The 121896-nt window shown below is 36.5% G+C and overlaps 8 protein-coding genes and 1 long non-coding RNA gene across 9 annotated transcripts; 2 read left to right on the plus strand and 7 right to left on the minus strand.

Annotated features, from left to right (window-relative positions):
• Positions 1-7598: 7598 nt before the first annotated feature.
• LOC149422316 (nicotinamide riboside kinase 1-like) lies at positions 7599-9722 on the minus strand. The gene is made up of 3 exons (XM_089633559.1): positions 9546-9722; positions 8603-8674; positions 7599-8171 (listed from the first exon to the last, which is right to left on the minus strand). Exon 3 carries the CDS (start codon positions 8163-8165, stop codon positions 7599-7601), a length of 567 nt encoding a protein of 188 aa, XP_089489685.1. The 5' UTR covers positions 8166-8171; positions 8603-8674; positions 9546-9722.
• A 9575-nt stretch (positions 9723-19297) lies between these two features.
• LOC149422317 (nicotinamide riboside kinase 1-like) lies at positions 19298-22405 on the minus strand. Its single transcript, XM_089633724.1, has 2 exons — positions 22274-22405; positions 19298-20073 (listed from the first exon to the last, which is right to left on the minus strand). The coding sequence occupies exon 2, from the start codon at positions 20065-20067 to the stop codon at positions 19510-19512; it is 558 nt and encodes a 185-aa protein (XP_089489850.1). The 5' UTR covers positions 20068-20073; positions 22274-22405; the 3' UTR covers positions 19298-19509.
• LOC149422318 (active regulator of SIRT1-like) lies at positions 22274-26875 on the minus strand. Its single transcript, XM_089633725.1, has 5 exons — positions 26656-26875; positions 26123-26212; positions 25872-26017; positions 23918-24159; positions 22274-22405 (listed from the first exon to the last, which is right to left on the minus strand). The coding sequence occupies exons 1-4, from the start codon at positions 26714-26716 to the stop codon at positions 24037-24039; spliced, it is 420 nt and encodes a 139-aa protein (XP_089489851.1). The 5' UTR covers positions 26717-26875; the 3' UTR covers positions 22274-22405; positions 23918-24036.
• A 21564-nt stretch (positions 26876-48439) lies between these two features.
• On the plus strand, positions 48440-52578 carry LOC149422319 (NAD(P)H oxidoreductase RTN4IP1, mitochondrial-like). The gene is made up of 3 exons (XM_089633560.1): positions 48440-48569; positions 49907-50115; positions 52501-52578. Exons 1-3 carry the CDS (start codon positions 48440-48442, stop codon positions 52576-52578), a joined length of 417 nt encoding a protein of 138 aa, XP_089489686.1.
• A 1690-nt stretch (positions 52579-54268) lies between these two features.
• LOC149422320 (nicotinamide riboside kinase 1-like) lies at positions 54269-54823 on the minus strand. The gene has a single exon (XM_089633561.1). The coding sequence runs from the start codon at positions 54821-54823 to the stop codon at positions 54269-54271; it is 555 nt and encodes a 184-aa protein (XP_089489687.1).
• Positions 54824-61454: 6631 nt separating this feature from the next.
• Positions 61455-63253, minus strand: LOC149422321 (uncharacterized). Its single transcript, XM_089633562.1, has 2 exons — positions 62995-63253; positions 61455-62728 (listed from the first exon to the last, which is right to left on the minus strand). The coding sequence occupies exons 1-2, from the start codon at positions 63251-63253 to the stop codon at positions 61455-61457; spliced, it is 1533 nt and encodes a 510-aa protein (XP_089489688.1).
• Positions 63254-67968: 4715 nt separating this feature from the next.
• Positions 67969-71293, minus strand: LOC149422322 (uncharacterized). The gene is made up of 2 exons (XR_016302396.1): positions 70976-71293; positions 67969-68673 (listed from the first exon to the last, which is right to left on the minus strand). It is a non-coding gene; the product is annotated as an uncharacterized LOC149422322 (long non-coding RNA).
• Positions 71294-76536: 5243 nt separating this feature from the next.
• LOC149422323 (uncharacterized) lies at positions 76537-91978 on the minus strand. Its single transcript, XM_089633220.1, has 5 exons — positions 91809-91978; positions 91257-91346; positions 90986-91131; positions 83441-83550; positions 76537-77098 (listed from the first exon to the last, which is right to left on the minus strand). Exons 1-4 carry the CDS (start codon positions 91867-91869, stop codon positions 83446-83448), a joined length of 402 nt encoding a protein of 133 aa, XP_089489346.1. The 5' UTR covers positions 91870-91978; the 3' UTR covers positions 76537-77098; positions 83441-83445.
• Positions 91979-93529: 1551 nt separating this feature from the next.
• On the plus strand, positions 93530-103454 carry LOC149422324 (NAD(P)H oxidoreductase RTN4IP1, mitochondrial-like). The gene is made up of 6 exons (XM_089633727.1): positions 93530-93894; positions 95285-95493; positions 97303-97500; positions 99852-99964; positions 101495-101762; positions 103218-103454. Exons 1-6 carry the CDS (start codon positions 93636-93638, stop codon positions 103326-103328), a joined length of 1158 nt encoding a protein of 385 aa, XP_089489853.1. The 5' UTR covers positions 93530-93635; the 3' UTR covers positions 103329-103454.
• Positions 103455-121896: the final 18442 nt, after the last annotated feature.

The raw sequence follows: 121896 nt of genomic DNA on the forward strand, positions 1-121896 counted from the left end.
CTTGTAGGTTACATCCTATTTCTTCAAGCTAACCCAACAAATACACATTATATTACATATGTTTATAAAAATAAATAAAAAACAGAGTTATTTAATTTATGTAAGGTATTCATTTAAGGTGTAGTGACATTTGTTTTAGTGATGATTTGAATTTAAGTATATCGGTTATTTGTTTGATGCTACGTGGAAGGTTGTTATATACTTTAATGGCCATGTAGTGTGGTCCTTTTTGAAATATAGTTTTGTTTGCTTTTGGGATTAATAAGTTTTCTGTGAACCTGGTAGTGTGTTTATGTGTTGAGTTTTTTTGCAGGAACTTTTCTGCAGATGATCGAACTAACAGGCATAACTCCATTATATAAATATATGTCCGTCACTGTCAGAAGTTTGAGATTTTTAAAAATTGGTCTACACGAATCCCGGTGATCAGAGTTTGTAATTTTTCGTAGGCACCTCTTTTGGATGATAAAAACACATCTTTGAAAATCGAGTTGGCGACGTAGGTGGCAGCGGGCCTGAGAAAATGGCTACAAAATATTAAACCATAAGGCAAGTCACTCGTGGTAACCTATCCAGATGATTTAGTTTAGTTTATGGTCACATTGTCGTGTTGTGATATGAAAGAAAATGGACAAAGGTATAAATAAGACATAGAATTTTTATTATATTTTTATTTGGCAACTGACCATATTTGAAGTATTTAGAATTTGTTGGAATAGTACAAATCGGTAAATAATCTCTTCCACAAAACATTATGTTCTCAAAATATTACATAATAGTTTGCAGTGAAGCCATAATGCGACCGAATTAAGGCAAAGTAGCTTGTTTCAATCCAAAAAGTACCCAAATTCTGCGGTTAAAATGTTGTTTTTTTTAATAATAAACTGACAATATTTGAATAAATCTTCTACCATCTGTGTCGTGATGGAAGACTTACCCAGTAGGGGAATTGAACTCACGACGCCTTGGGTGAGACCCAGACGTGATGCCAACTCGACCACTCGAGATTTTTTTGACGTATTAATGCCTCCTAAATGAATTCCTCGACCCACTGTGCGATACTGTGCATCGGTCAGTCAGAAGAGACGGAAGACCTACATTCGCGGACCTCAAACCCGAGGCCTGTTTTTTTGCAACAGGTCGCTCTACCCCTTTAACTCGCACACTTCTGCAGTGAATGCAGTTATACCAACGGAACTGCGTGAGGACTATTACAGCTTACAGTATTACAGGCAGTCGGTCCAAACAGTATTTCTGATTCCCGTGATCGATCATGAACGATCGACATCTTTGGACTTTGGAAAAGAGAATGTTAACCCCCGGAGCCTCCGATATTATGATTTTTTTAAAGTTTTTTTCGCATTACATTCGATTCCAGATAAATTCGCTGTTTTTGAACGTATTGAAATAAAATACTTTTTGTGAAAGTAGATGAAAGTCTGTTACAGATTTTGATATTACAAATCTGAATTATTACGGACTGGCTTATAAATGGTTGCATTTACAAATAAATCATTCGATATTTGATAAAGATCGACCTAAACTTTGACCAATAAAAAAACCAAGCATATTTTATTAATTTATTGTTTCATGGTGATATTATTAATATGAATATTAGAAAAATGGAGATTCGCAAATAATACAAAATAAAATTATTTTATTTAACGTAATGAATAGGTAATGAGAAATAATATAGACTCTTAAATGTTTGGACATATAGAATGAATGGACAAATAAAAGTGTGGAAGGAGAATATATGAAGAAGAAGTCAGTGATGCCCGAGGAAGACAAGGCATATATAAATAACGTATACTTCGTCTTGTCCCTTTTTGGTAAAATCGTTGTGGGCTTAAGCAAGATAAAATGCTGTTTCTCAGAGACGTTTCGCAGAGGTCATCACTGTCGGAAGTGTATACATAAACACCAATACGGACAATTCTTATGACGATGAATGCATTGTTTACTTGGGGTAACTTTAATGGGTTTTTTTCATAAACTATGAATCCCCTTAAAAATGTGTTAAAAATTCTAAGTTTATTTTTCCGATTCTGATAATTCCACTAAAAATGTGAAATTTCATTCCTAATTATTGATCTTAAAATGATCTAAAGCCGCACATTCCGAAACGGTTCCAACTGGCTACAACGTCATTACGACATAGAAAGCGCCACTGGCTGATAAGGTCAATGCTGCTGAATTCACGAATAAAAACGTCGTTCTGGCGGCAAACCGAAAATGGCGTGTTTTAAATCGTTATAGTAAATTTATTCTTCAACATAAAAATACCTTCTTTATCCCCCAAAATGCCATTTTCAAAATTGGAACTGATTTGTCGAGAATTCAAACTATCCCCATTGAGCTCGAACGTTCTAACGCCGAATGACCGAAAACTACCGAATTCGGTCCACACGCACTGCTAATCGCGGAACATATAATAGTGGAACACGGTTCGACGATATATTAATACAAGACTATCCCGCGATTTTTCACGTGTCTTAGCTAGTATATTATTAAAAAAACAGTGTTCCATTATTACTTATTTTTTAAAATTTATATTATTTTTAAATAAAATTTCCATCAGACCACATCGATCATCATAACCCGCGACGGCGCTTTGCCTGGCAAAGAATGAATACCTGTCAGGTCTGTGGATCTACATATTATACACAAGGATGTGCTTACGCGGACGCAATTGGAGCAGTCTGCACAGGGCGCCAAATTGCCAAGGCCCTGATAATACCTCACCTAACAAAACGGCGCTATACGGAAACACAAATCATCCAAATATAATTGATCGCAGTGATCTCCTATCTCGACGGCTACTGGTTTTACTTGCACCAGGATCCGTTTGGCCCCGGGATCGGCCATGTCTGTACAGTGGCGTAGCTAGGTAACCAAGGGCCCTGGGGCAAATTAAAAAATGGGGCCCCACTGCTATGTAAACTGATAAGGTATTATCAAATAAAAATATGAAATGTGGTTCCTCCAAACCCTCCGCTCTTATGTGTGTCATGCAAACATCATCCACGTTCACATGATCGGCGGCGGAGGTATCTCCAACTGCAATAATTGTCTAATCTTCTTCAGTAGGCTTCTCAACCAACACTGCAGTTACCACATTATTTGAGTCACTATCAATAGAAATATTTTGGCCAGATGTACTTGCAGAAGGCTGACTAAAAATCTTGTCAATTTTGGGCAATTTTTGTTTACTATCTTCTCTTTCTTGGCGTTGTTTGCGTTTAAATGCACCACTGGGTTTCTTCTTTTTTATCTATATTTTAATACGCTACAAGTGTCGTTGGGGAATGAGGCACATATAACTATCCGTCAAATTGACAACACTGCCAACCTACAGAAAGAATTTAGGGGAATTCCCCAGGCATAACTTTTGAATTTCTCTCAACTGAGTTGTCATGATTAAAGTGGAGTTGCAAGTTGCAACCTGTCATTTTTATTTTGAATTTGAAAATTGGAGAAAGGATTCGAGGGCCCCCTGAGCTTGAGGGCCCCGGGGCACTGCCCCGCGTAGCACCTAGGTAGCTACGCCACTGTGTCTGTATGGACTACAATATTGTTCCAAAGAAACTAATTTTTCAATGTTTCTTTATCTACGCGGTTGTCGCATATGTGATCCATCGATGGCGCTCCCGGTACGTAAATGTCGCTTTACGCTTTTGTCGGCACCTACCTAAATTGTGTCAAACATGCCGCGTAATTTAGATATATGAAAAGGCTAGCCTTTCAATGGTTAGTAGAATATTACAAAATTATTTAAAATATTAGACTTAAATTTCATCTGAATAGTAATATTTAATAATGTCAGTTTTATAACTTGCTTGCATGTTACTTGTTAATTTATATATTAATTTTCGGGAAATCGACATTTTACAATTATTTCAGTTTGTCCATAAGTATTATATAGCCAAAATAAACCAAGTGTGGATTTCCTCCTTGTGACATTATCTCTGCTGAGACAGCATAATAAGGTATAAGTAAATTAAATTTATAAGAAGAAATATGAGATTATTGTAGATAAAAATCAAATCGTAATAGAAATATAAACAATAGAGATAAAAATTCACAAACCTTCAGAGAAATATTCGTTTATGGACCTCTTGTATTTGGTAAGTTCGCAAGTTCTTACAGTGACAGTGTTTAATTGCGTTATTTTATGGAGAATATTTCAAAAATGAAACCAAAAGTTTTTTATCTGAATTGATTGAACCTTTCATACCCAGGAACAGGAGTAGAAAACTCTACTGTGCTTGCCAAATGCAGATCGGGTAAGCCCGACATTTGTTTCATATAAAACTTTAATTTTCGAGTATGTGTAGGTGATTGCCACTAAAAGCTAATATATTGTATTGTCATCCTCCTTTAACATTTCCTTGATTTTATATTATATGATTGTATAATTCTCGTAGCTCTATTTTGTACGACAACGAGCCTATCTGCTTCATATCAGCTCGATCAGATGATGGGAAGTAGGTTAATTTCACTTCCAATTCATTCAGTCGTTACCAAAAACCAAAGTGAAATTCAAATAGCTGTATTTAATAAAATGAACACTTGTTTTCGACACACAAATATGTCTGGTAGTAAAATATTTTGGTTCCATGATAACTCCTCAAAATGACAATTCAACACACCTTTAATTATTCCTACACGACATCTTTTAGTAAACTTTAACACTAATGCGATGAAAATAGTGATTGGTTTGAGACTTGGATAAAATTTCACTGCAATAATAACCAACTACGAAAAATTATTACACTTTCATGACAAGACAATTTTCATGATTCCTTGCAAAAATTTAACCGTCATGTAAATTATTTTAAAACTACTTGCACTTAAATTTTTAATTACAATTCACAAGCATATAATTCTTGATTTAAACATTTCTCTTTATCATTATACAAATTTATAATATCTCTCGGCTATAATATATCAAATATTCATTTGTAAAGATTAAGAACCGTTCTCATCCCAGGCAAGATATTGTATGAACAGGCCTTACATAATAGATGTTTTTCTTTATTTTACGCGTAATAGGTACTTTAACCTTTAACTATGGACGTCGGGTCTCAGAGGCCCAACCCCTTCTTCAATTTCTCGGAATAAACACCTTCCCCGCGCGTGCCATCCCCGCGCGTCTCAGTAGCTTCAGTTTTAGTTGTGTTATGACCAAGGAGGGAGAAGGTCGCGTCATCCGACACTTATTACGTGAGTAATAATAATTTAAAATTTGATCAGGGCCTGGGAGACCCGTTGACTATAATTTCCATACAAATATATTAGGTGCAGATGTGCCCCCCAGCGGCAATACAGGCTGAAGAAGTTGGTCCTTAAAATCCTAAAAGATGTAGATTTTGCCCATCAAAGCTCTCTAGAAAGACAACCCATGCCTGTATTAACTGCAAGAAGCCAGTTTGTCTTCAGTGTTCCAAGCCTCTATGTTCTGAGTGCCAGTAATTTTACATAAGTTTGATCCTTGTGAGAATTTTTATTTTATTTCTTTCAGAAGTTTTTTTTATGACTTTTTGTTACTGTTTCTTTTATTAGCTATGAAAAATTATTGGTTTTGATTTTTGTAATACCTACTATAATTAAGGAGCCTTAATATAATCTCAAGTCAATTAAGACTGAAAACTGACTAGGTTTGTTAAATTTGGAGATAATTATTAAAATATGAATAAAAGTTGATTATTTTTATTACTCGATCTTTTATTTATAAATACTTTATACATATAAACTCCTTGCTAAAGTCAGATTGGTCCAGGTTTGAAAATTAGAAGAATTTTATGAAGGGGTCTGTGTGACCCGACGTCCATGGGAGTGTGATTTTTTTTCACGTCCATAGTTAAAGGTTAACCATGTATAATTTAACATTCCTTCTTATCACTCCTATCATAAATCATAAAACACTGTCTATGTATAAATAAACAAATATATAAAATACGCAATATATTGAAATTAATAAAAGAATTATATGAAAATATATTTACATCAAATAATATGGCGAAACGTGGGTATTATAAACAGAGACGCAAATAAATCAGTTTGTATTTTCAATGGTTTGTTTTTCAGGAATCCTTGACGAATATAATTTCCCTCATGGCCTATGTCATATTTGTGGATGCTGTGTGGAGGGTCTTCTCGAGGTGACACAGAGGCCGGTAAATCGTCCGTTGGTGCATTTTCAATTGAAATACCGTTAGAACAATTACAGAATTCTCTAAGCAATCTGTTAGGTTCAACAGGAAAATAATGTTATTGTATTTAGGTGAGTGGTTTATTTATGATACTCAGTAAGGAAATGATGAGGATTGAATGAATCAAAAGAAAGAAAATGACAAGTTGCATTGAAAATATTTTTAATTTTGTGAAAATAATCAAATTATTAGTAATAAAAATTTCTAACTAAAATAATATTATTTGATAACTGAAATTAATTAGTCTAAAATTAGGCACACAGTGTTGGTTTAAAAAAAACACGTTGCAATATTAAAAATCTATGAGTAAACAACAATAATTTATTTATTTTATATTTAACATTCAATATATTGTCTTCCAGCGGGTGTCCGGAATCCGGATTTTTTTGTAATTTTCCGAAACCTTTTATAAAATTCTGTTTGCGACGCAAAACTTACGGCACTAGCTGTATAGTTGAAATAAGAATTTCATAAATTTGGTTTGCGACGGTTTTTTTTGGAAATCTGTGTGTATGGAAATCGTTTTATGAAATTATTAATCCATACATGCTGTAAGATTGGTGATAAAAATAGAGGTTAGTATTAGTTATAATAATCATTAAGATAGTGTCTAAATAATAATTTGCTTCCCAGGACAACGTACATGACATAACGAAGATATATGATATCTAATAAAAACGAGGTGTGCTTTCATACCCGTATGTTTAATCTGTGTATACACACTTACTTTTTTAATATGCAATAATTAGGTAATAAATGTAACAAGATACTTGAGTCGGGCCAAGTCAAAAGTCGGAATAACAGAACAGTCGATGAGACGATGTATGAATGTGAAAGAGACAAGGAATGTGTGCCAAGCAGTGTCGGCTCGTGACGTTTGTGAGTAATAGAGTACTAATATTAAAAAATGCAATTATTGTTGTTTTTGTAGCCGAAAACGTTATTTATTTTTTAATTCGATTTTTTGTATGAAAATTTTCAGGAAATGGGTGTAATGAACTGCCAAGCTGAAATTTCCCGAAAATATTCATACAAAAAATTAAATTTTGAAAAAAATTAAAAAAACATTTTCGTCTACAACAACATCAATAATGCCATTTTATTTAATATTAGCACTCTAGTATACCCAAAAGTCACGAGCCGCCACTGGTGCCAGGACCGAGTTGTTTGGCGGTCCGTCCTTTCTGCCTAAACCTACGGGGAAACGGCGTGATGGTTAGTTAGTCATATGATATCATTCCTTCACTTTTGCGCAAAATAATTACCTACTCACGAAAACAAACTGTTTTTGTTTAAAACATGGAAATAAAACCAAAACGTCCAATTAATTCATTATATACCGAAGATTATTAGCAAATTTTATAAAAACAAGACTTTTACGGCTTATTTTTTCAAAAGATTTTCTATATCCTTCAGAACTCCAACGTGTAGTTGTTCGTCCATTCCGCTCATGGAGACGATGTCTTCTTGCATCTCCAATTCCTTGGCGTATGTGAGATACTCAGGCCAGACACACAGCCCAAAGTATTCGGGAAGGTCCGGAAATTGGTAAACTCTGACACTTCTTCTCGCAAAACACTGTTCCCTAGTCAAATAAATATGATATTTTAGTGTGCACATATCTGCGATTGGCTTGAAATTTAGCAAGCAAAATCCTTCAAGTACCAAGATATTTGGAGAGTTTTTCGAAATATTTTCCCGGGTTATTTTAAGGACGTCTCTGTGCATTTCTTCCATGTCCATGCAGCCCATGATGTCCTTGTTGATATGATTTAGCCCTACAACGTTGACCTGACGGGGATCATCGTAAGGGATAAAGTACTGATCTTGACACAGAACCGTGCAGTCAGTTTGATATTTATCGCGGATTTTATTGGCCAGCGTGGTTTTTCCGCCGCAAGTAATTCCAGTGATTCCAATTATAATCCACCCTTCAGTTGACGGTGCCATATTTATCTGAAAGTTGAAAAATTTGAATAAATCTTTAAATTTTTACATATTTTGCACCCCCCATGCGCGGGATTTCCCCGTACTATGGTAAACAGTTGAAATAGACTTGCTTTTATACTTTCTAAATTGTGAATAATTTGATGTTTTTCTTTAATAATTTTTGGAAAACCTTCAATCTATCCAAAGCGTATAATTTGAATAAATCTTTAATTGTTTTACATATTGCGCACCCGCCACGCGCGGGATTTCCCCGTACTATGGTAAACAGTTGAAATAGACTTTCTAAATTGTGAATAATTTGATATTTTTCTTTAATAATTTTTGGAAAACCTTCAATCTATCCAAAGCGTATTTTTTATTATTCATAATAACCTAATGTAAAATAGTGATTTTATAATTAAATAATATTATTATGAATTAACTATGTAGGTACTTACCTAATTGAAATGGTAAAACTTTTCCGTATGGTTAATATTTCGGGTTTTTTCCGATGAAATTTAGTTCAGTATCTGCAAGCAAAAACACAATTTATTGACCCCTTATTTTACTAGGGTTATTACAATAGATCCTTCTGAAGTCCCTAGTAATCCGTAGAATAAAATTAAACAGATTTTTTTAATAATTTATATAGCACCGTTTTCGTGAAAATCAAACTAAACGCAGAGCATTCAAATAAAAAATAAAAACTAGTCACTGATTACAAAAAAACTCACCAGCAGAAAAAAATCTACGCAAATAGATATTGTACCAACTACTTCTTGATTATTACTGAATCTTTTCGAATTTGGATTTAATGATTTTTGCTTTTGAATTTTATCACGAACTTATCTTCGGTTTTCTAAGAACGTATTGTTCACTGCGAAAGAATGTAATCATGTTTTTTTGCAAGGATTCCCGTTTAAGCATACTAATGTATATATTAATTTTCGTAATCCAAAAAGCATACCTGTAATCTCGGATATAATGTAAGTAGATACTTGACAACCTGCGTTATATAGTTAGTTACATTGGAGACAAGAGGGGTAAATATTTCACTAACCGCAGCACTTTTAATGGGCACATTTTATGGAAATTACACTTCGTTTCAACAAAATTTCTACAAGAAACAACGATTTACGCAGGAATAGATGGTAAAATATGCATAATAATTACATTTTTATTTAATAAAAGTTCCAAATTCACCGTATAAAACGATCCCTTTGCCGCCATTTTCTACTTCTGATAACCTATTTTATGCATGTAACTAGTTGTTCATTGTAGTAATTGTTTAAAGAAAGTGTAATTTCCATCATTTGTGCGTGCCTTAAAGTGCGGCGGTTAGGGAAATAATTACCATAAATTTAAGCATCTGAAACAAAATTTGAGATTTCATAAACTTACCAAATAATAGTGCAGGAATTTATGAGTTTTCAATGCAAATTCAGAATTTCGGTGATAACTTGATACCCTATTTAAATATACTGAGCAATAGCAGACATATCCTCACCAGCTTTGACAAAGTCTTCAAAAATGAAATCCACATGTTAATAATAGTGTTATCAAATTGCAAGTGAACTGTTCCTGTAGGACTGTTCGAGTTCGAGTTGTAAAAATGACTGTGAAATATTATGAAATTAACCGACTGAAATAAGAAATAATTCAAAGAACAAAAAGTAGTGTTGCCATAGTATTAAAAAAAATCCATGGTTTTCCAGTTTCAGGGATAAAAAAAACTGTTTTGAAGTTACGTAAAAAAATTACATGTAAAAACCATGTTTCATGTTAGCTTTCTATTCAGAATTTTAGTAAGGAAACAACAATGGTTTATTAAAACAATCATTTTATAATTTTTCTTTGAATAAATTAAAAAATATTGTTTATGTAAAAAAAAGATAAACACACCATGCAAATAAAAAAATTGTATCTTCAGTGTTTTTACCGAACGATTCATGAGTAGAGGTAGAAGAAAACTCCAATGCTGCGTACACACTTGCGAGCCGATGCGCTAATCGTCGAAATGCGCCGAACCACGAATCATGTTCCGTTCCTTTCCCATAATTCATGGTTCGTCTGGCAAAGTATACGCAGAATAATAATGTATTTCTCTATACATTTTACAGTAGGTAGCGTAGATACCTAGTTAATTAATTTAATGTAACGTGTTTATTGAAAAATATATAAAATATTGTAAACTTGTGAAGAAAACATTGATATTTGAAACAGATCTTGAAACATAGATATTGAATTGAAGTTCAATATCTATGTTTTAAGATTTTTGAAAAGCATTTTTTTTTTAATTCATGGTGGAATAAATTGCCGAAAATCCACGAAAACATGATAAAAACCATGCTTCTGGCGACACTGACAAGAAAGAAGAATATAGCATTTCAAATAGTGAAGGCAGTACTGGGTTGTTAAAAAAACACTTTGCTAAAAGAGTTTTTCAATATAAAAATTAAAAAAATGAAATGAAACGAAGCTGAGTAATTTTAAAAAGATGTAAACACAAATAATAATAATAATATATTTTTTCAGAATATATACCTGGGACATAATGCATACTTACATATTTTGAAATAACAAAAAAATCAGACAAATAATGAGAAAAATAAATTAAACAAAATAACAATACACGTAAAATTTAAAAAAAAAATAATACGGAAAAGAAGTGGAAAACAAGTGTAGGTACTTACGAATATTTCACGCAAGAAATAACATTTTAATAAAAACTAATGTCGCCACTTGTTAATTGGGTTTTTATTAAATTCTGAAACAATCTAATGATATCATATACCGCTATATAAAAATTATCAGGATTCCATGGAAAGCATTCTGGAAGAGCTCGGCATCCACAAAAGGCTATCTCAACTGCGACGTGCATTGCGCTGAAGTAACCTATCTCACAATACATTGACAATGACAAAGCGTTTGGCAGGAGAAGTAAAGGAAGGTCATCATTGCTATGTATATGTATGTGTGTACGTATGTATTTATATGTGTATATGCATGTGTATGTATATATATGTATGTATGTGTTTATACGTGTATATATATATATACATTTTCTCTTATTATTTCCTTGTTTTTAACATTTCTTTGTTTTTAACCTTTCTTTGTTTTCTTTGTTTGTTTATTGCTTTTTAACCTTCTTTATCTTTATTGCATGATGTGAACATTGGTTATTGGGTTGTAACCTAATTCTTTTACTTATTTTTTCTCTCTCTCTATGCATGTTATGTTATAAACCTGTTAATGTTCCTAATAAAATAAAATAAAATAAAATAAAATTGCGCTGAAGTAACCTATCTCACAATACATTGACAATGAAAAAGTGTTTGGCAGGAGAAGTAAAGGAAGATCACCATTGCGCTGAAGTAACCTATCTCACAATACATTGACAATGACAAAGCGTTTGGCAGGAGAAGTAAAGGAAAGTCATCATTGCGCTGAAATAACCTATCTCACAATACATTGTCAATGACAAAGTGTTTGGCAGGAGAAGTAAAGGAAAGTCATCATTGCGCTGAAATAACCTATCTCACAATACATTGTCAATGACAAAGTGTTTGGCAGGAGAAGTAAAGGAAAGTCATCATTGCGCTGAAATAACCTATCTCACAATAAATTGTCAATGACAAAGTGTTTGGCAGGAGAAGTAAAGGAAAGTCATCATCGCGCTGAAGTAACCTATCTCACAATACATTGTCAATGACAAAGTTTTTGGCAGGAGAAGTAAAGGAAAGTCATCATTGCGCAGAAGTAACCTATCTCACAATACATTGTCAATGACAAAGTGTTTGGCAGGAGAAGTAAAGGAAAGTTATCATTGCGCTGAAGTAACCTATCTCACAATATATTGTCAATGACAAAGTGTTTGGCAGGAGAAGTAAAGGAAAGTCATCATTGCGCTGAAGTAACTTATCTCACAATACATTGTCAATGACAAAGTGTTTGGCAGGAGAAGTAAAGGGAGGTCATCATTGCGCTGAAGTAACAATACATATTTTTAGTATTTTACAATAAACCAGCCAAAATGTGGTTTTTGGCTGGTTTATCAACCATTTGTAGCAATAACGACAAAAATCAAATATAAAAATATCCACATATTGATTTATTTGGTCAAAACTAACAATATCTACAATGGAAAAAGACAAGCGATATAGACTTGTTGAAACAATAAAACCTTAAATATTCCAGAAAAAAGAGGATGAAATTCTTTTTTAAGTATGTACTATGTCCATTGTCCATACAGTCTACGGTGTCCTTGTTGATATGGTTTTCGCCATACAATGTTCACTTGACAGCGATCTTCGTAAGGGATAAAGTACTGGTCTTGACACTGGACCGTGCAGTGAGTTTGGTTTGTATCGATGATTTTATTGGCCAGCGTGGTTTTTCCGCCTCAGATAATTCCAGTGATTCCAATTATAATCCACCCTTCAGTTGACACCGCCATATTTACCAAGTAGTTCTGTGAACAGTGGACCTCGCGTCCATAAAAAGCATATTTCATAAGATGTTTTAGTATGCACAACACGAATGATTAAATTATAAGATTTTTTAAGTATGCACAACAACTCTCTACGTAATTATAAATCATATATTTTATGAAACATTTTTCGAACTTTTTTCAGGCAGGTATCATAAAATTGAAAAAATGCGAATAAGAAAGTCTAAATTAACATGCCGATTTCATATATAAAAAAAATAATCTTTACTGAACCAATAAAACGGCCATCATCTAGAAACAGACGAAGTGCAAAACGGTTGAGTTAAAACAGGACTTTGCTTAGTCAATTATGTAGGTGTAAAGACACTGTTGTCGCCAATTTACGATATTTGAAAAAGTTTGATAAATTGAACTTACTTCTGGCAAACATACCGCCTAAAATACATTTTTGTCGGGTTAACTCTTCGGTGGTTAGAATAAACTTTAGAAGTCAAAAATAAAAATTAATTGTTAGAAATATTGTGCCATACGAAATTAAGTAACAACAATTATGAAATGGGTTTCTGATCATCCTGTTGAAAATATCAAATTTATGGGACTCCCAAGAGCTCAAGGATAATGGATAAATAATGGCTGCCAAAGTTGTAAGCTAAACACAGCACAATTTCAGGAACAAGAGGTATGTTTGTTGAACATATTTGGGATTTGTTTAATTTTACGCCCCATTTGATAAAATATTATTTGAAGTATGATATTTATGGTTGAAATATGAATCATGACTCATATTTATTATGAGAAGAGGAGCAGTACTGTTAAAAATACTGGAGCAGTACTGTTAAAAGTAACTTAAATTTTATGACCTTAGTTGAGAATATTTTTTTTAAATGGATTTAATACAGTACACTATTAATAAAAAATACACTCAAAAATCTGTTAATGAAAAAATAAGAAAATACACAGATTTAGGAAATGAGATTAAAAGAATTTGGCATTCTCAGACTATAAAAATATTACCATTCGTTATTTCGGCTACTTCTTCTTCTTTCGTATGGTGGGGGGTCAGAGGGGGACATCTAGATCTGCGAGCCATTTTAGGGCCTCAGGCGTCGCCATGTGGACCTCATCAATCCCGCCGGGGAATGAATGGAGCGGGCATTCGTTGACCACATGTTCGGTAGTCTGCACCGCACCACATTCACACATCGCCGACTCTTTAAGGCCCCATCTGTGCATCATGTGGGCACAACGGCTATGGGAGCACCTTAACCTATTGATGGCGGACCAGGTTTTGCGAGGCAGTGAGAACCCAGGCTGATTTCGGCTACTGGCATTATACCTAGCTCTCTCATTAAAAATTTAGGCGTATTAGATCTATCAAAAAAATTATATATAAAGATGCAAAAGTCGGTCATTTTGAATACATGTAGGATAACGAAAGATTTTTTAAATATTTATGTTGAGGGATCAGTAGGATTTATAGGCCCTATTAGAAGTTCTACCGAGCCGAACCCTCTGATATGAAAATATCTGGAGTCGGTGAATTATTTTCCCATTTGATCTCTGGTGGGTTGACGTGTTGTTCTTGTATTGTTTTGTATTTATTTTGCTTATATAATGCACTTGCATAGTGTTGATTGACTAGATCAGTGTTCCGCAAAGTGTGCTCCGCGGCACACTGGTGTGCCGTGGCCATTCGTAAGTGTGCCGCGAGTCCCGCGTCACTTCTCACAAAGTGCTCTGTAAATCGGTCTTTACTTTTCTGTGCGGCGCGGCGGCGGGAGGTGGCGTGGGTGGGACTCGATCGCTGCGAAGTGGCCGTGTGCTACGCCGCTACGCTACATTATCACGTGTGCTACACTACATAAGTGGGGTGCTATTGCTACATTATCACGTGATTGCGCACGAGCTATCGGGGTGCATGCGCGTGACAACATAACATTACGATTTCATGGAGCTTAAAACTGATCGGACACTAAAATTAAAATTTTCTGAAACAGAGTTAGCACATTTTGGCTCCACGTAAATAATGAGTATCCACTGCTGTCAAAGCGAGCTATTGCAATTCTATTACCATTTGCCACGACCTATTTATGCGAATTGGGGTTTTCAACTCTCACGATAAAGTAAAAAAAAAGAGAACGCCTGAGGACGATCGACGAAGAGATGCGAGCAGCGTTATCAACGATTGTTCCAAATTTTGATCGTCTGTGTTCAGTTAAACAGGCTCACATTTCGCATTAAACATCTTTTCGTGTTATATTGATTTTAATAATAAATATTAATAAAATATTCTTTTTAGTAAATTTTGGTTCGGAGTGGCCACGCGTATTACGAATAATTTTTAGAAAATAACTTTAGATATGCCGTAATTACTATAAAAGGAAACTTTTTGGCTTGGTGGCGGCGGAAAAATATGCATTTTAATTATCAATTGCGTAAAATTAAAATTCACTTCTCGAACCGATTCGGTGACAGTTCGCGGTCATTCTGTCACTGTTATGTGATAAATATCAATCATAATTACACAAACCCGGCTAGACAAACCCTGCTTTGCCAAACAAACCATTCAAAACCTGAGATGTTTTTTTTAATTATGATGTCATGCAGCTTTCGTAGTTTAACCTCAAAGTTCGCCGTTATTCGTAATAAGCCTAGCCAATCCTATCCAAAATTTACCTTGTTTTTTTTTCTTTGGTGTACCGTTAAAATTTCTTGATTAGTTAGGTGTACCGTGAACATAAAAAGTTTGCGGAACACTGGACTAGATGATCATTTGTGGAAAAGTGTGTGGAAGGGTTTAGTTTTTCTGTGGGGAAGATTTAACCCGGACATAAAATCGGATGATTTGTAAAATATGGTAAATATACAGAAAATAGATACAGCCTTAATTTTTTTTTAATGTGAAACAGCACAAGAGTCCCAACTGCTCCCAACCGTCTGGAGCCAGTGAGACTATGGCATCCCCTATTGTTGTGAGGAGACACTGCCCAGAGACTGTGGAACTATGACATTCTCAATGTATGGTATGTTGTTAGGTTGAAGGGAGTGGGGAGGGAAATAAGATGTAAAGAGGAAGGTTAGGAAGTATCCCAGATAAACAAATTATGTACACCTTTCATATTTTTATGCTGTAACAGGAATCAAACAACCACCCACATTAAAAACCAAAGTAGAACATTAGCAGAGATGTGCAAAATGGGTACCCAAAACCATTTGAAATGCAAAATGGAAATGGGTCAAAACTTTTCCATTTGAAAATGCAAAATGGTTTTTTAGAAAAGCATTTCAAATGCAAAATGCAAAATACCTATTTTCAAAATGCATTGAAAATTCAAAATGGTTTCTCAGGTCAAACAATCAAAATAATTATAGAATTTTTAAACAATTTTGTCATTTAATAAGGGACATCAATGTAGAACAAACATATTACATGATGGTAAATCCAAAAACACCACGACTAGATTATGAAACCACAAAAAATTTGCGCGGGACTAATGTTGCCAGCGTAAAAACATAGAAACTGCTATCTAACATTTAATATTACAGCGTCATGGTCCCATGTTCAGTATTTGAATCAGTATTTTTTGTAATGGTATCACTCAATTGCCACTTGACAAATTTAAATTATCTCTCATAGCGAGGTTGAGGACCGACTGATATTTGGGGCTTATGAAAAACAGATGAGTGGAGATAGTAGGAAGAATTTTGCAAAAAGCATTTAAAATGGAAAATGCATTGCGAAAAGCATTTAAAATGCAAAATGCAAGATGGTTTTTAGAAAAGCATTTAAAATGCAAAATGGAAAATACCCATTTTGCATTTTGCATTTCCATTTGAAATGGATTTATTTGAAATAAAGCACATCTCTGAACATTAGGTATCTTCTTTTTCATAATCCTACTGGGTATTTTGCATGGTCGATATATAAAATTATTATCGATTATGTCAGTAACTTGTTATCGTTCGAAAAATCGCCAACGAAAGAAACAACAGTACATAAAGACAAAGTACGGATTGTTTTACAGAATTTGAACAATTCATCAAATTTCAGTTTTGTGAAACAACTGGCCAGTAATGATATAATAACAGAACCTTCACATAACTTGAAAATTAGCTTTGAAATTTGATGAATTGTTCAAATTCTGTGAAGCAACCCGTCCTAAGTGTTCAAAATTTATCGAACTTGAAATTATGGATAAATCCTTTATCCCGAGTTTCAGTTTTGGCTTCTTACGGACTTTCGCTCATCCAAAGAAGAGTTCTTTTCAGGTGTTAAACCAATCCCATTTGTGGGTGAATTCTGTTTCTTAAGGCTTATTTTTAACAGCAAACAAACGGAGTAAAAAGTTACAATCAAAAAAATATATTTTCAAAACAAAATGGGTTAAAACGTTACCTATATATTTAAGTTTAAGTTAGTCAAATAAAGTACTTGACACCAAAAATAGTAACGTTTTCTCAAAAGTAGTAAATATTTATCAAAATTTGAACCTCAACTTATTCTGAAATGTTATTTAAATATGACCCTTTTGTTACTGTAATAAAATATCTGCTTCTTAAAAAATTTTGGTTTATTCAAAAAAACTAGCAGACGTGTACCCAGTGTTGCTCGACGTTTCTCTACTTCAATAAATATAATATCCATGTATTATATATATAAACCATCCGGAAGAAATTCTCTAAATGATAGTGAAAACCCTATCAAACTCCGTTAAAAACTAAGCGCACAAAAACACAATACCTGGATAGGGACTTTGTCTTATACTATTTAAAGAAGTTATGTTGCCTAAATTGTGAATAGCATTTTATTCTTATTTATATATATTTAATTGGGTGTAGTAAATTTGGTGAAAATTTTCTCAATTTGGCTTCAAGTTTTTTTTTTGTAGTTCAAGCATCACTTTATCAGTTATAAATACTTCTTTATTAGCGATGCGGACTATTTTATGCATTCGCTTTTTGGTACAAGTTTCTGTTTTTGATACTCTTTGTCATTTTAAGGTTAAAGTGTTTGGAGATTCAAAACTTATTTTGGTAAATAATATATTTGTTGCCATTTCTTAATTATATATAAAAATGTTGTCCAATGATGTTTGAATTCCAATAGTCATCTGTGAATGTGTTGTGTCCCCAACACAGCCCAATTCAATTGTGATTAATTACATTAGACTGTATAGTAATAATAATAATTTCTTTATCCAAAACTGTGAAAACATGAATACTTTTATGCAAAAATATTTTTGTAAAATCTCTAAAAAAGTTATTTATCTTTTTTACTTCCACCATCATGTAGAAACGTCAGGAGGTAATTCTACACGATGGTAGAAGATAAAAAGATAAATAACTTTTTCGAAATTGTCTTTATGTAGGTATATACATTTTTTTCTCAAAATAGAAACATATTAATTGCGGTTTAATGCCAATGAATCCACCTATATTTTGCTGTTTATCCCGTATTTTTAGGTTCCATAAATTTGGAACATTATGACAAGCGATCGCTTAAAATATTTTTACGAACTTGCCATTATACGCCAAAAATCGCGTGAGTGGATAATAGTCCCAGAGAGAGATCATATTTATGTCTTTGACGATCGTCCTCTTCCTTCTCACATTGCTTGTATGGAAATGAAAAAGACAGAAGATGCTAGAACAATGATGACACATATGACCTCTCTCTGGAACATAGTTAATAAAGTAATGGTTTAAAAGTTAAAATAATAAACAGCACTTTGTACTCGAATACTATCAGCCAGAAGAACACAAGAAATGCCGTGTGGGTGTGTTTCATGATCCACAGTCTGAGGATTCTCCGCTTAAATTTGACGTATAGAACTGTGTTTCACCATTATTTTGAAATTCAAATGGTGATACAACATCAGGCAAGTGTAAGAGACACAGCACGTGATAATGGGCTAGAACCAAAAGGTACTAGACCAGTGGCTACATTGGTTTCCATTCAAATATGTATGGAAGGCATTTCTGGTGTTCTTCTTTACTATATGCATCTAACGAATCCAAAGAAATTGGTCAGACTACACTGAGCCTCCAGATACTATACATTAGGCGCAGTAGTGGATTTTGGCAGCAACCTCTGTTCTGTAACCCCAAAATACCTGATAAAATCCTTGTGCAGAAACGAGCAGTGCGTTTGACAGTTTCTCCTATCTTCACAAATTGATTGCAGTTTATAGAGCATTGATATCGATTGTTATCCTTGTTAGATTCTGCAGAATTAATCATTGATCATCACATCAAATTCGTCATTGATTCCTAAGAGGAAATGATTCAATTTGGGAAGGTGGGTATGGTTAACGCCACCCCGAAAACCATTTATTAGACAACCAACACCTCTGTCATAAATCACCCTAAGTGTTTCGCTATGTTTGGTGACTTAGCAGGGTTGCCCGGGTTCATCTGCCCGACCCGCAGGCCAGATCGGGAGACTGGTTGAGGGAGACCTCTTGCCTCTCCACTACTACTGCATCGCGGTGGGAGGGACGGATTTACACGTCCGTCACCCTGGACACACTCAGCCCCAGATTCCCACCCACCCCTCTTACCTTTTTCCTTTCAGTAATTTCCTCTCCTTCCTTTCCTAAAAAGACCCTCCACGCAGCATCCCCAAAAATGACATAGGTGTGGAACTAATATAAATAATTTTTAAAAACATTGAAAAAATGAGAAAAAAGCCTTTTGAGACAAATAATAATTTTAATTTTGTAATAATAAAATGTGCATACCAACATACATAATGGAAAAAAACAGTGGCGCCTGTTCAATTTGGCTCAATTATGTTTATTTATTATTAATCATAAACCTTATTGCTATTTGAGGAGAGCAAGCATTCAAGGCACCAAAGTAAACAATATCTAATTTCAATAATGGGAAATAGAGAAAGATTTATTATTAACTATATTATGACTTTAATAATTTCTCAATGTCTGCTATCACTCTTTCGGAAAAGTTTTCTTCCGTCCCATCGATATAAACAATGTCAGTCTGCTTTTTCAAATCTTCGTGGAACTTTAAATACTCCGGCCAAACGCACACTTCGAAATATCCAGGAATATCTGGTGGATCGTAAACCCTCACCGTTCTGCGCCTGATGCACTCCTCTTTCGTAAGAAATATTTCGTACTTCAATTTGCACAAGTCGGCAATGGGCTTGAAATTCAAAAGGCAAAATCCTTCTAGAACTAATATGTTTCTGGAATCGCCGGTATTGTTTGAAATCAGTTTTATTATATCCTCATACATTTTGTTCATGTCCAGCGAAGTGATTATGTCGTAGTTTGTGTGATCCATTCCTGGCACTTTGACATGTTGCGGGCTGCCTTCGAGGAAGAAATACGAGTCTTGATTAAGCACCACGGTTTGGCTGAATTTATCTTGTATTTGGGTCGCCAGTGTTGTTTTTCCTCCGCACGTAACGCCGGCAATGCCAACAATGAGCCATCTGTCATCTTCAGCCATGGTTATCTAAAAACAAAACTTATTTGAGCGCAAAGTAATAAAGTACATAACAGAATCAATAACTGCAATGGCAAGAACTCGTAATGTTATGTAGAAGGTATTAATATCAATGATTTTCAATGTCATACACAGATCTCTGCTTTTCAAACACATTAATACATAATTATTAGGTAAGGACTTCAGGGGTTGGCAGAGAAAGGTCTTTGAAACTGTAGTTAAGATTTGTTTTTAATTAAGTATCTCAGAGGTCCTCAGAGAAGATGGAACTCTGTCTTTCACACACTCCTTGCTTCATTCTCATCCATACATCTTCTCATACATACTCTTCTGCTATACCGACTCTTGGCACATTCTGAATCAAGTATTTGATTCACCTGATTGTATCTTGTCTTCCTGGCACGTCTCCAACTTATTTATCCATCACATTACATACTTCCATACACTCTCTTATTCGTAGCACTCTTTTTTCATCCATCTGCTCTACAAGTTCAAACAATCTAAGCATTTACACCTACATCAGTCATGCATTCTTTTTGAAACTTTGCTTCCAGCATGTGGTTATTTTTAAGAGAAGACTTTTTAAAGAGATTTATTATTTAAAACACATATAAAGTAAATATATTGAAATTACTTATTGTGGTAATAAGATGCTATTATTTATGCATAAATCAGAAGTTATTAAGATATTTTAAATTATGACTACAGATCAATTACAAAAGGTTTTTGACCAATGTTATTTGCTTCACATCACAAAATTATGCCACAATAAAATATTCTTATCTGAGCAATTTTATCTAATGAGGTGATAAACAAAGTGAAAATAATAATAATATTTGTGTGGGAATGATAAATTTGATGAAACACCATCTTGCTGTAGATAGTCATTTACAAATATTTTTAATAGTCATTCTGTGATTAAAATTTAAGCCCTAAATCCTCTGATATTTTGCAATATACTTCTCTTAACACACTTTGGGCGGGAAAGGTAGTTCTACCCGTTCGGTCGATTGATGCTTGACCCTGAGAAGGGTAGTTCTACCCTTTGCGCCGGCCTCATTTCAATGGCAGAAAAGACGGAATTATTCAATGTTTTTATATTAATATTACATACCAATCTCTTTATAAAGGTCCAAATGTATGTACATAATTATCATGTCAGGCTTGGATGTATATCTCCCAAAAAGACTCTACGGATGTTGTTGTCTGTAGAATATCTCCCAAAATTTCCAAGGAGTTAAACCAAATAATTTACTGTGTGTAAAATCTGACAATACCACCACCAAAGATTCTATTTTCTGATTTTGCCAAAAAGAAAAGTTTTATTTTATATATTTTTTAAGAATTTCATAGTTTTACATTTGACAGATGTGTTATCTTCCAGAGGCATTTTTATTCTATGATGAAAAGTAAAAAAAAACTTGTCTCGAAGAAATTGACAATATATATAAGCTACTAAAATGTGCATCACATTCAATATAACAAAATCTAATATTAGTTCATGGTTTGTACAATTGAATCGGAAATATCTTTTTCAGAGTTCAACTTTTTAAATGAAAAAAACTGTCAAAATCATCCTTTCAAAGATAGCATTATGTGTGATTTCTTTTGGATAATACAGTCAAATGTCTTAGGAAGGCAAAACAGCTGTCACACATAATTATAATAATATACCTAACAAAACTTAAAATATATTCAAAATTCATTATAAAACTAGCTGTGGCTCAGTCTGTCTGTGTAGATTGAGAAACAATAGCGAATTTTGCTTTTACGTCCAACAGATGGCGCTGTTTAAAATAAACAACATGTTTTTACCTGTCACAGGTGACTTCTATTTAATAAAGGTATATAAAAACACTTGCATATTCAAATGTAACGTTGTTTCAAAATTTCAAAGCTATCAGAGATTTAGGACGGGTTGTTTCGGAGAATTTGAACAATTCATCAAATTTCAACGTTCATTTACGGGTTCTGTGAAAGTCCTATTCAAATTCTGTTATTATATCATTATAGGCTAGTTGCTTGACAGAACTGAAATAAAAACAGAACTTAAAAATATCTTTCACAGAACTTGAAAATTAACTTTGAAATTTGAAGAATTGTTCAAGTTCTCCGAAACAACCCGTCCTTAATGTTTTGAAAAAACGAACATTTACATTTTAAATTGTTTAAAGATTATAAAAATGTTTGAATGTAAATTTTAACACACCTTTATTTCAAAGTATCGGGTGTATTTGATAAAGCGTAAATCCCATCAGAGAGCCAATGAACAGGAATCCCCACAGAGAAGTAAACAATAAGGCAATTTTACGGTCCAGGAAAGCCTTGTACAGCCAGTGATCTGTGGAATTAAATAAAATTATAATAACATATTAAAGTTTAATAAATAAGGGGGTAAAATTGTAGTATTATTTTTTAATAATTCAAAATAAACAAAACATTACCAGGTTACGAAGTAATCTGACAATATTTGAATTCTTGATAATTGAAAAATAAATGTGTAGCGGTTACGTCACCGCTCCTAGGATCATCATATCATAACCAGACTGCACAAGTTAAAAAGCTGAATCAGACTTACGAAACTTCAATTAAAATATCGGTACTGCGATACGTAAACTGCTGATAAGAGGATGTTTGCATACAGGGTGATGCAAATGTTCATACAATGAACTGAGTCAGCGGTCCTGCGGTTTCGAAGTCCAGACGCTACTCCATCTAGTGGCAGACAAGAACAAAGGAATCAGCAGCTATATAAGCAGTGGAGGACCTAAGTACATGATCATTCCACATCGTTCCACTCAACAAGTTCGACGCGACATCATCCCACTCGAGAAGTCCGACTCGGCGTAATGGAGGAATCGGCCATTATGGCCGGTTCCCCCCGCGTCACGCTTCGATCTTTCTTCACCACATCGCTACACACCTACGCCCGACCTTGCCCGGACTACAACCATGGACTCTTTGGGATTTCACCTCAACGCCCTGGCCCAGGATATCATTCCTGGCCAGCGCTAACCTCACGCGCCTAGACCCTGCGACCAGCTTATCGCCGTCTGCGCCTCGGCCCTGAGACCATCCTCGCCAGCCTGCAACTCCCGCTTATCTGCAGACCGGGTCCATCGCACCTTCGGCTACCTCGTTCAAGCTGAAGTACCCGGAAGACTCCTCGCCTTCACCAGTGCTGAACAAGCCCACGAGTCCGATCTCCAACAACGCGGTGTCGACCCACTGACCCGCATCTCGACCATTCTACCGCAGTCATCGCCGTCTACGCCTGGTGTCATCATCATCATCGATCCAGAGCCATCTCCCAACTGTGCAACTCAACTGATGTGTTATACTGACTCACAATAAACGCTGTGACAACAACATCATATTTTATTGTCTCACTACCAATTCCCATATTGGTGACCCCGACGTGATCCACTACCAATTCCCATATTGGTGACCCCGACGTGATCTTGAAGCCCGACGTGATCCACTACCAAGTCCACATAAAGGAATTAAAAAAATTAAAAAAAACATTTTAAATTTTTATTAAAAAAACACTCTTTAACAAAAACTCATAACTTCTAAAATTATGGTAACTAAAACGCACATAGGTCAGACTACTCCCCAGTACTCCTTTCTTATGGGCGCAAACAAACAATTAATCGTAATATATTTTAAAGCATATCTTGCAAAACGTGTTTTGTCCTAAAATTATTAAATTAGCGCCATCTTTAAAAGAGCAGATTATGAATTCTTTTAAGTATACCCTTAGTTATGTCACCCTAAGTTCCTGACTTTATGGATATGATTGAATTGATGAGTTTTGAGTTTAGCTCTAAATTCTGTTGAGTTTATTTATTACCTTCTTCTAATTCCGTAAATGGTAGAACAGTCAGCCAAATGACAAAGTATGAGAAGAGGGCAGTGACGATGATTAATATAGACTTCCCGAGGAAGGCGGCGGACAGACTCATGGGTGTTTTACGAACAGAAATATTCTCTTTCAAATTTTTGGAAATCTTCCTCCGTGAAAACGGTTCCCTCGTCCTCCTTTTCCTCCTCAATTTCTATCAGGGGCTTGCCGGACCTGGCACGCCTGACAATCTGAAAAAAAAAATCATAATTAGACAAGAAAACAAATAGCATAGCTTTTAACCTATAATCGAACTGTCATTGATGACAGATGCCAAGACTAATTTGCTCCGAGTAAAACAGTATAATTAAGTGCAAAACGTGTTCCTAACAATAAAAATAACCTGGACAACAGTAAAATCACAGTGTTGCTGTAATATTGAAGCAAATAATATGTACGTACATGAACTCTATTAATTAGTAAAACTGATGTAAAAAAAGGCAAACTACTGTGATTTTTGACTAACTTAAACAGTCTACCTACATCTTTTATTTATCTCTACTTGTCAATAGATGGCATCTAACGTAAATAAACTAATGCTTTACACTATTAAACAACAGATGTCAGTAAATACACAAATATAAATTAAATATATTACTTATCAGTATTGCTCAGCAGAGGGCAATAGGTGCACACAATACGAACCATTTTTGGAATAATCAGGGAAAATGGACAAAAATAATCACAAAAAGATAACACCAAAAGAAAAAAAAGGACCCTTTCACAAAATCCTGCTCGACTCCAAGATCTCCAAATCAACATGAGGAGGATATATTATCCTCAGATTCGGAGTAAAAGAGAAAATGAGGATAAAACTACCTCATTCACAGAGGCATTCAAGGTAAATAATGCCCTAACAAACTTAAGAATCACAATAAATAACATTAAAAAAAAATAATCACTAAAGGGAAAGGAAAAATTTGTTAAAAAGAAAAAATAAACAACGAGTTAGATCAATTATTTGACATTATTGCCAACTTAGTGGCTGTAAATAATGAAATGAAGGGCGAACTAAAAATATTGCGACCACTTACAAAAATTTTTACTGAAAATATTGTTGAAGTTTAAAATATAATGCATGAACATAAGCCACTTCTAATGAACATGGCTGAAAAAAATAAGAATTTAAAAACAAATAGAGTTTCAGTAACATCAATAATATAAATAAAGAAATTAAAACACCCATACCGCCACAGGATTCAATAATACAAATACATAAAGAAATTAAAACACCCATACTGACACAGGATGTCACACATCATGGCATTAAAACTCCACAAATTCACTGGAAGGATAAAAAAGTATCTTTGGAGAAGATAGGGGTCATCAAATAAGAAGACATTTAGAGAGAAACTTTAAAGATGTGAATTGTTTCAGCTAACCTGGAGCAAGCCTCGACTGGTATATGGCAAGCATTATGAAGGAAAGTAAGAATTTAAACAAAAATGACTTTGTAATTTTAATATCAGGCGTAAGTGAGATGTCCCCTTAAAACTTTTTAAGCGACCTGTACTATATCCTTCGACAACTAGCCCATACAAATGTCCTGATTCATCCGATTCCCAGGATAGTTCCGGGAAGGGGATGGGTAAGAGGAAGGTGGGGAAGTAACTGGGTATTCAGATCTGGTCACCAAAACACGGCTATGTTTCAAATCTGAATGGTGGTCTTTCACTAGGGCGATGCTGAGAGTATCTATACTGTAAGTAACTCGTTAATCTTACTTAGGGAAAAAATTTTAATAATTTCTGAAAGTATAGGTGTGTGATTGATTCGGCTTGCTGCAGTGAAATCAAATGTAATTTTTTAATGAGTTCAGCAATGGACACGAGCCGACACCATTAACATTTTAAAAATAAAATTCAAAACCATTGTCCGCGGTTCAATTCAAATTAACATTTACCTTATCTGCAATGTCTTCTTTTATGCAAGAACTGGCTAATGCGTTCAACTTCTTCAAGTTCTCCTCAAGTATACTGCTGGGGTTCTTGTAAGCCTTCTTGTTCCTCTTAGCACTTCGATCTCCAATATTATACACAGCTCGCTTTTCTGAAATTCATTATTCTGAAGATAAAATTTGATAAATGAACAAAATACTTTTGATAAACTGCAGACATATTATAAAAATTACCGTGTGGTAATTTAAAATTATACCTATTTTTCCTCCTTTGCTAACTGTTTTAATGTTCCTGTGATTGGTAGGAATCAAGTCAAATACACCTTTGCTTTTCTTTTTACTGTGGCCTGAAAATCACAAAACAATATGATAAATAAAGGTAAAATAAGAAACAAAACATAATAATGTTAAAGGAAAACCAGAAAAATAAACATTAATCTTTCCGAATACCCCTGCAAGCTTAATACGCAAAAAAATAAACAACACTTGTTTTCAACAATTTCTAAAAGAAATAAGTGGTGGGAAATGGTAAAAGATGTATTGAAGTTACGCTTCGTTCTCAAAGTTAGATTTGGAGGTTAGGAAATACGCACAAATTATTGAAATAACCCAAAACTAAACCCTAAAAACCAATTTTATGCATGTTTACCGACGACTTGAATAGTTGTCTCCATTCGATATTTAAGTTTAAAGCAAGTGTTGTTGTTTTTAAGATGTTTACCAAATAAACACGCAGAAATACTTATTTATTACAAACATCCATTATTGGGGGAATAGATGATTTACTTACCTTGGAGTTTAGGATCTGCCTCGACTATTTCAAGAGCTTTTCTGAGCAATGCAGACGACATAATTATTGTTAGATTATAAAACTAACATATCCGTAACGAGTGGTTAAAAAAAAAGAAAAACAGTGAGCAGATTCAGCAGATGGAAACCACACAATATGTATGAGAACAATAGCAAAAAAAAGAACAGGCGACTAACAGCACAGGTTGACGTTTATAGGCGTTTATAGGTTAGAAAATTATTTGACGTTTCGGTAATATTGCTAGTTAATAAAATTAAGTATGTTATGAATTTTTCAAATATGGCAAACGTTTGTTAACCATAGAAAGATAAGAGTGTAATGTAAATTTAGTAATTATTATTAATTACAAATAATAATAATAATAATAATTGGATGACTTGTATAGCGCCGTTTTTGTGCAAAATCACCTCAAGGGCGCTTTACAAACTTATAATACATTTCTACAGTGATCTATGTTATTACTTAACTATTTATGGAGATAATATACAATACAACACACCTGGTAGGTCACTTGAGATTAATACTTAATTAACAGTATCTAATTGTTCATTAGCGAAATTTAGATACAGGATTTAGGACTTAATTGGAAAATTGAATATAACTGGACTTTCTCCTAGGAATGGTATATTTAATTTAAGGGTACGACAGCTTAAAAAGGTAAGTTTTTAGTTTAGACCTGAATTCTGTTGGACTTGTTATGGATCATAGTTTATTCCAAGCCTTCGGCCCAGATACTCCGAAAGCGCGATCACCAAACTTAGTATTTGGCTTGCGCTTAGATTCTATCAGTCTACCTACAGCTGATGATATTGCTGATCTAAGAGTTGACTGCCTCAGACCAGTGTTTTCCGGGACGCATAGTTCAGAGATGTAGGGTGGGGCCATTTCATTAATGGATTTAAACACCATCCAGCACAGTTTGTACTGGATTCTTTCAGGGCACTTGAGCCAGTGAAGGTTACAAAGGTGTTCTGAAATGTGCGAATATTTTGAAACCCCGGTTATGAGCCGTGCTGCTGCATTAAACACTGATTGAAGTTTGTCAATTTGATATTTTGGAAGGCTGGCATAAATGCCGTTGCAGTAATCGAGACGTGAGACTACGTAAGGCTGATTTTAGTGTCACGCCGACCGCACGCGCACCGTCGGCGCTGATGGTCGAGATATATGAACTTCTAAGAAGCGTTTTTGAATGACGCGTAGCTATCAGCGCGCAAGGTGGTCAGCGCTGATGGCTACGCGGCCGTACGCGTCGCGCGTCGGCGCCGCGTAGCTGTCGGCGCTGACGATCGCACGAGCGCCTCTGCTTGCAGTGAGCGTTCTAGTGTCGAGCGGAGCAGACGTCATCCCGTGTACAGTCATGGCGAATCGCGAAGTGGATACAGGTCGAGTTATCTATGAGGTTCGCCTGAGGAAGAAATTGTGGGATGCATCCGATCCACTCTCGTCGATCGTCCTCTCTGCCTACCCCTGCGGGGAAACGGCGTGATGGTTAGTTAGTTAATAATATAATATCATTGCCTATACTTTACTATGATTAAACATTATGATAATAAATAAGTTTTTTTTGCGCTTTTTTTAAAGTCACCATTAGTCGTTCAATCGGTGGTATAGGCACGCGTAGTAAGCTGCAATGGACCAGTTTATCCTGTATCTTTGCCAGTAATTCGTCAAAAATTCTCGTTGATATTCTAAAGTAATTAAAGAATTTGCTTTCATCAGCCCTCAAAGTGCCATATAACAAGACAAAGTCTCCAGCAACGGCTCTCTGCTCAATCAATGGATGAACATGGAGTCTTCGTCGTCGCCGGTTTTTTATTTTTTTGGGATAGGTAGTACAAAGCAGCAATAACTAATACACTCCGCATTTTGGTCTTCGACTGTACAGTAAGGCGGTCAGTACGACACTGAAACGAGCCACGCTGAGCCTCAGCGCTGACGAAATATGCGCTGATCTATGAGCGCTGACGGTGAGCGTGATGGTGCTGCCAGACGCAAAGCTCACATCAAAAGTTAATGTACAGCGCATCATCTTTTCTACCGACACACGACGCTATCAAATATTTCTTCCTATGGTAGGAGAGGGGGTCAGTTGAATTCGAGAGCGGCCGAGGAACATAATTTCATCTGTCAAAGTGACAACTTTACTTACTGACAGCTTGAGCACGTTTTCGAAATGGATGATACTTGTCGCCTATTGCTGGATCTGTTGGACAGCTCATCCTCAGATGATGATGCCGCCAACTATATAATTATAAATGCTATTTATAAACTTTTTAGATTTTAAACAATCTGTGCGTAAATAGCGCATTTTCACATAACCTCTCCGTCGAATCAGGAAATTCGCAGTTCGCACGCCGATCGACGAAAGCGACATATAATAAATTATTGTAAAATAAGCTCAAGTCAAAGTCAAAGGGCGAAAATTTGTTTACTTCAAATTCAAATATTGATTATATTTATATTTTAAATATATGTTAAGTATGTTTGCCAAATAAAGTTTTTTTTTATGTTTCTAAATTTACTAGCACACATGACGATATGAGCTAACATAATAAATAAAAAATGCATTATTAGGCTGCTTATGTCATGGCTGTCAAAGGGAACACGGAACTTAGTCGGTAGCTCCGCAATTAAAATGACCCCCTCTCCTTTTTACGGCGGAGAGGGGGACGCATAACTTTTCAAATATCGCGTCGGGAGCGGTTACGTAAAATAAATTCGGTTAGCGAAGTTCAGAACCACACTTATAGCGCGTTATCTTTTTACGTGTGTCGGGTCTGTATGGGATTGTATGGCGAGCGCTATTGTGCTTTATATTATCTGTTGATGTGAGCTTTGCGTGTGGCAGCACCATGACACTAAAATCAGCCTAAGAGTTGATAAGTAGTTTTGTTGCTTCTGTAGGAAGGTTTCTTCGGACAGACTTGAATTGTCTTAGGTGAAAAAAACCGGTGCTTACAGTCTTATTTATTTGACTTTAAAACGAAAAGTCTGAATCTAAATTGACACCGAGAAGTTTGACTGTTGTTTTTGGGATGATATCGCTGCCGGAAATAGAAATAGGTGAATCGTCTATGAAATGTTGACGTTTGATTGTGGCTGCCCAGAGAAACTCAGTCTTAGATGGATTGAGCTTCAGCTTGTTTGAAAACATCCAACGAGTTATTGCTTCTAGTCATTCGGTTATACGGATCTTGAGACTATTGATTTCATTTGGAGCGCAGTAAAAATAAACTTGTTGATCGTCAGCGTAGCAGTGAGACAAGAGATCAAATGACTCGATTATTTTGGCGACATCATTTGTAAAAAGGATGAAGAGAAGTGGACCCAAAACGGATCCCTGGGGTACCCCTGAAGAAAGTGTTGCGAAGTTGGACAATTTATTTCCAACCCTCACGGCTTGTAAGCGATTGGATAAATAGGATACCAGCCAATTTTTTTATGTCGGAATTCAAAACAAATGTTTCCTCTAATCTCCTAATGAGGAATTCATGATCAATCGTGTCAAACGCTGCACTCATGTCTAGGAGTGAGATAAGTGATAACTTACCTGACTCTACAGCAAGAGTTATGTCTGATAGCATACGAAGTAGTCCGGTTTCAGTTGAGTGGAACTTTCTGTATGCAGATTGACGTTTTGCGAATAATTTATTTGAATTCAAGTGACTGGGTATTTGTGCGGCAGCAATTTTCTCCAGGATTTTTTAAATAAACGGTAAGTTTGAAACGGGTCGATAATTACCTAAGTTATCGGCGTCTAGTTGTGAATTTTTCAGTATTGGTGTAACTACAGCTGACTTGAGTGGTTCAGGAAAGTCACAGGTGCTCAGTGATTTATTAAAAACGTGAACTAGGAATGGAGCTAAAACAGTAGAGCATTGTTTTAATAACCATGTCGGTATAGTATCAAGACTGCACTGTTTATTAGGCGAGCTTGAAATAATTTTCATTATTTCTTCCAGCGTTGTGGGTTTGAAGGAAGACAAAATTCTTTTAGAATTTAAAGTGAATATTGGCGGAGAGGCGTTAGATGCGGAAGCACGAATGGATTCAATTTTTTCCCGAAAAAAAAGGCTTCCGGTGTAATATCTATTTTCGTTGGAACAGTGACTTCGGAAATTACAGTCTTTATTGAGTTCCAGAGACGTCGCGGGTTGGTTCGCTCAGAGTTAATCTTTTCTTTCCAATACTCTGATCTGTTGGAATTAATTTTACACGTATACTGTTTTTGAGCAAGGATCCACTCGTCTCTTGTAGTTACTGAAGAGTTTTTCCTATAGGTCCTCTCTAATTTCCGCATAAATCTCTTCTGGTTTCGACATTCATCGTCAAACCAGCCGTCAGAATTTCGAACTTTCCGTGTTTTTGATGATGTCGGAGCATATTTATTTAACAGACATGAAAGTGTTTTATTATATGTCTTGACAAGTTCGGTAGGGGTCTTTGTTTCCCAAACATTGGGTGAACATAAGAGAGAGGTCTGTAACTCTTCAAGAAAATCACTAAAGCTAAATTTACGCCATTCCCTTGATACAATTGTTCTATATGGTACTTTAGACGGGTTAAAATCGATATCAGTGCAAACAAGCCGATGGTCTGACAGTCCTATATCACGAATATCTGCTGAAAGCGGTGGATCACTGTTCTTTGAAATTAGTAAATCTAATGTACCACCAGCATCATGAGTTGGGACGTCGACCCATTGGTGGCATCCAAAGCTGGCTAATAGATCTAAGAATTTAACAGTATTTGGTGATGTCACGCGCTCGAGACGAATATAAATGTCTCCTGTAATGATGAGTGCGTCGGAGAGTCCGACTGAAAGTTCCAAAAACTGTGAAAACTCATTATAAAATCCGACAGAGATTGGTTTCGATCCGGGCCTATAAAGGGTGCACAACATGAACGACGTTTCTGAAGAAGAAACCCTGCATCCAATATACTCAAACGTGTTAAATGTACCGAGAGCTACTTTGTTTAGCCGTAATCCTGGTCGGGCTATTATCGCGACACCCCCGTGATTCACGTGTGAGATATTGTTTGATGGTAGGTCCCCACTAGGTCGGGCTTCTTCAAGAACCACATACCCTAAAGCTCGGAGTCTCTTAATTGAGTACGAATCATTGTTCTCGTGCCAAGTTTCTGTGACCGTAAGGATATGGAGTTTTTGGTCTCTGAAAATATCGTCCACCACCTCTAGTTTGTTGTTAAGGGATCGCGCATTCCAGGAGCCAATCGCAAGCTGTCTGCTCGTATAGTTGGCATGTCGTTCTAATCTAATTTCATTTAAGTTGTTGTGGAATTTATCAGAATCGCGGAGGGCTATAGACGGTAGGTAATTCTGTTTGTCGATTGGTCCGACTACTTGAACACCCTGTACTGACGGAAACTTATTATTATTTTCATTGCTATTGTTATTATTAATAATTATTGGAACGTATTGTTCCTCCCTGCATAAATATTTTGTTTTTTGTCCACCGCGACACCCCCTGTATCTAAATTTCACATTCGGATCACGGACTGGATTGTATGTGGTTGCTTTTGCAGTCACTGAAGGGTTCAACACACTATCACTTTTAAAACTTAGGAGTGTAGCCCGATCACTTACAGCAGGAGTGTTTTCGGCCTGTGCTGCATCACAAAGTATTGTGTTATATTGTTCCCTTCTGATGCACAGTGTATGTTTTTATGATAGCGTCTAGCACGGCAACCACGAAATCTAATTTTATGAGTAGTATTATTATCGCGTCCAAGGTCATATAATGATATTTTTGCAGCTAATTTAGGGTCCAAAAAAACACTTTCACTTTTGAGATGTAGTAGTGTCGCCCTGTCGTATCGGATATTGTTTACAGTCACCATAGTTCAAAGAATACCCATTATAAATCACTTGACGCATTGACACCTGACACGGTTGTCTTTCACACTGCACATGTGGCCAATTCCTTCGGCCGATTACCGATGCTGCAGAGTTATTGTGCACTTCTAGAACAACGTGGCAGATTTGAACATAAAATATTTGAAATTTTGTATTAAAATTGAATCAATCTCGAATCAGCGACACTTATTAATTATTTTATTTTTATACATCTAACTTTAAAATTATTGCGGTTATTTTACACTTTATCTACACCGTAAAAATTGAGAACTTCCCAAGATTTTCAAAATAAACTCGGAGCGCTTAAAAAATTAGCCGGCCTAATATATAAATCCCTATATATCTATAAAAATGGATTATATTGTTTTAGATTGCAATCTGTTTGTTAAGAGGGGGGAATCTATCGAACGGACCGCCCATTTCTGCACATAGTCAAGGGTTTTTTCTGGTATTTTGGGGCTACAAATCAGAGGAGGCTGCTGAATTTAGAAGAGGGGTGCACTTGCGATTTGCAGAGTCAGCAGTTGGGCACTGTCCATGCACTATTAAAGTCTTTATGGGCAGGGCCAACCCTATGCGGGCGCAATTGGAGCAGTCCGCTCCTGGAGCGGAACTGCTAAGCCGCTGATCATACCTAACACATATTAGTCTATAATATCCAATCTAACCTAACCTAACCTAAATTCTAATAATAAACCAACCTAACCTATAATAACCTCACCTTTTTTAATTTTTCTATTTTATAAAACATACCTAAATATCTTTATTTTATTTTTCGTGTTTAGCTAAAATAGTACCTACCTAGTATTTGCATATGGTAAAAAATCTAGCCACTCGTATCAGGAATACCAACAAAAGAACCACTCCAGCTGTCATCCCATACAACGAAAGTGAATTTTCGATTTACGTAATTAAAAATTAAAATGCTAAAATTAAAAATATCCCAAATGCAGTCAGATTTCTTTTATAGTAATGAAGGTAAAGTAGAAGGTTTTATTTAAAAATATTTCATATAATCCTTGTCCAGCGATTCCGAATAATTACCAAAAGAAGTTACTTAGTTACAAACACTATCAAAACTTTATTTAAAATAATGTATAAAGAAGGGTTAGTCTTAATCTAGGCGTAATCTAGTCTTAAATTATAATTCTTATCTGGAACCGAGGATCTCCACGTTCGCACTTATCACTGATAATACAAGCGGCAACTTGGGTTGGATCCGAAGGGCGGAATTAGTTCAGCCTGGGCCAAGGCTCCGAAGGTCGGAGTCAGCAGGCAGCGACTCCTGAGAGGGCAGCTTCCTGGGCGGAAGAGCCTCGGTGACCGCACCAAGGGGGAGGGCAGGAGGTTTCTCGGCGGAGGCGAGGTGGTAACTCCTGCGAGGGCAGCTTCCTGGGCGGAAGAGCCTCGGCGACCGCTCCAAGGGGGAGGGCAGGAGGTACCTCGGCGGGGGGAGATGGTAACTACCGAGAGGGCAGCTTCCTGGGCGGAAGCGCCTCGGCGACCGCTCCACGGGGCGGCGAGATGATCACTGTCGAGAGCTGCAGGATGGTAACTACCGAGAGGGCAGCTTCCTGGGCGGAAGCGCCTCTGCGACCGCTCCACGGGGCGGCGAGATGATCACTGTAGAGTGCGGAATGGGAACTGTCGAGAGGCAAGATCGTGACTGCCGAGAGGGCAGCTTCCGGGCCGGAAGCGCCTCGACGACCGCTCCAAGAGGGGGCGAAATGATGACTCTGATGACTGTCGGTTGCTGAATAAAATCCGTATTCAGCTGCGCGATCCGGCGACCGTAGCGTGCCTGTGGTGGGGTGCTGGAACTAAAGTGGTTCCGATTTACACCACTTCGGTACGTTGTTCGGGTCTATGGCGCTGGCACCGCCATTCTCACCGCTAGATTTATTATTATTTTGAAATATTTTAAAATTACATTTGTACAATACGACCTTCAAATACTTCCAATACAGCCTAGCCTTGGGCGAAGGTTTTTATTGCAGGGTCGCTGGCTTAACATTTTCCCATTTCAGATTTACGACTTTATGGGTGTATTTCTAAGTTGGCTTTCTAATTTTTTATTGCGGTTGCCGGCCAAGCTATTCACTAAATATTTAAGGTCTACTAATATGAACTGCCGCCTCAATCTGCGTGTAAAATTACAGCGACATATGCGGGCGCACTTGTTCAATTTGGTCTTTCTGTGAATTCAAGTCACGTAGATACCTAAAGACATATCAGCTGGTTGTCAAAATATCGCTCTCCCATTGATGTATTATACTATATTAGCCCTGTCTAGCTAAATTAATTTTAAAAATGACCCCACATAGCATACGTCACAAATATGGATATGAACTTAACAACCCAACTCTGTTTAAACTCCTTGTACAAGCGTTCAAACTCGAAACCACGGAGAATTTGTTGTCAGAGGTGTTGTAATAATATGGACATAAAGCCAAAACGAAACTAACACTTACAGCAAATTTTATGTGCTGAATAAGGGCTGAATCGGGAAAGAATTGATAAATAACACAAAATGATTTTAATTTATTTTATTTGTGTTTGTCAAATCTATACAGGTCCTATATAACCAAAAACGTTTACATTTTTATTATTTTGCATAGTTTTTTTTTTAAATTTACTATGGTATTTATATAGAATGGTTTATAATTATAGAAGAAAGCAATCACTTTGTGACTTGACATCATTTAATTTAATTTGGTTATATGCCATGTCGGGCTTTTGCATGCATTTTAAAACAGAATATATCTAGTAAGCTATCGAAAATTATACAAAATAATTAATGCTGATGAATATAAAATTATATTAGTAAAACATAAAAATTATAGAGACTAGAACAACACTACGTATCATTTAATAATTATACTACTATCATTCAATTAAAAGTTATTTTGTCTTCAACCATTTTGTTAGAATTAAGACATTGTATCAACTAGTTTTGGTCAGCTAGTTTCTCAACCTTCTTCAAGATAGCATTATTGAAAACTAACCTAACTACTAAACGACGAGATTAACATAAAGAGAGAGATAAATCATAAAATGTTACGTGTTCACAAGCGAGCTGAACCACAACTTATGGGAAAGGAACGAAGCAACTTAGTATGTCTTCGTTCCTTTCCCATAATTCGTAGTTCGGCTCGCGTTCCCGTTCGCAAATGAATAAGCAGCAATGATGAGGACAGAGCTTCAGAGAGCCTATGGGAAAGGGGCAAGAGGGGTGGAGATAACATGATTACAATATACCTACTCTTATTTATTTATTTACGCCCGTTAAATAGGATTTTACGTATTATTTACGGCATTCGCTGGCTGGCTGGCTGCCTGCCCGCATGGCAGCAGAGCATTCTGGTCGCTTGCGGGCTCAATAGGTCGGAATTTTTGCAAACCCAGTTTGCCACCTCTTACCAGACCTGACGGCTCACTAGCAAACACCACCACCGAAAAGGCTAACCTATTAGGGAAAATGTTTGCGGAAAACTCGACCCTCGACGACGGAGGTGCTGTTCCGCCGTCGGTTCCTCACTGCGGCTTCTACATGAAAAAGCTGAGGATCCGGCATCGGGATGTACTCCACGTCATACGGGGGTCGATGTTAACAAAGCTAGTGGACCTGATGGAATACCTGCCCTGGTATTGCAGAGGTGTGCTGCGGAAATAGTTCCAGTTTTGACAAAGCTCTTCAAAATGTCCCTGAAGTGTGGCACTGTGCCCTCTGGTTGGAAAAAAAGCGGTCATTCAGCCTATTCCCAAGAAAGGTGACCGCTCCAACCCGGCCAACTACCGCCCCAACCCGGCCAACTACCGCCCAATAGCGATCACATCAGTTCTGTCCAAAGTGATGGAACGTGTGATCAACGACAAACTGCTCACATACCTCGAGAAGAACAAAATTATCAACATAAGCGAAAACCTATTATTGGTTAAATAATTAACACTTAATACACCATACTTTGTAATTATTATAACTGTTGGTTTTCCAAATAAAATAAAATAAAAATAAAATAAGACCGTCAATACGGATTCTGGCGGAACCTCTCGTGCGGTGATCTTCTCGCGTATGTGACGCATGTTTGGGGGCGGTGCCTGGAACGTCACGGTGAGACCCAAACGGTCGCACTAGACATATCCAAGGCCTTTGACCGGGTCTGGTTTTTTTTTATTTTTTATAGTGAATACCTCACAAGAGTCCCAACTGCTCCCGTCTGGAGCCAGTGAGACTATGGCATCCCCAATTGGGGGATGTTGTGAGGCTGAAGGTAAGTGGGGAAGGGAAAGAGGAAGGTGGGGAAGTACCTGGCTATTCAGATCTAGTCACTAAACACGGCTAAAGCCATTTGGAGCAACGTTTCAATTCTGAATGGTGGTCTTACACCAGGGCGATACTGGTAGTATCTTCCACTCTGGAAGTACCAAGGTACTGAGGACTTATCAACAAATTGCCTTCTTACGGACTTCCCGCATCCCTGTGTACGTGGATTGCTGACTTTTTAAGGGATAGGTCGATTCAGGCGGTTGCTGATGGTTTCACCTCTTCCTCACACTCCATAAATGCTGGCGTCCCACAGGGATCGGTTCTGTCTCCGACTTTGTTTTTGTTGCACATCAATGACCTTTTGACATGTGCACCGATTCATTGCTACGCGGATGACAGTACAGTTCATGATAGCTTTTTGTTTGACAAGCCCCCAAAGGGCACACAAACTCCAACGGCTCGGAGGGCTTTGAAGCAGAGAATGGACGGTTATCTCGAGAGTATTTCCTCCTGGGGTAAAAATAATCTCGTCGAATTTAATGTTTCAAAGACCCAATCCTGTCTGATTACGTCTAAAAGGGATCCAAATGATAATCTAGTCTCCTTCAACGGAAGCAATCTTCCGAACAGGCCTTCCATTGATATGCTTGGTGTAACTATAAGTGACCAGCTCAGGTACGGGGGCTCCATCGAAGCCAGAGTAAAGTTGGCCTCTCAGAAGCTGGGCATACTGTACAGGGCCCGCAGATACTTTAATAGTACACAACTGCTGACGCTGTACAAATCGCAAGTGCGCCCTACTGTCGAATGTGGCAGCCATCTCTGGTCCGGAGCCCCTAAATACCTGAAAAAAACCCTTGACTCTGTGCAAAAACGGGCGGTCCGTTTGATAGATTCCCCAATCTTAACAAACGGACTGCAATCTTTAGAGCACAGGCGTCAGGTAGGTATGCTGTCCTTGTTCTATCGGTATTACAATGGAAGATGCTCTGAGGAACTAGCGTCATTGATCCCTTCGGCACCAGTGCGTAGTCGGGATACACGCCAAACGCGCACCCAACCTTTGTACACGGTTGACATTTGTCACATGAGAACGGGTCGCTTCTACGATTCGTTCTTAAGTTCAACAGCTCGGCTGTGGAACGAACTGCCGGCCTCTGTGTTTCATCCCTCCTACAACATGGGACTCTTCAAGACCCAAGTTAATATAAAAAAAAAAAACGTCAACATCGGTTGTTGCAATTCTGGTAGGAACAACCGGCTTTTCGATTGCAAAAGAAGTTTCAGCAGGATCGAGAACCAGTCCTGTTCGAGAAGAATCAATGACTGTATCTCTATCTCCCAGGACCTGTGGCCATGGTGGACAGCGACAGTCTGATATCAGCCTGAAAACAACGACATTATCAATTAAAACCTGATTAATCCATAATAAACTTGCTTAAGTTTTCAGACAAAAATCAAAGAAAATAATTATCGGAAAAACAGGCAAAGCTTTGCAGTCTACAAGTCGGAGGCCGCTTGCAGTTAGATAAATATGTTTGGCGTGAAAATTATTAGAGCAAACGCGGTTTCCTGCTGATGGTACCCAGTTATTGTCACGTAATTGAATTCGGATTGTTTCTAACCATTTCTCCATTTTTTCCGGTTTGTGGGGAAACCTAAGCAAAAATACACATAAAATAAATGAATTCATTAAAGAGGCAAATTTATTTCTAAAAAATTGAAAAGGCGAAGCAGATATTACCCGAAAGGCAATGACGACTTAATACAACCCTGATTAGCAAAATGCACGGACCAAATAAATCACACACACTTGAGTTGTCGCGCGTGTCAATGGGTGTCAACGCTAGACGACCAATACATCAATAATTATCACGCATTGGTTGCGTGATATTCGTATGCTCACCACGTGATAATAATTAACATGAATCACCCTATTGGTGTGTTCACTCGTGGGTGTGTTATTCATGTGAAGTCAGGAATTTTACCCGGCAATAAATGAATCTCGTTTAATTTGTCACATTTGTTAATACGCTGCCTTCAAGCTATCTGTAAGGTACTTATATTTTTTTGTATTCAGATAGCTGATTACATTTTCTTAAATTAAGTCCGCGGTAGGTACAATCTAAAATATTTGGAACTGGGTTAGAGAGCGAGCGAGCGATTCGGATGAGGAGATTCGTAGTTTGTGGTTTTTGCGCAGTTTGTGTTTTTTTCGTGGATTGTAACATAGCCACAAAACTGCTTCCGTCTTGCTTGTGTTCACACAGCCAGGCCCCAACACCTTACAGCCGGCCGGAGAAATCCCGCCGGCCTGGAGCAGGCGCACGCGCCCCGACTGCCCTTTTCAAGGCAATCTTCGCAAAAATACTCACGTCGCCCCAACTGCCTTTCTCAAGGCAACCTTGCAAAATACTCAAAAATAACCATTTTTTTAAATTAACTAAGAATAAAAAATAAAAATAAATTATTTAAATTATTAAAAAATAACTAAGTTTCTTTTCAGAATAAAACAATTCAAAATGCATTACCGCACACCATAGGGAACTGCGACATTCAAGCGCAGCAAGATCCTGCCTATGGTATTCCCGGAGGGAGCCACTGGCTGGAGATTTAATGCAGTGACGCGTGAGCAGGAATTCGTGTATGGATCCTCGCAGCCCGGCTCTAACGCTGGATCACCAAGAGCCTCATGACCAATGGAAGCTGAATGAACGAGGGCTACGGCTTTAAAGCGCCCTCATTCCCCACCAAAGCCCGTTTTTCGTGTGGTTCACGAAAATAAATACGAATCCTTACATAAGGTAAGCGAACCGCCTCAAGAAATCTCGTCGCCATCGATGAAGAAACCCCCGACGCCACCAGGACCAGTGGCGTCCACCAACCGAGAACAGGCGCCCACCAGCCGAGAACCTGCGGCCATAACCATTCTCAGGAAGAGTTCACGAGTCCCACCCATAATCATGACCATAGGGTCAATGACGCACGGCGACATCACGGAAGAAGTGCAGAGGCACATTGGAAGTGCACACTTCAACTTCCGGTATGCCAAAGGAGGCAAAATCAGCGTTGTGGTGAGCTCAGTAGAAGCCCACAAAAAACTTACAACAGTCCTACGTGGAGAGGAGAAGCCTTTCCACACCTTCACCACAGAAGCGGAAAAACTGAAGAAGACCGTCATCAGGGGACTCCCGAAAATGTCACCAGGTGACATAATGGAAGACCTTGAGAACCAAGGCTTCCCGGTAAGGACTTTTTTTTTTTACACCCGCCCTGTCCCACCCCGGTATAGGTGACTTATGGTCACCCCTTCGGAGCTCTCGCATGAATCTAATTTTTTAATAAACGGCTCTAAAAAGTATATAAATGAAGCTAGACCTTCAATGTCCCTGCATACGGTGTTAGGAAGCGGTATGCGAGCGCTTACAGGTATTAATCCAAGGACAACACAGAACAATAAGCATCAAACAATCAAGTAACAAGTGTCAGGCAAATAGTTGGTGGAGGGAACCCACACTCCAGTACCTGTAAGCACAAAAAGAACAAAGTGAAATAATAGAGTGACGGGGGAGTTTCGCCGAGCCACGTCTGGCAGTCCTGTTGAGAGATTGGTGGTGGTTGGGGTGACTGGTGCAGGTCAGGACTTCCACACCCCTTAGCCGACCACCCGGTGGTGCCCTGAAGATAAGTATGGGAAAAAGAGGGATAAACCCTAAAGAACCTAGGGGAAAGAAGCTTCAGGAGGTCGGAGGCAGGGTGGAGGTTACCCCAATCCGCACAGTCACCCCTCTGACCACCAACGCTCCTCAGGGGTGGCGCAGGTGATTGGCGGAGTCCCCCGGTAAAAACAAGAAATTAAAAGAAGCTCCAGCAGTGCATGCGGGGACGAGGCCCGTTGTCCAACCCCTATTGGGGAAAAGTAAACAATACAAAACAAACAACGGAGTTCAGTTCTAGCCTGTAAACTCGTTGCCGTTACTGAAAAAAAGAAAGAAAACCAAAAAAAAAAATACATATAAAAAAGACGAGAAAAGAAAAGAGAAAAAGAAAAACAACAAATAATCCAAAAGTGGCACTTAAGAACATCGGTAGATTAAGTAAAACAAAAGTAGAAAGCATAAAAATAACATTTGCATGGTCTGTAAAGAGGACAGTATGTGAAGTATAAGATAAAAGATAAAGTAAAAGAGATAATTAGCTAAGCAAAGATATATAAAGAGTGTCTGCAATGTCTGTAAAAAGGACAGTGTGTCTACCTTAGACACAAAACATAAGAAAAGAAAACTGAAAATAAGAAGAAAATAGGATACAAGTTATTTAAAAGAAATGTAAACGAAAGAAAATCATCTGCAGCAGCTGGTACAGTAAAGAAAGAAAAATAATAAAAATAAGAAGAACAGAATGCATAAACAATAATCGGAGAATTGTAAAAGAATTAGTCATGGAGCAGGAGCAATACACCAGGGGTTCTCAGTTATCACACTAGTCAGCGACTCTAAGCACAGACCATCTCTCAACCCAGATCCTAGTAAACTTTCTCAGACATTCGAAATTAACTCTGTTAGAAACAAAATCGGTGTTCCACACCGGTCTAATGGGGGCATTCAGACTGTCTATCATTTCGTCTCTGGCATCCTTCAAGATCTCACAGTGCCACAGAATGTGCTCGGCCGACTGGTAAGTATTGCCACAAGCGCAATTGGGATGGGTAGACAGGGCAAGGCTATGAAGCCTCCCCCTGAATTCCCCATGTCCTGAGAGGAGCTGCGTCATGTGATGGTCCAGTTTGAGGAAGGCCCCTTCCATTCTGAGTTTAACTGATGGGAAGAAGGAAAAGGTCCATCTTCCCATGCTGAACCTATCCCGACGGACCTGCCACTCTTTTAGCGAAAGGTCCCTCATCGTCCGAAGCAGTCCAGGGAGAGTTCCCGGTCCACCTGGTGTCAGAACGACACCAAAATGGGTTGCCGGGGATCCTCTGGAAAGTCTATGCTTGGTTAAGACTTCCCTAATCTCCAGATCGATTGGCAAAATGCCGGCCAAAACTGGCAAAGCGTCCGAAGCAACAGTACGGTATGCACCAGATAGTCCCAGCAAAGAAGTTCGCTGGCCCCTAGTGAGAGCGAGGAGTATAAGGCAGTTATCCAGGCGGTGCTCCCAAACAGAGGCAGCATACGAAACTTGCGCAACGTATACGCCCCTGTACAGAGCACGTAGTGCCGGACTGCGTAGTCCCCATTCAGCGGTGGAGTCTCTTCAGCTTTAGGAACAGCGCCTGAGCCTTGCTTGAAACATCTTTAACATGAGCCAGAAATGAGGACGATCGATCGAGTGTTACACCTAGGTACTTGACCGTGTCTGCAAATTTGATGTTGATGTCTCCCATCCGGATGGTAGGGTTTCTTTTTCTACTGAGAGAGCCCTTCATCAGGAGACCCATTGTCTTGTGGGGAGCGAAGGTCATCTTATTCCTCTCCCCCCATTTAAGGAGGGTGTTCAAACCATCACCAGCCTTTTCTTCAATTTCCTTTCTGCTGTTCCCCGAGACAAGATACATTTTATCATCCGCGTAGTCAATCATGATACATCCTTCAGGCAAGGGTAACCTAGAGGAGTCATCAAAGGTTATATTAAAAAAATCCGGTCCCAGAACGGAGCCCTGGGGACAGCCCATATTTACTTCGCGTTCTATAGTAAAATCACCGTGGGTTATCGAAACGGTTCGTCCCGACAGGTAGTTGTCAACCGATTTGAACAGGCGTTTTGGACAATTCCTACTTTTAACCTTTGTGCGTATCATGTCCCACCACGCGAAGTCGAAGGCACCAGTTATATCTAAGAAGATTGCTACAACATACCTCTTTGTGCAGACCTTCACCCAGTTAAGCGCAAACGAAATGGCGTGCACGGTGGATTTACCCGGGACGAAACCAAATTGAAGTTCACTGGACGGTGAAAGTGTACTGCGAAGTCGCTGCCGAATTAGTATTTCCAGGATCTTGCCGAGGATTGGGAGCAAGGTTATCGGGCGATAAGCCTTTACGTCGGTGAGTGGTTTGCCGTTCCCTTTAGGTATAATCCTGAGCACGCCCCTCTTCCATTCAGAAGGGAAAATTCCTCTTCTCAGGCACGATTCCATCAATTGAAAGAGCTCCTCTTTAGCGTGGACCCAGACATGCTTCACTATCTCGCCATTAAGTCTGTCATGCCCTGGTGCCTTCTTTGGACCCAAACCCTTAATTATAGCACCAATTTCAGCTCTAGTGACAGGAGTGATTCTATCCTCTTGGGCGAGGTCTCTGGGTGGAAGCCGTGCCAGATTTCTAATCTGTTTTTGGTGGTCACTTTCCCCAATTACTGACTCTACAGGGACTAACTTGCCCAAAAGTGTGTTGAGAGTAGAGGCCACGTCCACAGTCTCAGCGTCCCTCCCATCAATATTCCCAATTAGACTAGACAAAAACCGATCCGAACCTTTGACGGATTTTTCGATTGCGCTGTGGATTTCCCACGGGTTGGCGTTGCCCACATCTTTAACCCAATTATGCCAGGCAGCTCGTTTCGCAAGGAGAACCGCATGTTTGAAAGTTGCCCTGGATCTCCTGAGAGCGGCCTGGAGGGTAGCTGTATCCTCCTCCGTACAGCATCCCCTCCGGGACAGTCCCAAGGCCCTATAGGCTCCTTTATAGGCCCCCTTTAGCGAAGTCAGCTCAGGTGACCACCACGGCGTTCTAATTTTCGTCTTTGGGTTTGATCTGCCCAGAGAAGAATTAGCCGCAGATACAACGGCCGAATTGAAAAAGTTCCCCAAATTTTCCGGATCATTAGCTGCTACGTGATGAAAATCCCTTAATGTATCTCGTAGCGCCTCCCCAAAGTTATCCCAATTCGCCCTTGAGGTGTTGAAATTCCAGGAGGATCTCGGAGTTTCAGTTTTCTTAACACCTATTGTAAATGTGATTAATCTATGATCCAAAACTATTGCGCATTCATGGACCCTCCATTTAGATATCCTGGCCGCAACTGATCCAGAGCAAAGAGTTAGATCAATGTTGCTCTCTCCTAGTGTGTTTGAAAAGGTAAAGAACGAACTCTGTTCGTTAACGATACGAAGGCCTTGCGCAGCAATCAGGTCTTCGACGGCGTCAGTCCGTGATCGTACTGAATGGGTTTTAGTATTGTCAAACCAAAGAGGAGAGCGAGCGTTAAAGTCCCCTCCGATAACTACGTTACGACCTTTAAGCGCGTTTAGGGCGCGCGTCAGACTCAGGATATGTGGTCCTACCGGGTTCCCCCATTTAAAATAGACTGAGATCAGATAGATCTCAGTATCAGCAAATTTAATACATACACAGGTTTGGTACTCATTAGACAGCCCAGCCAGAAGGAGGGGGCTGATCAATGATGTATTGACCAGAACACCCGCCCCTGGAGATGAGCCGACTTCGAGTACCGCTCCCGGAAATTCAATTGGAGTCTTACCTTCCCAGATGTACTGCTCCTGAATAAGCAAAATGTTAATGTTGAGGTCAGACATGACCCGCTGCGCGTCCAGGGTGGCCAACCGGGATCGCTGCAAGTTAATCTGACCTAGGGAGAGTAAATTATGAGGAGCCATAATCGGTCATGCAGACTTGAGCATTAATGGCAGCCAGGTGAGCAGGACAATCCCTGTCCCCCGTAGGATGATTGGCAGGCTTCCTAAAGCGAGTGCAGGTAGCACAGACAGCGGGAAGTGCCTTCTTGGGGCAATCCTCATGAGTGTGCCCCACAGCGGCGCAATGGCGACAAGTTTCATTTTCCTGAGAGCATGACTTGGAAATATGGCCATATTGCTGACATTTGAAACATCTGGTGGCACCAGTGTAGTCCCGAGTCCGACAGGCATTCCACCCAAGGAAGCACATTCCGCTGTCTAGTAAGACCTTACGGGCAGCTGGATGACATGTCACAACCATGTTCATGGTAGGAGTGTCGCGCTTGCCAAAAAGCAATACTCGCCGCATAGTCCGAAGGTGATCTTCCAAAGACAATGTGGTCTGGCCGGATAGATTATTGGAGAAGATCTCATTAAATAAATCCTGATCCGCGGATTGTTCGCCTTTTGGCACATTGTAAATAACTATTTTAGGAAGACGGCCCAAGGGATTGATCATCTTCAGGCCGTTTGCAGTAAGTTTCGCTTCAGCTTTTTTTATGTTCTCAAGATCCTTAGAGTCCTTGGCTTGAAAGGCCATTCCGGCTCCTTTAATTTTCCTAGATCGGACAATTTGGAACTCGTCCTTCTTGGGGTTAAGGATCTTCTCCAGGACTTTCTGAGTTTGTTCCGAGGTTTTGCCTTCTGGAGCCTCTGGATACACCAAGAAAGTAAGTGGCTTTTTTGGAATCGGTCGCTCGAAACCGTTGATGACTATTTTTTTTGACGCTGGCATGCCTGCCGCGGCATTTGCATAAGACAATGTCTCCTTGGCAATGGGATGCGTCGAATAGGCTGGGCGAGTTTTAATAGCCAGGTCCAATTTAGACGATAGAGCCGATTGCGCACTGAGCATTTCCTCTATGGTGGTGCTTCTCGTTGCAAGTGTATTAAGCTCGAGCATCAATCTCGTGATGTCTGACACCAAGTCGTCAAGGGTGGTGTTGAGCAGACTTTTGTCAGTTTTATTTAGCTTATTAGGGCCGTCCATGAGAATCAATCTGATTTTCTGGCACTTCTCCAGGGCTGGAATAGCCTTGAACTCCTGGTTCCCCGGAGAGTCGCTGTAGCGTACACGCTTCTTATTCTCAGCGTTGGGTGTAGTTGCTGGAACGATGGAGGGCATCTCCTGAGAGGGGGGCACGGCAGTGGTGCGACGAGTTGTTTCCAGCTCCGAGACGGCCTCACTTTCCGAATCCACTGTGTGAAGCTCCTTCTGTGGCCTGGTTTTGGTCCGTTTTATAGTCTTGAAGGGCCTAGCTGTAGGAGAGCTTGTGCTCAAAATCTGCTCTATCTGTTTTAGAATGTTTTCTTGGTTGTCGGAGCGTCTGACCGGATTTCCAGTGGAATCATCGGACTCGCCAGGCGAAACTGGACCGGAATCCATTTTTTCCGAAAAGTGGGGTAAATCAGAAATTTTCCCCAAATTTCAAAATTTTCCCCAAAAATGGGGAAAAAAAGTCGGGAAAGTTTTTGTTCAAAGTGCCCTTAAAAGTGAAAAAATATTGATTTTAGGGGTACAAAATAATTTTTTGGGACTTTAAAAGACTGGCAAAATTTAGTTAGAAAAAAATTTAGTAGCCCTCCCCGAAGGTGAAAATTAAATTTATTATTAATGTCCAAATGTCCGCTCTTTACTAATCCTCCACACCAAAATGATTATGGAAATTTAAAAAAAAAAAGTAATGTCACTGTCACTTTTAAATAATTGCTCTTAGCGATATAAAAAAGAAAAAATATTGTCCAAAATTGGCAATGTTGTGAAGCAAGAGATGCATCCTCTGAGAAGTTCTTTCATCACTTGCCAGGCAAAATTCGTAGAATGTTTGAACACGTGGTGAACACTAAAACACGTATAGTTTTTAAAGTATTTGGCACAGGAAAAAAACTGAACTGTCACTCGACGTTCACAAATAGATGCACTTAAACTAGTATGGATTAAACTGCGACTTGAGGAACACCGCGAGCAAAAAACATTAAAATCACAGTGGATCGCACAAAAAGGTGTCAAATGCACTAAAATTTTCAGCAAAGATGCAGGAGCAAACTTTGCACCCTGTATCGGCTATGGATACAGGGGGAAATAGTTGAGACCGCCTCGATGGCGATTTAAAAAAAAACAAAACACTTAATCACTATAAAAGTATAAAAAATTCACTAGCACAGAAAAAATATTGATACGGGCCGAAAGCCCGTAAAAAACTGCGCCTGGTGGCGCTTAAAAGGTTGTAGGATTATGGGATTTAACAGAAATATGGAAAAATAATTGCGGAGCAAAATTTGTGTGTGTTGTTACCTTGGAGGCAAGAACTGAACTGTAAGGACTGGTAAGGACTGTGGTCATGATGACCACCCCGGAAACAGAATACCCGCTTTACCTGGCACACTTTGGCCAGGAAACAAACATGGGCCACCTGAGAGCCGCAGTGGTCTACCTGTGCCATTGTAGGATTACAATGCGTAAATACCGGAGCAACCACCTCCAATACGGCACACAGTGCCACAGGTACCAAAATTTCGGACATGGGTCCAGAAATTGCGCCCACGTAGCCCGCTGCGTAAAATGCGAAGGAGCTCACGCCACACCGGAGTGCCCGAAAACCAACAGAGAAGAGCCGGCCGTCTGCTGCAATTGCGGCAGAGCCCATCCCACAAACTACGGTAAATTCCCCAACAGGGTGGCATACGTAGCTGCTCTCCAGCGCAGACAGGAGCAATCCAACGCCCAGAGGCGCAAAGAGGCAGAGCACGGGCACAGAAACCCGCGGCCCGAGTAGACGGCCGGTCCTGGGCAGACGTAGCGGGCCGAAGCAACCACCAGCAACAGGCTCCGGAAACGCAGGAACCACGAAGAGCCACACCGGAACAACGCCAAGCGCCAAACGCCAGAAACTCCTCTGATGACGAGGACATAATGACTTTACTGCACGGCCTCATCAGGGTCCGCGAACAACTGGCCTCCTGCTAATCCAAAGCAGAAAAACTGATCATCCTAATGGAGCTTCTCAAGGACACCTCACCGTGAAGCTCCATGAGAAAAATGACAGCGACGGCGAAGAAATAGTATCCTTTTTAATATAACAAAATGTTTTTTCTCCCACAGGATTTCTCTCCCAAACTTTTTTCTCCCAACAAGTAGATATGCAGGACCACCGAAGCGAAAAGGACGCAGCCCAAACATGAAAAAATGAAATACTTAAATTCAGTAAATCATAATGGCAAAGCAGAGTAAAAAGATAAGAACTTATTGTTTTTTCTTTTCCATGTCATTTGTATGAGTTTTTTATCCAGTTAAGAATTTTTCCTCATAAAACTCATTAATGTAACATAAAATCAGTCAATTAAATACAACCATCGGATGGTAATAGTAATAAGGCTAAATGAGCCGCAGTACTAGTTAGTTAGAAACATGAAAGGGTATTGTTATAAGCCCTAGCTAGTTACAGGATTACGAAAGAATCCATAAAATCAAAAAAAAAGGAACTTAGTTATTTTTGTGATTGAAAAAATGAACTTGCCCAGCATAGCTGAGAAGCAAAATAGCTTAACTCTGGACCAAAAAAGGGTAAAACGCAATGCACAGTGCCCATTTCCCATTGCGACACAATGCGTGGGCTTTTTCATAAATGTGCACGTGAACCAAACCAAAATTATGTTGGGGTTATTTTTCAATGAATATGCCGTGTCTAGTCTACTTTAGTCTATGCGCTCTCCGATGATAATATAATAAAAGTACTTAATATACGATATCTTCCCCTTTCTGAAGTCGGAAATTATTATAAATCAATATGATTCCAGGAATTGTCACAAGGTTTTGCTCAAGACAATGTTTAAATGTTAAATACAATGTGCGACGTATCTTCGAAGCCGTTCGCGAATAAGGAGCAAGATAAAATGTTATCATGGCAAATACATTCCTATGGAAATTTGGAAGAGCTTCAACTATCACAACTCACAACAAACTAGAATTCCTTTCATTACTAATCCAGACGAAGTCCTCGTTAAAGTGCACGCTTCATCAGTGAACCCCATTGATGTGGAAATGATAAGTAAGAATCTAGAATACTTGTATTATTACAATGGTTTAAATTCCGCTGCGTGCAAAGGCTCTTAAAAAAAAACAACACTTCATTTCAACTATTTAGGTAGGGGGTTTAAATTCAAATTCACTAACCTTAAGCGCTTGTTATATGCCAGCGCGGATTTTCTCAAACTGTCAAAATCTCTTCATTTTTTTGTCGCTAGAGGGCGGTAGTTGTACATTAATGAACTTGTCAAAATACAACGTCAAATGTGCGTTCATCATGTCGCCAACATCACGTACGCAATCGGAAATATTAAGTAAAACAAACAGCTTAGTAAAAAGGTATGACTTATTTGCAGAACCTACTATTTTGGTAAAGCATTTACTTTGACATTTTTTATAAATGTTTATCATTCACTTGCTGTTGTTAAATCTAATAAGATTTGAACGGCTTTTGGCTTTACGAATCGCATTTGGAAACATTTCCTATACAAAGAAAGCTTGTTTTGCACTGTGTTCGGAAACTCGTGGTATAAACGGTATAACTTGTGAATGAATCTACCTTTCATTTAATGCCTACAACAACTACAAAAAAAATAGGCAGACTCTAAAATAATAGTAAATTTTGTTATGAAATAAAATAATGTGGCCAACTACGTCCGTTACTGGGCACCCATTTTGCACATCTCTGCTAATAATTATAATAATTTCTGAGACACAATTTTTTAAAAAACAGCAAAAAAATTATCAAATCTTCTGGTCTCTTTTAAACATTATAATAAAAGAAGTGTTAACCTTTCATTGCTATTCTTTTGTCAATTTATATGGTTTCTTCTTTATTTTTTGTGATAACATTTGTATCAATGGTATGATTTGAGATTTTCACAGCCAAAAGTATTATAGTGATTTGTTTTTGGGGTATAATGCCGTGTTGCGCTATCTCCTTCTTTAGCCAACGTTTCGGACAGCATTGCAGTGTTCATCATCAGGGCAGATGTGTAATCTAAGGTTGTGGTGAAATTGTATGATGATGCGATACCGTGTTGCCAGCTCCAACCCTCTAAGAGCTGACATTAACGTATAATTTAAAAGTGGTTTTCTGCGTTTATTTCTGGTGTAGCCGTCAATTACCGGATACAAAGAACTACTAAGCTTAGCTCCATCGTGTCTATTAATATTTACGTGATTTTTGTGAATTTCGATTGCCTCCGTAATCAGCCGTGCTCTATAAGTTTTGGGTTTTTATGATGCCTGTCTCACTGGGAAGAGTTCTTAAGTTACAAGTATAGGAAAAATGTGTTCTTATATTTGTATTTTACAGATGTGTAAGCTCATTATAACAATATTTTATCTTTATTCCAGGCGGCTTTGGATCTACAGCCTTAAATTTGATGCGCAAAATGGACAATGTGGAGTTTCCCCTGACGCTGGGTCGGGATTTCTCGGGGACCGTGGTGTCCGAGGGGCTGAGTGGGTCCAATGAGATCCCCGTGGGAGCCACAGTTTGGGGAGTGGTCCCGGTCCACCAGCAGAGTTGCCATGCTGAATATGTGATCGTAGATAGGAGAATGGTATGTAATACTGAAAAGCAATGTGTATTTTAGAATTTCATTTGTTCAGAAAGTTATAAAATCTGATCAAGCAATTTTCTTAAGTATTTCGGCTTTTATTTATTGGCACTCCAAACAAACAACCAAATTCATTTAAAGACTCAATCAAAGATTTTATCTATAATTTGCCAAAAATTGAAAATACACCTCTTTTAACATAATATAAATACATATTTCTATAGTTTTGCATGGTTTGATTTCTTATTTATTTTTGCTAAATATCTTACAATGAACATCTTATATTTATCTATTTATAATATTTATCTAATTCAATTGACTTAGATGTTCATTATTTTATGGTATTTAGGGTTTGCCTAACCCTGTCATGTATCTTTTATTTGTTGTGTTAAGAGGAACGGCTGCACGGCCGTTTTCATACAAAATATAAATATTTTCATACATTAAATTTGAGGCCAAAATAATTAACCAAATGGAAAATTTATTTATTGTGTTTTAAATAATAAAATATTGGGCATTAAAGAATCCAATTTTTCATGATTTAATTTAATTTAAATTTTTCAAATTTGCAATTACAAAAAAAATTAATCTTACCCAATCAACTATCTTAATATAATGAAAATTAAAACATTGTAAAAAAAAGCATTTTTGGTCAAAATTTTAAACTTATGTTCCACAAATTTGTGTTCTTACTTAAATTGGTCATTTGTAAAGCCCATCAAAATGTTTTTTTATTTTTTTTTTATATCATTACAATTACAAATATTGTAGGGCAATATTATTAAAAAATTTATCATTAACTGACAATAATTGCCAAAGTTCCCTCTAAAATGATGAAAAACCGAAATATTAACGGCCTGTATTTTATAATTTGAAACACAAATAAATAAAGTACCACATATTTCTATACCTTTTGATTGAATTTTTTTTTTGTCTCAAATCCAAATTTAAGTTTTAAATGAAAAAGTCTAAATAATTTGTAAATTGCTTAAATTCCATGTTATTTTGACATTTTTCCGTGATTTGACAGCGTTTAAGCTTAGTACACACCGGGTAAATTAACATAGCAAAGTTGATGATGGTGATGAAACCCTTCATGTCAAACTTGTAGGAGCTTAGAACGGTAATTAAAAACTTAATGATTTTTATACCTAAAAGTTGGGTTTTGAAAAAAAATAGTTGGGAGGGAAATAAATTATAGAACTATTTATTACTTGCAATAAAAAATAAATAAATTTATAATGGTTTCATATAATTTTAAAAAATCAATACATAGTATCATTATGCCTCGTTCCAGAGTGATACTCTCAGTATCGCCCTGGTGACAGACCACCATTCAAAATTGAACATTGCTTGAAATGGTTTAATTATGTTCAGTGACTAGATCTAAAATAGCCACTTTACTAGATAGGGGTCGTTCAAGTATTATGTAAGCACTATGGGGGGCAGGGGGGTCTTTGCTTTGCTTATTTTTGATGACATGGGGGGGTAGGGGGGTCGAGATTGTGACTACGTCAGCATTGCTCAGCAGTAGTTATTTTTTTTTCTACCCACACAAATTATGTCTAATCATTGTCTATGTTTGAAAACGGAATACATATTCGGGGATTCCCACAAATAATTAATATGTTTAGGTACTCGCTTAAAAAACAGAATACATTAACAGAAAAATGCATATAGGTACCAATTTTTACGTAAGCATGGGAGGGGGGGGGGGGGGGTAAGAGCTTTGCTTACTTTTGGTGACAAGGGAGAAGAGGGGGTAAATAATTGTAATAAATCTGCTTACGTAATACTTGAACGGCCCCATATAGATAAATTGACAAAACATATATAAAAAGACAAAAACAAAACATGTAATTTGTACAATATACAGGGAAAAACGAGAATACCTATGCATTTTTAATATGTATATTTGAATGATCAGAATTGAAACATACATATTAAATGTCCACCAAACCTTCTCCAAAAGGACCCCAAAATCGAACCACTGGGGGTTAACCGTTGGGGGCTTTGTCGTAACAACATTTTAATGAGATGTAAATATGCGGAAAGAACCTGGAAAGAATGCGGAAAGATCTGGTCACCAAACACAAGTGAATAGCCAAGTGCTTCACCACCTTCCTCTTCCCATCTCCTTCCCCTCCTCACCAACTTCAGCCTCACAACATATCCCCAATTGGGGATGCTATCACACAAAAAACAAGATAACTGAAAATAAGAAAACCCTCAAGGATTCGATTCTTCTGTTGATATGGCATCATACATTCAAAGCATGGTCTCACATCACACACATTACATTTCTTGGTGTTCCTTTTGTATTTTTTATTAATTTTACACCACACATGCTCCACTTGTCGCTTTGACCAAGAAGTGATTGCCTTTCAGGATAGGTCGCAGAGTTCTTCCAGTGGCTACTGTGCCGATAGTCCTCACAGTTGTATTAATTTGACTGCGACAGAATAGCAGGAGATCCTCTGCAACCTCACTCCTGAAGTTTCGGTACAAAATGTGTTTATTTTACTTGCGAAGCTTTGAGCTGTACAATATATACGCATTCTGCACCGAAATGCTCAGTAGCCTTCTGAAAAGCTTCTTGTACCAGACCAGGTTTCACTGTCGTTCAACGGGGAAGCCTGCCAAAAGCTGATCCTTTCGATCAACCCCACCCCATTAACATGTTATAGTCTAGTACCATTTCGGGTTTGTATGTCCAGGTACCAAACTTTTCAATTGCCCCAATTTCTGCATTATGGTAGGTGGACAACATACTTACCAGGTTTTTGTCCAACCAAACCATAATATTGAGGTCCCCGCAGTTCGAGTATACGACCTCACGTTGAGTCACATCAAGTTGGCCTGCGTCATGGATTCCTGGTCTGGATTTGTCGGTTCAACTTGTTTGGAAATGGTCTTCCCCGTATAAATTTGGAATTTCCAAAGATAGCTCGACTTGGACTCACAAAGCTCGTACGATTTTATACCTGCGCTGGCTGCTTTGGTTTGGATCATCTGGACAAATCCCAATCGGCCTTTATAGCCGAGTAAGGATTCGTCCAGAGAGATCTCTTGCTCGGGCAGGTATAAAGTCTCAAACTTATGTGAGAGGTGGTCCAAGACGGGCTGAAGTTTTTGTAATCTTCGCACAGATAATGGTGCACCAGAAGAAAGACTTTCATTGTGTAGTGAAGTGAAGGACTTTTTTTATGAGATTATAATCCATGGTCCGGCTAAAATGAAGCATGGCGGTGATTTTTTTGGAATAGAAGTAGTCTTTTTCAACAGGAAGGGGACAGATGCCTTGATGCATTAAAAGTGCCAAGAATACATACATTTCCTCTTTATTCGTGGGAGTCCATTTATTGGTACACGCGTAGCGTTTGAATTGTGCCTTCGCAATGCGTTGATCTGCATACCTGTTGGTCTCTCTCGCGATGAGTTCAACGAAATCTGCATCAAAGATTTTAATTACCATTTCGTCGGTATTACAAGTTGGTCCTGGCGTACCTGTAAATGTCTCCCTTATCCTATTAAAACGCGAAATATCACTGGACCAATCGAAAGAGTAACCATCAGGCGGCAGAATCGATCGCATTGCCTGCCTATCATCCAGGTCTTGTCTCCTAAGTTCTATGGCCAAAGCGGGTCAAGTGCATTGCTAAAAATTTGAGATGGTCCTGGTAACATGTATACAGTATCCTCGTCGTTGTAGTCGTTGTACTCTGTAGTCGACGTCGCTCGCTTCATCGTCCACGTCGCTCGCTTCGTCGTCCACGTTGCTTGCGTGGCTATCCTCCATGTCCGTTTCTGAAACAACAGAAATCACAAATTAATTTAATGCGTCCGTATTTCAATTATGGACCGCCTCTGGTACGACGTTTAAAAAGAAACTAATAGCACGATCAAATAAATCAAATACTTGAGGCGGGCAATGTCAAGTGTTAGAATAACATCAGTGTATGTATGAAACGATGTATGCATGTGAATAAAGCAAAGAGTATATCTGCCAAAACGGAGTTGTTTAGCGGTCCATAATTTCTGCCTACTGCGGGTAAATGGTATGGTGGATTTTATGGTTAGTTATTTAGTTTTTTAACTCACAGTTCCAATGGTTTCTCAAGTGCCGACATTTTTTGATAGCGAGCTGTCCACGTCGCTACTTTAATAATTTCTCAATGTCTGCTATCACTCTTTCGGCAATGTTTTCTTCCATCCCATTGATATGAACAATGTCAGTCTGCTTTTTCAAATCTTCATGGCACTTTAAATACTCCGGCCAAACGCACACTTCGACATATCCAGGAATATTTGGTGGATCGTAAACCCTCACCATTCTGCGCCTGATGCACTCCTCTTTCGTTAGAGATATTTCGTACTTCAGTTTGCACAAGTCGGCAATGGGCTTAAAATTCAAAAGGCAAAATCCTTCTAGAACTAATATGTTTCTGGAGTCGCCGGTATTGTTTGAAATCAGTTTTATTATATCCTCATACATTTTGTTCATGTCCAGCGAAGTGATTATGTCGTAGTTTGTGTGATCCAATCCTGGCACTTTGACATGTTGCGGGCTGCCTTCGAGGAAGAAATACGAGTCTTGATTAAGCACCACAGTTTGGCTGAATTTATCTTGTATTTGGGTCGCCAGTGTTGTTTTTCCTCCGCACGTAACGCCGGCAATGCCAACAATGAGCCATCTGTCATCTTTAGCCATGCTTATCTAAAAACAAAACTTATTTGAGCGCAAAGTAATAAAGTACATAACACTGCAATGGCAAGAACTTGTAATGTTATGTAGAAGGTATTAATATCAATGATTTTCAATGTCATACACAGACCTCTGCTTTTCAAACACATTAATACATAATTATTAGGTAAGGACTTCAGGGGTTGGCAGAGAAAGGTCTTTGAAACTGTACTTAAGATTTGTTTTTAATTAAGTATCTCAGAGGTCCTCAGAGAAGAAACTCTGTCTTTCACACACTCCTTGCTTCATTCTCATCCATACGTCTTCTCATACATACTATTCTGCTATACCGACTCTTTGCACATTCTGAATCCAGTATTTTGATTTACCTGATTGTATCATGTCTTCCTGGCACGTCTCCAACTTATTTCTCCATCACGTTACATACTTCGATACACTCTCTTATTCGTAGCACTCTTTTTTCGTCCATCTGCTCTACAAGTTCAAACAATTTAATCATGTTCATTACACTTACATCAGTCATGCATTATTTTTGAAACTTTGCTTCCAGCATGTGAGAAGACCTTTTAAAGAGATTTGTTATTTAAGACACATAAAAAGTAAATATATTGAAATTACTTATTGTGGTTATAAGATGCTATTATTTATACATAAATCAGAAGTTATTAAGATATTTTAAATTATGACTACAGATCAATTACAAAAGGTTTTTGACCAATGTTATTTGCTTCATATCACAAAATTAAGCTAGATTAAAATATTCTTATCTGAGCAATTTTGTCTAATGATGTGATAAACATAGTGAAAATAATAATGACATTTGTTCGGAAATGATCAAATTTGATGAAACACCATCTTGCTGTAGATAGTCATTTACAAATATTATTAATAGTCATTCTGTTATTAAAATTTGAGCCCTGAAGCCTCTGACATTTTGCATTGTAGGTACTTATCTTAGGAAAACTGTCAGAATACAGATTGCGCGGAAGATGTTTTCGCAATACATTTGATTACAGACAATTTCGCTGTCGCTAATATACAGTCAAACATGGATATAACAGAAAACATCTTTTTCCCTGCCACAGGTGACATATATAATAAAGGTATATAAAAACACTTGAGTATTCAAATGCAAAGTTGTGTCAAAATTTCAAAGCAATCAGTGAAGAACTTTTGGAGATTTAATATTTTGAACAAACGAACAATTACATTGTAATTTATTTATAGATTATAAAAATGTTTAAATTAAAATTTTAACACACCTTTATTTCAAAGTATCGGGTGTATTTGATAAAGCGTAAATCCCATCAGAGAGCCAATGAACGGGAATCCCCACAGAGAAGTAAATAATAAGGCAATGTTACAGTCCAGGAAAGCCTTGTACAGCCAGTGATCTGTGGAATTAAATAAAATTATAATAAAATATTAAAGTTTAATAAATAAGGGGGTAAAATTGTAATATTATTTTTTAATAATTCAAAATAAACAAAACCATTACCAGGTTACGAAGTAATCTGACAATATTTGAATTCTCTCTACTACCAACATGAAAAACTGTAAAACCTGTGACAGACCATGCTAAAAGCGCGCTGTATTCTCATGGCTTGTCCTATTTCAGCATATCGCTCGCCATACATTCCCATTGCTAGTGAATTGCGAGCGATGTGCTGAAACAAAGCCAAGCGTGACGCGTATAGCGTAATTTGTCTCAAGCCTAATTGTTATTTATCACATTGATGGAAGACTCTAGGTTAGAATTGATTTCTGCGATGCCTGGGTTCGAACCTGACACTTGAGAGTTGCAAGGAGTAAAGGGGGTGACAGATTATGCTATATAATAATAATAATGATTTATTGTCTTCTTTTCATTGGTAACATATAGAGATAATGATATCCTCACTGGGATCTCCCGTGCTGAGGATGTCATTTACATATTATAATTTAATTATAAGAAATTAATATTACAACAATGTAACATATGAATTTAATTATAAACATTTATCATGTAGGATAATTTTTTTTTTTTTTAAATAATTTTTAAAATAATTAAGATAGTGTTTTTTGTATAGTTCAGTTTAGTAGATTCGGTTTTAGTCTGTGTTTGATATCAGTATGTTTTCTATTTCAGATCTCCCTGTATTAAGTATCGAGCTTTTTATTTGAGATTTAAATGTTGAGGTTTTTGAGTGTGAGTGGTATTTTATTGTAGAGTTTAATACTATGATATAAGAAGCTTTTTTGCCCAAAAGTATTAGTAGTTATTTGTTGTATAAGTTTTTGACAATGAGATCTAGTGTTTCTATTGTACGTGTTTGTTATTATTTCTTGGGTTTTGTACTTATGAATGTAATTGAGTATAGTTTTAGAATAAAGTTGTTTATGGACATGATTTTAATATTGGTGAAGGTCAGTTCTAGTTCTTACAGGGACTTTCAGTATAATTTTCATTATGGCTTTTTGAGTTTTAATTAGTGGATTTAGTATATTTTTATTTGCACTGCCCCATCCGATAATACCGTATTCTAACAGTGATTGACAGAGAGCCATGTAGATTTTGATTAAGTCTTTTTTAATGAGCACATTCCTGATAGTTTTGAAATAATAACTTAGTTTTTTAGTTTTATTATCTAAATAGCTAATGTGATTGGTCCATTTTAAATTTCCATCAATTTTTAGACCCAGATATGTTATATGGTCAACGTTTTCTAATGAGGGACAATTACAATGCTCATTTAAGTGATGCGGGCTATGAATTTTCAAGTTCAGGTTTTCTTCAGTTTTTTGTATTTTTTTATTTTGAAAGTGATGAATTTGGTTTTATTAGCATTTAGTGTAAGTGAATATATAGTTAATAATATATAGTAATATATTATATACTATATATTAATAATATATATTAATATATAGTCTAGCCATTTTTTAATCCTGTTTAGTGTGTCTTCTGCTTTCTTAAATGTTTCTGTCCAATTTTTCCCATTTATAAGGCGAACAGTATCATCCGCAAAACTGATGATTTCTCCGTCACATTCTATGTGGCATAGTTCATTAATGTAAATTAGGAACAGAATTGGACCCAGAATACTTCCTTGAGGACCCCGAATTGGACATCAATACACTCACTGGTTATGTTGTTAAGTTTCACAGTTTGCTTTCTATTTCCCATGTAGCTTTTAAAGAATGTCAGTTCATTATCAGTGATCCCTATGTTCTCTAGTTTTTCAAAAAGATGTGAGTGATTTATTGTATCGAAGGCTTTAGAAAGGTCGAGAAATACTCCAATGCATTTTTTATGTGAATCTAGAGAATTTTTAATATATTCAATTACTAAGAAACCAAATTGTTTTGGTGATAATAGTTTATTTGATTCTAGGTAATCGACGAGTTGATTTTTAACTGTTATTTCTAAGATTTTAGATAATGTGTTCAGAATTGTGATTGGTCTATAGTTAGTGATATCCTGATTTAAAGATTGGTGTAATAGTCCCTATTTTGAGTTGTGATGGAAATCTGCTTACCGTATTAGATTTGTTTATTAGAAAGAGTATCGGTTCGGTAATTTCATCTTGTATAAATTGTAATATTTTCATTGTGATTTCATCACTACCAGATGAAGATGTTAGCTGGTTCGACCTTAAAGATGAATCAGGCACCGGCGCTCATCAAGTATGTCAATTATTCTATAAACACTTTCAGTCCACCTACGTAAGCGATATGGGTACGAACAATATCAGCACAATCGATAGTTCTACTTATGTAAATAATGATTCTTCGATTGGTTACATAAATATTGACAATCTAATGATCAATAAATACCTGAAAAATTTAGATGTTAGTAAGGGTTCTGGTAGTGACGGTATCTCGCCATATTTCATCAAAAAATGTGCCACAAATCTTTCTTACCCTATAACTAACATATTTATAATGTCACTAAAAGAAGGTAAATTTCCCACAAAGTTTAAAGAAGCTATTATAATCCCTATTCATAAAACAGGATCAAAAATTAACATTGAAAATTACCGCCCAATCTCAATACTCACGGTAATTAGTAAACTTTTTGAGCGCATTGTCTACGATCAAATTTACACAACAATTGTTCGTAATATACAAAACCAACAACACGGATTTCTTCAAAAAAGATCAGTATGTACTAACAAACTTGGTAAATTTTACGGAATATTTAACGTGCAATATGGACAATAGAAACCAAGTAGATGTAATCTACACTGATTACTCTAAGGCCTTCGATAAGGTAAACCATTTCAGTCTAATTCAAAAATTAAAACAATTAGGCATCCATGGTGACTTACTCCGGTGGCTCACTTCATACCTTTGGAGTAGACTTCAAAGTGTCTTAGTTGAGGGAACAAAGTCCAGCTTCTTCTCTGTGCCCTCCGGTGTACCTCAAGGTTCTCATTTAGGCCCATTATTATTTAATGTGTATATATACGATATTCACAAATATTTTTTACATGCTAATTACCTAGCATATGCAGATGATAAAAAAATATACTTAGTTATTGTTATATCTCTACTCACTAGCAGATTTCTGTGTGTTGGGAACTCTTGATAAAGTAAAAGGTTCTTTACAATAATTACGTTTATTTACGTTACAATAATTTAAGTCTGGATTTGTCTACACTGTTCATTACCCGAGGGTTGGTAATTCTCTGTTTCTGCAAGCTTAAAGTCTGACAAGGATACCCCACAGGCAATTGCTACACTCTAGCGACATCTGTCGGACTCTGGAGTAAACTTTATGACTGATGCCATCTATCGCTTGAATACCCAACTTATTACCATACATCACAGTTATTAAATCAATCAACGACTGTATTAAACTTCAAGAGGACCTCAATCGTCTCTTTGTCTATTGCGAATTAAACAAACTTGTTATTAACATCGCAAAATGCAATAAATTAACATTTACACGTAATAAAAATAAAATATCCTTTGTATACACACTAAACGGCACACACATCAATGAAGTAAAATATATCAGGGACCTTGGGGTAACACTGGATGTTAAATTAAACTTTATCCAACACACTGATGACATCATTAACAAAGCCAATAAAATGCTGGGATTTATAATTCGCATAGCAAAACCCTTCCACAACATAAACACTCTATTTTCCCTTTACACCTCATATATTCGCCCGCACCTGGAACACTGTACACCGATCTGGACTCCTTTATACCAAGCCCATATCGAAAGAATAGAAGGAATTCAAAAAAAAAATTTTAAACACATAAATTATAAACTAAACTTACACTTCTCAAATTATACCCAATCCATTAAATTTTATAATTTTAACTCCCTCCAAACACAACGTCTAATTTTTGATCAAATCATATTGTTTAAATTCCTAAATAATGGTCTGGACTCACCAGAACTTACCAATTTAATAAATCTTCATATTCCGTCTAGATCAACCCGACAATCTGATTTATTTTGTCTACCTTCGTGTAGAACAAACATTCGAAAAAATTCCCCAATTCCTCGTATATGTGCACAATACAAAATTTTTGGTCATAACCTAAAGAAATATCGATATGAAGTAATGCGTACGATCGAGTATTAATATGAGAGTGTGGAATGTATCGGGAGCATCTCATATCCTCTTCCTATTTTCCTCTTCCTCTCCCCTTCCTTTAACACCAAATTAATTTTAAGATATTAAAACTTCATTTCTAATGAACTTTCTAGAAGTTTCTTATGTTAACATAAGAAACTTCTGTGGCTTGACTTCAGTTAACTTGTATATTTATATCTATCATTGTATATTATATAAAAGCTGTTTGTTTCTTAAAAAGTAAATATATACTAAATAATTTTTTAAAAAACACTCGTTAACAAAAACTCATAACTTCTAAAATTATGGTAACTAAAATGCACATCTGTCAGACTACTCCCCACTCCTCCTTCCTTACGGGCACAAACAAACAATTAAGAGTGGGTGTTATAAGGCAGAATGGTGATTTGCTGGAAAACGGCTCTCTAAAACGGCTTAATACTACCTTTCGCATGTCATTCTCAGACTTCATATTTTTTGATACCAATTAATGGAATATTATTTTTCAGTCTGCCTATTTTTTTTTGTAGTTGTTGTAGGCATTCGACCATAAAAAATAAAAACATTGATACACCATACAACCCACTTTTAAAACTTCGATCTATGATTATCGCATTAATGAAAAAGTTTTACCTTACAATAAAACTTATATTATGTACTTAGCTTTATTTAAAACCTATAAAGTGAGATAAACATTACCATTTTGCAGCCAAATCGACGTTTCTTACCAATTTCGTGTGTAATTCTTAGTTTAAATCTCCCGCCAATGTCACCTGCTAGTTCCAAATGCATCCTTGAGGCGGCGCCAGTAGTGGGACGCCACCAGTGACGCTATAATTTCATGCTTCATTAGATCTCATCAGGCAGCCCTTGCCTAGGTTTTAAATAAAGCTAAGTACATAATATAAGTTTTATTGTAAGGTAAAACTTTTTCATTGTGTAGCATAGGCTTTATTTAAAACCTATAAAGTGAGATATTGTTTGTTATCGCCTGGTGACATTATGCTAATGTGAATCAAATAAAAAGAAAATAGGGGCAAGATTTCCAGAAATCAGCTAACCAGTTACAGAGGTTGAAAAAGGTCAGCGACAGATGGGTCGGTGTTGACTCGGCCAGCCGATTCTGCAATTTCCCTTCTATAGAACCTGGCAAAGGTATTGGGACTTCTCCAGTTACCACGTGACAGTATATCGTCCAGCTTATAATTCTGCAGCCAGTTCAGAGATGCCACTGCTGAACGGATGCTGCCAGGTGGATCCTCTACACCAGCATCCCTGAGGACTGTCCTAATCCAACCTGCAATTACTGCCCTGGAGGCCGCTTTCACTGTCCCACAAGTTGTAATAAATAGGCTAGGTAGTATCGCCTGCGCTCTCCGTTCCTTTGACAGTTCTATGACCTTTTCCGTCCAATAGACAGGGTCTATGTTCCTAGACTCCGAGCGAGCCAGTCTCCACCCTGATTGTTGCCAGTCTGCCGAATCTGTCTTGCCACCAAACACTGGCCAAATGGAGATGCCTTCACTGTCCACTGACAATCTTTCAGCTGTGCAATGGAGCAATGTGAGATCGTGGACTCGGCGCCCTGATGCCAAAAGCAGGATGGTGGCTGCTCTCCTTGATGCTTCAAAGAGAGTAATATGTTGAGGCAAATTCTTCTCCAGCCATGATGATACAACCCTCGGGTCCCAAATGGGGGGTTTCGAAGGCCTTAGTCTAGCTAAAGATATCCCTTTTAATATCTTCTTCACTATCGGATTGGAGCTCAGCTCTCTATTGTCTTCGGGAGAGCCTAAGGTACACACCACTGACTTGTGAACTAAAATGGTACTCAGCGATAGCTTTTCTTTGATGTGTAGATCGGCTAGGAACCTGGCTAAGTCTTCAGCTTTGGGACGCGTGGCATCGAGCTGATTCTCTGACGCCCAGCGCTGCCACCTCCGCCATGCCGGAGCATAAGTGCGAAGGGTAGAACTTCTCCATCCGGATCTAAGAAGTTCCTTCTGCTGACTTGACCATCTTGTTAGGTTTTTGTCCCACCCCCACAAAGCCAAATCTCCAGAGTGAAGGACTCTACTTGAGGAGGGGGTTTGTTGGTCCTGGTGTCTATCAGTGCTTCTCCTAGATTGTGAATCGTAAGAGGTGGACCCAAGGCCCGACACTTCAGATCCGCTCTCCAAAATGCCCTTTCCCAACGAGGAGCCACTACCAAGTATAATCCCCTTGCTCTGTTCAGGTGGCAAAGAACCCTCGGCATGAGGCACGGGGGAGGGAAGATCCAATCCAGCTGATAGTCCCAGTCCCTGCTCCAAGCATTGTGGTAGTCTGCCTCGTCGTCCTGAAAATCAAGAGAAACATACCTTTGAACCACATGCGCTGTCCTAGAGCCAAATAGGTCTATCTCGGGTCGTCCCCATTTTCTGAATGCTACCTCTGTGAAAGAGGGTAGCAAGTGCCATTCGGGTACAGCACGATGACGAGATAGACAGTCCGCTACTTCATTGAAACGACCGGGTAAGTATTGTGCTGTCATGGAGACACAGTGTTTATCCAAAACATCTAGCACTAGTCGAGTACAGCTCAGGAGTTGAGTTGATCTGGTACCACCCTCCTTGCGGAGATAAGATACGACAGACCTGTTATCCGACTGGATCAGAAGACCCGAGCCAGATAGCTCAAGCGCGTGAGGAGACAAGGCAGCCAACACGGCGAGCATCTCCTTTACATTGGAGTGAAGATTCAGCTGGTCATCAGCCCACACACCGCTGAGAAGCTTTTCGTCCAGCTGGGCACCCCAACCCTGATCAGAGGCATCGGTTGTCAGGTAATGCTCAAACAGCGGCAGATGTATAGGTGACGTCATGGTGAGCGATCGAACCCACCATCTCAATTCCCGAGCGGTAGCTGCCGGAATTGGTGATGACTCCCAAGGGTGGTAGTGTCTGAGTCCTAAGCACCCTTTCTGTATGTACCGGCTGTTGAGCCTGCCTCTTGGAACTGCAAAACTAGCAAAGTTTAAAGAGCCCAAGAGGCTGCGCCCCTTATCTAGTGACCACCTACCTGTCTGAATAAAACCCTTTAACAAATAAGATAGGGCTGAAACCTTGTTCTGAGGGAGAGACTTTTCATTAGTTAGAGTATTCCAGCTGATACCAAGAAATTGAACTTGTTGTGATGGTTCTAATATTGACTTATCAAATTGTATATGCCATCCCAAGCCTTGCGAAAACTCCACCATTTCAATAGACTGCTGTTTTAAAGTAGGCAGGCATTGGTTTACTAATAAAAAATCATCCAGATACACTAGAATTCTCATCCCTCTCTTCTGCAGTTCCTGCGCTACCCAGTTAGTGAAGGTTGCGAATGCCTTAGGCGCGGTGGCCAAGCCAAAGGGGAGGGATGTCATCTGCAAGAGTTCATTCCTATAGATAAGTCTAAGGAAACATCTATGCTGCTCACTCACAGGTACATGAAAGTAAGCATGTGTGAGGTCCACTTTAACCATCCAGTCATTCGGTTGTAGAAAAGTAGGAACTCGATAAACGTTTACCAGACGAAATTTACTGACAGTCAGAAAATTGTTTAAATACTTTAAGTTAAAGACCGGCCTCTTTGAGCCATCTGATTTGGGGACCAGAAACATGTTAGAAATAAATGAGGGAGTGGCAGGTGCCGACTCTAAAACCTTAAGGGCTTTGAGTTTTTCTATTTGTTCTGTCATTGCCACAGAAGTCTTAGTGGCGAAAGGGGAGTTAAAGAAATCAATATTATTATTTAGTGGAGGTTTTGATGAAAATGGAATTCGGTAGCCATCTAACATCTTAAGGATGATAGTAGGGGCGCCAAGGTTCCTCCACTCACCTGCGAATGAGCGCAACTGACCCCCTTGAAAAGAGGGCCCACTGTTAAAACCTCTTACGGTCTGGCTTCCCTGCTCTTTCCTTGGGCCGGAACCTACCTCGGGGAGGGAAAGCTTTAGCGGCCCTACGGGCTGGTTCCGGACCTCGACTCTCAGGGTGCTCCCTTCTCGCGATGGTTCTTCCCTGCTGCACTCTAGGACGAAAGGGCTGCGAGCTCTGCACAGTCACAGGTTTAACGGGTGGAGCTGGTCGCGACGTGCTAGGCTGAGGAGCGAGGCACTTCTTCACTCCCCCTAACTTATCCAGCTGGGCCGACAGGAGGTTCGGGTCAAAGAGATATTCCGATGTGGGCGGAATCTTCCGTAAGGCATCTCGGACGTATCCGTCACTGATGCCTCGCAATGCCCCCTCTCGTCGATACTCAATGTGGCTAGCCCGTTTTCCGCAGACCATCTGCATGATGTCTTTGGACACCTTCTGGGACTCAGACCCCGCCGCGAAGAGAGACTGCACCTTCTCGAAAAGAGTGGAAGTGCTCAGCTTCGTGCCCGGTTCCGCACTCCAGTTGACCAGCTCCTGCAAGGAGGCCTTCAGGAGATCAGCCTGCAGGGAAAGAGCATTGGACAGGGAGCCGCAGAAGGAGTCCGTTGAGGTACTGGCCGATTCCTCCTGAGCTAGGCGCTTCAATTCAGGGTTCAATGCCAACATTGAGAAGAGGGGGGTTGCGGCATACGACTTCTGGATCTCGAGGTAGCGGACATTGTTCCAGTTGGCCGTCCCCAGATGCTGAAGGAGCTCCACTTTTTTCACCCTCCCTGGGTCGGCCGATGGTATCTTCGGCTGCTTTAGGTCAGTTGTCCACTCCCCGAGATCCAAGTCGCGAGACGGCTTATTCGGATGGATGAGTCCCATTCCCAAATCTCCTGCCAATTCCTCCCGAAGCGACGCAGGGGTGTCCAGGGAGATGCTGTCCTCGTCATCGTCGTCCGAGGCGCCACGGACGGGAGCCTCCGAACGCTTCTCTAGCAGCAGACGCAACATTTCCTGCATCTGGGACATCTGCTGTGTTAACAGGTCAATTCGCGGGTCGGCGGGAGCTAATTCACAAACCCTCTGCCTTTTGGCTTTGTCTTCCGCGCAGACCCTCGAACGCTTTCCCCGCGTGTCCGTGTGGATCACCTTCATGACTTCCGCCCTCGAAAATTCGGCTTCCCCGCTCTCGGAACGTTCGGAATCCGACATAATCGCGAAAACACAAAGAAACCACAAAAAAACACTAAACAAAAACACACGAAACTCTATAAATCGCAATTTTACGGAGTTCGAACAGTCACACTGTTAATAACCTCGAAAAAAAATATGTAAATTTTGCGCAAATACTGAAAAACAGGTTATTTTACGGTATTTGATGTTTGTAAACAAACCAAACGTGTTTGACCTTCGCAAAATAAATGCTAATGAAGCATGAAATTATAGCGTCACTGGTGACGTCCCACTACTGGCGCCGCCTCAAGGATGCATTTGGAACTAGCAGGTGACATTGGCGGGAGATTTAAACTAAGAATTACACACGAAATTGGTAAGAAACGTCGATTTGGCTGCAAAATGGTAATGTTTATCTCACTTTATAGGTTTTAAATAAAGCCTATGCTACATAATAACGGTTTTACACAATATTTTTACACAAATGAAAGAATATCTTTGTTTTAAACCACTTTATTACATTTATATACGTCGACCGGTTTCGGTTGAACTCAACCTTCATCAGGACAGTACAAATATAAACTGGAAACCGGTCGACGTATATAAATGTAATAAAGTGGTTTAAAACAAAGATATTCTTTCATTTGTGTAATATGTAATGTCAAGCCACAAAGTGTTTGCTTCCTTCGATAATACAATATTTTTAATTTAAAATATGTATATAATACACACATCTGTAGAAGTACGGCCACTTATTATCGTTATGATATCTGTGGATATTAACAATTAAATAAATACTTCATCTTGCACCAAATTTTCAACACATTTCACAGTCTTTTACTTATTACGGGAGAGAAGCCCCCAGTGATGGCGGTGAAACTATGCGCTCCGTGTTTGACGGAGTATATATTTCGAAAATGCCATCAAAATGTTTCATCAATGGGTCTAAAAGTAGAATACCGACTCACTTGGAGCATTGCAATAATCTAAGGAAGCTACAAAAACATTAAGTACTCACAAATTCTCTTTTTTCATGTAAATTTGTCGCATTGTATTTTTTCAAGAGTCAAATTCTTTGAAACGCGTAAAATACAACATTCAATATGCGTTCCTATTCCTAACGTTTAGCACGAACGTCATGATGTTGACTGACGCGCTCTTTATGCAGGTGTGTGTGAGAATTCATTGTCTTTACGCGCTCTGACTAAGTTGTGAGAGTGAAAGTTTTTTCATATGGCACGTTTGGTAATAAAACCAAAAATTACCATCTCACGCAGGATCATTTTTAGTTTGGTAAAATCAGCCATTTTAAGTGATAACAAGTCAAGTTTTTCACTGTTCCGACCTTACATGGTAAGAAGTATTAATATAAGGAGTAAACAAGTTTATTACCGTTTTTTATTTTTATCTTTAGATTAAACAGACAAAATAAACTTTTTAAGGAAATTAACAATAATATCGCCTTTCCGCGTATAAACACGTAACCATTCACACATTGTCAAATCAAAGATATTCTATCTATGTGTTGTGTTGTAAAGTTTCAAATAATTATATTATTTTTCTCTTTGTAGATCAATAGGTACATGATTTATCCATAGCAGCCGGAAAAAATACTCCAAACAAGGTATGCTTCGAGCAACAAATGAATTTGGGGCTGGACTTTTTCATCATAATATATATTTTTTTTTTGCTTTTTTATTTAGGAAAAAATACAGCAAAAACACCAACATCCGATAGAACCAAATGAGCCTACTGTAAATATTGCACACAAAGGACCAAACTTGGAAGATTTAGACCACGAGGATATTGTTTAATTTTGGATCAAGGTAGAAATATAAACCCACTTATTTCGCCAGAAATGTTTATTGCAGAAGAGAGATAAAAATGATAAATCAACCTATTTATAACCTTTAACAGGGAAGAATCTATGGCGACATCTATGAAAAACTATCCTAACATAAACATCAACTTATTTATTAACTTTTAACAGTCTGTTGGAAAGGTAAGCATCTACATATAACGACATCTATGCAAAGCTACACTAAACTCTATTTTCTAACATAAACTCCCCCCGAAAAAAGGATTGGAGGTCATTTTTTCTGAAACAAACCCCAAAACATAAGAATAAAAATTAAGCAGCTGAATATCTACATATATGCCAAAATTAATTTGGAAGAAACAAAAATAGTAATTATTAACTATAACTGTTAATACTAAAAATTGATTAACAATAAATATTTGAAATAATAGGTAACCTATTTCTAAGCGTAAGTTTAAACATAAGACTACTCTAAAAAACGAAATGACAATTTCAAACTAACTAAAATTATACAACTTAATTATGAGATTAAAATTATTACTTTCGTTCAAATCAAATTCATGCAATTCACTAAGCTATTCTATACTATAATTTAACAACTAAGATAATTCCAATAACCTTGTTCTAACAGAAATCATAATATGTAATAATCAAACATAAAACAAATAATATAGACAACACAACATGGAGCGCTGGTTTCCTGGTCATCCTTCTTAAGGGTTTGTGTTTTTCTATAGTTCATTACCACATTTATAATTAGTTTCTTCAGATGTATTTGTGTAGTTTGAAATTACATATAGCCAGCAGGCTATCTCGGTTTATAAGCGTTCATTTTTAAAGTGTTTTTTTATTCTTGGTATATACGTATCTACAATCCTTTTTTTATTTTGTACATTTTTTATCAAACTCGCAAGTTTTATTGTTATCCACTTTTTTATGCACTGTTTTTACCTTTTATTTATTATTATTTCTTCCTTATCTTCTTTTAATTTATTATTATTATTTTTTTATTTATGATTATGATTTATGAAAATTTTATATTGTTTTTATCACGAAACTTTTTATATTGTTTTGCACAAAACCTTTTTTTTTTATTTTGCGCTTACTCAGCGTCTGGTCCGTTGGGTGGGGGTGTCGACATTTTCCTCGTTGTCATCTATTGGCAACAGACAGATCTTTGAAATGGCCCTCTGGATGATGCCTTTCGACGTGATGATGGTCGCCACGCGAACTCTTCCATCAGCGCCAGGATGAACGGCGCTCACACGTCCCAGCCTCCAGTAGCAAGAAGGGACGTTGTCCTCCTTTATTACGACCATGTCGCCAGACCGCATCTGCCTTTGATTCCTATTGGTCCATTTGCTTCTGGTTTGAAGTTCTGCTAAGTACTCCTTCCGCCACCTCGACCAAAAAAATTGTACAATCTGGATTAGTTTTTGGTAATTGTTTAATCGATTGAATGTGATATGTTCCAAATTTTGTTCTGGAATCGCCGCCAAACTAGTTCCTATTAGAAAGTGACCGGGAGTCAAGGGATTAAGGTCATAAGGATCATTTGATAAGGGAGACAGTGGCCTGGAGTTTAAGCAAGATTCAATTTGACACAACACCGTATTAATCTCTTCATAAGTTAATGAAGCGATACTGGTTATTCTTTTTAAGTGATGCTTAACTGACTTTATCCCAGCCTCCCAGAGCCCCCCAAAGTTCGGCGCACGAGCTGGTATAAATTGCCATTGTATTCCTAATGTGGATAAATAATTATCAATTTTATCATTAGACATATTTAAAAAATTATAAATTTCTCTTAGTTCATTATTAGCCGCTTTAAAATTGGTTGCATTATCCGAGAACATTTTGCTTGGTCTACCACGACGCGAGATAAACCGTTTCAAAGAGTTTAAAAAACTCTCTGCGCTCAAGGACAGCACAGCTTCTAAGTGCACGGCTTTAGTGACCATGCATACGAATAAGCAAATATATGATTTAACGCTATGTGATTTTCTGTGAATACCCGACTTTATTAATATTGGTCCACAGTAGTCCACTCCTGTTATCTGAAATGGCCTACATTCAGTTATTCTTTCAGCTGGCAGGTCGGCCATCAACTGCTGTTCGGATTTGGGATTACATCTATAACAAATTATACATTTTTTTATTATTTTTTTTACAATATTCCTTCCCTTAATCGGCCAAAATTTCATTCTAATCAACGCCAATAATGACTGCGTTCCCGAGTGTAAGTTCAAGTAATGATAGTGTTTTACAATTAACTCTGTTAATTTATGATGCGAAGGTAACAAAATTGGGTGCTGCTGGCCTTCGGTTACCATTTTACCTTTGGAGAGCCTTCCCCCCACACGAATTAGATCCCTTTCAATGAAAGGATCTAATGACTTTAGTGCACTATTCCTAAGTATATTACCTCCATTATTTAAAGCTCGAATTTCGTCTCTGAAACAGTATGATTGCGCCCGAGATATTAATTTGTTTACTGAATTTTCCAACTCACTAACTGTCAATTTACTATAGCGGCGCTGCGAAGGGTTTCTACAATTAAAAATAAATCTATTAAGGTATGCTGTTACTCTCTGTAATTTGGAAAAATTGGAATATCTATCAAAAATGTCCCAGTCCTGTTTCACAGCAGACAACAGTGCCGAGCTTGTTTTGATCTCTGGTGGATCAATACAAAATGAGTTGGAATTTGGCCAGCACGCTGAATCCAATCTGGACCATGCCACCAAATGCTGGAAATTAATAACTGTGAAACGCCGATTCCTCTGGAAAGCACGTCTGCTGCATTGTCTTCCGACCGTACATGATTCCATTGCTCTGGCTGACTGGTTTCCTGGATTTCCGCCACTCTATTAGCAACGAAAGTGTTCCATCTTACCGGCTGATCCCTGATCCAGCACAGTACTATTTGGGAATCACACCAGTATGTAGTAGGTATATCCGGAGTACATAGAGCATCTTTAATGTAATTCACTAGTCTTGTCAGTAATACGGCTCCACATAATTCTAACTTGGGTAGAGAAACACTTTTCAAAGGCGCTACCCGTGATTTGGACATTATCAAATTGGAGTACTTCTTACCCAATTTGTCAGTAGACACCATATAAACACAGGACGAATATGCCTTTTCTGAGGCGTCACAAAATCCATGTAGCTGTAAATTTACATGATCTTGACATATTATCTTTCTACCTATTCTTAAATTATTTAATTGAGGCAGTTCATTCACATATGCTTCCCATGTCTTCAACATATCATATGGAATAGGCTCATCCCATTGAAGCTTTGCCTGCCACAATTTTTGCATCAATAATTTAGCAATAACAGTAACAGGACCTATTAATCCTAACGGGTCAAATATGGACGCAATGCATGACAGTATTTGTCGTTTGCTATTAATTGGATTTTTTAATAACTTCACTGTGTATAGGAAATTATCCTGCTGATTGTTCCAAGACAGGCCTAATATTTTGTTGTCATTTGAATCTGTACTAATAATCATATCTGACATGTTTTCTTCCTTCGAACATAACGAGGGCAAATTCGACCGCCATTTCCTTAAGTTCATCCCAGCGGATGCCATGATGGATATTAGTTGTTCTTTAATTATTAAACAGTTTTCTTCAGTTTCATCTCCAGTAATTAAATCATCCACATAAAAATTATTCTTTATAATCTGACTGACCTTGTGGTTTGATGATATATTTTCATTTCCCAGCTGCTGGAGGCATCTAGTTGCTAAAAATGATGACGGCCCCAGACCGTAGGTAACGGTGTTAAGTCGATAATGCTGAATTTCCTCCTCCGGGAAATTTTTCCATACTATTCGCTGTAGATCTCTGTCTTCGGGTCGCACCAATATTTGCCTGTACATTTTCTCAATGTCGGCTGTTATCGCGTACTGGTGTTTTCTGAAACATATCAATTGTGCGGCTAAATCTTTCTGTAAAACAGGTCCTATCATGAGAGCATCGTTTAACGATATACCATTGGATGATTTTGCTGAACCTTCAAATACCACTCGAGTCTTATTTATTTATTTATTTATTTATTTATTAATTTACGGACAATATGTCCATTAAAACCATAATATTGACACGAATAAGAAAACATAGATGACAGTGAATGGAGAGTACATGAATGTGAAGGGCAAAGACAATGTAAAATAGAAAATGTTCATATAGAAAATAACTACAAGTCATAGCATCAATAACGATTAAGTTGTGAAAAATTACACATTACGTATCGCTTTTTGGAAGTCATTTAGACTTACACCAAAAAATTCAATGCTCTGACTTGAGTTTACAAGTCTCGACATTCTAGACAAAGAAGAATGGTACCCATAGTTAGTTGAATGGTGATTGAGGAACAACAATTCATTATTTCGGAGTCTACGGGATGGGGTGTTGAATTGAATGAGTTGTAGCAGTTCAGGTGAGTCGGTTATACTGTTGATTATTTTAAATATGCAAATTAGATCGGAGTCTTTTCTACGTTTTTCTAATGAAGATAGGTTTAAAGTCTGTTCAATTTCCTCATATGAGTAATCGCCTCTTTCAAGTCCTAACCTCCAAGCAATTCGCCGTAGGAAGCGATGTTGGACAGATTCGATGTGACTAATGTGGACAGCATAGAAAGGAGACCAAATGACACTGGCATATTCAAGGTGAGGACGAACCAACGAACAATATAGAGTTTTAAGTGTTCTTATATGTTTAAAGTCTGAGGTAATTCTATGAATGAACCCGAGTAGCTTAAGTGATTTATTTACGATGTTATTTATATGATTTCGAAAAGAGAGATTGCAATCAAGAGTGACCCCAAGGTCCTTGATGGATGTGACAGTTGATAGACAAGCACCATTTAGTTTATACTCAAACTGAATAGGTTTATTGGCTCTGTAAAAGGACAAAACTTTACATTTATCAACATTGAGTTCCAAGCAGTTTAGTTTGCACCAATCGTTAAATGAATCAATATCAAGTTGAAATAGTAAACAGTCATGAAAGGATTTAATTATCTTAAGGATCTTATTATCATCAGCAAAAAGCCAGAAGCGTGTGTGCGAAAAAACTTTAGTTAAGTCGTTAATAAAAAGGTTAAAAAGAAGCGGTGCCAAATGGGCTCCTTGGGGAACACCGGACGTTACATCAATGTTAAAGGATTCAAAATTATTTATTTTAACTCTTTGTTTTCTGTCACTCAAGTAAGATTGAAAAAATGATAACATAGGGTTTCTAATACCTAAAGCATAAAGTTTGGCCATGAGTATTGAGTGATTTACTTTGTCAAAGGCTTTAGAGAAGTCGGTGTAAAGGACATCAGCCTGAGAGTTGTCTTCTAAAGCTTTAACAATGATGTTTGTAAAAGACAGTAAATTAGTTGTTGTAGATTTCGCTGATCTAAATCCATGCTGTTCCTCAATAAGAACATTTTTGAAAATAGGAGTGATTTTCTTTGTAATTATTGATTCAAATATTTTCGGAATATTAGATATAATTGATATTGGTCTGTAATTTCCAATATTTGATTTGTTCCCAGACTTGAAAATGGGTCGAATATACGAAATTTTCCATGAGTCTGCAAAAGTTCCAGATGATAGTGATAAGTTGTACAACATACAAATTGGGTTAGCTAAAGTATATTTACATTCTTTTAGTAAGATTTCTGGAATGCCATCAGGTCCGGAAGTTTTTTTATGAGAAAGATTATTTAAGGCTTGGTATACCTCTACAAGTGATATTTGGCAATCATTCAAGTCAATATTTTGGTCATAGTTAAGTGGAGGGATGGTGCATGACGCATCAGAATATACAGAGGAGAAATGTTTAGCAAAAAGGTTGGCGATGTCATTTCCATTAGTAGCATGAGTTTCATTAAAATACATACTTGAGGGGAGATCATTATCAGCACGGTTTTGCGCAACAAATTGCCAAAATTGTTTAGGATTTTTGAGTAGTTTTGACTCTGTATCTTCAACAAAGGATTTATAGCACTTGGCTGATTCAATTTTGGACAATTCCCTTAGCTGAGAGAATTTTTGATAAAAGTTTAAGTTTCCAGTCACTTTAAATAACTTATGGGTTTTCTTTTTTTCAATTATTAATTGTTTAAGTGTCGAGCTAAACCAATTTGGAAACTTGGGTTGACAGTATAATCCCTTAGGAATAAACAGATCAATAGCACGTGATAAACATTCATTAAATTTATATACAGCGTCATTAATATCAGAATTTAAAAATAGTGTTGACCAGTTAATCTGAGAAAGATAATTGTTAAAATTTGAATAGTCACCATCGAGAAATTTGTAGTGATATGAGACATTTGGTTTCAATGAAGCGAGTTTGAAAAAATTTGAGATGTTAATCGAGAGAGGTGGATGATACCTATCAATTGGTAATAAGGAGATATCAGCTTCACTTACTATGACATTTTGTATACTAGTGAAAATTAAATCCAGGCAAGAACCCAAACAGTTAGTGACAGCATTTACTTGAAACATATTCAAATAGGCAAAACAATTAACAATTTCAATAGCTTGTGAGGAAAGATTACTAGTTAGAGTGTTGACACCTTTATTGTCATTTAGCCACAATATTTTAGGCAAATTATAATCACCACAAATAAACAATGAACCAGCGTTTCTAGATACATGCTCAACTAAAGCAGTATGTGACTTGTAGACTTCTAACGAGGAAGACGGGGGAATGTAAACACAACCAAGTACAAGCTTTTTGGTGCCAAATAGAACACACAAGAATAATTGATCACAAACATTGTTGGATGATTCTAGAATATGGCAAGGGTATTTTTTGTTTACACATATCATCACTCCACCTCCTTTTGACTTCCCAGAAGTAGTTGAACGGTCACTGCGAAAAATATTATAATCAAACAGTCCAAGTTCAGCAGATGCGACATTATCAGAGAGCCATGTTTCGGTAAAGAATAAGAAGTCATAATGACATACATTGACGTTACAGCGAATAGTGTTTAGTTTTGTATTTAGGCCACGGACATTTTGGTAGTACGTCGAGAAAGAATTTTTCACGGAATGATTGTTTAGGTTCAACCTAAAAAATTTGTCCTAGAAAGTTCACGTCTCTCTGCAGCTTGGCGGGCGGGGCAGTCTTGAGCTCCAGTGTTGTGGGAAGCCGGTTTTCTAAAGAAAGTACAGGTGGCACATACAGGAGATTTCTCCTTTTTGGGGCAGGCATCTCGATTGTGGCCAACTTTGGCACAGTGAGGACAGGTGGGTAAGTCTGCTTGGCACTTCGACGCAATGTGACCATACAGTTGACAGTGGCCACACTTCAAACTATCTACCCAGTCTCTTACCCGGTGTAGCTGCCAGTCAATGGCAAGTTTAGTGCGAGATATCAACGAGTGGCGCACAGATGGAGGAACTCTGAAAATGTGGATGCAATTTCCTGTGCGGGGGCCAGATTTATGAGAAAAGGTCATATTCTCCTTTAAACGTTCTAAAGATAGACCTGTATCGTTGGTGGATTGATGATGGACGGCACTTATAATTTCACCAGGCGAAATATTTTGAGGAAGGTCGTGGATAGCAATGCGAGGGAGGCGGTTTGGGGCGATGGTTGCTTTTAGGCCCGCTTCAGATAGCGCTGGAGCATTTGCCAATTTTTTCGCTTCGGCTGAAGTGCTAGGGTGGATTAACACCCCACCACTTTTTAACTCACGCAACCCCGTCACTTGAATGCCCAGGGTGGCAGGATTTATGGCAGTTTTCAGTGTTTTTAGGGTAGCTTCAGAGGTGGACTGTGAATTTTCAGCTGGAAAAACTAAAACTGAAGGTCTAGCAGGGCCAGGAGGAGCATTGTTCCTTGTTATAGGTGGCAAGCGGGGAAATTGGCTACTTGACTGAGAGTGGGTAGCAGCAACCGTATTCCAGGCACCTTGTGGTCTTTGATCTACTTCTGACAATTTGTTTTCCAGGCACTTTATTTGATTGTCCTTTTCGACAAGTGTATTTTTCAGTGACTCAACCAATTTAGTGATGGTTTCCATTTTAGCCATAAGATTGTCATATTGTCTGCTGATAAGATCTCTCGAGTTTCTACTTTCTAGGTTATCATCGTCAATTTTTTTTATAATCGACAATTTAAAGGCTTCCAGTTTAGTTGACATTTCTTTTTCCATTTTCTCGACTAGCATATCACATTGAGAAGGTACAACGGTGGTCAAGCTGGTTGACGCGGGCATTTGTCCTTTGCTTAATGCTGGTTTGGTCTTAATTCCCTTCTTTTGTTGTTTGTCCACTACTTTTTTGCTTTCAGCTCGGGTTTGTATTGGAGACTTAAGTTCTGGGCTGCTATGGCTTCGGATTATTGGTGATCTTGGCGTAGTTCCCGATTTTTTGAAGGGATCTTTAACACCTGGTGGGGTACAAGGGGGGTCAGCCATTTAGGATTTATTGTAGTTTAATATCACTTGGCAGAAGTTGTCAGCTGATGTCTGTGGTATTTGTTTATGAAGATTTATTTTGTAGCGCCTGTTGGTAGGCAATATTAATATCACTTTTACCTCTGACGCCTGTTTGCAGGCAATCTGATATGAAAATATCACTTTAGTCAGTACAAGACTAAAACTCGATGAATTAATTTATTTTAATATTGTTTATTTTTGTAGTCTGTACATAGATGGAGTTGTAGTGCACTTTAAACTTATGAGAAAAAAAGAAAAAAGTAAAAATGTTTTGGTTGGGCTGAGTATTGAACACTGCTCCTCTTGAACTGGCCAAATTTAGTCAACTGCGCTAACCACTACACTATCGCCGGTTATTAGGAACAGGGATTAATTTGTCAATATAGTCAATTGTTCATAAAAGTGATTTAAAAATATAAATTATTTATAATAATTTTTTTTTGTGTCCATTAATTTTATAATCACTTTAGAGGCACTCGACGTTGGGGTCTCGAAAGACAGACACTGAGTTTTATTGAATTCAATGAGTTTTATTGCCATAAAAAGATATTTCAGTTTAGTTATGCACTTATTATTGACAAAAGTTATCCTCCGTACACTGTCAAAATTTTTAAAGCTAACTCACTTTTTTTAGCATTTATCGGTAGATATCGCGAAGACAAAGATACCGGGCGATAGCCCGAGAAAAACTCTACACTTCAACACAAATTTGCTTCGATTTTACACTATTATAATGATTTTTTTTCTTAAGAAACGGGAGCAACAGAAAAAGCGACAATTTATCAAAGTTCTTAGTGGTAGTGCTCGATTCTTTCAATACTGCATGATGTGGCAAATAAAAATAACAATCTTCATTAGAAGGTGCTTCGCACTGGGTCATGTGACCCAAGTCTATATATTCCTGCATGAATTCTTTATATTTTTTCATCAGGTCAGGATTTGAAGAAAATTTCCTTTGCAAATTGCAAAGTCTTTTTTCCGCCATGGGCAGCGTTTCTCCCAACTGTTTAACACAGGGGCGCTGTGGTAAGCTTACCATGAAACGACCATTGTCATTCCTTTTATAAGTGTCCTTGAAAATCTCCTCGCACGCTCGCTCCTCATGGCTCCGGTGCTTCACCGGTTGGAATTCTTCTAATTTCCAGAAGTTTTCAATCTGTTTATGGATTATATTTAATGATAGTTGACAAGATTTTACTGGCCTTTTTATTTTTGTTGTGACGATGGGTCCTGACACCAGCCATCCGAATTCAGTTCTCTGTAATATGGGTCCTGAGTCTCCATTTCGAAGTTGATCTTGCTTCATAATTTCCCAAAAGATTTCCGCTCCGAGTAGCATATCTGTACGGGACGTGTTTGCCTGCACAAGAAAAAACTGTAAAATATAAGCACCGGCACACATTTACCTTTGTCCTGTGTAATGATTCAAATAAAGCACTTGAGGTATTTCATTTAAACCATTACAGAATTATTTAAAATATCATAAAAATGCAGGGAATATCGACTATTGTAATATGTTTGCCTCAATGAATGCGTCTTGAGAAAGACGATATATTCGAAATTTGTAATTTGCTTTTGAAAAGAACGCCTTTATAAAGGCGGTTGTTTTTATTGCGGATAAAACTCCTTGTATTCGTCCAAGGTCAGTCAGTAACGGCTCTGTGACATCGGGGCCAGTGAGCAGGACCGCACGCTGGAGGGAAGGCGGTCGGGAGCCGGCTGGCAGGCAGGCTGGTAGGCGGGCTGGCTCAGTCGGCAACGTTCAGTCCCCTCGATCCATGGAATATCGACTCTTGTATGTTTGCATAAATGAATGCGTCTTGAGAAAGACGATATATTCGACATTTGTAATTTGCATATTGAAAAGAACGCTTTTATAAAAGCGGTTGGTTTTTATTGCGGGTGCAACTTCTTGTATCCCTCCAGGCTCAGTCGGTAACGGCTCTGCGGGGCGCTGGCTGGTTCAGTAGGCAATGGCAGATCCCCTCTCCGAGGCTGGCTGTTGGGAAGGCTCAGTGAAGCCCGAGGCAGAGGCGCCGCGACGTCGGGGCGTCGTTGGCTTGTCGGTGAGCAGCGAGCTCAGCAGCAGGCAGTTGCAGTAGACAGCGGAAGTGGAGCGGGGGGGGGGGAACCGAGTTGAAATCAAACACAGCGTGTTGGTCTCAGGTAGCGAAGCGGGTCAGGCAGAGCGGACAGCGGTAGATGTTGCTCGGTCCAGGGCTTATGGCGGAATGGTGAAGGGACCGGTTTTTGCGGCGCCTTTATAAGATTATATAGGACCGCGCCTCCGACCCTTGATTGTATTATGAAATTCCCGTAACGAGCTTGCTTTTTTCTTGCTATGAAGCTCGCCACGCTTGTAGGGTTAAATCTGTTTATCTCAGAAATATAGGAATATTTTATAATATTAGACCTTATCTGCCTCTGTCGCCCTGCCAAAACCACATCGTCGCAATATTGTTTATTTAGTTATAATAAGACATATTCTACAAGATAAGTGGTCAAATCTCTGTAACATTTTCAGAGTTTCGCTGATTACATAATTATCTTACGTGTAACATATTTTATTTCTATTCGAGCTTATTTAATCAACATATAAGTATCTTTGTATATAATTATTTAGTTAACATTGTTTCCTATTATTACAGGAAGGGCTTGCAAATTTGTATTTTTTTACAAATCTCTTGGATACACGTGGGTCGCTCAAGCAGGTTTTGTGCTTAGCCAATCAGCGGCTGCCTAGCCAGAGTAAGATGGTTGCTTGAGTTGAAGCGAGACAACTGCCTTTTAGGTCCGAGCGATAAAATTTACCGTTAAACGGCAGGGCAGGTTTTTAAACATGAGTTACCTATATGTAAGGCAGGTTTATCAACATTAGTTTTATGGAAGGTTTTACATAGTTTTCGACAGTGGTAAATATGATGGCATTTTGTTGTGTTTTTTTATAATTGATGTACATTTTATATTGATGATGCTGATGACGTTCGATACAATATCTATGGAGCTTGTTTCATAGAAGGCAGGATCCGCTAACTGAAGACCATCAGGTATGTTGGCATCCTTTTTCTGTAAAGAAATTTGCGGCAGATGACTTGTTACTTCTTTCAAAACGAGACATTCTATGTCTCTTTCATACGGTGAATAGTTCGAGAAAATTCTTAAATTTATGCTATTTTTAATATTCAATATTTTGTTTTGGATTCCGGTAATCGGTATGTTTGCCCTTTTGGGTTTTAATTGCAACCTTGTTGCAAATTCTTCTGTTATAAAATTGGACTGAGAACCACTATCCAATAAAACTCTAGCCTTAATCAAATTTCCGTTATTATTCAACACTTTAATAACGGCGGTAGATAACAAAACAAAACTATTAGATATTTTCGTAGAGTGATTTGTAACTAAAGGTTCATTATTTGATGTTGATGGTGAATCCTTATCCTGAGACTTCGAATTATCTGTTTCCTTTTTTAAATGCAACAAAGTATTGTGCGAGTTATTTTCGCATATACGACAATTGTATTTACTTTTACATTCTTTTAGCTTATGACCCAAGCACAAACATTTCAAACACGCATTTACTTGACGTATCTTTATAATTCTATCCTTAGTATTTAATATTAAAAAAATTTTACAATTATAAACCTTATGATCGCCTTTGCAAATAATACATTTTGTCATTTGAGGCGTTAAAGAAATCATAGCTTCTTTTCGGTATTTGAAAGGAAAAGTTTTATTTTGATTAAATTTTCCTTCAGTAATCCCAGCAAATTCTAAAATCTGAACTCGATCTGATAAATATTTTATAAACTCTTTATATGTGGGTAGATTCTCTTTTGTGGCAAATACTTCCCAATGATGTCGAGTTTCACTATCTAGTTTTCGCGACAATAAATATATTAACATGATATCCCAATTTTCGGTGGGTATATTTAACTTATTTAACGATTTTAAATGTAATTCGGATTCATCGATAAGATTCCTTAATGCTACGGAATTTTCAAATTTTATTTCAGGCAATTTAAATAATGCTTCAACGTGCTTATGTATAATAATTTTTATATTTTGATAGCGAGAAGTTAACATTTCCCATGCAGTATGATAGTTCTCCTGGTTATTTGGAAGTGAGGTTAATAATTTAGCTGCGTCACCTTCGAGGCATGATCGCAGATAATACAATTTTTGAATAACTTCTAAAAGATGGATTATTTTCAACTAAAGCAACAAAAGTATCCCGAAAATTCAACCAATTTTCGTAACTCCCATTAAATTTTGGCAACTCAAGTATAGGCAAACGTATGTTATGTGATGTTGTATTCTGAACTTTATTTAACAATTTATCTTTAGCCTTAGCAACAAGATTATAATATAAATTTTCAAATGCTTGCCTTTCTGTTTTGGTTAATTCTTCCGGCGAAATTGCTTCTATGTTATCTTGTAATGAGTCGAAAGTGTCTAAAATTGGTTCAAGTTTCTTCAATCTGACTTCAATTTCAGATTGCGACAAATTATCACCGTTTATATATTCATTGAACCTAGTTAATTTCGCCTTGCAAATTCCACGCTGGTTAATCAAAGTTTTGAGATCCATTTTTAAATATCAAGAAAGGAGGTATTCACAGAACGTATTGTCAAATGATAATCACTTGTAATCAATCACTACACGTGCACTGTCCTTGATCACAGAACTTTACTAATTAACCGATAAACAATGAATTTTATCTGAATTTTATAAATGCAACAGCTCGATGGCTGTCAAAAAGAAAACAATTTGACACTATTGTTATTCTCTCCACAATCTCCACCGCGCATGCGTCAGCTTGCTTCGCGGCTGGGTTGGTGTTTTTACCGTCTCGCGGTAACTTTCGAAATTTAAACTAACGGATTTTCAAATATAACCGCTCGTAATAAATCTTTTAAGAAATTTAAAATACTTGCTTTGTATTCTAACTTCTTTTTATATTGTTGTAACAATTATTATTGCTTACTACAATTTCGATGATGGGTATGAACTCAATTCAAACAACACTTGGTAACAATCAGCCCGATTCAATTTTAAAACAAACAAAGAAATACGGCTGTGTAATAAATCATGCTCTCCTGCCTGGGAAAATAAGGTAGGTATATGGGATATGGTCACTTGCCCGTTTTTCTGAAGATCCCCTCTGATGTTGGATGTTGAAGATGTTTGCTGGTTCTTTTATCATCCGCGATTCAATCGATAATACGGATGCGGCACGAAGGTCCAATGTTTAATTTTGGATCAAGGTAGAAATATAAACCCACTTATTTCGCCAGAAATGTTTATTGCAGAAGAGAGATAAAAATGATAAATCAACCTATTTATAACCTTTAACAGGGAAGAATCTATGGCGACATCTATGAAAAACTATCCTAACATAAACATCAACTTATTTATTAACTTTTAACAGTCTGTTGGAAAGGTAAGCATCTACATATAACGACATCTATGCAAAGCTACACTAAACTCTATTTTCTAACAGATATTCTTATTGGTTCATCAGCCACCACTGTCGAAAAGGTACTTTTATACTTATTGACTTCAAATATCTCGCATTTACTATTCGTCACCTCATTTATATAGGGTTCTAACTTCACTTAACTTGTTCTGAGATATGAGGTGTCAAAGTTTGAAAAGACGATTTCTCATAACCTATTTACCTATATTCCTGATATATCGGAACACTTGTTACATGCACCTGCTTTAGCCCTCATGAAGTATATTGTCGAAAGGCGAGAATTTTTATTATTTCTATGACGCGTGTTCCCAACATCGTGATAATAGGTTTGTATTTTACTAAAATTTTATTATTTAATAATAATCTCAAAATCAGATTGAATAACATGGTAATCAGTTTTTATATCTATATTGTGAAGACCAAGGATGGAGCTGTGAAGAATCAGAGCAGGAGCTTACTATTGAAGAGGTGATAGAAGAAAGCGATGACATTTGCATAGAACGGCAGAGAGTAGTACAATTCGATTATTTTTTTAAACAACTCCAATGTATTAGTCAACATGATTCCCTTTTTAACTTTAGCCCTAGATAACTAATCGCTCGTCGAGGCCACGACGCGCTACTCGGCGAAATTCGAAATCACCTACTTCCCCCCGCTCCCCGGCTTTGACTCTTTCATTACCTTCCTAATTTGAGTAAACAGTGCAGCACGTGACGCGATTGCGGCCACACGTATACTAGGACGTGCCCTATGACCATCTCGTCGTCCGCTGGACGAAAGATTAGTTATAATAACAATTTTTAAGGTACGTACATTCGGTTCCATGATAACTCAACACAGTGACAATTCAACACACTTTTAAAAATTGATATAAAGTCATTAGAAACAATTAAAAAATAATTTTTTTTAACCTAACCTAACCTACATAACCGAGTTAATAAAGTTTTTGTTTCATCACTTTCCATGACTTTATATAACTTTTTAAAGATGTGATAAATTATCATTGTGATGATTTATCCGGTTACCCTTACATTCATATATTCTTATATTCATTGTTAATGTTGGCGAATCTTCTACAATAGAAGCTCCGGTTCCATCTACGTCAAATGTGCGTAAAATTCGCTACCTGTGTCCATCCAAGGCCCGGAGGATGACCAAACACCGTTGCACCAGATGTAGAAAGGCTATTTGTGTTCCACATAATGTTAACATGTGTGGTCACTGCGTAGACTGATATTTTGATATTAATTTGTTCATTATAAACCTTACTTTTGTGCCATGTAACAAGTTCCTTAATTCTTATCTTAGTTAAATATTTTTGATTTATTTCTAGTGTTTAACTGTGTAGTCCACTCGACGAAAGTGTAGTTACAATGAAACAATGAAAACAATTTAGTTATCTAGGGTTAAATAAAAAAATAAACTTTATTTTATTTCTCGAAGTCAATATTTATTAATGATGTTATTAATATGTATAGATATTCTATCACATATAAAAATTTTAAATTTATCAAAAAAATCCACCTTCGATTTTCTTGAAAACGAAAGCTCAAATAAAAAAAGTCATAACCCAAAATTGACTTTAAATGAAAGGTAGATTCATTCACAAGTTATACCGTTTATACCACGAGTTTCCGAACACCGTGTAAAACAAACTTTCTTTGTATCGGAAATGTTTCTCAAATGCGATTCATAAAGCCAAAAGCCATTCAAATCTAATTAGATTTGACAACAGCAAGTGAATGATGAAACATTTATAAAAAATGACAAATTAAATGCATTACCAAAATAGTAGGTTCTGCAAATAAGTCATACCTTTTTATTAAGTTGTTTGTTTTACTTAATATTTACGATTTCCGATTGCGTACATTCATGATGCGCTACATGATGAACGCACATTTGACGTTGTATTTTAACAAGTTCATTAATGTACAACTACCGCCTTCTAGCGACAAAAAATGAAGACATTTTGACAGTTTGAGAAAATCCGCTGGCGTATAACAAGCGCTTAACCGTAATATTTTAAAGCATATCTTCCAAAACGTGTTTTGTCCTAAAATTATTAAATTAGCGCCATCTATAAAAGAGCAGATTATGAATTCATTTAAGTATACCCTTAGTTATGTCGCAGGCTGCGAAGGTGCAAAGTTTCTGACTTTATATAGATATGATTGAATAGATGAGTTTTAAGTTTAGCTCTAAATTCTGTCGAGTTTTTTTATTACCTTCTTCAAATTCCGTAAATGAAATCTTCCTCCGTGAAAACGGTTCCCTCGTCCTCCTTTTCCTCCTCCATTTCTATCAGGGGCTTGCCGGACCTGCCTCGTCTGACAATCTGAAAAAAAAATCATAATTAGACAAGAAAACAAATAGCATAGCTTTTAACCTATAATCGAACTGTCATTGATGACAGATGTCAAGCCTAATTTGCTCTGTGTAAAACAGTATAATTAAGTGCAAAACGTGTTCCTAACAATATTTTTTTATTTTATTTATTATTTAACATTATAAATGATAACAATATGCAGACTTATATATATAATTTTTTCATTATTATTCTATTTCTCCATAAGTTGAGCTCCAAGAGCTCGTGTTTATGGGAGGAGTAATTACATTCAGTTCTTATGATTTTTTAAACAATAATCAAAAACTTTTGAAATAAATACATACATAATATTAACATAGGTACACAAATTAGAAAATTGTGTTTTTAAAGATAATTAAAATAATACATCTTTTTACAGATTAAGTAAGCTGAGGAAATTAAGGGTACAACATATCAAGAAAAATTTAGAAAAATTGTTTTTTTTTTTAAGACAATCAAATTAATATATATATATATTTTACAGATTGAGTAAGTGTAAGAAAATTAGGGGTACAATATATCATTATCCAGTTTGAGGGACTTAATTAACTTTTTGAATTGTTCATAAATCACAGTTTCGGTTACACTAATTTTATTTTAATAACCTGGACAACAGTAAAATCATAGTATTGCTGTAATGTTGAAGCAAATAATATGTACGTACGTGAACTCTATTAATTAGTAAAACTGATGTAAAAAATGGCAAATCACTGTGATTTTTGACAAACTTAAACATTCTACCTACATCTTTTATTTATCTCTACTTGTCAATAGATGGCCTCTAACGTCATTCACAGAGGCATTCAAGGTAAATAATGCCCTAACAAATTCAAGAATAACAATAAATAACATAAAACAATAATCACTGAATGGAAAGGAAAAATTAGTCAAAAGGAAAAAATAAACAATGAGTTAGATCAATTATTTGACATTATTGCCAACTTAGTGGCTGTAAATAATGAAATGAAGGGCGAACTAAAAATATTGCGACCACTTACAAAAATTTTTACTGAAAATATTGTTGAAGTTTAAAATATAATGCATAAACATAAGCCACTTCTAATGAACATGGCTGAAAAAAATAAGAATTTAGAAACAAATAGAGTTTCAGTAACATCAATAATATAAAGAAAGAAACTAAAACACCCATACTGACACAGGATGTCACACATCATGGCATTAAAACTCCACAAATTCACTGGAAGGAAAAAAAAAAGTATCTTTGGAGAAGATAGAGTCATCAATGTGGATTGTTTCATCTACCTATACCCTGGAGCAACCCTCGACTGGTACATGGCAAGCATTATTTTTATTTATTTATTTATTAATTTAAACGCCCTGATGGGCTTTTACATTATACATATTAGTGACAACAGAAGGTTTTTTATTTTTAAAACATCAACACAAAAATAACAATTTTTTTAAGTTCACAACATATCTACAAGAAAACAACAAATATACGCAATCGCTCTTTAAATATTCTACATAAAAATGTCATTCAGGTATCTCTTGAACACAGGCAAACTTATATTAAATATGTCATATTTGAGGTGAATTTGTTTCCAAGTGTGTGAAGGCGAGAAATAGGTGCATGTATGTGATAGTTGGTACTAAAGTTATTGTAGCAGAATAATATATTTTGCCTAGTTGCTCGAGTAGGTACTCTGAAATCTATGAATTGCAGGAGTTCACAACAGTCTAGTTTGGAGTTAATAATCCTAAAAAAAAGTTAGGTAATTTATTTTTCTTCTGTTTTCTAGGGAATGTATTTTAAGTGTATTTAGCAAGAATGTATAGTTTATGTGTTAAATAGGTATGTGTAATTTGAAGTTAATAAATCGTAAAAATTTGTGCTGCACATATTCAATATTTTTTTATATGAATCTGGTAGTATGGGGACCACACTATTGAATTGTATTCTAACAAGCTGCGTACTAGCGATAGATACACGATTTTTATAACCTCCGAGTCGAAGTCTTTGATGGTTCTGATTATAAATCCCAGTGTCTTCATACCTTTGTTAGTTATTTGTTGTATGTGATTTACAAAATGTAATTGAGTGTCAAACATAACTCCAAGGTCCTGAATTTTGTTGACTTTTTCTAAGATTTCGCTTGCTATTGTGTATGTGAATAATAGTGGGGTCTTTGTTCGACAAAATGTTAATGTCTTACATTTATCAATATGGAGGAATAAGTTGTTAACTATACACCAATTATGTAATTTTTCGATGTTTGACTGTAAGATTAGGCAATCGCTTATATTAGATATTCTCTATTAAAAAGATTCCGTAATATAGTTTTGGTAGAGTAGCAGGTTAGTAGCAGTTGACCTTCCAGTAACGAATCCATGTTGGTTTTTATCAATTACTTTGAGTATTGATGGATAAATTGTATCGAGAACAAGGGATTCAAAAATTTTGGGAAGTGTTGATTGTATACATATAGGACGGTAGTTTTTTTATGTCTGTGTCATCACCTTTTTTGAAAATATTATGAAGGAAAGTAAGAATTTAAACAAAAATGACTTTGTAATTTTAATATCAGGCGTAAATGAGATGTCCCCTAAAAACTTTTTAAGCAACCTGTACTATATCCTTCGACAACTAGCCCATACAAATGTGCTGATTCATCCAGTTCCTAAAAACGACTACTTAAACATTTACAAACTGAATTCTGAGATTAAAAATCACATTTGTAAATGTAATAAAATATTGTAAATTTACTGGGCCAGTATTTTACGAAAAAATGAGTAATCAAGCAGCTGTCAAAGCGATGAGTTTAACAAGATCGCATATATCTACAAAATATCATTCCACAATATTAAGAATCAATATCCATTGGAATAAAACTCAAAACATAATCAGACCACTTTTACACAAACCTAAAAAGACTGGAACCCACTAGACCAGGAAAATCAACCAAATTTTTTATGAACAGTTCAATAAGTAAACACCTTCCATCCAGAGAAGGAAAAACCCTGCTCTCTTTTTTGTACCTAAATGTAAGAAGCTTGAGAGGTAAACTAGATGACATCAAATGCTTACTGAAATCCACTAACTCGAACTTCAACATCATCCTCTTATGTGAGACCTGGCTCAAAGAAGTGGCCCTGAAATACTTCAACTTAGAAAGATACAAACACGAAGCATCCTGCCGGCCGCAGGGAGCTGGACTTGGTGGCGAACTCTATATTTACACAAGATTCCTAAGAATACAATGTGATTGATAACACATACGACTCTGATAATAACTTTCTATGGATTCATGTAAACAAGCTCTATCTAAAAATAGAATTAGTGTATTAAAAAAATACTGTTTTCAAAGACTTCTTGGAATCACTTTCATCTCAGCTAGAAACGTTTAAAAGAGGTATGATATTTGGAGACTTTAACATCGAAAAAATCGAACACACTTGCGGCAATAAATGACTTAAGTAAACTTAGAAGTTGCATTGATGGTGGAAATTATATTTTATCCATGCTAATTAACCTTCAAAAAGCCTTTGATACATTAAGTCATGACATACTTCTCAAGAAACTCGAGAAAATTTGTGTAGTTGGTCTTGCTCTTAATCTATTCAAATTATATCTTAGCAACAGAAAGCAATTCGTTAGCATCAATAATCAAAATAGCAACCACCTTTTAATAAACTATGGAGTTCCGCAGGGATCCTTACTAGGACCACTACTGTTCCAAATTTATATAAATGACATCTCCCAATTAGATACGGTGAAATTTTTTTACTTGCAGATGATACTGCAATTTTCTACGGGGTAAAGATATAGACATTTTTTTAATGCACAAAGAAACCTAGAAAAAATTAACAGTTGGCTCCAATCAAATATCCTAACTATGAATGTTAAACAACAGGATACATGATTTTAAGCTCAACCCATAAAATCATTCCTCCTCAGGTATCCTTAAAAATTGAATATAACGACCTGCAAATCCTGATACAGGAGAAATATCTTGGGCTGTGCATTGATAAACACTTAACATTTAAACAGCATATTCAAGATATTAAAGATAAAATCACCCTCTTAATTAGCGTATTTAGCCGGTTATCATATCTGTTACCAAATAAAATCAAAAAAGGTCTATATTATAGCCTCGTACATTCACATTTAAACTACTTGAATGAAATCTGGGAAAACGCATATGAAACATATATAAATGAACTACAGGTAACACAAAACAAAGTAATCAAAAAGCTATTTCACTTCAAACCTAGAACATCCACAAAAAATTACACATATATGGAAACCAAACTCTTAACATTAAGAAAATTATATGAATATAATACATGTGTCCTTATATACAAAATAAATAATAATCTCATATATACAAATACAGAACTCATTAAAACGTTCAAGTACACACACTTTACACGGCAACATGATAACATACATTTAAACACCGTACATACTCACTATGGCAAGCAATCCATTGGTTACGAGGGGGGGCAACATATATACTTGCCTTCCGGACAAAATTAAAAAAGTATAGGTACATTTAAAAAAAAAATTAACTCTTATGCTCAATCAACAAAACACTGAAAGTTAATAATATTGTTATCTAATGTATTAGTTATTTCTAGTTAAATAAGTGAAAATGTAATTTTGTTAATATTTTTTAAAGGTTGTTCTTTACGAAATGAAAAACATGAATTCTTATCTCACTATCTATTTTGTTGTCAATCGAAGAAGATTTATTTTAGTAAGCTACAAACTTTTTGCATGATGCAAATTAGTACTGTATCAAAATATAACCAGCCGTTGGAAACAATAGTTATATTGTTTCAACTATTTCAGCTGTTGATAATAATTAGCGTCAATAGTTGAAATATAATACCTACTTGCGAATATTATTCAACGCAGTCAACGATTCAACTGCCTAATAAATAAAAGGGTTAAGTGTTTGCACTTCGTGAACAACATTACTCGATATTTCAAATGGTCTTTTGGTTATGTAACTCCTGCTAGACGTTTTTCTTTTATTTTTCCATCCAATACGGCCGATACACAGCGCCAATGGACAATCAAATTTATCAACGACTAGCAAAAAATAACCAACGTCGGCCGCTTAGCTACGTTTTGTACATATTGTTTTCAACAGTTTGGCTTGTTAAATCAAAAGGGTTAAGAGATTACACTTCGTGAACGATATTATGCCTAATTTGAAATGGTCTTTTGGTAATGTACGTACCTACTGCACGTGTTTTTTGATTTTCCCATCCAATACGGCCGATACACAGCGCCAAGGGACAATAAAATTTATCAACGACAAGCAAAATATATCTTCAACGTCTTTGATATTTCAACAGGGTAATGTTTTCAACACCGAAACCAACGTCTTCCAACAGTTTCAACTTTATTATAGGATTATTATTACGTGTGTGGCGCATAGAGATAATAATAATACATCTATGATCCGGGGAACCACCCGTTAATAGGGATTCCCTAATACGATGTTGATCTATTTTTTGTTTGTTTTTTTGTTAGTATCGTGCATATTTATGGTATCGTGTCGATCTCCTATACGTTTAGTTTGATTGTACTGGCTTGTCGCGCGTCTATTCAATCTGTTTTTGTTAATTGTTTTACTTAGGATGTAAAAATACATAAGTGTTTGATATAAATTTGATGACTAAACTAATTTCTAATTGAATAATAATTATTAGTGTTAGTGCCGTAGTGTGATTGAACTTTGGACTGATGATAAATATTAAACAGTTGAACAGATGGTGATTTATTACTCTAATCCCAACACTGTTAATGTGTTTAAAAATATAGTTCACGAACTTTTGTTAAGGGGGGTACCTACTCCCTCGGAAGAACAAGACTATTCGCAAGATATTTCTGACAATAAAACAGAATCTTCAGACGAACCGTTATCATTTTGGAATGCATTAAATTCAGTAGTCGAAAAAATTAAGCCAGTGAATAATCCAAATAACAAAATCCGCAAAGAACTGGACATGTATCTCGAAATGGATCTTCTTGATAGAAAGAGTTGTCCACTGAAATGGTGGAAGGAACATGGAGTATATTTTCCGAATTTGAAAAAATCTTCATAGAACAAAGCGGTATTGTAGCAACATCCGTTCCTTGTGAACGAATTATTTCCAAGACTGGACAAATTACATCCGACCGCAGGTGCAGTCTTAAGGCTGGAAAAGTGCGACAACTGGTGTTTTTGAATATGGATTCGAAAATATAGAAATGCGCAAAAAAACAATCTGTAAATAACCTTTAAATGACTTAATAACGGTAAATATAGTACACAAATAATGTTGTGTGTAAAAACTTCTGAACTGTGCTAAAAAAGTTGGACCTTAAATAGACTGAGCTTGAAGTAAACCTATCAAATAAGTCATGGTTTTATTTTTCTTAAAAAACGTCTAATCTTATTAATTTTTCAAAGCTGTAAATTGTATTCTTACAAATAACTAAGCTGAATAAGCATCGAAATTCGAAATACTTGAACAGTAATAATTTATAACGTTTAATGCTTTATGATAATTTGAATATATGTAGATATTAGTAAATTATCTAAAAAAATATAATAACAAATATAATGAATAAGGTTTCATCGAGTATGGAGAATTAAGCACTAAAAACAGACCTGAGTTAATAAATCACTAGAAATAATCAATTATAGTTGCGTCTACGTCGCCGTTATTTTCAACAGTTATTTTCAATAGTTGAAAATCGCCAACGATAACGACGTTGGCGTTGGATGGAATTATCGTCAACGCCCAGTACTAATGCAAATCCCATGATCAGTATGTTTTGAATGTGCCTATCGGCCACGATGGCATTCAACTTTTGTTTGGTCAACTTTTGATGACCGCTATTCTTGACAACTGATCAAAAAACCAAACTCGCCTGTCAGCATTTGGTCAAATTTTGATGACCATTGATGGCTGATCAAACGACCCAATTTAATTAGCACTCTAGTACACTCAAAAGTCTCAAGCTGCCACTGCTCACAACTGCTCCCAATCGTCTGAAACCATCCCCAATTGGGGGTAGGTTGTAAGACTGAAAGTAGGGTTGGGAAGGAGATGGGTAAGAGGAAGGTGGGGAAGTAACTGGGTATTCAGATCTGGTCACCAAACACGGCTATGTTTCAAATCTGAATGGTGGTCTTTCACCAGGGCGATACTGAGAGTATCTATACTGTAAGTAACTCGTTAATCTTACTTAGGAAAAAACAACATCCAACAATTTTAATAATTTCTGAAAGTATAGGTGTGTGAGTGATTCGCCTTGCTGCAGTGAAATCAAATGTAAATGGAACTTTTTAATGAGTTCAGCAATGGACGCAAGCCGACACCACAAACATTTTGAAAAAAAAATGTCAAAACCACTGTCCGCGATTCAATTCAAATTAATATTCACCCTATCTGCAATGTCTTCTTTTATGCAAGAACTGGCTAATGCGTTCAACTTCTTCAAGTTCTCCTCAAGTATACTGCTGGGGTTCTTGTAAGCCTTCTTGTTCCTCTTAGCACTTCGATCTCCAATGTTATACACAGCTCGCTTTTCTGAAATTCATTATTCTGAAGATAAAATTTGATAAAAGAAAAAATATTTTTTTATAAAATGCAGACATATTATAAAAATTACCATGTGGTAATTTAAATTACCACACAGTAATATAAATTTATACCTATTTTTCCTCCTTTGCCAACTGTTTTGATGTTCCTGTGATTGGTAGGAATCAAGTCAAATACACCTTTGCTTTTCTTTTTACTGTGGCCTGAAAATCACAAAACAATATGATAAATTAAGGGAAAATAAGAAACAAAACATAATAACGTTTAAGGAAAACTAGTAAAATAAACATTAATCTTTCCGAATACCGCTGATAATACGCAAAAAATAAGAAACAACACGTGGTTTCAACAATTACTACAAGAAATAAGTGGTGGGAAATGGTAAAAGATGTATTAAAGTTCCGTTTTTTCTCAAAGTTAGATTTGGACGTTAGGAAATACGCACAATTAATTAAAATAACCCAAACTAATCCCTAAAAACCAATTTTATGCAGGTTTACCGCCGAATTGAATAGTTGTCTCCATTCGATATTTAAGTTTAAATCAAGTGTTGTTTTTTTAAAGAGCCTTTGCATGCAGCGGAATTCGATGTTTGCCAAATAAACACGAAGAAATACTAATTTATTACAAACATCCATTATTGGGGGAATAGATTATTTACTTACCTTGGAGTTTAGGATCTGCCTCGACTATTTCAAGATCTTTTCTGAGCAATGCAGACGACATAATTATTGTTAGATTATAAAACTAACAAATCCGTAACGAGTGGTTAAAACAAAAAGAAAAACAGTGAGCAGATGGAAACCACACAATTTGTATGAGAACAATAGCAAAAAAAGAAAGTAATTATTTACCTACGACTACCGTTTGAGAAAATATTCTGTACATGTTAGGTTAGGTTGGATTAGGTAGAATTAAATCACAAACCAGTCTATACAAACCTAGCGTAGCCCACAAACTACTTGAAAACTGGGATATAACTCTAAAGGGGACGCGAGCAGGCGTTATTAAAGGGGCAATTTTTTGTAGTAGTAAAAACGGTAGTCGTAGGTAAATATTTACCAAAAAGAACACGCGACTAACAGCACAGGTTGATGCGGGTTGATCATAAATATGGGGTTGATGTTTATTGTGTTTATAGATGGTTTATAGGTTAGAAAATTATTTGACGTTTCGATAATATTGCTAGTTAATAAAATTAAGTATGTTATGATTTTTTCAAATATGACAAACGTTTGTTCACCATAGAAAGAAAGAAGAGTGTAATGTAAATTTCGTAATTATTATTGATTACAAACTAATATATAAATCCCTATATATCTATAACAATGGATTATATTGTTTTGGATTGCAATCTGTTTGTTTAAAGAGGGGAATCTATCAAACGGACCGCCCATTTCTGCACAGTCATTGGTTTTTTCAGGTATTTTGGGGCTACAGACCAGAGGTGGCTGCTGAATTTAGCAGTGGGGTGCACTTGCGATTTGCAGTCAGCAGTTGTGCACTGTCCATGCACTAAGTATCTATGGGCAGGGCCAACCCTGTGCGGGCGCAATTGGAGCAGTCCGCTCCTGGAGCGGATCTTCCAAGCCGCTGATAATACCTAAAACCTATTAGTAATACATCGCTCTTGAGATTGTTTTTCATAAAAACTGTGGCATACAAAAATACAAATCATCCGGATATTATTAATTACAGTAATCATCTACCTAGGCGTAGACTCAATTAAATAAAAATTAAAATTTACTCGCGCCAGGCACCGTTTGGCTCAGGACCGACCCTGTACAGTACGCCCAGCTTCTAAAAGGCTAATTTTACTCTAGCTTCAACGGATCCCCCTGTCTGAGTTAGTCACTTAGAGTCACACCAAACATATCAATAGAAAGCATGTTGTGAAAATTGTTTGCTTTGACGTATATATATTCAATTTGATCCTTTTCAGACGTACTCAGACATGACTGGGTCTTTGAATTACAAAATTTGACTAGGTTTTTCTTACTTCAAAAGGAAACCCTCTCGATGTAATCGTCCATTATTTGCTTCAAAGCCGTTGGAGTTTGTATATCTTTTGGAGGGCTGTCAAACAAAAAGCTATCATGGACTGTACTTTCATCCGCGTAACAATAAATTGCTGCACACGACAAAAGGTCCTTGATGTCCAACAAAAACAAAGTCGGAGGCAAAACCGACCAGGCTGTGGGACGCCAGCATTTGTCTGAATCGACCTTTCCGATAATATTGCTAGTTAATAAAATTACATAAATTTAATGAGCTATGAATTTTTCAAATATGGCAAACCTTTGTTGACCATAGAAGGGTAATTATTTTCGTTCGTTATTATTATTCATTATCATTCATTATTATTATTGCTGGCTGTCAGGCTGTCAGTGTCAGCTGGTTGTCAGAATATCGCTCTCCGATAATAATATAATAAAAGTACCTAATATACGATATCTTCCCCTTTCTGAAGTCGGAAATTATTATAAATCAATATGATTCCAGGAATTGTCACAAGGTTTTGCTCAAAGCAATTTTTAAGTGTTAAATACAATGTGCGACGTATCTCCGAAGCCGTTCGCGAAAAGAATAAGGAGCAAGATAAAATGTTATCATGGCAAATACATTCCTATGGAAATTTGGAAGAGCTCCAACTATCACAACAAACGAGAATTCCTTTCATTACTAATCCAGACGAAGTCCTCGTTAAAGTGCACGCTTCATCAGTGAACCCCATTGATGTGGAAATGATAAGTAAGGATCTAGAATACTTTTGCAATTTTGACAAACTCCAGTAAAAACCCATTCGTGTCGGTATTCATGTCGCCAGCATGACAGTGAGTCGTTTCTCCGACTCCTTATTTTTTAAATTCCCAATCGAATACTTGTATTATTACAATGGTAAAAATTCGGCTGCGTGCTAAGGCTCAAACAACACTTGATTTCAAAACAACAACTTGACTTCAACTATTTGGGTAGGGGGTTTAAATTCAAATTCACTAACCTTAAATGACACAAAATCCAAATATATTAAATTTAATATCCATAATAAACAGACACATATCCTAAATACAAAAATTGTTTAAAAGTGAAACAATAAAATCCTTGCAACTGCCCAAAATTGAATGAAATACAAATGATGAATGAAGTACCCAGAAATAATTATTGATCAAAATCTAAATTGGAACTCAACAATCTAAGAAAATCTAAGTTGAAAATATAAGCAACAAATTAAAAAAAACTTACCTGTTTTTTCAAAACAATAAGAAACATTTAAGATAAAGAAAAAGTGTTTAAAATTTATTACGCCCAAGGCCAATCTCATCTGGTGATGCGATTCCATTCTAAAACCAGTCCTCACAGCATAAAAGGCAATTTTGAAAAGTATACTTAGAGTCCCCATCAGAATCCCTACAGACTATGTTTTTTAATTTCCTGAATGTTATGTCTATGAAACAATTATATTCAAAAGATGATATTGTAATTTATGTCTGTCGAAAAAATTGTTTACTCCTTTTTTAAAGTAAAGTAAATTTTCTACAATTTAAGCACAAGATGAGCTAATAATTATAATAATTTCAAGACACAATTTTTAAAAAAACAGCAATAAAAATTATCATAGCTTCTGGTCTCTTTTAAACATTATAAAAAAAGAAGTATTAAACTTTCATTGCTTTTTCATTTTATTTGCTTTCATGCAGTGTTGCACTATCTCCTTCTTTAGCCAACGTTTCGGACAGCATTGCAGTGTTCATCATCAGGGCAGATGTGTAATCTAAGGTTGTGGTGAAATGTGCGTTTATGTATGATGATGCGATACCGTGTTGCCAGCTCCAACCCTCTGAGAACTGACATTAACGTATAATTTAAAAGTGGTTTTCTGCGTTTATTTCTGATGTAGCCATCAATTACCGGATACCAAGAACTACTAAGCTTAGCTCCATCGTGTCTATTAATATTTACGTGATTTTTGTGAATTTCTTTTGCCTCTGTAATCAGCCGTGCTCTATAAGTTTTGGGTTTTTATGATGCCTGTCTCACTGGGAAGAGTTCTTAAGTTACTAAGTACAGCGAAAATGTGTTTTTATATTTGTATTTTACAGATGTGTAAGCTCATTATAACAATATTTTATTTTTATTCCAGGCGGCTTTGGATCTACAGCCTTAAATCTGATGCGCAAAATGGACAATGTGGAGTTTCCCCTGACGCTGGGTCGGGATTTCTCGGGGACCGTGGTGTCCAAGGGGCTGAGTGGGGCTAATGAGATCCCCGTGGGAGCCACAGTTTGGGGAGTAGTCCCGGTCCACCAGCAGGGTTGCCATGCCGAATATGTGATCGTAAATAGGAGAATGGTATGTAATACTGAAAAGCAATGCGTATTTTAGAATTTCATTTGTTCAGAATGTTATGAAATCTGATACATTTATTTATTTATTAACGGACATCGTCCAAATTACAAAATAATAACACGAATAAAGTAAAATGAAAAATACAGGAGTAGACAAAGGTACGTGAAAGCAAAGACATATGGTAGATATGAACACGCCGATACACAAGAATACGCCGTGGGTCAGGACCACAGGACACTTATAATATTCCGTCACTTGTTTAGCGACTGGCAAAAATCATTCAGACTTATCCCAAAAAAGTTAAGGTTTTGACTTGAGTTGACCAGTCTACACATTCTGGACAATGGTGAATAATATCCATAATTTGTCGAATGATGGTTGAGGAAGAGCAGTTCATTATTTCTGAGTCTTTGCGAGGGGATATTGAAGGGAATGAGTTGCAGTAGAGTAGGTGAATCAATAATACCATTTATAATTTTGAAGAAGCAAATGAGGTCATTTCTTTCCCGACGGACTTCCAAAGGAGAATAAAATACATACAAAACTATGGAATTAAATTAATTAATTAATAATAAAGTATTTCGGGTTTTATTTATTGGCACTTTAAACAAGCAACCAAATTCATTGTGAAATCTATGATTCAATCAAAGATTTTATCATTATTATTATAATTTGCCAAAAATTGAAAATGCAGTTCTTTTAACATAATATAAATACATATTTCTATAGTTTTGCATGCTTTAATTTCTTATTTATTTTCACTAAATATCTTACAATTAACATCTTAATATTTAGCTAATTCAATTGATGTTTAGCAAATATCTAGTACGTATACGTGGTAATAATAATAAGAATAATAATATTCGGATGGTTTGTACCGAAAGGGCGCTTTAATATTTAATTTATTGTCAGAGGCGGATTTGCCCGTAGGCCTATGTAGGCCCGGGCCTAGGGCGGCCAGATATTAGAGGCGGCCAATCGTGACAAAAAGGCACAGATGATAACAAGAAATTTTTTCCTAAGTACCTAAATATTCTACGTACGAAATAGCGATATGCAAGAGCGTGTTCACACACAGCACACAGCGCGCCCCCTCGCCACACCTATGATGGGTACTGAGAAAGGGGCGGCTACATGGTCTGGGGCCTAGGGCGGCCAAGACTGCAAATCTGCCTCTGTTTATTGTGTTTTAAATTTTAAAATTTAGGGCATAGAATCCAATTTTTCATGATTGAAAATTTTCAATTACATAGAAAATTAATCTTACCCAATTAACTAACTTAATATAATGAAATAAAAAATTAAAACATGTTAAAAAAAAGCATTTTTGGTCAAAATTTATATTCCACAAATTTGTGTTCTTACTTAAATCGGTCATTTGTAAAGATCATCAAAATGCTTTTTTAATTTTTTTTTAAAGTCATTACAATTACAAAGATTTTAGGGCAAAAATATTTTTAAATAAATTATCATTAACTCACAATAATTGCCAAAGTTGCCTCTAAAATGATGGAAAACCGAAATATTAACGGCCTGTATTTTATAATTTGAAACACAAATAAATAAAGTAGCACAAATGTATATTAGGTATTTGCTATACCTTTAGATTATTTATTTTTTTCAGTTTGGTTAAGTATTTTTGCATTAGATGCAAATTTAAGTTTTAAATGAAAAAGTCCGCCCAGCCATTCCTCTCAAGAATGTAAAAAGTTCTTTAAACTATTTTGAATATGTTAAATTTGCAATAAAGGATCTTAAATGAAAAATTCACAAGCTCACGAAATACCTACACATAATTTTATTTTGAATCAGATTTCTGCGAAACCGAAGAATTTGAGCACACACGAAGCAGCCAGCATGCTGTACGCAGGTCTCACCGCCTACTCCGGTCTGAAGTGGAGCGCCAACCTGAACATGGAAAACATGTCGGGCCTGCGAGCCCTGGTATTGGGGGCCTCAGGGGGTGTGGGCACCTCGGCTGTGCAACTGCTGCGTTATGGATCTGCCAAAGTGAGTCCATCTGCCAAAGTTCTCCGTGGTTGAAATGAATGAACATAACTTTACATATTTTAAAACATTATTTGGTAATGTGGGCTTCACTGGACGCTTTAATCAAGTTGAGGCTCCCATTTTACGTATAATGAGGTATGGTTGCATATAATGATGTATGTATTTTAATGGTATTGTGTAAATACATTTTATGCTTTTATGTTAATTTTTTTTTTGTAATATTGCCTTTTTTGTTTGTAATGTTTTTTATTTCCGTCACTTTTTATATCGAGGGAAAGATTGTGAATTCTTTTATTGCCTGGTATTCGTGGTGGCTTTGTCCAGAGCTTGTGTTTACCATCAAAGTTTTAATGTTTTTTTGTACGCTTGTCTTACTGGACTATTAACACACTTTGGCCGGGAAAGGTAGTTCTACCCGTTCGGTCGATTCATGCTTAACGCCGGGAATTGAAGTTCCACCTTTGGCACCTCATTTCAATGGCAGAAAAAATTATTCAATGTTTTTATATGAATATTTTATACCAATCTCTTTGTAAAGGTCCTAACTATATGTGCATAGTTATCAAATCGTAATGCAAGTCTTCTTTTTATATTTATCTCCGTGCCTTTCATTTACATCGGTATTGCAACAAAAGGATAGTGTATATTATTTGTTATTGTAATAATTTAATTCCTGGAATGAGGGTTTTTATGACCGTGAAACTCGGTTCGAATCCCTAACTTTGTTATGCCCCACTCAACTCCTATGAGCAATTGAGTGAGATATATCGAGCGTATTTAAAGAAAGCAGGTATGGGCAAATACCGATAGGCGGACCGTAATAAACATATTACAAGGTTAATTGAGTTACATTTCAAATTATATTCGATTTTCGTTTAGTACTTCTATTAGCTTGTATGCTTTTTTAAAAATATTTTCGAAGATATAGCGATTTAAAACAAATTAAAGAAATTTGCGCGGGATCTTTATTTTAGCCCGGAGACAGTGTGGCACAAAAAATACCCGCCAGAAATGTGTTAATATAGTTTGTGTTGGTTGAAATTAGTTTTTTTGGTGAAAAATGTAGCTTAGTAGTGTTTTTTTTTATGTATAACTAGCTGTACCCCGCCACGCGTTGCAATGGCTCAGTCTCTCTGTGCAGGTAGAGAAACAATAACTATATGTACTATGTATATTTTTTTCTTTATTCATATTTCTTTTTTCATTTAAACCATAGATAACGTAACCACCACTGTTTTTAATACATACCTTATAATGCCCACGCACAGGCTTCGCCTTTGTGGGATTTTTTTGTTACTGCCTTATGTTTTGTATAATTTTACATGTACTTGTATGTATCAAAAAAATTGCCGATAAAAAAAAAAAAAGGAAGTGTTGCTTTTACGTCCAACAGATGTGGCTGTTTTTTTAAAAAAAAAACATATTTTTACCTGTTACGGGTCACTTCTTTATAATATAGGTATATAAAAACACACGCGCATTCGAATGCAACGCTGTGTCAAAATTTCAAAGCAATTGGTGAAGAACTTTTGGAGATTTAAAATTTTGAACAAATGAACATTTACAGTTTTATTTATATAGTTTGGCTTATATTTAGTACGTCAAACATGTTAAATATTTTTCCTGTATCAGTCATTCTATGTTTTTTAAGTAATACTTACATAGAAGATGGTTATCATTTTTTTTTATACTGTAATTGTTACATTATCTAGCGGTTCCGTTTATTCAATTTTTCTATTAACTTGCCTACCAATGGACAATGGACAATATCAGCGGGAACATAACAAGTCAATCGGTTTAATTGTTGGCAGATGAATCATCTAAATGCGTTTAAGATTGACGATTGATTTTATTCATTTGACATATATATCCAGCTAACAATAAAACACCCTAATATAATGGAACTTCCTTCTTCTTCTGGCGTTAGTAAGATTAGATTGTTAATATTAATTTTAGTTGTAAGTTGCTAAATATGTAAATACTCGTATATATGTCGTTAAGATAGTAGTTATAGGCCTTAGTCGTAAGTCACTAGATATAAGTCTTAGAGATAAGTCAGTAGTTCTAGTATTAACTATTTAAGAAATATATTTGTACAGCACCCTTGAGGTGATTTCTCACGAAAACGGCGCTATATAAATTAGCCAAATATTATTATTATTCTGTGAAATTTTCATATGACCAATAGCCGAGTTTGTTGCTCCTCCCCACACAATAATTCCATATTCTATTGTGGATTGACAACGCATATAATTTCACAACGCATTACTTTTACCTTCAACCAATCCCATACTTATTCTAGCCGCCATTTCCCTTCTGATATAACTCTCTAATTGTTGTTTCCCTTTCAGGTGACGGCTACCTGTGCCACGGACGCAGTACCCTTGGTGGAAGGACTTGTTGCTGACCTAGTTTTAGATTACACAGATCCAGATTTCGAACAAAAACTCTGCGATAATGGAAGGTGAGAAAATGCCATATACATACATAGATTACAACATGATATTATGTAGTAGAGATATGAGTTCATGTAAGATTTTATCGCATTTAATCTTTTCAACAAGGGGATTTCAGTGTAGGTACCTTAGCAATCTCTGTGCATAACAGTTTTTCAATAACAATAATTGAGGAACATTCTCAAAGAGAAATATCTACAAAAACCTTTTTTTCATGAGACAGTTTTAAGTGAATAATCACTCGAGGTTAATATTGTATGATAATCTTTAAATGCAAATTCAATTAACTGTTAGATATGATGAATTATAAGACAACTCGTATCATTTTTTAAAAGACAACTTTATTTAAAAAGAAGTCGAAAATTGAGAATTTTCACCAAAGAGAAATATCTGCATTCATGTTTGAAAAAAAATATATATTTCACAAAGAGAAATATCTACATACCTATTTGAAAAAAATAAATATATTTCACAAACCATAGTACCAATACATTCAAATATATTGATATTTTATCTGCAGTAAAATGATTTTACTAAAAACTAAAATTTATATTTGTTTTATCTTTCAAAGTACCTATCTAATTCTACCAACAAAACGATTATAAATATTTTTAAATAAAAATTTCAAATATAACACCCACCGATATATTTAAAAAATAATCTAGATATATGTATTGATTTGTGAAAATCTGAATTAACCATTTTGTAGACCGTAACCATAAAACCACCAGAGAATAAAAATCCGTTTTGAGTAGATATTTCTCTTTTTTTTATTTTAGTTTATTTAGGAAACATACAGTTTTACAAAAAAATAAAAAATTGAACATAAAATATAGAACATGATTTAAACCAGTTAAGTTCCATTTATAATATTTATAAAAGCTAGAAATTAATTAAAAGTAATAAAGTACATAGTGTGTGTGAAAAATGATTAAAAAGAAAATACTAAACAATACAGAAGTAATATTTTTAACTTAGGTACATAGTAAGGTTAATTTGATTTAACGATTTAAGGGTACAGTGGAAAATGTCAATATCGCTTAAGGCATTATAAGATTTGCAGATACGCCCGAGCAAGGAGTTTTGTGCGTATTTCGATTTTAAATGTTGTATATAAAATAAGGTATTTGATCTGGTACTGCGTTCAGGACAATGAAATGCAATCCTTTCTAACAGGGCTGGGGAGTTAATAAGGCAGTTCACAATTTTGTACAGAAACAGTACGTCGTTCTCTTTGTGAAAATGCTCCTCAATTTCTGAATACAAGTGTTCAAAATTATCTATGTTGTTGAGGTTAACACTTTTGAGGTGATGTTTCACAAAAATGACAAATGACAATCATCAAAATACATATATTTTTTATTTATGTGTAAATGTATAAGAGACAAATACTTGCGGCAGGTCTTTAAGAGTCTGAATAACAGAAGAGTGGTGTGGCAGTCCATCCCCTTTGTCTAACCCTGCAGAGGAACGGCGTGATGGTTAGACAAATAGATAGATGTAAAAATTAGTATTCATATTCATTTTTATACTTATAGGTATGATTTGATACTGGATTGTGCCGGTCTGGGTACCGATTGTGCAACAAAGAAGCCGTGGGAGTTCAGAACCTACGTAACATTCACAACTCCCGTGTTGAAGAACCTGGATAAGCTGGGACTCTTCCGGGGGGTCATCACTAGCGCCTCTGACATCCTGTGTCCCAACATCGATGCCCTGAAGAAAGGGAGAGCCGTCAAATGGGCCTATTTCGTTCCGACAGCCGAAGGAATAGATCACATTTATAATTTGGTCACAGCAAAAAGGGTATGCATCACCTAACCTATTCTATCTAACCTAGGTAATAATATGTACCTGTTTTAAACATCCGTTTACATTTTTCATTGCATAATAACACAACGGAACATATCTATGTTTCATAAAATAAAGAAGAAAACTAGATGTGCCTTCCATACAAATTTAAATAGAAACAAATGCATTTAGCCTGATAGCCCAGCGCTCTATCTCACTTACACTCGCCTGACATCGTAGATTTCCATCCCATATGAATTTTGTAAACACAGTTTTGTATTGGAAATTTAAGCCTCGATTCGGCAAATATTTGGGTCACAAAACACGCCCATAAGGCACTTCTTGTGTTATTCCTTAGTCTATTCCGTGTTTATTTATTTATCGTCAAAAACAGAACAGAATTATAAACATACATGTTATTCAGATATAATAAGAACAGTAATAGAAGAAATGTAAAATGGCACATTAATAAATAGACAATAATAATAGGTATATTTAAGTTGGACATAACCTGCCTCACCGGGCGAACATGCATTGACGAAGAATATTGAGCAAAATTAACACCCTGTATATGGTTTACCAATACATATAATATGAGTTCCCATAAAACCATTTATTTACTTTGTAGTACAAAATTAGTCATCTTCCTAAATACAATAATTTTATATTAATTCGCTAGACTTGGGTGAGTTCACTAATTATTGCACAACCTTTGATTCAATCTTTTTATTTGTCTTGTTTCGTCAGGTAGGTTATTGAGTCGTTTAGGCGCAAATATCTGAAGTTTTGTCCAAGTGTGGTTTTTGTGTCGGGCTTCAGTAGGTATTTTTATGATTAGTGTTATTCAATTGCTAGATGTTGTTTCCCGTGAAAAATCACAGAATATAATGTCATTTCAAATATAGAATTAAAATAAACATCTTGTTAAATATATAGAGGTAGGCAACACATTACGCTATACGCATTATATAGCCACGAAAATATAGCACACTTATAGTGTCGTCTGTCACAGGCTTTATTGCTCCTCTGAATTTGAAAAGATTATATTTTTAATTTTATAATTTGCATGTCACATAACGAGTTTCAAATTTTTAAATTAGTACACATGCACATTGCGCACATCGAAATTATGTACATGTTTTGTTTTTAGAACAAACTAATTTCACTCTGAACTACCTCACACTATAATTTCTGTTAATCCATCACCATTATGTGTCACTTCTCCATATATTAGGTAAATTATTATCTTTTTATCTTAAAAATCTGTATTTGTTCCAAAAATAATATCAGATCACTGTCACATTTAAAATTACCCTTCTGCCCAATTTCGAATTATTTGAAGATAAATATTTATAATGTCTCATTAACTTCTGAAAATCCCCTCATTCTCAATTTTGATATTTAGATATGAATCGATATTTTATCTTGATGATTTTGATATATTTTTTAACCTATGCTCTTTACTTGCAGATGAGACCGATTGTCCAACAAATCTACAAATTCAATGAAACTCCAGAAGCGTACAAAAGACTGCAAAATGGACATCTCAGAGGCAAAATTGTAATTGACGTTTCTGGATAAACAGATTTTATTCAGCCATCATTCTTAACACATTTCTGGCGGGTACTTTTTGCGCTGGCGCTACACTGTCTCCGGGCGAAAATAAAGGTCCCCCGTGAATTTCTTTAATTTATTTAAATAGCTACATCTCCGAAAATAATTTAATAAAAATTTCTACATAGTAACTCAGCGTACTCATAGCTATAAAAGTACCAAACGAAAATCGAAAAATAATATCAGATTTGAAATGCAACTCAATTAACCTTGTAATATGTTTAATACGGTCCGCCTATCGGTATTTGCCCATACCTGCTTACTTTAAATACGCCCGACATCTCTCGCTCGCTTGCACATAGGAATTGAGTGGGGCAGAACAGAGATAGAGATTCGAAAGGGGTTTCACGGTCATAAAAACACTCATTAAATTATTACAATAACAAATAATATACATTATATTATTTAGATTAGAAATACCAATGTAAACGAAAGGCACGGAGATAAATATAAAAAGAAGGATTGCATTACGATTCGATAATTATGTACATATAGTTGGGACCTTCACAAAAAGATTAATATAAAAACATTGAATAATTCCGTCTTTTCTGCCATTGAAATGAGGCTCGCGTAAAAGGTAGAACTACCCTTCCCGGCGTTAAGCATCAATCGACCAACGGGTAGAACTGACTACATTTCCCGGCCGAAGTGTGTTAATTTAAGATACCCACGGATTATTTAACTTTTTCATCACATTCACCATGTATTATATAGAATAAAAGAAATGCGCAGCGCTCTATTCTAGTCATAACTTGTCTATTAAAAGTTTTAAGCAAATGTTTCACACTGGTGGCAAGGATTATTTGTGCACCATATGAGCATTGGTTGTTGGCACACCATATTATAAGCATGGGCTATTTTCACACCATATGATGCAGTTAGCGGTGAATAGATTAAGCTGTGTTTACCAGGTTTTGTTTAGTTGATTATATTATTGTTGTACAAAGTTCTATAGATCATTGCAAATAGTAACAATGCTTCATAACTGTGATGTTCTACCCTTCAGGGTAGTCAGCCGTGGACTTCTTGCCACAGACTTCCAACACTCCTTGGATGGAAGATACCTCTTTCAGTAATAAATAGGTTACTTGTTATTAACTGGTTTATTTAGAATATCGCGTGTACAATATAACCGCGTTGGTCAACCTTTATCGGTCCTAGCTAGATTCGGTCTGCCAGAGGGATTCCAAATGAAACCTAACCTGAAGCTGAGACGCCCTCTGTCGTCGGAGGCTAAAACTAAGAGCACTGCCATCTGTGTCTAAAAGCCCGAAGCTTTATACACAACATCTTCCCCCTGCTAACTAGAAACCTGTCTACGATATTTCATTGTTACAGTATTATTTTTAAAATCACGAATCTATACAATCGCTAACAGATGTCACTAAAATCAATATTATTAAAATCAAGAACTAAATATTTGAAAATATATCATTACACACAAAATTAAATAATTCATTAAGCACTGACTCTACTCCAAAAAGATGTTGACTCTATAAGTAGCTGATTCTTTCCCTGGAGGTCATTTCAAAGACGTCTGGGACGAAGTCGTCCCGCCCATGGTGCTGGTTCATTTTGTGGTGGGCTTCTGTTTCTCCCTGGAGACCTGAAATCAAGAGAACTCCGGTTAAAATCTCTCAAAAGGAGTGGCGTGTCAACCTCATCTGCCCAGCATTTCGTCATATCAGACGCGAAAGGTTCACTCTCTGCCTCTTCCTCTCTATGCTGCGGACATCCTCTCAGTTGATCAATATGCCTTTTCCACGACATCTGTGTCCCCACAATTTTAATAATATACAGTTTTTTTCCCAGTCTTTTTTCAACAATTCCTTTTGCCCAAGAACATTTATTCACTTGTCTGAAGTCTCTCGCTAAACACTTCTGACCTATCTGAAAACTTCTACAAACAACCCCACCGAAATTCCTAAACTGATTTTCTTGACCTTTATTAATATCGCATTCGCTAAATTCTCTGTCGAGGTTGCTACGTTTCCTTCAAAACTTTTAGGTAAAAGGCTACTAAAGGTTGATTTTAATCTCCTACCAAACATTAGCACTGAGGGTTCAATTCCAGTTGTGGAATGTGGAATATTTCTATAATCAATTAAAAATTCATATGTGACCTATAGTATCAAAGTGTGACATCTCCATTTTTGGCTAAAATGAGATAATGATGCAGTTTTGTAGCTATTTTATTGTTGATTATAGCTTTTGCCACAGAATCTGACATATCTTTTCAAATTTCTACATAATTTGAGTTAAAAATTGAGGTTATTATCAAAAAATGACATATCCCTCGCTTATTAGTTTCAAATAATGACAGATCCACTTCAACCAATAGGGAGTCGCCATCTTGTCACGTGATTGAGGGATTTAACTGCCATTTCTGTCTTGTGTGTCCAGCTGTGAGTGTCGGTTGACAGTTTTTCGGTATTTTAGTAAGTTTTAAAAAGTTTTAAGATAAAAAACAATGGAACGTGTTGTTCCAGAGAAAGCAAGGAATAGAAAAAAACAGCCAGAAAAGTGGAAAAGATCCAGGGAAGTGAAAAAAAGGTAAGTTTTGTTCTCAACTGTCAAGATCACTCATGGTTCATGCAGTTTTGCAAAGGGCGTGCGAGAGTTAATTTTATTTTTCACACACGAATTTTTTTATGTATTTTATACCTGTCTCCAGAAACATCAATTTCACTTTAATCAACTATTTCATTGGCATCTCAGATTAATAAGTGTTTAGATACCTCTCTAGTAAATATGTATGGGTATAAATAATTATTAAATATAAATATATTTTTCATGTAAAATTAAAATATCCCCTTTCTTTTTGTTCAAGATATTCTGCATCAACATTGCCGTTTGCGCCAAAATGCCAACACAATTCAAAGGCATTTCAATGCATGTCATTGACAATGGTAGACATACAACAATTTCACAAGAAATTTTATTTGTTGTCTAACAAAATTTATCAGGACAATTACTTGTTAAAATATTGTTTACCGAAATCGGAAATTAGGAGAAGAGGAAACAGCGAAACAGATAGCAACAAAAGGAAAAAGAAGTCTCTTTCAATAACCTATAATGTACGTAAAACAACTACTATGACTACGGTACCCGTATGCAGAAACACATTTTTGGATATTTTACATATCAACAAAATGCGTGTGATTGGCGTCACTAAAAGATACTTTAACTCTGGCACTCCTCCCATTGAGAAACGGGGAGGTGATAGAAATCACATAAAATTTGCCGACCGCAAAAATGCTGTAATAGAATTTATTAAAAAACTTATTCCTCTTGAAATTCATTACTGTCGTAGCAAAACAAAATCACGGCAATATTTATCTTGCGAACTTAATATCAGCAAATTAATTCAAATGTTTAATGCTCAAGCATTATCGGATTGCATCGTAAAGGCTTCGTATTTCCGAAAAATATTTAATTCTGAGTTCAATATTGGTTTTGGAACTCCACGGACAGATCAGTGCTCCAAATGCTTGGAACTTGGTGAAAAAATTTAGTATGAAGTAGATGCATCAATGAAAAATAATTTAATAATAGAAAAACGTGTGCATAAAATTCGGGCAAAGGCATTCTTTACAATGTTGGAAGAAGAAAAAGAGGGCATGGCAACAATTTCTTTTGATTGCCAAAAGAACCAACCACTGCCGAAAGTTGCCGATCAAGCAGCTTACTATTCACGCCAATTATATACATATAATTTTACATTTTATATTTTAGCAGTTATTGGTACTTCCCATTCTAAACTCACTAACGTGCACATATATGCTTGGACAGAAGATCAGTACGCAAAAGGATCAAATGAAATCGCAAGTTCATTATTCCATCTTCTTTTTAAAATTAATTTTGATGGAATCAACACTATTCGACTAATGGCAGATGGATGCGGAGGACAAAATAAAAACTCTGTTCTCATAGGAATGTGCATGAAGTGGTTGGAAAACAGAGGTGATGTTGTAAAAAGAATTGAAATAATTTTTCCCGTCCCAGGCTATTCCTTTCTACCATCTGACAGAGTTTTTGCTGGAATAGAGAAAAAAATAAAGAAGAAAGAAGTAATTGTCAATCCTGAAGAGTATTACGATATATTTAAGGAACATGGAAAAGTATATAATCTTGGAACTGACGTGAAAGTCTTTGACTGGAAGTCTGCCGTTCAGGAGGTTTTGAAACCTCCAGGCAAATGGCATTTTAAATTTGCTCCTTCGAAAAGATTTATTTTAACCAAAAAACCATCAGGCGTCATAACAGTTGCTGGAGAAGCTCACTATAGAGTAGATTTGTGTTCTTCAAAGAAAATTTTCAAAACAAATTTATCTGCAGTACAAATTAACCCCAAAGAGTTAAATTGTGGAACAAATGTAAAAATGGCTAAAATTAAGGATGTTGATTATCTTTTAAAAAAACATTATGGCAACAACTGGAGAGCTCTTGGTTGCTTACAATATTATAAAAATGTCATCGAAAGGTATGAAGAAAATCAGAGAGAATCCGAGAATATTGAAAATGTGGAAGTTAGCGAAGAAGATTGTGAACCTATCGTGGAAATTAATGACCTTATAATATGATTTGTAATTAAATACGTATCCTTTGTACAAGCACCAATTACCTATTTACGAGTCTATTTTAATTTCTTGTTTATCATTTGAATAATAGTGTATTTTTAAAACTGTCATTGCTTTCATTGGAATTTTTTTATTTTTAAATTGTTTATTGAAAATTAAGATAATAAACTTGTGATTGTACTGACACTCTTTCGAGAATGGTGTTTGTACTTTTTTTTATATAATGAATATTTTTTGTTTACCTCATGAAAATAAAGTACTTATTTTAACAAAAATATGTATAATTTTGCTAGTTTGTTACGTACACCCATGGCTTCAAAAAAATGGCGGACCTACATAAGTTGGCTGCAGAGTATGACAAATCCAGTATTATGAGTTTCAAAGTATGACAAATCCATACATTATTTTCAAAATGTGACACATCCAAACTAAAAAGTTAAATAAAAATGAAAATAAGCATTATACAAAAGAACTTACTTCATAAAATTAAATATTTCACTATGTTTATTGGAAATACGTTGAAAAATGGTTAAACATCGTCAATATTAATAGTTAAATATGTTTTCATGATTATCTCAAAACTGTAAAAATGGAGATGTCACACTTTGAAACTATAGGTCACATATAATCTATCTTTATAATTTGACTTAAATACGTTATTAACAAGAATTTTCTTTAAAAAATTCTTCACTGTTTTTACCGAGTTTTCTGCCTGCCCATTGCTTTGGGGATGACGCACTGGCGTTGTTAAAAACTCAATATTATTATACTCTAAGAAATCTTTGAACTCCTGACTAGTAAAAACGGTTCCATTATCAGTTACAATACAGTCCGGGTACCCAAAATTTGAAAAAATTCTCTTCAACTCATTAATCGTATGACTTGAGTCTGCTTTCGGTATTTCCACGCAATCTACCCATTTTGAGAAAGCGTCGCAAATAACTAAAAACATTTTCCCCGAAATTGGCCCACAATAATCCAGATGCAGCCTCTTCCATGCTGATCCTGAATTAGGCCAGACTGATAAATGACTCTTAGGTGGTAACGGCCTAACTGCTGCACAATCTTTGCAACTTTGAACGATTTTCTCTAAGTCCTTGTTCATTGACGGCCACCGAAAATAACCTTTGGCTAATCCCTTCATTTTTACAATGCCCAAATGCGATCTGTGTAACAAATCTAAAACTATATTCTGAAGCGAACTTGGAATTATAATTCTATGTTGCCAAAACAAACAATCATTTTCAATAGATAATTCATTCCTTTTCATCCAGAATTTCCATAAAAAACTATCGCGATTTACCCACCTGGGCCACCCTCTACGAAGATGTCCTAAAATTCCTTGAATTTCTGGGTCTGAGCCTGTTGCTGCGACTATACGCTTTACATCTAAGTGTTCACACTTTTCTATATAGCCTATGAAATCGGAACCTAGATCGTCTACCGATTTTTCCTCTGAGTTTTCCAACGGCAAACGCGATAAATAATCCGCATGATTATTAGCTGATTTGACGTACTCAATTTTGTATGAGAACCCTGCCAAGATGATCCCATAACGTTGCAACCGATTAGCTGCTAACACCGGTATATGTTTATTTTCTCCTAAAATCCTCATTAGTGGCATATTGTCTACACATAATGTAAATTCTCTTCCATATAAATAGCGAAAAAACTTGTTTAACCCAAAAACAATAGCCAAAGCTTCCAAATCAAGGATGCTGTATTTTTTTTCCGCACTTGTTAAACTTCTAGACGCAAATTCAATTGGTCTCAACGATCCATCCGCGAAACTATGGAACAAGGAAGCTCCGAGCCCCGAGCTACTTGCATCAGTATATAGCTTAATAGGTAAATTAGGAAAGTAATTAGTTAGTATCCTATTACTACTCATTAGGCATTTAATCTTGTCCACAGCGTCTGAACACCTCTGATCGAACTCAAACCTCGTATTTTTCTTTAAGAGATTATGTAACGGTTCGCAGATTGAAGACATATTCGGAATGAAATTCCTATAAAAATTAAAAAATCCTAATAAACTTTTTAATTGTTGAACATCTGCTGGATACGGTGCTTTTTTAATAGCTTCTAATTTGTCACTTTGAGGTTGAATACCCTTTTCCGAAATTACGTATCCTAAAAAATCAATTGTTTTAACAAAAAATTCACATTTCTCCGTATTGACGCATAAACCACATTCTCTTAAGCGATTACACACCGCGCGAATATTATTCTCGAGATCCCGCTCATTGATCCCTGAAATTATAATGTCATCTAAATAAAATGCCACGCCTTTTAAATCTTGCAAACAACTTGCTATAGTTCTCGCAAAAATTGCCGGTGCCGATTTAAAACCGAAGACCAGCCTATTAAACTGGAATAATCCCAAATGCGTATTAATGCATGTAAATCTTTTACAATGTTCCTCCAATTCTAACTGACAGTATGCTTGTTTTAGATCCAGTTTCGCAAATAATTTACCTGAACTTATCTTATGAATAACCTCTTCTATCTTGGGTAATGGATATTTTTCCAAATTCGTAATCAGATTAAGACTTCTTTTGAAGTCAGCGCAAACCCTAATGTTACCGTTCTTCTTTACGACAGGTACTATCGGTGATGCAAAATTACTACTCGTTACCGGTGATATTATCCCGTCTTTTACCATAGACTTTAATTCCGCCTCAATTTTTTCTTTAATTGAAAAGGGAACCGGCCTAGCATTAAAAAAAATTGGACTCGCATCTTTATTAACCTTAAAAGACACCTTAAATTTATTAAATTTACCCAGCTTTTCAGTAAAAACATCCGGAAATTCACGAATAAAATTATCCTTATATTCCTCTTCAGGGTCCACCGAATTAATTGTATTTTGTACTGAAGCGATTTCTAACCCAAAAATATCCATGAAATCTCTACCTACAATTACATCTGAACCTCCCGCAACAATTATACTTATATATAATTACCGTAATCTAACCCCAAAATCTTTAATGGATTCGCCCGCCTCTTGTCTTGCTGAAAAAAATACTTCGCGTTCTTTGAATACTGAACGCTTTTTACTACAATGTTTTTCAAGAAGTGCCCATAATTTTTCAAATGAAACGTCCGTAACTCTAAGTGGAAAACACAAATTTATCAACAAAGAGAGTGTATCCGGCTCCAAAAGATTTAACAGAAACGCCCTTTTTTTATCCGCGTTAATCTCATCATTTATTACGAAAAACTGTTCTAGACGAAGCTTAAACACGAACCAATCTCCCTCGAGATGATTAAAACTCGGAATTCTTCCCGATTCCATATCTACACGAAGCACAGACCACAATAAAAACACACAAGAAAAAAAACAAAACCCGGAACAATAACCTCCAACAAAAAAAACAACTACTTAACTCAGGAACTCTTCTCTGCGCCGCCAATCTTCCAGAAATTCCTTCAAAAGTTGTTATTATCCACCGCTCGCCTTGGCAATAGATAGATGCTGCAAACACCGCACGTCCTGGCAATGTTTTATTGTTCCAAATTAGCTCCACCGCTCGCCTTGGCAATGGATTATTTTCCTTTGTTAAAATGGTCCTCTGGTAAATTGCCTCTTAATTCCTAGAACAGAAAACGTCGATCCTAGGCCTCCACGGCCCTGGATAACCAATCTTGTCTCCCTTCTCCACGAAGGAAAACACAATTGGAAGTCACCCCGTGAGTTAGCCCTCACGTTCCCGGTTGACAAAATTTTGCTGCCGTGTGACAACAAAAAAAAAATTCTCCAGTTATCCTTCGACTGCGCCAGCTGTGATGTTCTACCCTTCAGGGTAGTCAGCCGTGGACTTCTTGCCACAGACTTCCAACACTCCTTGGATGGAAGATACCTCTTTCAGTAGTAAATAGGTTACTTGTTATTAACTGGTTTATTTAGAATATCGCGTGTACAATATAACCGCGTTGGTCAACCTTTATCGGTCCTAGCTAGATTCGGTCTGCCAGAGGGATTCCAAATGAAACCTAACCTGAAGCTGAGACGCCCTCTGTCGTCGGAGGCTAAAACTAAGAGCACTGCCATCTGTGTCTAAAAGCCCGAAGCTTTATACACAACAATAACACGTAAAGCTTGAAGGCCTCCGTGGTGGAGGGTTAAGGCTCTCGACTAGCAATCTGAAGATAATAAATTTTATTTGAAGAATTTGTGTTAATTCAATTTTTTTTTACAGCTCAATAAAAGAATTTTTATGAAATAAAACAATATTTTTTGTTTAAAACCACGAATTTTTATTAATTTTAAGACCGACCGGTTTCGCTTCACTCGAGCATCGTCAGGGTACAAAATTAAACTGATAAATGTGAATGAAGAAAATGTTTAACAGGTTTTATGCGAAAAGTGTCCTCTTAATTACTATAAATATTTGTGCAAAAATGTGTTTTTAGCTTATGACTCATTATCGTATTTGTGTAGTATTTCATTATGTATGTATATATTTACAAAATTATTATATGTAATATGGAAATTTTCTAGTTAAGTTATTTTTTGTTATTTAGTTGTAATGTGTAAAGTATTTCATTACAATGTTAAGAGAGACGTTTCAACTATGTATTGTACATACATATTATTTGTTGTTTCAGTATTTTTCTACGTTTTATAATAAGTATGTATTAAAATTGAATGTTTATGTGGGTTTTTATTATTTTAAATGTACCTTTCATTGTAAGTGTGTTTAATATCTCTTATACAAACGGAGTGATTGTATGTTTTATTCTCTGCTGTTTAATTTTACGTTTTGTTTATTTTTGATGTACAATGGGAACTTTTTTATACAATGGCGACTAATCAAGCAGGCTGTGGTACCAGGTCAAATTTTGATAGAAGTGATTAGGTATATATATTGAGCAGTCAGTGATTGAGTTGGCGAATGCGTCGGGTTCTCACCTAGACATGGTGAGTTCAATTCCTCGGCTGGCCAAGTCCTCCATCATTGGGCAAACAAGATCTCCCACTTATAATGGTTTAATAATTGAGTATATGAGAGTAAGATAACCCAACGTGTCGGTGTTCAAAGATTGACGCTTGAGTTTAGGCATGCGATGGACTACTATATTTGACATAAGAATACTGGCCAATTGCAGCTTGATTTTGTGATTTCAACTAGTCAAAATATCAGCGGATTATATTCAATCATTATTATCAACTTGCCAAATAATCGAGCAGCAGATTACGAAGTGAAATGGGGTGATTTATGATAATCTAAGAAAAAATCCTAGTAAAGATTTTAAAACGCAATTCTAATTACCAAAACAAAAATCTAATAAAAATTGTCTTGTGTAATCGTAGCTTTACATAACACGTAGATAACATAAGATGAAGAAGAAAACTAGATGTGCCTTCCATACAAATTTGAATGCCCAATAGCCCATCGCTCCGTCTTATGTCTGACATCGTAGATCTCCATCCCATTTGATTTTCATAAACACAGTTTTGTATTGGAAATTTATGTCTCGATTGGGCAAATATTTTGATCACGAAACACGTCCGCAAGGTATTTATTGTGTTTATTCTTTATTCTATGTAGGATAAACATCTGAGGGATTACGAACATGCCTAGTAACAGTAACAGCGGTTATTCATTTGGAAACATTTATTTATTTATCAACACCCTTATGTGCTTTTACAATTTCATTATAAATTAAATTAAAAACAATAGCATAACATAAATAAAAAAGATTTAAAAATTAAAGTATGTAATACAATATACAGGGTGCGCCAGAGAAACTTACTTATTTGAAAAAATTCCCGACCGTTGAGTTGGGCAGGTAGAGGGGCGGGAGGGGGCGCATCTGGAGGGGGACGTCCCCAAGTTTGTTTCCCATTCTCGTCAGTTGCCATTATGTGGTCTAGAGAGCAGCGGGCCTTCGCCGTCGAGAGCTTCTTTTGTAACGGTCGAATGCAGTTCGTTACAGAAGCATGATCGAGGAATTTTTTATTCCAAGCCTCGAAGAAATGAACGTTAGGGATGTGTGGTTTCAGCAGGATGGAGCCACAGCACACACAGCACTAAACTCAATGAATTTGCTGCGACAACATTTCCCCAACCGCCTCATCTCTCTCCGAGGCGATCTCCCATGGCCGGCGCGCTCTCCGGATTTGACTCCATGTGATTTTTTTTTATGGGGTTATTTGAAATCCCTTGCTTATGTCGATCGACCACGGACCATAGATCACCTGAAGAACAACATTCGCGATGCTGTTGCCAATATTCCGATTGATATGCTGAGAAGAGTGGACGAGAACTTCAAAAAACGACTTAACCAGTGTATGCGCGATGAGGGTCGCCATTTAAAAGATGTAATTTTTAAGACAGTATGAAAAAAAACTTGGTACATTGCATTTTCAAATAAAAAAAGAATTACAACAATAACTACAGTGCTTTTGTTTTTATTAAACTTTCAAATAAGTAAGTTTCTCTGGCGCACCCTGTACCTGTACCTTATTGTATTACAATATACCTGTTACTATCACGCTAACTAAAGAACTCTTTAAATAAATAACAAAATATTTAAAAGGACATCGTGAATACTTAAGCTGCTTTAGCATTTCAAAAATTATGATAACTCGTTATTTACATTTACTAAAAAGTGCTGAACTAATTTGGCTTTAAATATGTCAAAATTTAAAATGAAAACATCCAACACTACTTATTCTCTCTTCATTGAATTCACGTAATTGATTTCATTTACAGGAATACCAATAATTTTGAAATGAATAAAGAGTTAATATTTATTTTGTTGTAACTTGCACCATTTATCGTTTTTAAAGATTTATTCCCAGTTCGCCTCCTTCGTTCGTTCGCCCCCGTACCTTCCCTGCCCTGCTGTCCATCACCTTCTCCCGTCACATCGTCGTCAATTATCTATCATTAAATAATAATTATATTGATATCTTCGCGCGCATTCGAAACGATCCGAACAAAAATGGCGTGTGAATGTCCAAACCTCCGCTTTCTTGCCGTCCGGCTTTTCATTTCGTTATATTATTTCACTCGCCGAGCCCAGAAGCGAGGCAGGCTCGTCTTCATCACTTTTCACCATCGTCTCCGTGCTCCTTCTCTGGACCCACGAACACCTGAATGTCCGCCCTCTGGGGTGGGTCACGCCGGACGGCCATCATTGGATGGAGAAAAAGAAGCTCCTATTTATTTTTCAAATGTATTCATGTAACTCCCGTAGGATTAGAGTTCGTAAAAATAAATATACATAATGTATAGTTTCTTTGTGCAAAAATACTCCAGCAACAACTAAGCTTATTTCGTAAAACAATGTTTGCAGTCTACAATACAAGACAATTAATGTTAAAAGTCAAATCTTCATCTACTTCTCTTGCCTTCCACTCAGGGCCGGCCCTGAGCGAAATGGCGCCTGGCGCTATTAAAAACCTCAAGACCGCTATGTTAAGTGTAAGTTAAGTATTATCAGCTGACACAACATGCTTTTATATGCATTTAACGCTTTGTAAAACACGCAACAGTTCAAAATTTATCATAAGTTTTTATTTGGGCACTAATGGAAGAAAACTCCCCCAAAGTTTTGTATTATGAGCGTGGAACACAGTGTATATTATATAAAATAGAATTACACTTTTTAAATACATCTGTTTGAATTTCGCTTTTGTTTTCAGTAATGAATGAATGCAAATCTTAGAAATGGAAACTAACCCACTTCCTTCTTCCTTCCACTTCCTTCTCGATCTTAAACATGACAGAAGTTTTACAGTGGTGTTTTATGTGTACAAAATGTATTTAATTACATTACAAAAAAAAATGTTTTCATTTTCAGACAAATTTAAAATGTTACAAAAAAAAAAACATTGCCAGAGTGAAGTGTAAGGATATGTGTTACCCGTTATACGGGTTTTATCCAATTTCCTTTTGATAAAATATTTTTCCACACAACATACAAGAAGTTGAAGACGGGAAAGACTTAATTCATATTTTTTATGAAATAATAGTTGGAACCCTTACGAAGATATTGACGCAAAACTTTTATATAAAATTATCGGACAACAATGCCTTTCTCGCCATTCAAGTAGGACCGGCGTAAAAGGTAGAACTATCCTTCCCGCTAATGTTAACATACTTGTGTTAAGATCCAGTCCTTGGGGAGGAAGATTCAATCCTCAGTCCAGCCTAATAAAATGTATGTATGTTGACATAACTAGGCGCATGTTGTCGATTAGGCGTTTTTCACTCAACTGAACTTTAAATCATACGCACAGGACGGGAGAAGATGTGAGAGGGATGAATAGAATAATCACTGCTTCTTTTATATCTCTATCTCATTTGCCCATCAGAGCGGATTAAAAGGTTACAAGATAAATTGAGGAGTGTTTTCACAAAGAGAAATATCTACAAAAACTTTTTTTTCATGTGACAGTTTTAAGTGAATAATCACTCGGGGTCAATAATTTTACGATAATCTTTAAATGCACATCAATTAACAGTTAGACATGATGAATAATATGAAAACTAAATTCATTGATGAAAAGCAATCTTTATTTAAAAAGAATTCTATGAAATATCTACCTATATTTTATTTAAAAAAATTATATACAGCTAGCGAAACTTCTCTTAGTTCTAAACAAAATTAATGTTTTTAATAAAAATAAATGTTTGCTTGATCTTTCTAAGTACCTACCTACCTACACCTAAAAAATAATTATAAAAATTTAAAACATAATACCTACTGTTGATACATATGTACAAAAATGCATAATTAATCTTAATACCTAGGTAAAAATTTTGGTAAGGAATCAGAAATAATTTTTTTTTTATACAGGGTGTCCGGGTAAAGTGTACTAACTTTGGGAGGTGATTCTACATGACGGTAGAAGTAAAAGAGAAAAATAACTTTTTTCAAAATTCTGAAAACTGTTTTTTCCCATACTAAAATATTTTTCCATAGAAGAAATTGAAATAAGATAATAATGGATCTTTTACATCATATGCCTACCTAGTAGTTTCATTTTTATATATATGTAAGTATGCAGATGTTTCACTTTGTGAAAATGAATAATTTTCTGTTTCAAATGTTGCATAGACAGCTACACATTCACGTACATAGAGAATGAAAATAAAAATTCAAACATTTGGGGTAGATATTTCTCTTTGTGAAAATGTTCCTCAATTCGTAACTGGGTAGAACATGAAAGGGCAGCGCGCGGTTTCGACACCACGCGACCGTTTGAAGGTTAAATATTAGATCAAGAGCGCATGCTTGCAGTCAAAGGTCTCAAGTATCCTTCAATATCAAACAAGATAAGAACTTTAAATTGCAAGTCAACCATTCAAGAAATAGCTTCAATTATCTTTGATGGAAATTTTGGATGTAACATCTCATCAGCTACCTACATAGTTTTATTTTTAATACCTACTCCCATAGATATCCAGATACTTCTTTGTTTTCAAATGTTACATTACTACCACTTATTATATTATTAACACTTTTTGCAAGTTATGCTTTTAAATATTTAGATGAATTGTTTGTTTCCGCCTGTAGGTATATATGCAATATGAATATGAATAAATAGTTTTGTTCATATAAAAACCCAATTCTTTCAAGAAAGGCATACAAACACAATATTATATTGGTTATTCAATCCATTATTGTATTTGTATGCCTTTATTGCAAGAAATGAGTTTGTAAATAGACAAAATGGGTGAAAAAAAATAATTCATCATAATATTTTAAAGTATAACCTGTAAAAAGTGTTATTTGCTAAAATAATTATATCAGTGCCATCTATGAAAGAGCAGATTATAAATTGTTTTAAATTTACCCTTAAAATGTTAGATAGCTGTTTGTCAAAATAAAAAAATTAAAATTGGTTTGACTGAGGATTGAACCCTCCTCATCGGGGATTGGAGTCAACCAATAGGAGAAAAGTAGGACCGACAATTATTTCTTATAATTATAACTGCTGTAATGTTATCCAATCCCAGAGAAATGCGTGTATTTCTGCGTATGCACGCGAGGTTACCACTAAAATATGAGACTATCCTCCCAGTTTCAGCTCGCTAAGACGTCAGGAAGTGGGTTAATTTCCACTTTCAAGATTTGCATTCAAACGGATGTATTTAAAAAAAATACAGTGTGTGGCAAGCCTACGCACGACGGAAGTGAAACTTTTAGTATTCTTCTCTCTCTTTTCATTTCATTCTCTCTTTTTTTCTGTCTATTGACATATTTATAAGTAAAAAAACAAATCGTTGATAAAAAAAATTGAAAGTTATAAAAATATGGGATTCGAACCCGGGTCCTGCATAACGAGTGTCGAACGCTCTGCCTCTAGACCGCGGTTATTACGTATTCGACCAAAATATCATATAGTCAAAATATCTAAAAGTCGCAGCACGAGAGCATTTTATCACTTTAAAAAAAATTATTATTAAAAAAATCACAAAAAGAAAAAAAAAATAGTTAAAGCGGGGATCGAACCTCGGTTCTTCACGACGACAATCGGGAGGTTTGCCTCTAGACCGCGAAGCTGAGTTTGGAGAGCGACCGAAAGTAGGTATATAATATTGGCTAGGTTCCTATAGCGAAATGATCACGGTTTTTGATGACGGCCATGAGTTGGTTTTACTCCGGTCCTCGAAATTGCATAACGCGCGTAAGGAAGTTTCACTTCAAATAACAACATTCTTTCTTGTTAAACAATTCCATAATATCTAATTTTTTATTTTATTTCAGTTTGGGAGGCGGGTATTGGTACCGCCGCTCCTGGAACCATTCATTGAATAACCTACACCTCTGTCATAGCACTCCAAATGTTCGCTACGTTTATTGATTTAGCAGGGGTGCCCGGGTTCATGGGATGATGTTTGTCCAGGTCTTGAGGTGGATGCGTCTGCCCACCAACTGCATGGCGGGCCAGATCGGGAGATGTCGGTTGAGGGACATCCTTCCACCTCTCCAGCCGGACTCTAGACTAGACCCATCGCAGCGAGACTGGTGGGTTCATAGGCCCATCACTCCTGGATACAATGACCCTTACCTTTCTAACTACCCCTCATTGGTTTTTCCTTCCTAGAACTTCTTCTCCTCCATATCCTTAAAAAGTACCCCTAAGGATGACAAAGCCTATGTGTGGAATTGATGTAAAAAACTGTGGGATTATCATAAGATTCAAATTAGAAGTCGAGAATAATTATTATTTAACTACCAGTCTCGATCAAGAATGCTTTCAATGACAATTAAAAAAAACTTGATGCCAATGAACAATTATTGCATACTATCGTAATCAATAGGTAGGTAGCAAAGCGTGTTCACCCTGTGCAGGTGCAATTGGAGCAGTCCACTCCGAGCGCCGACTTGCCAAGGAATCAAGGCGCTGAGTCTGCCCTGAGCCAAACGGCGCCTGGTACGAGTAAATTTTGGCGCCCCTTATCAAAACCAGTAGACGCCTAGATAGATGATCACTGTAATCAATAATATTCAGATGATTTGTATCTTTGTGTAGCACCGTTTTTATGAAAAATTCTTAAGGTGATGTGTTAGGTGCTAGGTATTATCAGCGCCTTGGCAATTCGGCTCCCGGAGCGGACTGCTCCAATTGTGCCCGCATAGGGCCAGCCCTGCTGACACCTAATGCTCATTTGCGAACCGAACCATGAATTATGAGAAAGGAACTAAACAAACACAAGCGGCTTTTCATGCCGTTTGCGTTGACATATAAGTTTTTGTTTTGTTTTAAACAGAAGTTTTAAAATAGGTACAATTGAAGGAAATACTGAATTTTTTTTTTTTTTTTATAGTGAATACCTCACAAGAGTCCCAACTGCTCCCGTCTGGAGCCAGTGAGACTATGGCATCCCCAATTGGGGGATGTTGTGAGGCTGAAGGTAAGTGGGGAAGGGAAAGAGGAAGGTGGGGAAGTACCTGGCTATTCAGATCTAGTCACTAAACACGGCTAAAGCCATTTGGAGCAACGTTTCAATTCTGAATGGTGGTCTTACACCAGGGCGATACTGGTAGTATCTTCCACTCTGGAACGTGCCGCAAATATACTATATATTATTTTAATTAATTAATTGTGAAATAACACAAATTAATCAAATAAAATTTATTTGCGCACGCCGGGTTCGAACCCGCGACCTTCGGAATGGCAGTCCAAAGCGTTACCACTGGACTATGCCGGCCGTCAGAATGCCAGAAATCCTGACTAAACAGGAAAATGCACCACGCAAGATGCTCATGAAAAAGTTTGCTAATTTAGGTAGATACTTACTGATGTGCCGCACTTTGCTGGCACATCTACAATTCATCGGAAAATCAAGTAAAACAAATATTCAAGCAATGTTGGCTATTCTTTGTTTGTTTGTTTTTCCATTATTCAATAACAAAAAGGCATTAATGCGCAATTGACCTGAGGTCATGCTGCGATGGCAGTTCGTATTTGTTTAGTGTTATTATTGGCCTCACTGGCACATTTTCAATGACGTCTCTCTCGGACTACTACAACATTGCGCAATTACGAATTCTAAGAAAAATAGTGGATATTTATATTTTTAAAAGCAAAGCTATAATAATGGATCTTACATTATTTTTCAGATTTTCACAAAGAACGATAGAAAATAATTTTAATAAATTTACACGATCATCTGGAATCCCCAATATCAAACATGTATTGATCGTACCTGTTGATAACATCAAAACAAATTACTAAACATCTGTCACATCGCTTTAGTAATCTATATAATCACCAATAATTACCTATCCCTTCGGCACTTTCATCACTTTTGTACAGTTTGCAATGTTTTCTGTGTATTTCAAATGCCCTATATACAGGATTTTCCAATAAGATGTGTTATTTTGATATTCAATCGTAAAAGATCAATGGTTTCGTTGCTTGTGTGGCACGCAGTGCCGTCTTATTGAAAGTAAACGTTGTCCAGATCAATACCATCCAATTCCGGCCATAAAAATCATTAATCATCTCTCGATAGCGCAATCCATTCACCGTAACTGTTGCTCCAGCCTCATTTTCGAATAAGTAAGGTCCAATGACTCCGCCGGACCATAAACCGCACCAAACAGTCACGCGTTGAGGAAAGAGAGGCTTTTCAACAATAACTCTTTGGTTTTCCGAGCCCTAGATGCGCAAATTTTGCTTCTACTTGTCAAATGTCAAAAAATGACAGCTTCCAAAGTAACATCTACCGAAATAGCGGGCTATTCAAAATAACACCTCTTATTGGAAAACCCTGTATATCTTATTTTTTTAATTTTCCGTAAAATCAAATACTGTTTAAGAAACTAGACAAAATTATCTTGCCGGTGTATGCAATAAAAATATACATTACTATTTCTAACTAATAAAAAATTTAAATCAAACGTGAACATTTGAGAGAACTCGATATTTCGAAAACACCTTCGTTTTGTTTGGGGAATTTGTAAGAAATCTGTACCTTCACTTTTATCTCGTTTATATAATAAAATATAAGTAATTTTTAAAGTTAAACCGATTGTTACTCAAACGCTGGAGGGGTTAATCCCATTGCCATATATTTTTATTTATTTTTTTATTAAAATACCCCAAACTAGGCAAATGCCCGCATTGTGGTGATAATACCATACAAATAAGAATAATTATGCAATCATATGCATATGTAGTAAAACTAATAATAATAATATGAAAACAAAAATAATTATTATTCGACATATCCAGTCCATTATTTGGGCAGCCATCCATTTATTGGTGACTGACGGTTTTGTATACCTCGTTGTTGGTAGGCAAATCCGGAGACGTCGTGTTGGAAATAGCAGACTCTAAAATCTGCTTCTTCAGTTTTCAAGACTATCCTTAAAACCTAGATACGGTATCGTCTGCGATCGTAACATTTTTTCCGCCTATTAATAGATCCCATAAACCATTGATGTAAATTATAAAGAGAAGAGGTCCCGGTGTGCTTCCTTGT

This window comes from Hesperophylax consimilis, chromosome 7, assembly GCF_061612785.1.
Source record: "Hesperophylax consimilis isolate HC1 chromosome 7, BYU_Hcon_1.0, whole genome shotgun sequence".
Lineage (NCBI taxonomy): Eukaryota > Metazoa > Arthropoda > Insecta > Trichoptera > Limnephilidae > Hesperophylax > Hesperophylax consimilis.

Excerpts from the sequence above, each read along its gene's own strand:
- LOC149422316 (XM_089633559.1), bottom strand. The coding sequence starts at position 8,165 with ATGGCACCGTCAACTGAAGGGTGGATTATAATTGGAATCACTGGAATT.
- LOC149422319 (XM_089633560.1), top strand. The coding sequence starts at position 48,440 with ATGGAAATTTGGAAGAGCTTCAACTATCACAACTCACAACAAACTAGA. Across the intron at positions 48,570-49,906 it reads CATTGATGTGGAAATGATAA|GCGGCTTTGGATCTACAGCC; the intron begins GTAAGAATCTAG and ends TCTTTATTCCAG. Across the intron at positions 50,116-52,500 it reads TGATCGTAGATAGGAGAATG|GATAGGTCGCAGAGTTCTTC; the intron begins GTATGTAATACT and ends ATTGCCTTTCAG.
- LOC149422321 (XM_089633562.1), bottom strand. The coding sequence starts at position 63,253 with ATGACGTCACCTATACATCTGCCGCTGTTTGAGCATTACCTGACAACC. Across the intron at positions 62,729-62,994 it reads TTATCTCCGCAAGGAGGGTG|GACGACGAGGCAGACTACCA; the intron begins GTACCAGATCAA and ends CTTGATTTTCAG.
- LOC149422320 (XM_089633561.1), bottom strand. The coding sequence starts at position 54,823 with ATGGCTAAAGATGACAGATGGCTCATTGTTGGCATTGCCGGCGTTACG.
- LOC149422323 (XM_089633220.1), bottom strand. The coding sequence starts at position 91,869 with ATGTCGTCTGCATTGCTCAGAAAAGATCTTGAAATAGTCGAGGCAGAT. Across the intron at positions 91,347-91,808 it reads GGCAGATCCTAAACTCCAAG|GCCACAGTAAAAAGAAAAGC; the intron begins GTAAGTAAATAA and ends TGTGATTTTCAG. Across the intron at positions 83,551-90,985 it reads AAGAAGACATTGCAGATAGG|ATTGTCAGACGAGGCAGGTC; the intron begins GTGAATATTAAT and ends TTTTTTTTTCAG.
- LOC149422317 (XM_089633724.1), bottom strand. The coding sequence starts at position 20,067 with ATGGCTGAAGATGACAGATGGCTCATTGTTGGCATTGCCGGCGTTACG.
- LOC149422318 (XM_089633725.1), bottom strand. The coding sequence starts at position 26,716 with ATGTCGTCTGCATTGCTCAGAAAAGCTCTTGAAATAGTCGAGGCAGAT. Across the intron at positions 26,018-26,122 it reads TAGCAAAGGAGGAAAAATAG|AAAAGCGAGCTGTGTATAAT; the intron begins GTATAATTTTAA and ends AATGAATTTCAG. Across the intron at positions 24,160-25,871 it reads AAGAAGACATTGCAGATAAG|ATTGTCAGGCGTGCCAGGTC; the intron begins GTAAATGTTAAT and ends TTTTTTTTTCAG.
- LOC149422324 (XM_089633727.1), top strand. The coding sequence starts at position 93,636 with ATGATTCCAGGAATTGTCACAAGGTTTTGCTCAAAGCAATTTTTAAGT. Across the intron at positions 97,501-99,851 it reads TGCGTTATGGATCTGCCAAA|GTGACGGCTACCTGTGCCAC; the intron begins GTGAGTCCATCT and ends TTTCCCTTTCAG. Across the intron at positions 101,763-103,217 it reads ATTTGGTCACAGCAAAAAGG|ATGAGACCGATTGTCCAACA; the intron begins GTATGCATCACC and ends CTTTACTTGCAG.